The sequence below is a fragment of the Aquila chrysaetos genome, chromosome 4 (assembly GCF_900496995.4).
Source record: "Aquila chrysaetos chrysaetos chromosome 4, bAquChr1.4, whole genome shotgun sequence".
Taxonomy (NCBI): domain Eukaryota; kingdom Metazoa; phylum Chordata; class Aves; order Accipitriformes; family Accipitridae; genus Aquila; species Aquila chrysaetos.
In genome coordinates this window covers 66,464,298-66,608,476 of record NC_044007.1, presented here as the reverse complement: position 1 = coordinate 66,608,476, position 144,179 = coordinate 66,464,298, and the positions used below count along the sequence as shown (strand labels likewise).

Here is a 144,179-nt window from a genome sequence, read left to right as displayed (position 1 = left end):
GAGCATCCTCCAGGAACGCTTTAAGCATTATCACTAACATTTGTCGTCTTTAATGCTTTACTCCTCTCCCAGGAGAAGAAGAGTTTGCAACGGAATACTTTGCTTGAGGCTTATTTATACTGAGATGGAGATATACATATAAATTGGCCACTGGCTATCACAGCTTGCTGTGTTTGAGTTTTACAGGTATCTATTATGTATAAGTTTATGCTATGGAAAGTGAAGTGAAAGGAACATATCCATCACCTGGAACAGTGAGTGGTGAGGTCTGCAGCAATCCTTAATTCCTGTAGGAATTTGTTCCACAGTCCACATTTGTTCCTCAGGCAGCTCCTCAGAAAATTGTGATTTCAGCAGCGACAAACTGTGCTGAAACTGTTTTGGAGATCCAAATTTATTAAAAACAGTCTGTGCGAGAGTTGTAAATTTTCTTTGAGTTCTGGGAACATCCACAAAACACTGCAAATGTCCTTTCCCCAAGGTGGCAGATAAAAGCAGTATACTGATGGAACAAGTCAAGTAATCAGCAGTCGTCTTGTCTTTTGATACATTTGCTAGCCTCGAATTTTTTTAAAACACAGTACTTTATAATTATCCCGTAAGGTTCCTTCCAGTCAGTAACATCTCCTTTGTAAATGTTCTAGGTGCCAGAGGCTCGACCCATTCATCAGGTTTTACCAGCAGCGGGATCTCTGGTGGATCCAAGGCTTCCCAGATGATGTCCCAGGAGGCCAGATCTCACGGAGGTGGAACTCCCAGGGGTGGTACAACTTCCACCGTCCAGTCCATCTGTAAGTGAGAGTCCTCCAGACAGATAAAGAAGAATTAACAGATGACTTCCAAGAAGTCAGCAGTATTTCAGCTCGAGTGTACATTTACTAGATGAAGGGATGTAAATAAGAGAAGTGGCTGCATCGCACCTGAAGCAACGTTTCTCCTGTTTGTTGCTTTATACTTGGTGGGAAGCTGAAACTAGGGAATTAGTGGAAATAACTATGCCACAAAGTTGCAGAGATATGGGTGGCTAGCAGAGACAGAAATCTGAAACACATAGTGACAGAAAAAAGGCCAGTGGAAGTTTAGGTTATGCTTTCATCATCACCACAATGGAAGTTCATTAATTTTTTTCAAACATAAATTCAGGACCAAACCAAGAGCTTCACATTTGAACATGCAAAACAGATTAAGTGGGAGGAAATAGCGAAACATGAGAATGGAGTTATCAGACTGACAGATAGGAATCATTACTCCACTTCTTGTGGCCTTTTAGAACATCTTAGCTTTCTTTCCTTTAAAGGAAGTTCATTGGGTCAAAAGCAGAGGGATCTACCTGCTCTTACCAGCTCAAAGCAGAGAACACCAGAAGTTTTCCTCATCACTCTCCCAAGTTAATGCAACCCACACCTAGATAAATCAAACCAAGGTATGAGGAAGCCTAGTCTATACCTGAAAACATCAGTAAGGATGCTAATTATTGTAGTGGGATCCTACAGGGTTTGGGAGAGAATTGGAGACAGGATTGAAGTTCTTAATTTCAAAAAGTGTCTTTCAAAGTGTAACAAAGACCTTTGGTCTCTGACCTGGGAACATTTGCAACCAATGCTCAGATATTCTGTATGTTTCCCTGTACTGCAACTTTGCTTTAGGTTGTTCTCACAAGTTTCTTTGTATTTGTCCTTAGCAATGGGTGGCAAAGGCGGAAGACGCTGAATAGAAGAAAAACATCAGTCCAGAAATAAGCTCTGCAAGCGGTTCATCCTTTACTAACAGAGTCATGTGACAACTTCTCCCCTTTGCTCTCCCTGTCACTGATGTGAAAGGCAAAGCCTTTTTGACATGCACAAATAAAATTTCTCTGAAAACGATGGATTCTTGCGTTAAATTAGTGGGGATGGGGATGAGGGGCAGTTTCTTCCTTGATTAAACATTCTCTGAAGCACAGGCACATACAAACACAAGCCGATAAATGGAAGCTAAGGTACTTTGGACTGCAAGGGTGTCTTGCCAAAACCCTGGGTTTAGCAACACTACATTCTCCAATTACAGGTAGCTTGCTTTGTTTATTTTACAAAAAGTTATCACAGTGCAAAAGTCACCCTGTTGTGAGAGAGGAGCATAGAAACACTTGATAAGAGGCATCCAGCAGTTCCCTTTGGATGTACTTCTAATAGACTACCAAATTAAATTCTACTGAATTAAAAATACACATAAGCAAATGAGAACAGGTCCCAGGAAATTTCATACCTCAGAGATGCAACTGATATTTATATCCCTCTACTATTTCTAAAATCCCTTTCACATTAATTTAATTTCAAGTCCCTCTTTCTTTATTGAGAAGTGTCAGCTTTGCCACAATTGGACCAAACCTACTCCTGTAAATTTCTTATGATACCTGAGAACAGATAAAGAAGAGAGCCCATCTTCCCTGGTATAGGTCTCACTACTGGGGCCTCTTGCTGTTCGCCACAAGCCTGACTCATTTCCTTCATATGTACTCATACGATGACATTTCCCCAAATACACATAACATTGCCCATTCCCCATAGAAATTTCCGAACACATATTCCCCCACACTTCCATCTTCCTCCTGTCTTTCTGGCTCCTCATCCTCCCTCCCCTATAACCTCCCTCCCTCTGTATTTCTAACAAAACCACACAATGCAGCTTCTCCTTTCCTTTCCCCACCCCAGGATGGAGGAAGAGAATCTCCCACCTTCAGGCCAGAAGTTAAGAGGTGCTGGGTTTGTGGTGCTGCACTCAGTGATTTTCTCCAACGGCTTCTATCACCCAGCTCGAGCATTCCCACCTCAGCTGCATCTCTTCACGGCTGCGAGACATGTTTGTACCCATACACCTCATGCTCTCAGATACGGTCTTCTCCCTCCTCCCTAGGCACCTTCCTGAATGGACATGAGCAGTCAGCGTTTGCCTCCAGTTGCAGCAAAGTTAAATTGAATTATTTGATGAGGGGAAGAGTGCTAGTATGGAGAAGAGGCCGATGAAGAGGGGAAGAAAGGTATCCACGCTTGCTGTGCTACGCGAAGGATTAAAAGGCAATTGAAAAAAAAAGTCTCCATTTCATGGGATGGAGGTGCTCTCCTAGCAAGGTGCTATCGTGGGCAAATGCTTAAATGTAACCAGGAGTTGAAGTCATAAAATCATAGGAAGATTTACTTTCAAAGGTACCTTGCTGTGAGAAGAGTGGGGGCAGTTCTCTAGTCCAACCTTCCACTCGAAGCAGTGTTAACCTTAATGTTAGACTTGTTTGCTCAGGGCTTTGTCCAGTCAGGTTCTGAAAATCTTCAAGGAGGCAGATATCACAGCTTCTCTAGGCAACCTGTTCAACAGTTTCACCGCTCTCACAGTTGAGATTTTTTTCCATATATTGAAATAGAATTCCCTTTGTTGCAAAGTTGCACTTACTCTGATGGATCGTGAAGTACATAATAACGATGTATTTTAGAGTTTTCCACTTTAGAGATTCACCAATAAATATGCTTTCCTGAACTGGCACCTAGGCCTAAAAGTCATGAAGATGGGACTAGAAACATCCTTTGCAGAGCTCAGTGCCTCTGCTGAGAACAGACACGCTATTTACAAATCACGCACTGTCACATCAACAGGAATGAATGGTTTCTCTCTCCCCATACTTTCTGTACAATTACAGTTTTAGAGATTTCTTCACACAATAGTAGTAGCTTATATTTGTATGTTAGCTTTCATATTTAAGGACCCTGAACTGTTTTGTTGACTGCAAAGGAAATGCAGCAACATAATCCCACGCTTTTTTTTTTTTTTTTTTTTTTTTTTTTTTAAGGTCAGACACATTTTAACTTGACTTGAGTGGTAGTTTACACGCTCACATGTGTGTGAAAGCTTCCCTGCTCATGCCTGCATGCTGGCTATCTGCTGCTAAATTGTCACCACTGCCATAAATATCTAATTGTAATATTGCTGTTGTAGTCTGCAACAAATAAAGAAAGAAAAGGAATGAAGAACACCTTGTCCAGGTGAAATGAAAAAAAAAAATTAAGCTGTTATGCAGTAAAAAATTTAAGTATTCAGGACTCACAGACAACTCACCAGACTCAAGGGTCTGTGAATCTGACTGAGAAATGTGGGGCACGGTCTCCAAAATGGTATTTTAGATGTAATTTTCAGCCTTTCTTCTAGCCTTTCTCTATTCTCCTCCCGCATCTCTTCAGATCTTAGCCACCTCTCTGCAACAATGGTTTTCCCACGTGCCCCAGTCACCATTAAGCACAAGGCAAAAGGTTTGGCCGAACACAAACAGCAGGATCTGGAAACCGGTGTCACCAACCTGTGAAGAGGGAAGGGAGGGGGAGGCTGCTGGTTTTACTCTGATGAACTTTCTGTCTGGTTCTTCAGTTGTGGCTGTCCCTGCTTATAACAGGCCTGCCTTTCCCACTGTCCCCACCAAAACAGTCTCCAGTTAAGAAATCCCCTTTCCTTCTCGCTTTCAAACCTGCTCCATAGTCATCCTTGATCCCTTTTAGGGCAGCAGCCCCACAACCGCTGCGGGACATCAGCAGGGTGCTGTGATTTTCCTCTCCCGCCGTGGCTCACCCTCCGCGAGAGCTGTGTTGGAGCACTTTGCTGGCTTGGGCTCTGCCCCATGACCTCACGTCACCTCTAAAAAAAGGCTGCGGCAGCTTTGTCAAACAGCCGCTGGGGTATAGGCGGAGAAAGCTGGCTACGTAACCAAGAGCACAGCTAAATTTTTCTAAGGCGCTTAACGTTCCTCACTCGTGGCGGCTTCATCGCAGTTCTGCCGCGTCTTTACAGAGGAGGGAGGGAGCATAAGGTCAGTGTAAGGCAATAAAGCATTTTATATCTATTTACTACAGATTAAAGGAGGTGGGCAAGTAAAAGGCAAAGGAGAAGCTGCATCCTGTCTTTATTGATTTTTACAGATCACCAGTGATTCTGCTTTTGCAGCTTTGTCCACCCAGCATAATAAAAATAAAAGCATTGAAACTCCGGATATTTGGCATAGCCTGGGATGCGTATGTGCAAACATGGACTCAGCAGTTCACTGCTCTTTAAGTCTGGGCTAGTATGTGACTCTAATTAAGCCATCCTACACTTTCCTCCCAAGGCCTAATGCAACAGCCCGTGATTGCTAAAATATAGCTGCGATCTATCAGCAGATCTTTATTCCCTTCTATGCCCTCAGCGCTGGCACGAGGTAGAGCAAGAAGGTCTAACCTGGCTTTTTCCCATTCAGAGATTCCCCCCGTGTGCAAGTGCTCTCAGAGAACAGCAAGGACCTACCTTCCCACAAGCAGACAGTCAAACACCTGCTTTAGCACCTATGATGCTGAAGTGAGTCATAACAATGAGACTAATGTAAAAATGACAAGAAATAGTAGAAAAGTCAAGCACATACATAACTTGTCAGACAAACAGTTTTGTAAACTGAAGCTGTATTATGCGAGAAACAATGTGTGACCTTTTAATGACAATTAAAGACCTTGTTTCTTATTTACCTGCAGAGGGGGAAGATTTAAAACTGGGTTTCAACTTGAATGTTGGCATTTCTTGACCTCAAGTGTTTTTGTCTTGTTAAAAAATGACTATCATTAGTGAGAGCTGACAAAAGGTATTTATGCCTAAAAGAAGGAAAACCAAACCAAACCAAAGCAAGGATCCTTAAGCACATATCATTTCACTTTTCAGCACTTACGTGATGCTGGCAGTTTGGATTACTTTTCCTATCTTTAGATCTTGTTGTGTTGAGAACTAGCCTTTATGGAAGCAGGGAGCATCCTCAGCTGCATTTGAATTCACTTAACTGCATCGGCTCTAGTAGGTCTACAGGAGAACAAAGGTAAATGCTTCCTCCTGAAAGCCTTACTCGCAGACCACTTAAGCAAATTCATATGTACATTACTACAAATGAAGTATTTACATTTTTAACAGAATATAATTGAAAAGGTCAAATAACAACAAATATGGCAATCTAAATCCCTCATGTCTCTCAATCAATCTTTCCACAACAAATAGACAGAGAGAGAGAGAAAGGAAAAGAGGCAGCAGTGTGTGATTACCAGAGCAATAGCACTGAAGCAATACACTGCAGAAAGCACATAGCTCTCTGCACGGAAATCAATTTCTCCCATGGGATGGGGTCGATAGTTGTCTGACAGGACAGTATACAGGCAATTTAATAGCATTTTATCTAAATGAATCTATTCCTCTCCCCCCCACCAGCCTCACAGTTCATAAGAAGGCTCTCTCTGTAAAATAGATTTATTTATTTTTTATCATACAACAGGAAAGTATTTATCATTTTGAAGACACTACCATTGCCTATTAAAAATCATTTATCCCTGTTAAGTTACTCATTACCCACAACTCTTTCCCAACATTGTCATTCTAATTAGTTAAGTCATGCACACAGCCCATAAAAATGACTTTCAGTTACTCCGGAAACATTTTTCTTACCCCAAAACATTTTAAACTATAGATCATTCTTTCAGGAAAAATAAGCCCACAAAGCAGGCAAACTCAGTTGACTCAGAAGAGCATTGGTATCTGAAATGACATTTTTATGCAAGAAAAAGCTTTTTTTTTTTTTTTTTTGAGGAATGCATTATACACAGAGATTGGTTGTCCACTGTATCTATTTTAATAGTACTTAATAACTGATAAATAATAAAGCCAAGCTGATCTTATTAGTGGATATCTGTGTGAAGTAAATGGTAATGAATGAGAACCCATAATAAGCATAATTCCAAGGATGGATCTTTGGCGCTCTGGGAGTTTGGTATTGTGCCCCAAAGGCTCTTGTAAATCCAGCTGCAGTTCTTGCTCATCATTTAGAAGATTAGGGGCTGATAAGCGACAGTCAAGCCTTATTAGAACAGGCTAAGGCAACAGGAAACATTAATTGGGTAATTTAATGCACAAGGAGACAATAAATGCCTGCATTGTGGTTCAGATGCTGTTTCCTCTATTGATTTGTTCATGTCTTATTTTGTGAAATTCTCACAAATTCTTGGGGGAGAGACTGCAAGACAAAGTCCAAGTTTAAAAATACCAGAATACTTTTGTTATTTCCTCCGGCTTCCCTTCACCCCTTGCGTTACCAAGGGACCCAGCAGCAGCCCTGCCCTTGGAAGCCAAAGAATGAAGACTGCTCCCTTGCCCAAGGACTCCTCCAACAAAGGAGGGGAGAGATCCAAGGTATAGCACCTACCTGCAGTGAAATGGTGTCTCACCATCCTACGTGTGCTATGGCTTCAACACAGCGTGCACACAGCAGGGGCACTGTGACTCTGGGAGAAGTCCAGTCTCTCTTTTCCTTTAGAAAGCTGGGAGCACTTAACAAAGCCCCCTTCTCTTTCACCATTCTGGAGGAGGTGTAGAAATAGTTGCTGGACTGATCTTCCTCTGGAAGTAAGGAAGATGAGAGGAAGCTCCCGGCATGGGTGTTACGTCCCTGTCTAATGCCAGAATTAATCCACTCGTGTGGGTGGATTCACTCAGTCCCCTCAGTGGTGGATATTGGTGTCTGGAATACCAAAATCTCTCAGTTGTATACCAGCTCCTCATCTGGATCCCATTCTAAGATTTCCTTCCCTGAGATTTCTTTCCCACAGCTGAACAGGAGGGAAAAGAGGTTCTCTTACAGTGGAAGAAATTCAACATGAGAAGGGGAGAGTCTTTCCTTTGCTTAGCTGACCTAGGCACTCTTTCCCTCTCGTTTTCTAGCACTGTAACTTGGAAGATTGGGGGTGATAATTCATGGACGCTTTATTTCAATAATTTACATTTGCAGCAATTTAAATATTAAAATGCAGTTTGAAGGCACGCAAGCATCATTAATTTCAAATAAACATCGTACATTATGCTCTGTTTAACAGCATTCAGTCTCACTTTTTGTAGCTTTATTCCACTTTCAAGCACAGCTTTTGAATCATTCTTTTCAAAGATCCCCAACCACAGCCTCTCCCTTCCACAGCCTGGTGCCGTTTCTGCTGCGAGCAACGTTCCCCGTGTCTGTGGCAGTGGCTGGAAGGCCACTCCTCTTTGCCCGCTGCACCAAAACTCACTGTGGGCAGAGCACCCCTCCACTTCAAGCTTCTTCAGGACTGTCACATTTGAAGTTGGTGTCCTCTTCACACCTCCCCATATTTAAGGAGGGAGGTAGCCTGTCTGCCTCTATTCACCGCATGATGTGGTGTTGCAGGGTGCCTGTAAACAGATCCCTAAAGTCATGGAAGCCTTGGGAGAAGAGGCAGGGACCATGTACAGCCCAACACATCCTCTCCACCACCACATTAACCAACGCTCTAGCTGTGCATCTCCTCAAGGACTGCCCCAAACACAACGATCCGAGACTCTCCACTAGGCCAAAAATAGGAAACGTGCACATCTTCTTGTTGGAACAGTGCTTATTTGTACTTGCACTGAACACTATGCAGGACAGCCAGTGGTGGACCTATTCTGTTGGACAAAAGGATAAGTCAAGGCAGACCTCCGCATCGGAGAAGATCTGACAGTCTTCCTGGAACAAGACCAACACATTCCTTTCAAACCAGCGACCAGGTACCCAGTGGCCGGGTTGAGCAGGTTAGCCCCTTTCCTCTTCTGGAAAGAAGAACACCCCAACACTCTTCCTCTGGGCTTTCATTCCACTGAAGTTCTGAGTGTTGTAACCATACTGAAAAACAACAAAATTATGCAGGCTGCCCACGACGGTCCATTTCCTTAGGGCCTCACATATTAAAGAGACACAATTAATAATTCCATTTCAATGCACTATAATAAAAAAGATTGTACATACATTCCCTTATAAAAATATTCATCATTAATGATTACAGTAATTAAAATAGTTCCCCATCCTCCCCTCTACCACTTTGGGGGAAAAGTCAGCATTGAAATATAATCTGGTTTAACTAGATCTGGTTTAACTAACATCTAATACAAGCAATATGTTATATAAGCTATCTTGTTTTACCCATTGTTTGGTGGGTTTTGGTTTTGGTTTGGGGTTTTTTTTTAAGAATGCCTGAATGTGAAAATAAATAAATAAATAGATTTCCCTTAATGTAATAAAATTTCATAGGAAATATTGTCCCAAAGGAAAAAAAAAAACGTATGCTACAAAAAGAGTTCTTAAAATTCAGATGTTGCTTTTTGCAGCCTTTTGCAATTGGAATTTCCACCCTGCCAAGATTTTTACTGGCCAGTTTTAAGCTACCTCTGCAATTTATGTTTATACATAAACAGCTCTGATTTTAATTGCTATCAACTTCTTACACTTGATAGATGGTCTTAAATATTTTTTTCCTCCAGAGACTACTTACTTTGCCAACTATTGACACACTTTCAAGATTTATACTTCTCTAAGGAACGAAGTTTACAATAAAATATAATGTATTCCGTGGCTGTGAATGGTAATGTTACTAAACAATCCAAAGATATTTCACAACTGGTAGTTATTTCCCTCTCACACCCAGCACTGCACTGTTTTAGTCCTACTATAGACTTTGGTTTTTAAAGAAATGTAAAATGCCTAATTTGCCTAACCTAATGTTTCAGAGAACCAATATGACTTAATTTAGGTTTCCTTCTACTAGAGCCATTATTGGACTAAAGATTACCCTTTCATTTTTCCCAGTAATTATTTTAAGAGGGTAACTCTTGTGGAAGGGATTCATTCACTTGTGGGATTGGAATAAGCCCTTACAGAGCTCGACCATCACACTGCAGTCAGAAACAGGAATTGTTACAGAAGTGTAAAATACAATGTCAAACATACAAGTAGTTACTAATTATTAGACAGGCGTAACTCAGTAGATGACTGAAGTCACATCTACATCTAAATATTTGGATTGAATCCAGCTTGCTGGTAGCAATCATGGGTCACATTGCTTAGAGAAACCCCAGAGGACAAGGAAGGAAGGGTTCTTAGAAAAAAGACATCCATTTGTACCATCTCCAAGCAACTGCTACTGCATTGCTGCAGAAGTAGCATCATCAAGCTCTATCAGCAGCTCTTTTAAAATCAGCTGAAAATATACCCAGCACTGAAACAATTCATAGATGTTACTTTAGTGACGAAGTGCAGCTCTCAGCCTTGTGAAAATACACTTTCAAGGGAGATTTCATTTTCTTTTTTCCAGCCATTTCACCTCTTCAATACAGCTTTCTATATTAATCTATTTTGTAAATAGGTAATTTTATGTCACACAGCTCCTTTGCAGAGGAAAAGGAAAGGTGGCTCTGGGTTGCTCTCTTTTTATCTCATTGTTACCGCTTCTCCGAGACGAGCAGGCACCCCAGCGATAAAAGGGAACACGCTCCATGGGTTGCACCACCCGTCTTCCTCACTGACTGAGGAATGGGAGGGATGCGATCCAAGAGGGTCTGTAATTTCCCTGGGGTAGGTGATGATGCAGCCTGTACAAGAGTAATTTGTTGTGAAGTTTTGAATTTAAACATCCCAGCTCTTGGTGAGACTACAGTTCCAGGTTACTTGGCTTTTGCCCTTGAGATGGAGGAGAAATTCCCCACAATTTCTATAAAAGTTGCTAAAAATTCTAGGAATAAATGATTTTGTCAGAGTAATAATTTCTACAATTACTCATTGGGAGTCCTTGCCCTGGCCATCCTCCCTCTCCCACCCACCTTATAACGATTTTTCTAGAGCGAATAATAGTTTAAACTGCAGACAGAATAAAAACTGAAGAAAGCAGAACAGAAGTATAAAGAGGCAGAAGTGAGCAGCTGCTTAAATCTGTTAATAACCAGATATAGAAACAATGAATGAGGATGATCAGAAAACTGAAGAGACCAAAAAGGAAAATATTCTTGCAGACTTCATCCCTGTAGAGGAAAGCAATAGAAATGGAGACCTAATTCAGTTTATGATTCAAAAAGCATGTAAATGCTTACTTAAGCACTTACAAGCTTACTTAAGCATTTATACACAAATGCTTAAGAAATTCTTCATGTTCTGTCAGCGTGAAGTTAGTTTTCACTTGGGCCTGGTAGTTTGTGTTGCAAAGATTTTTTTGCAATACCACTAGTGAGTTTCCAACAAAAATTTTATTAGGATGTAAATTAATTCTAGAAATTTATTTCAAGATATAAACCCAATCATTCTTCTGTAGTGCATTTTATTTATTCCTTTTGATGCAAGGATATAAATCGGACAGTAATTTTGTACCAGTCCAATAGAGGACTTATAAAAGACAGTAGATGAGATAATTCATTTCTGATTATTCATGTTTATTTTATCTTTAGCATAAATAGATTATGAAAATAATCTGTTCCATGGCTGCTGCTTTTCTGATGAATTTAAATTACATGTGGAATATTCTTAAGAAGAGAGATACTGAAAATATAGATTTATTATTATTTTGACTCCTGTTGGCTTCTGTGCTTAAAAATGGTATACACATAAGGAGGTTAATGGCATTATGATTTTCAGATAACGTTTTTAAACTGCTGACTTGGAAACTGTGAGATTAATAGCACTGAGAACATCTAAAGGTAATAAGATTACAATTTAATATTAACTAAGTGTTTCTTAGGGGTCTGCTGGAGCAGTGCCTCAGCTCTGGGATATGCTAGAGTAATTAGTCTGTAGTGGCATACAGTGGCGATGCATGATAACTGCAGCTTTTTCCTGCTGCAGTTAGGGTTTTCCATTCACCGGTAACTGGTTTTTGTTTGTAATACCTGGCATAAACAGGCACAGAGCAAGCTTGTAATGCTCTTGCCTTAACCTGACGCTGATCAGGGAGAGACCGGTTCTCAAAGGCTGATCCAAGTGCACAAGGAAAGATTTGTTCGCTTTTTCTCCCATATAACAGATTTGCAAAAATTATCTGCCCTCACTTACTTCTACTACGCTCCAGAACTGGTGAAGTTGCACAGTGTCTTCAGGAGAGTCTGCTGTAGCCCCGGGTGGCCAGAGGCAATGGATGTTGTGCTGGCTGCAGGACAGAAGGACGAAGGGAGCGGCAGCTCCTGCCGTACTGTCATCTAAATCTCTTATTTTTTTCTCCTCGTTTTGCTAATTAAACGTATCCATGTGAAAGGAGTTGGCCTCCTCCATCAGGAGAACCTCCACAGGGTGATGCGGTTCTGCCGTCACGTAGGATTGCCTGACCAAGCCACACCTGAAACACCAGCCACAGCTCGTCAGGGCAGCGAAGCTGAGGGTGGTGGAGACTTCCCTCCTCTTGTAGGAGTTTGTAACAGAAGCATTAAGATAGCATGACTGAAGTGCAAGCGGAAAAGGACCTGAGGACACAGCACAGCAAAGGCTACAGGACCAGCTTTTGTTTGTAAACAAGGGCACACTCAACAGCAGACAAGCTGGTAAACATCGAAGAAGGCGGTGTTTACATCAACATCAAAAGGCCCCTGCTTCAGTAAGGCCAAAGTACAGCTAGGTCAGCAGAGGACCTAGACGGGAGAATGGCAAAAAGGCACTTTTTACCTGGTACCCATCGCTCCTCCTGCTCTCCCAACAGGAAGCCGCAACGTTACCAGAAGGATGCCCAAATCGGGAAATGGAAACAATGCATAGTGAACTATGCTTCATATTTACAAGGTCAGAGGGTTAAATAAGAAATATTCAGAAGCAGAGGACTATCTCATACTAAATATGGATCCTTAGAAGCCCCAACAGACCCATCCACCCGCGCTTCCTGACGACCTGTCCCCAGGAGGGCAGGGAGGACTCTCCAGCCAGAGCCCCTCGTCCTCCGGGTCACTCAGAGGGACTTCTGCCCACACCCTGTGAACACCTACTTCTCGCTGCTTGTATGCAGGCTTGGGTGAGTGAAATCTAGCAGAGCTGTGTAGATTCAGTAGCAAAACGAAAGCATTTAAGTCAGAAAAACAGGCTAGCAAAAAAAAAAAAAAACCAACACCAAACCCCCTATACAACTTCATAATCATTTGAAGGGGGATATTTTAATAATCTCAGTTTGCAGGATGACCTCACAAAACACAGAGCTTAAGGATTTGATGTACTTCAAGGACTGCCTCCTGCAGAACGTTAGTAGGATTTAAATGCTCTTACTTGTGCATTTTAAAATCTACTTTTCAGGTAATGAACAACTTCGGAATTTTTATTACGAGGTTCCATTCACCTAGAAAATTCAGATCCACAGAGGATCTCATGTAGTGCCTCCACTTAAAAGTAACGTTATGCTCAGTATCAATCCCTTATATATCAACTGTTCAGATTTCCAGCTATTTTTACTAGTAATTTTTTATCCTTTGCTTGCTAGGGCATGTCTTTAGACCAGTAGAAAAACAGTTAATGATGGAAAAAAGATAATGACTCAAAGAGTGAAACCCAATAACGAACCCGTCAGTGTAATACATAGAAGATAGAAAAAAAGGACTGCTGTCTAGTCACAATTTCTCTCAATTTCAAGACCTCTGTAGTTCGATGAACCCCATTATGTTAGCAGATGTGAGCCTGCTTTACGCTCACAGTACCCCTGTGAGGCAGAAAATTTTATCTGGGAGCAACTGGGCGCACGAGGAACCTGAAGAAGCTGTCCGTGGCCACACAGCAGAGGAGGAAATCTGGGATTTCTTAGATGGCACTGATACAGACCCTTTTCCCCACCACTAGGGAGTCACAGAGGCTCCAAATGCACATTTTAAGTCACCCACACGACAAGAGCTACTGCCTATCCCCATTTCTCGACCCTCTGCTCCCCCGCTGGTGTATTCCAGGGTCCGTAGGTGATCCCTGCCACAACCAGCCCTAGCTGTGCTGCGCTCATACACGGGCTTCCCTTGTTCAGAGTCCTCTGTTAGAAACTCGGTCCCACGGGATCAGAGGCACACAGAGGAAACGGAAAACAAGTTGCCCAATATCAGTGAAACATACAGTAAAAATAGGTGACCATCTGCAAAGAAACACCAGCAGCATAAAGAGGAGCAGAGATGAAAGGGAAGGTAGGATGTGTGTTTGCGAGGGAAAAAGCAATGGCAGCGAACCTCTGGACTGAAGGGGAAAAAAACTCTTAAGCAAGGAGCAGCTGTAAGCATCTCGAGCTGAGAGGGTAAGGACAGCACCTGGTTCTCCTTGTAACCACTTCTTAACAACACTGGGTCATAGAAATGCTGGCCAGAAAGGACTTCTGGAAGTCATCTCCCACTCAAAGTGGGACTATTGCCCACGCTAGATCATGTCAGCTTTGCCCAGCTGAGTCTTGAAAAGTTCAAAGGATGGAGGTACCCTGAAACATTTTCACGCATGTTATTACCACTGATTTCAACAGAATTTAGAAATTTAAAAACACAGACAAAAATTTGTGTTTAAAACAATAAGGCTAAACAGTTCCTCCACTACTGGTAAAAAAAGTCACTGCTTTTTGAACTCGCGACGATTAGATTTATGTAATCTGTATTATAGGGTTATCAGCTTATCTCGTACAGGCTAGCTTACTCCTTCTTCCCTATGTGAGCCATAGAAGCTCCTGTAGGTGCACCCGTGCATCTGTCTTATCCCTTGTAAGCAGTAGAAGAATAGTGCCAGGACAGCATCCATTGCAGGACTATAACAGTGTATCTGCAGTGCATAAAGAAGTGTTTAAATGGATCCCTTCTCGTGATATTTGCAAAAGCAGGCAAGCGGTCGTTCACTTTGTACGGAGACCAGCTTAGCCCACCCAGGAGTTGGTTTTGACCATTGCTACTGATCATTACCTGCAGCGAGCTAGCAAGCAAAAGTATTAAACTTTAATATATTTCAGTCGTGCCTATTGACTGTGCATTTTAAATAGACTCTGCTATTGTCTCCCAGTGGAAAGATTTATTTTACTTTAAGAATATATAGGGCTGTGCTTTCAGTACTTTTTCTTTGTTTAACAAGCAGCTCTCTTACTGAAAACCCAGTAGACCACAAAACCAGTCAGGGGCTTTTATCCAGGATGTCTGACCCATCGCCTGACAATAATTAGTTCAGGTTAATTACAGCAAATCTGTAGATTTGCAGCCTGAAATCATCTCATCCCCTAAGCTGAACCCTCCAGAGGTTTCTTTTATGAGCTCTGCATCCTAAGGGTGGACTTAAAGTAATGAATTTGTCTCTAATAAGATTCATAGGTTTGTTCCCTAAGCAATGGTGTCAATTATAGAATCTAACACTGATGGCTTATTTTGCTGAAAATAGAGAAATTGAGAGGTTTTAATGAAGCATGCAGGATTTTTAACATTTTTGTTTAACTCTTTGCTTTGTCGAAAAGTACGAAAATACAATTATGTGAAATATTGTACCACTTCCTATGTATTTCTGTGTGTGCCAATAGCTAATTTCCTTCTGCTCTATAATGGAAAAGGTTAATGTAATGACTCTGAGATTTCATTTGGAAATGTTCCAGAAGACTGTCTGAGTATTTGCTGCACTTAATGGCAGGAAGTAATAAGTGAGGTTATGTATTGGTGAAAAATATTTCATGTACTGAGACGATTAATACTGGAGAGAGGCACAGGGGACACAAGCCTGAGGCTTCCTTCTCAATTCTGACACAATATAATATGTCCATACTTGATACGTGCCCTTCTGTAGTTAGTTCTTAATCATTAACAAAGCAGACAGTAAGTCTCTGGGGTACATGGTATCGGGAGAAGAGAAGGAATCAGGCGTAGGATTCTCCTCTCTCCTACAAATGAGTGGCAGGCACCTCCAGCTGGGAACGCTGGACCAGATGGTACTGGTACCAGCAAGGTATCTACATAGCAAGATAATGCCGTAACACCCTTCAGGGGTTCGACTCTGTCCCAAGTATTTCAATGTCTATATTAATTTTTGTGCATAGTTATTGTACTTAGGGTTTCTGGAAGATGAACCACCATGTCACAGCTTTATTTCAGCCTTTTATTTCACATGAAATTTATTGCTTATAGAAAATTTAGCATTATTGCATATGAAAGATTTAGCCCTTTCCTTTATTTCAAACTTTTCAAAGTTACTTTTAATTCAGATCCCATTCCTGTTGTCTGAGTCAGTCCGAGTCACAAAACTAAGGTTTCAAGCTCATGAGAAATAGCTCCAGTCACTTATTTTACTCATTTTAATAATTAAATTATTATTTTGCTTTTAATAACATTGAAAGAAGAGACAAGGTTCCAGGACTATTGACTCCATTGGAAAGAGCTTGTTGAGGTTGGACCTGCAAGAGGGTAAACGTGGCAGTAGCCATCACTGGAAGGGTGGATGCGGCTAAGAGGTGCAGTACCTGTACACCTACAACAGCTCCTGACATTTAAAATACAATTTACCTGTGCAAGGTAAATTGCTACAGAATTTAAACTAACCCTCCACTGCTGGTAGACTACCACAAGAGCGTGTTCTGCTCCCTGGCTAGGGGTCACACAGGCAGGTCATTGCAAGCCACATTTTTCAGAAAGACTTTTAGATCAGCTGTGGTCTCCCTGCACCTTCAGCTGAGGGGAAAGGGGACCCTCCGTGTTCGTTGGGTTCTTGGGTGCTCCGCTGAGCACGGAAATCGCCGTCCCCAAAGGGGAGTTCGGATCATGGGTGCAGACTGTCGGGTTGAACTTAAGAGACGCACGTTGGATACATGAGACAGGCGTCAGACAGGACAGGCTGCTGCGTTCACTGGTGGTCTAGCTCACACTGGGAGCAGGAACTGGGGGCTATGTATCTCCTCGCCTACCCCAAGTCAATAAGTTCACCAAATTCTCACTTTTTACTGAGTGTCATGCATAATCTTTCACTGGTCTCCGCTCTGAAGGCTGCTATCTAATAAAGTCTATTTCAAGGCACATTTGAAGCAATAAAGGCATCCATTAGGAAGAACAATATTTAGAAAAGGAAAAAAATGCACCGGAGGTGCAAGATTAAAAAGGAAAATACCTTCCTTGGGTTAAGCACTGATCGGATGCTGGCAGTGACATGCTTTTTTAGCTGGAAAACGCTGAAGTACTGTATTGGCTTTATGTGGCAAGGTTCTGGTAGCGGCGGTGAGCTGCAGGGTGGCTTCTGTGTGAAGTCACCAGGAGCTGCCCCCATGTAGGACAGAGCCAATGCCAGCTGGCTCCAAGATGGAACCAATGCTGGGCAGGGCCGAGCCCATCAGCAACGTGGGTAGTGCCTCTGGGATAACATTTAAGAAAAGGTAAAAAATGCTGGGAAGCAGCTGTGAGAGGGGAGTGAGAATATGGGAGAGAAGTAGCCCTGCAGACCCCCAGGTCAGTGAAGAAGGAGGAGGAGGAGATGCTCCAGGCGCCAGAGCAGAGATTCCCCTGCAGCCCGTGGGGAAGACCATGGTGAGGCAGGCTGTCCCCCTGCAGCCCAGGGAGGTCCACGGGGGAGCAGATCTCCACCTGCAGCCTGGGGAGGACCCCACGCCGGAGCAGGGAGATGCCCGAAGGAGGCTGTGACCCCGTGGGAAGCCCGCGCTGGAGCAGGTTTGCTGGCAGGACTTGTGACCCCGTGGGGGACCCACGCTGGAGCAGTCTGTGCCTGAAGGACTGAAGCCCGTGGAAAGGACCCATGCTGGAGCAGTTTGTGAAGAACTGCAGCCCTTGGGAGGACCCATGCTGGAGCCGGGGAAGAGTGTGAGGAGGAAGGAGTGGCAGAGATGGAATGTTATGGACTGACCAGAGGCCCCATTCCCCGTCCCCCTGCACTGCTCAGGGAGGAGAGGTAGAGGGGTTGGGAGCGAAGTTGAGCCTGGGAAGAAGGGTGGGGAGAAAATGTTTTTAGTTTTGTGTTTATGTCTCACCATCCTTCTTTATTATTAATTGGCAATAAATTAAATTAATTTCCTCAAGTCAAGTCTGTTCTGCCGGTGACAGTAATTGGTGAGTGATCTCCTCGTCCCTACCTTGACCCATGAGATTTCGTCCTATTTTCTCCCCGTGTCTTGCTGAGGAGGGGGAGTGAGAGAGCAGCTGGGTGGGCATCTGGTGGCCAGCCAAGGTCAACCCACCACAAGTACCAAGACCTAAACCTTTAATGAAAAAATTACTTGATTTCATATTTTCCCAACAGGGTCCAGGATTGTATTTCTGGAGAAGGAAACCCATACCTAAGAAAGCAAATGGATTTATCACTTGTCTCAGATGGCAAATGCTTCAATATCAGCTGCTATTTTCTCTGTTTCAGGGCAGGGATCTGAACCTACAAACTGGATGTTGTACATGGGTATCCACTCCGCTTGAGAGAAGAGAGGGTCTCTGTCAGCCTATCTGTATGTTGAGCTGCCCTCTTACTCATTCATGCAAATAAAAACTGTTTCAAGGCAAGCAATTGAAGACTGTATCTACAGCCTGGCAGTTGTAGCACTTGTCTTAAACACAATTTGGACCTGAAACTTATATTACTGGGGGCAGGCGAGGGTGGAGGATCATATTAGAAAAGGCTCAATTTTCTTCTAACGTTGAATCAAATAAAAATTCTACAATCTCTCACATCTCTCATAAAACTAAAAAATTGTTTTTCAGGTGTCCCTAGGGACTGACAAGTGGTGTTAATTGCTTAGAAAACTGTTTTGGCCACCTCTTTGAAAACATTTCCATTACAAAGTTATCAAGCGAGGGTTTAGTTCGGGGAAGCACATACTGCGCTCAGTTCTGTTAACCCTGTTAGCTCAGCATTGCAACATATTTTTGCCACATAACAGCCTCTCCCAGTAGAAAGACAACAGAAAAGCTCAGGTGTACAGAATATCCATCTTTTAATCCTGTATTGCAGCCAGAACTCTCCTCACTTGGAACCTGTAACCTGTTAATTGCCTTACCCTCATTTATATGATAAGTGGTTCATTTCCTTTATTGTGATTGAATCCCCTCCCTATATTACAAGAAACTGGAGCTGCAGAGAGTGCTTGATTGGATTTCATTGCTGTAGGCCATTTCTTAAACAGGTTACAGGTTGACAAACATAGAAGGGGGATCAATATCCATCCTTTGCCTCATTGACAAGCTAATCTTTTCAGTAAACATTTCATCAGTACCTGCCATTTGTATACATACCTGCCTCATGAGGATGGAGAAAGCTCTGCTTTATAAGGTTTAGGTAACTAATAAATGAAAAGACAAGAATATAAATGGGGCAAATCATCAAGATAGCATTTTTAGGAAAATAGCCTTTCATTGCCTGCAGAATAGAACCAAGCACGTTTCCAACCATTCTTAATTATAATTAGGTTGCATTACACTCAGACCTGATGTCAGCTTCTGTTTCTGTAACTCAGCTTGTACCACTCTCTCGGAAAGGTCTGCCCCTCAGCCCGAAATCTCCAACCGTGTTACAAATGCTTTTGAAGATCACACTTGCCAGAATTAGAGATATTAAATGAGCTCAGCAAATGTAACAGGGGAACTAAACTGCCCCTCTTCAATGCGCGGGGCCTGCCCGCTTTTTGCTTTTTCAGTCCAGCATAGATGAGAAGGGCCACCACGCTCGATAAAGTGGCATCCTCCTCTCTTATCAGAGGTAACAGGAGCATTTTGAGTGGGGGTTTAATGAAGTTGAGGCTCTACTAATCACTTAAAATTCATGAGTCATACTCTAAAAGAAAGCAAGAGAGTTATGTTAAGTGTCTTTGGAGACATCTTTTTTTGTTTGCTTTTGTGTCACATGTTGAAGTCTCCTTCGCCCACAACAACGTGGGCTAGAAACTGGCATTGTCTCTGACATAAATGAGGGCCAAGATGATCGCTATATTTAGGCTTCTCTTACAGTCCTGCCTATTAGAATTGCACGGATGAATGACAAACGCTGCAAAAATTAGCAATGCCAAATTTTGGTCTAACCTGAGGCAGACCATGAAGACATTCCCTGCGGGGTCTGGGGTGAAAGAAAATGGACAGCAAACATGAAACTTTGGGTTCACAAGAAAAGAAAGTTATTCTGCTGTTGATACTTTAGTAATAAATTTATTGCTGTCTTCCTATCTTCACCCCCCCCAAAAGTAGATATTAGTGATGCAAACAGGCTGTAAAGCATGGCAGGTAATCAATTTCTTTTACAAGCCCTTCCTCTGCTTGTAGGATCCCAAAGCTACTACTGGCTGTACTAGAGGACTGCACTATTTCCTCTTGCACTCCTGAAATACAGCCAGCAGAAGGATGTACACATGAAAACAGCTCCTTTCCATATAGACAAGTCTCCCTTCATTGCTCCAGCCTCTGCCTTTTCACCAAGGCTAATACCAGCAGGCGTGCTGGTGCAAACTGGCCACTAGTGCGGGTACTACTTTATCTAAGCTGCTTCTGATCACAGTTGCAGGACCTGTGGCATTCCTCTATGTGTGAATGCCTTTCTTCTGTGACATAAGGAAACTCTATTAAACCACACAGTAACATTTACCAGCCAAATAAACTTTGTAGACAGTAGAAAATACTAGAGGCGAAGATTACCCCAGACGTAACTTTGTTGACACCATTGAAGTCACATTAGAAATATTTCGGTCCTGCATCTTGCTAGTGAAAATGGAGGTGATGATACAACTATTCAGCGCTTGAGGAACGAGAACGGAGAAAAAGTGGGGCGGTGTAAAGGTCAGGAGAACATATACACATTTCCTTTTCTTCCCAAGGGAGTCTTTCAATAAGTCTTTTAAAATACGTATTAACTAACTGCAACACTCCTCAGATGTCTGTTCTATCATTTATATAATGTTGGGAAGAGCAAGTGGAAAGGAAGAGCTCAGTTAATGTTCAGCAGTCGGGGAAAGGATTTAATGTAACATATTTCCAGTATATTGGATGCCCTCTTTTCTCATATCAAGCTGGTCCATGTAGGTCTGAGAACTTTTGTTTTCTAGCCTTTTCAATTAGCAAAAGCAGTGTTAGGATACGTCTTTTATTTGACGTGCAGACTAGAATAGAAACGTAATAGGGAAAAAATATTCCCATAACCATAGGTTAATTGCTAGTAAATGTTGCTCAAGCAGTCTTGGGTATGTTGATTAATGGCCTCAGTGAGCAGCTGAAAAATAGCTAGGCTGCTGGAAAGATCATTAGCAATTTTAACTCTTCAGCTATTGTGATGGGCATAGAGAAGCAATTACTAACATTTATAATACATTTTGCTGAGTACAGTGGCATACTGAAACGCAAGTTACAGTGAGGCAGAAACAATCACTGAGTTTTTCTTGCATTTTATTTTATAGAAGTTTACAAGACAGAGAGAGGCAAGAATTTTTTTTTTTTCATTTTTTTTTCTAAAGCTTTTGGACACATCCTTGATAAATGCATGGGAGATTTTATACATAAACACACATACTCAGTTCTGCTTGTTAATCCTATTATTTGAAAGAGGAGAGGGACAGAGATGCTGAGTGAAAAGTAGCATGCCGGTGAGCAGACCCTGTTTTAGCTCGTAGAGGCACAGCAATATTAAGCTGTGCCTTGCAACAGTACAAAGCTTGCGGTCCAGGGGCTGAAGAAAAGAATGATGAACTTTCAAGCTGCCTCTGATCTCTCAAAGCTCTGAAAACCATAGCCTCCCTCAGAGTATCCAGGAGACCATGGTGCTTGTGGGAATTCATGGCAATACCTCTTCTTACCCGGAGTGACTGCAGTCCCTGACAGTGCTACAGTGCCTATTGCAGTTTCAGGGAGGAGATCTCTCAGCAGTCAGAAGAGGGGATTTCAAAGCTCTTACAGACCCCTCCAGGCTATTTACATGGCATAAAACCAGGGCAAGGATCTCATCGTCAGCCTTCAGATAGCCGGCCAGCTCCACAAACACGGTCAGAAATTGCCTTTTTCTAACCTGATCCTCAGAAAAGAAGGAAAGCATCACCTTCAGCCTGACTCTTCCTAGCGAGGCTTCTACAGGCTAGAGCACGGGCCCACAAACGCCTGAAGCACCGCACCCAGGTGCATGGCACAACGAACAGCTGAGCTAAGAAAAAAGTTCATAGAAACACACCTGCATACACGGCAGTGAACGCTGCTTCATTCAGGTATAACGCAACCTCCAGAAATTATGATCGCGTTCCTTGAAACAATGCGCCTTTCAGCTGTCTGCAGGTAGGCAGGGCATATCGGTACACGGGTCTGCCAAAATCAACTTTACGCTGCTGAATGTTCTTTCTGGCCCTAAGTTAGAGGTCTCGACTCAGTTCAGGTACAGTTGGGGCATTTCCTCAGTCTGCTCCACTGCATGAGCCAGATGTGCACGGAATGATCCTTTGCAGTCTCGCTGACGTTTTTTTTCAATCCTCCCATATTCTTTGGGCCACCTGCCACCTTCAACCCTAGGAATTTCTCAATGACTTCTGTCCACCAGGTCACCTCTTTACTGAAGGGTAGCATAAGGGTGATACACACTCATGAACAGTCATCGCTGCCTCCTAGACCATTGCTTGGTAGGCCCTGGTCTAGGATATAAGCACCATATAAAGCCTTTATGAAACATCTGTAGTGTTCAGAGCCCTCTCTTCCTGCCCTCTTTCTGTGCTAGCCCAGATGAACTTGTGCCACCCACCTTCAGAGACTACATGACCCATATTAGCATTCAAATCCCAGGAGAAGAAAATAAACCAATCCAGAACTGCAAAAGAAAAAGGACGGCAAGAAGCTGAAGGCTATATCTGGCTGATAATGAGACAAGTTCAATTGTAGCAGGCTCCTGGAAAGCTCATCAAGAACAATCCCTCACATAGTTTCAGAAAATATGCAACAGGAAATTACAGCCTGAAGGCACTGTGTTCGCTAGCAATTCCCAACAAAGAAAGGGAGACAGAGAACAAACCAAAATAATTGAATAAGACTCTTTGAGCTTTATATGCAAGCTCTGCACTTGCCAAGGGAAGCGGGCAAGCAGCCAGAAGGGACACAATATATCACTAATTATCAAATACAGGAGAGAAATAGCCTGCTTGTTGGAGAAACAATTCACATAAAGCTTTCTCTATACTTTCTAGCATAGATGCTGTAACATTGATGGGGCTCAGTAAAAGCACATTTTCCACAATGTAACTCTGGAGTGAGGCATTTGGTAACGTACCTGTGATGGAAGGACAGGGAGAAATCCCCCATGCTTCTTACATTGGCATGGCTTTTGTATTGGTGCTTCTAAGCTGAGGCTCAGCCTGTGCACAACATGGACACAAAGAATGCAAGGCACTGTAAGCTATTTGTTTTGTGGAAGAAGTTTATGGGATAGATAGCTGTCTGCAGTGATTTGCCACAGTCCTAAGGCACATGAACCCCTTCTTGGCAATACCCCACCAGTAGCCAACTCACTATCGCAGGGGTTGTCTTCTCTATTTTTCAGAAAGCCTGAGTATATGTGGGGGGTTGAAGAAAAGTGGAACCAGGAGGAGAGGGGAAGCCGTCTACATCCCCTATGCTGCCAGGCAGGACATTGCTTCCTCTCAGATGGGAGCAAGCGCTACAGATCCAGAGCGCACGCAGCCAAGCGGCTCTGAAGCAGCCTTCCAGCCCCGATTTCCCCTGGAGCTGTGGCCACAGATCTCCTCCTCTGTCTTCCTCCACTCCCAAGACATTTATAGGCAGCGGTCAGTACACTTACAGGTATCTAGCACCTTCTCTCTGTGCCCAAGACCAGTGAGGATATTTAATTATTGAGTCAGCACGGCAAAACAACATTGAGAACTGTATCAGCCAGGACACTTCGATAAATGCAAGCTTTTCTCATCATAAATGTCCTTGTTATTTCTTTGTTTTCTGGAGTCGGTGTTTAATGTGAACTTTGGATGCAGGTACGGGTAGGGCAGCAGCCCCGAAGCTGCAGTGTTTAAGGCAGCTGTAGGTCTAAGATTCTGGGCTCACCGAGAAAGGATGGGACAGAATATAGATCACTGTTCCCATCACTTTGCCTCACTCTGTATTTGTATGGACTCAGCTAAACCCCTTCCAAATTACATTTTCAGCCAAACTCATGCAGAAAAAAACCCCAAAAAACAACCCAACCCCAGCCTGTCTTTATTCCACTGGATGCTGTGATTGTTTTTGACTCATCCGATAATCGAGCCGCGGCATGAAGAACATTCAAAATCACGCCGAGAGCCAAACCTAAGGTGGCATAGATGTCAGGGCAGGGCAGAAGCTGGGGGTCCCCCCCACATACCCCCCCCGAGGAGCCGAGGCTGTCGGGGTGCCGGCCCCGCTGCCCGAAGCGCGGAGCGACGCTGCCACCTGCCGCACGCCGGGCCGGGGGCTGGCAGCAACCGGGCTTCCCGGGAAACAGCCGGCTTTCCCGTGGGATTTTGGGATCATCCACGGGAAAGGCAAAAACCTCAAGCGGGCGGCACGCCCGAGGTTGGTATCCAAGCCAAATTAGGGGGTTTGGGGGTGGGGGTGGGTTAAAATGTAAGGGGTCATCCCTTTAAAAGGTTTTGGCAGGCGATCATCAAAAAAAAAAAAAGACAAATTAAGTCTCTGAGGAAGTGTCTGGGGTGAAGCAGAAGTGGAGGAAAGAGCCCGACGGAAACCTGTCAGAGACCCCGTGTGCGTGATGGCAGAGCAATCACCGCTGTTGCTTCTTTCCCAGCACACGCTGCATTAACCGTATTTTACAGCTGTGCCTGCCTTAAGGAAAAGAGGGGATATTTAATGCCTCAGCATCTGTTGTTGTGAGCCTGCGATATCCTGCCCCTGGGCTTTACAGGCCTTGCAGCAGGAGTATCAGGCGTGGGACCAGAGACCGGGTTTCCCGAGTGCTCCAGCTCTCTCTGCTAACTTGGCACGACAGGGGAGAAAGGGGACACTGGAGCCCTACAGACACAGCTGAGGGTAAAGGGGCCTTCGTGACTATCTCCAAAAAATGGACAACCAGCTAGAGTTCCCTCCTGACACGTCAGTGAGCACCCCAGAGCTGATGGATAGGGGAGAAGTTGTTCTGAAAGTTCCCAGCCTTTCGTGATATGAACCCTGATTCTGGATTTTGATGACTTTTTGGCACAGCTTTGCCCAGGCAGGCTGCCCTGGGCATTGCAGATTAGCTGGCTCTGCATCCTGGCCATGCTTTAATGTCCTCTTGCTCTCTGCAGACCTCCTTACAGCTTTTCCTAGGTTGCTCATATCCTAGTCTGCATGTTGTCCATGCAATCCATGTCTGCTTTTTCTGTGTTATTTCTTTCCAGTTCACCTGGCATAACCGAAAGCCGACAGCATTTTGTTGCACCAATGACGAGACTCTTGCAATCCTGTCTTGCTCACCGTCCTCGCAGGCAAGCTGGGACGGACAGAGGAATTAATGCTTGAGGAAAAGCAGAGAATGTAAAACTTCTTATCAGAGGATATGGTAGGTTGGGCCCTGACAGCACTGCTCAAGAAAGTAAAAGTAAACCAGCTCAAAAAAGGAACCTTGCAAGGCAGATTTAGAGTGGCTGCTAGATCGTGCAAGGGTAAACTCAGCTAGAAGGCTCTACTCTCCGTGAAGGAACAGAAGAACTATGAAGCGTATGGGGAAGAGCACATGAAAGAAGGGGTCGCTCAGCCCCCGGACTGCTCTTTGGGGCATGTGGGAGCACAGGGATGGAACTCATCCTAGGAGAGGGGCAGGGGCACCCGCCATCAGAGCATGCCTCCGGGAGGCAGGGAAGAGGAGGCTGAACCCGGGCACTGCCAGAGAATTTCAGGCCCTCCTTGGCTTTCAGCATTTAGTACCTTTCACAAAGGGCTGCTTTAGCAGCTTGAAAAAGCAGATTATTTTCTGGACTGTGACTTGCTTCAAGCTGATCACATAGGAAAGCCCAGGCCTAGTGCAAATCCTGTTTTTTGTTCCTGCCACAAGAAGTGAAATTCCACAGTCTGGTGTACAGAAATTAACCCGTGATGTCCCCCAGAGAGGCAGAGAGCTGAAAGGCATTAAAACCCAGTCTCACCATCTCCTTATGGTATGGTTTGGGAAAGGCAGCAGAAGGATGCAACAGCTCACTGTGGCGGGATGTGCAGAGAGGGTTTTTTTGGTCTTTAGGTTGTGTAAAGGAGACAGAAATATCGAGGTCATTTTCAAATTTCTCTTTCCTACGATGTAATAACTGAAGCAGCCTATCCCTGACTTCCTCCTGTGTTCTCGCCAGAAATGCATTTTTCTGAGATTTTTAGTGCCGGGTTCAAAAAGGGAGGGAGGTGGCTTTGGCTCACCGGCTTGCTTTGTGCCGTCTCCAGCCCCTTTTCCACTCTGCTTGGGACCAAACAGCCTCCAGTTGCCATCGTACACATAGCCTTTCCCTCACAAAGCCTCTGGGGGAGAGAAGACGTGGCACCGGCGTGTACCGCGACCACAAGACCAGCACTATCGGTGTTTGTAATCAACAGATCGGGACGGTCTGTGGCTTTGTTCACATTACCGTGTTCTGGGCTTCCCAATATAGGTCAAAACAACCATCACCACAGGGGCAAACTAAACGCCAGGGAGCACTTGGTTTTCTTAAAAGCTTTGTTTTCTTAAGCTGTTACCTCAGCTGAAGTCATACCTGGCTTTTTTGCAATCGGCTGCTTGGACATTGTAGGAACTTAAGAAAACAGACGCTGAAAAGACAGCTCAAATTAGTGTTAACACTAGTCACATGGAAAGGGGTCTTTAAGTACTGAATTAGACAGAGAAAAAGTAGGTTATCCAAATCAGAGATACCCACAAAAGCTAAAAACATTCTTAGGGCACATACGACACTGCAAAAGCCTGCAGGTCAAGCAGTCCACCAGTCTAACATGACTTCTCTGCAGTCCAGCCAATCAAGTGAACCACTTCGTCGGAGGCAAATCCTCCTGAAAAATTAAAACTGGAGACAAGTAAAGTGGCTAAGCTCCCAAAAAGCAAGGCACTTCCAAGTACAATTTGCAAGACTTCCACTGAGTGCTGGCATCTTTTTCGCCCTTGGGCTTATTATTGTTCATGTGATGATGTGGCTTTCTGTCTGATCTGTGTTCTTCTAACAGTACTTCTACCACTTCTCAATGTCACCTTCCACTTTCTGGAGGAGGAATTGCCTGGGGTTTGTCCTTTTGGGAAGATAAAGGAAGGAAGCTGGCAAACTAAAATGCGTAATGCGGGCTTCCCTTTTTAGCACTTTTTAAAGACCAGTCCCAGTTCTTCCCTAAGTGCTTTGCTATTATTTAACCCAGAAGACTGGAAATGAAGCCTTAGACCAGCTAGAATTCCTCCTCCTCCTTCTGCTGCTGCAAAATGACCTTAGAAACCACCTGCAGGCCTCTAAAGACAGGTATTTTTCTCTGGTATCAGAGCTGTCAGATCAGCCTTTTCTTTATTCCCAGGGTAAATGTGACTTCTATGCGTACAACCCTGGCTGAGGAAGCTCGTAAACACCTTGTTCTGCTCTAACATGACAGGAGATAACCTTTCTGTGCCACCTCCCCATCTCCACAACTCTCCAAGATGTGGCAGAGAGCGGAGCAATACACCTACACAGAGTCTTTTAATATAGATGGCTGGTAAGTCAGGTTCCCGTGTACACTTCCCAAAAACCATATGGCTGTTGAGTGAGTCACATCAGCAATGTTGCCCTTCCCTTTGCATTTGGACTCCTACGTACACCACGGTTTACTGTGCAGCCAGAGTTCATTTGCAGAAGGCATCAACATCATGATCTTGGGTCACGAAGAATTAAATTGACAGGGTTTTTTCTAATTGTTACAATCGTACTTACTTGCATGGACTCTCTGTGGGGTGCATGAAGCATGCGCTGAGTCTATTTGAGTGGCTTTGTGCTTCTTCCATGTCTGATTACCTCTGATGCCTCCTCAAAATGCTCTCTCTAAACAGCTTTGGAAGTTCACTCGCCACTACCATTTTAAATAAAGATAATGACAAGCTTTGCTTTGTTTTGTCCTCTCTTTACCTACCTTCCCAGTTCTCTCTGACATTAAAATAAAACCTAGGTGGCAGCAGAGAAAAATTCTGACTTGACTCACTCAACTAGGATATATATGGTTTTACACCAACCATTCAAGGAATTATAGAGCCAATAGCAGCAACGTCATTAAGAAAAACCAGAATATTTTAATACCGTTAATTTATTTAACATCAGCTTTTACCTTTACGTCAGTTGCAGCAAGTCTATTTTTTTTAGAAAGTCCTGTTTTCATTCTCAGGGATGATAATGTGCTGCACATAAAACATTAGCCTTGTGTGGAGGAGCTGCAACATTTGTCAGCTGAGGGTTGAAGAGAGGAAGGCCCCAAGACTGCAGTTACTGAAACACACACGTCTGAGTGGGAGTCGAGTGGGTATCTTTACTGAGAACACGTCAACCGAGAGAGGGAGCAGCAAAAATGAAATGAGATACAAAGCAGGAGTTTAAGGGAGAAAGAGGTACGCCTCTTCAGCTTCGCCTTCAAGTGTTACCTCAACCTTTGTATAAAGGGATGACGAACGATCTGCTATGTGATTTATCGCTTCTTAGAAGGTCTCGTCTTTCTTTCCTGGACTAGAATACTTGCTGCTCTTATTTGCTCCATGTTGCAAAAGTAATAAAGTCATATGTTAATATCCTAGAAATAAAATTTGATGATTATTCAACAAAGACACAGGTAACAGCAAAAGCTTGAGTAATCCATAATCAAAAATATTTAATTTTCAGATGTCCATTATATGTGTTAAATTCTGGGTTACAGAAAAAAGATTTTAACATACAGCATCACAGCGACATATAATCAAGCCATAACAGTGTAGTTTATTACAACTGTGTAAACAAGAAGAAGTATTTCCGTAATGGCACTCTTCATGAACCAAATTCTGGCATACAGAATCTCAGCAGAAGTCAAAAAAAACATTTACAAAGAAAAGAAAACCCCAAATTGAATCACAGTATATGAACCTGGCCAAAATGGCCCAATCCACATTTTGTAAGAGAAAAAAGTGTCCTCAGAAATTTTGCTTGCTTGTTTTTAAGGAAATTCAATCTGAGTTTTTTCAAGGCATCAATCCAGCATGTGAAATATTTTTACGATTATTGAATAATATGAACAAAGACTAAACATCTTTTAATTATGACCATGTGAATACCTCCTACTGTGACATTATTAGAGACAAGAGATTATTTGGGAATGTCATTGTCTGTATAGCATGACACCTGCAGAAGATAGTCCTTAGGAAAAAAAAATAAGTTATTGAGAAATAAAATCCAACATGCTCCATCAAAGAAAATTTTTGTGCATAAATATCTAAGAGGAAAAGTAGTATCTTACTTTCCTGTAACAGAAGTAAACGATTGATTGTAAGACAATGTACATACCGTAAACTGTAAGATGGGGTTTGAACTTGAAAAACACTCATCTCAAATAGATTTTAAATATTAGCACCTGAAATGTAACGCTGGGATTTAAACAATTTTAGTAGCTTTCAGGTCATGCATTAGTTATGGCTTGCTTGACAGATACAATTTTGCCAGCAACGTTTTAGTGTTCCGTGAGATCCTCTTAATAAAAACACATAGGTCTGAATGCCACTACATTTTACACATGTACCTTTCATATGGGCAATTTTGCATATGTTCCATCTGCAGAGAGAAGGCCCCAGTAGTAGGAGGTATAGATAGAGCAAAGAAGTTACAGTTATTAAAAAATACTGGAAAATTGGGAGTACATGATATAATTACAAGCTGGTATTTTCAGTTTACAGAAAGCAATAAATTTGCATGTTTAAAAAAAGACATCCAACATGTGCTTAGTCACATGCTGACACAGAGTTCATGCAAACTATTAAAAAACAACCCTTATAAATTTTACCCTTCAGAAATGCTGCATATACTTTGTCCTCAAATAAACTGAAGCCCCCTCAGAAATAACAGGGACCTAATGTGCAGATCGACTCAAGCAACATGTAATTGCTTCCTCTGTAATGAGAAGTGAACAGCAGTATCAAACAGGAAATTTCATTGAATCGTACTTCATTTCAAACACTGTTAAGTCCAAATCCAGGTTCACTTGTCATTAGGCAATAAGGCCAACTTAAAAAAAAAAAAAAAAAAAGTTATTTTCTTGGAGGAAGGACATTTTCTTCATAATAGCCTGGATTTACTACATTTCCAGCTGGATCATATCTAGCCACCACAAATGTTGAGCCATCACTAGCAGATGCTTTTCCAACTCCCATCTTTTTTGTGTTCTTCCAAACCATTGCTGTGAAGTGACCTGAAGAAAGAGAAACATATGCATTCATTCTAGGTACTAAACCTGTAACATTCCCTTTAATACGTGAGGGGCGGGGAAAGAAAGAACAATACAAAACTGTTTCTTTAACAGGAGAACAAGCTAAGGACATGAAAAAAAAAAAAAAACCCACATCTAGCATTTTGTTTTGAAAAAGCCTGATCTGATCTGGTTCCGCACTACTATTCCCATTTCCATGTCCTATATCCAAATAAGAATACCTAGTAGAAGAATAATGAAAGAAGTAGTTCGATAAGTATCTGATATAAAATTTGACAAAGACATCACAGCCTTTACTCCCTGCAGTATGAACAGCAGTCCTGACAGTGACTATTATTTAGTTGCTTTAACCATCTCGTACTCCCCCATGTGTCTGCATGTGCAACTGTTCAAAATAATACTGGTTTTGTGGCTTCTTCTTCCTAGTTGTAATAGCCACCCCTGCACTGTGCTGCTCTGTCAGTTGTTCCCTCTATGCATAGACAAATCCCATGGGAGAAAAACGTGATTTTCTTCATCTGAAACAAGCTCAGGCATATCTCCTGCTTGAGCATTATTCAAGGAACAGTGTTCTTATTTTCATTCAACACCGGATTGCCAATACGCAGTCAATGGCCTGTTCCTGATCTCCAAATTATATCTGAAGTGATCTCTGTGATTGATTGGAGTGATATAATTTGGTAGAAGCCACATGTCAATGTAAACAACAGGACAGCACATTTAGTAAGACACCTATATGATTCCAGTTTAGTATTTTCTACAAATTAATTTGCCTTAAAAATAAGTTGCCTATTAAAAACTTTGTAGTTGGAGGAAAAATACAGTATAAAGAAACTCCACAAATTTTGCTTACTTCCTCATTTCTCAGTTTCCTTTTACCCTTCTGTCAGTTTCTAACACAAAACTTGGGGGAAATTCTAAATTTTTTTCCCTCCTAAATTTTTTTCTAAGAAAAAAAGGTAGATTTTTGAAAAATATCAAAGAAGTTGGCTAGCCAATTTCTTAAAATAAAAGCTATGGTTTTGAAGAGACAGTGCCCAGTCTGAACTTACCTGTCCCAGAAGAAAACCCTGGGTTTTGAAAGCTGTAATTTTTTATTTCACTGTACCATCTGTCAGCCACATCCTTTCCTGAAAGACAAAAGAAATCTGCTGTGGAATCATGACATAAACACAGAAGTGTAGCTCACTTTTACAGCCTGGCCAGCAAGATCTTCTGTTAATAGCTGGCAAGAACGTCTAGAAACATGGAGAAACAGCCTTTTTACTGAAAAGAGTTTTTGAAATGTAGTACATGTTACTTACCAAATCTTTTTGGTTTTGCAATAGTTATTGCTACTCAGCTATCATAGAATCATAGAATCATTTAGGTTGGAAAAGACCTTTAAGATCATCAAGTCCAACCATTAGCTTAACACTGCCAAGCCCACCACTAAACCATGTCCCTAAGCACCACGTCTACACGTCTTTTAAATACCTCCAGGGATGGTGACTCAACCACTTCCCTGGGCAGCCTGTTCCAATGCTTGACAACCCTTTCGGTGAAGAAATTTTCTGTAATATCCAATCTAACCCCCCCGGTGTGACTTGAGGCCATTTCCTCTCGTCCTATCACTTGTTACTTGGGAGAAGAGACCAACACCCACCTCACTACAACCTCCTTTCAGGTAGTTGTGGAGAGCGATAAGGTCTCCCCTCAGCCTCCTTTTCTCTGGGTTAAACAGCCCCAGCTCCCTCAGCCGCTCCTCGTAAGACTTGTGCTCCAGGCCCCTCACCAGCTTGGCTGCCCTTCTCTGGACACGCTCCAGCACCTCAATGTCTGTCTTGGAGTGAGGGGCCCAAAACTGAACACAGTACTCGAGGTGCGGCCTCACCAGTGCCGAGTACAGGGGGACAATCTCTTCCCTGCTCCTGCTGGCCACACTATTTCTTTTACAAGCCAGGATTCCGTTGGCCTTCTTGGCCACCTGGGCACACTGCTGGCTCATAGTCAGCCGCCTGTCAACCAGCACCCCCAGGTCCTTTTCCGGCAGGCAGCTTTCCAGCCCCTCTTCCTAATTTACTAACTTACTAATTTACTAACTTACTGATTAGTCCAATGCTTTTTGTTAAGCATCTCATGCCATCAATGCCATCAATGACTTGAGTTCTGCTTGATGCAAACACAGTTGATCGGTTTCTCCACTGGAGTATGAGGCCATGGCCAGCACAGCCTGGCTCAAAGCCTGGACAGGCAACCTAAAAACCAGCTGTAGAACCAAGTAGAGTTCGTCCCATTCAGGGAAGATCTCTGCAGCAAGGTGCTTGCCTGGTAGGACAGAGCTGATGAAGAGTGCTATACTACCACCAACAGATCAGGGAACAGGACCATCCACCAATTCTTGTCTGCTGTTAAAACTTTAAAAGGTTGAAGTTAGAAAAACCTTTGGACAAGAGAGATCTATCTGTGTGGCACAGCATTTGGATCGAGATGGGGGCAGAAATCCCTTTAGTCCTCAAAGAAACGTCCTCAAAGAAACCATCTGGCAACTTAACACATTGAGTTTACATTTTTTTCTGCCCAGAACCTTCTGTAACTTTCAGCCTGGAAGATAGTGAAGACACATCTCCCTCATCCTGGATGAGTGCTCCTGTCATTAGGCTGCTACATACAGCTTTCACCAGCTCCTCCCTCTTGGAGCAGGTTTGAAAAGACTTAAGTGAGCCTTGCCAGACTTTTCTGAGCAAAAGGGCACAGGGACCTTTTCTACAGGGAGGCATCCCACCTGTGGATGCAGGTATATGAAGACATCCCTTGCAGCTCCCAGCAACCCAAAGAAAAATGACACTTTTGACATCCTCTACTTTTCCATGTTCTCATCAGCATTTAATACTTCCAATTTCTGAGTGCATTTATTTTCAGTGGTTCTTACTTAGCACTTGAGCCACTGTGAATGTCCACTTTGAGGCACTCTAACTCGGGGTACTCCAGACAGACACCTCAAATATACATGCCTAGGAGCAGCTGCTGTGTGGAAATCCTTGTGTCCAGCACTGTCTCATCTCATCAAAGGCTTTTACTGACCACAGCTGTATAACGACTATGACTATGGCCAGTGATGTAGCACTACATGTCTGTGGGTCTCCAAGGTTGATGTTTGCCAAAGAAATAATCCCTCCTTGTTTTCTGTTGAACAGTTAGGGAACCTGACAGAAAGGAGCAGATTCTGATAATCTGCAGTGGGTCCTGTGGAACAGGCAGCACAGAGGGCAGAAGCTCAGACCAGAACTTGCAGATGCTCTGCACTCAAAAGTCAAATGTTACTTGTCTCCGTTACTGGTTGTTAGGAAATTCTTGCGTCAAACACTGGGAGGGGGGAAAGGGGCAGGTTTTTCCCTGAGCTACATCAATAATGAAATTTCTGCTTAGCATTCCAGGATGTATAACGCAAGGCCAGTTGATTTCATAGCAAGCTGCCAATGCTGTTAAGCCTACCGCCATGAAGAACGCGGGTCCCTGGTGGACTGTTGGCTGCAGAACAGCAATGACTCATGTTTTGCTATTTTGCAGCAAAAAGTCTTAAACTTGCACTGTTCTAGAAGTCACACACTGCGTTAACTTCTTTAAACTTCAGTTTCTTATGAGTGCAGTCTGCTAAAAGGATGGCGTTGTTAGCCTGGCAAGCTGGCTGTCAGAGCTGTCATTGAAAAGAAAATATTGAATGAAATGCCATCTCTTGAGAGGTTTGTGAACCAAAAGTACTATGAACTTATCTATGCCACGGTGCTTGTTAGGAATAGTGCTCTCTTAGTAGAGTCAATTTACCTTTTCTACATAAAAAAGTAGAAAACCCTCTCTTGCTTCCCAAAGTAAATGTTTCAGGAATAACAGTAGGTTCCTCCTTTCCCTGCGCCAAACAACAAACCCTGTAGACCTCTTTTAGGGCTGAAGTCTGTAACACAAGTAAATATCTGCTCATCTGTTACTCACACTAAAGCTAAAATGAAGACTGAAAAAAGTGTAAAGAGCCATCTTTATGCAATACTGAGGGAAAAGAAAAAGCACATAGTAAAAAAAAAAAAAAAACCCAAACATACAAGAAGATCATCCTGTCCCACCCCAGACTTCAAAGCTATGAAGGATTTAGATATGTTTGTGGTAAGCTGGGTGGAACAGAAGTACAAAATGTGACTGCAGACATATCAGGCCTTATGAAGCACATGTATTTTATGTGTACAAGTGCTTAAGTGACTATACTATGTAAGTAGCATTTTTACAGATGTAGGACTGCATTCCCACTGCTACCAGCACTTCATTCCCTCTGTTAACATATCAGTGTGATACAGCGTAAAGAGTAGCTCAAGAGAAAGTCATCCCCACTCTGCTTACTGTAGCTCTAAGAAGTGTAACTAGGCTCCATGTGACAAGAACTTAGAATCTCCATAATGGAAATATTGCAGGACACATGGAAGTTTTGACAAACACAGTATCTCTTCATAATTTTTTTTCTTTAATTTAAAGAATACCATCATGTGAAAAATTGGTAACTCTCTAATTCAAGGGAGATGGCAATGGCATCGGGTAAGAATACCTCAGTCCTGTACATGAAACACAACGAGCATAGCTGGGTAGCACAGTCTATGACATGTTAATTCCCAGCCTTCGTGGATGAAAGCTTGCAACTTATTGCAGCCAGGCAGTGAAAGCCTAGAAGCTGATAGCTATGCTCCATTTTTCATGTGCAGGATCAGGCTATCATTATATGGCATTGCTGTCATCCTCCTTGAATTAAAAGAGTCATTGCATCATAGGCTGTGAGAAATTAAAGACTAACTTGTTCTCAGCAAAAGAGAAGGTGACCGAAGGACTAGGCAACTTTTGACAGACTCTGTCTTGAACTCGTGTTAAAGAGGTGTCCTGGAAGTGAAGGGAATGAATTGTATCTGTCATATACCGCAGAAGGTGAGGGGGTCCTACGTGGAAGTTATTACCATGTGAGAAGACAGGTGGGTACCTAGAGATTAAACACCCTCTCTTTCTTCTGAAATACTTTTCTTCTGATTCTTTGCCCTTTGGGGAGCAGTAAACAATGCAGTGGTGGGACACAAGCCAAACCAGTGTTGAAAGCGACAGCTGATACACAGGGGACTAAGGAAAAACTCTGGTTTGAGCCCAGTGACCCCCGGGCTTCCAGAGCGAGAACAGCAGAGGGGTCAGCAGAGCACCAAGCCTACCGGCTTTAGCAGCAACTTGCATCCTCAGACTCGTTGGTTCAGAGAACGGACCACTGTATTTCCATTTCAAATTATTACGGAATAAGTGATGCAGTTATATTTAGCGTCTGTTTCCCTTGCATTTCAATGTTTCATTGAAAACAGCTCCCACTGCCCCCAAAGCTCCCCCAAAACAGGGGTTGGTTGCTGTTCAAAATGCATTTCAATCAGAAGGAAAGAACACAGAAAAGAAATCTCGCTCCCACCCCTCATTCCCAATTATAGCAGAAATGATAGAAGTTTACGTCTATCAAAAAGCATGCAGATCCGTCCTACAGTCAGCGCTGCAGCTTCCCTTCTGTTGCTCCACTTGCAGACCCAATTAGCGTACTGCTGGTTTTTTTGAACATACCCTTCCTGTTTGCATTGCTGTAAACCACATTCATGGTTTCAACACTTTCTCTTTGGAAACATAGTTTGACTCCACCCTTCTCCTAGCGATAGCTGACTGATGACCTGCTCGGTTGGACTTACTAGGTGTTCATTTCAGACAGAAGAGGCTGAATGTTGCTCTAATGAGTTTCATCAGTACCATGACTCTCTGAACACATCTACATCACATAAAAATTTCGTGCAACTATCCTTCAATTAGCATCCAAGTACAGTTCTGCCCAAGACCAGGTCCCGAATCAGCATACTGATTTGATTTTATTTACCGAAGCTATGAGCTAGTAACGTGGCCACGCTGACTGTGCCTCAAGCTACCTCATAACGTCAGAGGCTTGACCATGTGAGGTCAGTCCATACGTAGGACTAACAGTCCTGGTGTAAAGTTCTTCTGCTGACACGACTCTCTGAAGGACTGAGAGAGAATAAGGGGCCACTGCATGTAAACAGGTGTCAGGGCTCTTGGCTGGCCATGCTCTGCATCTCATCAGTTGTCCTGTTGCCTCATTAAATTTCATTTCTAACTATTTTCCTGGGTGAGGAGCTCTGTTCTGTGTGGATGTGGGGAGTGAGTGCCAACAACGGGTATCACACCAAGGGTTGCAGGGACCTGGGTGTCTGCGGTGCCGGCAACCGGAGCACCAGTGTGGGTGCGAATACTAGGCAAAACACAAGCCGGACCAGCTGGCGAGCAGGCAGAGTGGTCTGGGAGGAATCGCTACAGAAGCGTATGGCCACCGCAGAGACAAGGGGGGGTCCTGGCTGACGGCCAGGGAGCTGCATGTGCCTGTGGGCAAGACGCACTGTAGTGGCGGCTGGAGTGGAACTGCAGCCTCAGGGGTTGGTACGTCCAGGTGCCAGCAACTGGGGAGACCGGCATCCAGGGGCAGCTACTGGGCGGACTGAGTGTCTGAGCTCAGCTGCTGGAGGCACCCACACTGGAATTTTATTTCCATTACTGATATACATATATATATATATAATTTAATGCTATAAAAATATAAATTATATCTATTTTAAAAAACCCATTACTGGGAAATACATATTTTATATGCATATATTATGTTATATTATTTTATTTATATATATATATATATTCCAGTAACATACTTCATTGCGATCAGCCAAAAAGGGGAACAGGATGAGGCCACTGGTGCTGTTCATTTTAATGTTGACGGCATCTGTTTGTTCTGATCTGTGTGGCCACCTGCACATATACACATGTACATGCTGTGTATGTGTGCACAAGCCCGGGAATACATTCTCAGCCTCACTACTGGCAACACAAGGCTGTGGCAGCCCTACTACCGTATTCAGCTCCCCCAACATTTAATTTCTCTGGGCCCAGCCTTACTGTTTCTCCTCATACCAAAGAATCCTTAAATCTTCAAGTAATCCCACTGAGTAAGTTGCTAAAAACATTCTAATAAAAACACACAGGACATATTTCTGTGCAAGGATGGGCAGCACCAGGGTGATCTACTTAAAAACTGAGTACCCCAAACCTCAGAACTTTCCTCAAATGTTTGTCTAGCTTTTGTTATCACAACCTTCCTTCCACCAGTCTGAGGGGAAAGAGGATAGAGGTAGATTTAAATTTGCCTCAGAAATAAAATAGCTACCTAGGTTGAAGTCATACTAAAGGTTTTAGGAAGTAATCCCCTACTTCCAGTGTTCCTCATATAGGTCCTTATGTTATGTGACTTTATTTTATTTACCGGTACTGTACAAGCCTGGTGTTAGACAGCAAGGGACGCATCAAGGCAGAGCGTGCTCCTCCAGGGCTGGGGCAGAGGGTGGCTGTGCCGCTCTGCCCACTAGTCCCCATCTGTAGGCAGACCCAGGTTCCCCCCGTCACAGATTTGGGTGATAACATAGAGTGAATTTCTCTTACGAACTCTCTAGAGTTGATAAGCTGCAGTGTTTTCACAGGCAAGGCGGCACGTTTTCATGACCGCACCAGCCGTCCCAACCAGAATTCAGTCATCCAGTGCTTGCCTTCGGCCTCGGGACACATGAGAAATGAGATGAGGCATCCTGAGAAGCCTGACATACTACAGCTGCCAAGGCAGGCTGCGGTCTCTCGCATTAGTGGCAGATGACAGCTCACTTATTTGAACACAGACAAAGAGAAGTCTGCCACGGAGCAGTTCCTGCAGGACTGGAGGGAGGAAACAGCTGTCAACTATTTCTTGGATTACAGGGATAAACATATTTCCAGCGACAGCTTTAGGCTATGTAACTCTCAAATCCGGAATACAATTCAAGGTATTCTTGTACCAGGAGAGGAGTCAAACTAGAAGGCTTTTATAGTTGAAAGCTTAAATCTTCTCTGAAACAAGAAATGGATCTTCTGGCATTATTACAGAACTCAATAAAAGCCAAAATAAACAATAGCATCACTTTTTTTTAGAGAGAATACAGAGTATGCTGGAGGTTTATTGAGTTTTGCTTTATCTGGGAAAGAAACCGGAAGACACTGCCTGCCTTTGTTAAGCCCCTGAATGGATGCCTTAATACAAATTTCAGCCTCATTGAGCAGGGTACAAATTAACTATCCAAAGGAACTATATGAGAAAAAAAGGAAGAATGAACCAACTCCACAGAGATGGAGACTAAGCCCAGAGGAGAGAATAACTTTCTTTGAAGAGCTAGTTTTCTCATTCTGGTATTTTGAATGATCCTGCTGCATAGGAAATGTCGAAGTGTTTTGCAGAACAAAAGAGGATGCAGCTTAATTTTCTCAGCAAGACATTCAATCCTGTGCATAAAAAAATAGCAACAAAATTGCTGAAAACTGGCAAGTTATGTATGGAAATAGTGCACTGAAGAAAACAAATGGGATCCAGAAAAAGACAGGCATTATATAATTTATGGAAGGATTCATCTGTTTTGTTTCCAGCTCTCTAAATGGCAGTTCTGTGACTTTAACCTCGGGGGAAGGAGCATAGGCCATTAACACAAACAAGAAGGGAGAAGTAAGCTCAGTCGGTGAGTCATAGCCACTATGCAAACTTTGCCATACATCTGTGTTTTCCCATGCTGCTCTGAACCCTTGCCTCAGACTCTTGCAATGGACAGAATGCCAAATATGAGTAGATCAAATTGTATTTTTCCACCCCGGGTTTCTTTTTCAACATGAAAAAGTACCCATTAGGGACTAGAGTTGGCACTTGCAGAGGAACCGAGCAGTGTCCCTCGGTCTAAAACTCACTTACTGAAATTTCCAGGTCCTTCAAACAGGGCCTCCAGCCTGTAGAAATGATCCTGTCTCCCCGAGGCTGTGCTGGAAATTCCAGGGGTAGATGGGAATAAAGCAAGCAAGTGGTCACTTTTAATACATCCCACCTGCTGTCTCAGCAGGCTAAGGCATGAGCCCTGAACATCGCTCCAGCTGAGGGCTCACCGCAGGCTCTCAGCCCGGCCAAAACTCAGCTCCTTGGGCATCCAAACCGAAGGCCGCCAGTTACGTGTTACATTTATGATCAGAAAATATACGGAGAGGTTTTGTCTTCTAAAGTGAAGGCACGGAAAAAGGCTCAAAGCCTGTTTGTTGACAGAGCAGAAGAGACTAGGTGTCTAACACACCAGCCTCTGTCACTTGGGTGTCCGCCCTGCCCCGTGTTTGCCCCCCCAAAGAGGAACTGCTGAGTAACACGCAATGGGAATTTTTCCACCTTCCTCACCACAGCTGGCCTGCGGTCAGCCCTCTCTTTGGCTGGGACAAACTAAGGATAAAGGTGAAGTGCAGGGCATTGACGGCTTCCTTCTCTCCTCCCATGGACATACGAGTAGCACTCAAGACAGCTCCGCAGCAGGGACATGCGGAGCCAAGTCTTACCTCCGAAGGGACGTAGCACACTACCACAGTCCCTGACCCACTCCGTGCCTACGTGTGCTCCTTGCTCTCCAACCCGTCCCCACAGAGCCTGGGCTGGGCTGGGCTGCGGTGGACGCGTTTACAAAGCGGAGGAAACACCAGTGCTCTTGCAACCAGATGCTCGGAGCCCAAAGTACACGAGACAAGCCATTTATCCAGTGTCTGTGAGGCAGCAAGAGAAGAAAGCTTACCTGGTTGGTCATAGGATGCCCATGCTAGGTTTTCTCCACATTTTCCATTAGCAGACTCGGAGCTGTGTTTGAGGACCCTCGTGGTAGCCAGTTCTTCTGCATACCTAGCAAAGGAATACACACACCAAGTTACAGACCACAGCCACAGTGAGCAGAGAGGAGGGGGAGATGCAAGCAAGGAATTTTGCTGGAAGATGACGATTTAAGTCAAGTTACTCAGCTGCAAAGCCCTGAAGCCAGGGATGCTTTAAGCTTACACAGACCTAGGAGTTAGGCAAAGGGAAGGCCTGGAGGTCGTTTTCCCTGTCTTTCATGAGCATCTGTGTCACTGCTGAGAAGGTCCCAGAAGAAATCAAAGGGCAGATCTCCCCCCACCATGTTCTGCCCAGCACCTGGAAATCCACTGGCCATTCTTAGCTGCAGCTGCTGGTGGAAAGGGAAGTACCTGCAGCGATTGCTACAGGTGTCACCTCCTGACATTTCTAGGCACCTCACAGGAGTAACTTAAATGTTCTCAGTGAGACGAAAAAAAGACCTGAGTGGGGATTCAGTCAAAGCAAGTGTAAAAAACCCTACATTTACAAACGAAAAAAAGTCAAATGCAAAACAAGAGCAATGATGGTACGGAAGAGAAGGGGACCACACGGAGAACCTGAGGCAACAACTGTGTACACCAACACAGGGATAAGCAGCACTGTTTCTATAGAAGTTGACATGTGTGAGAGCGTGGGATGTATTTTATTGTCTTATGACAATAAGGTTAAGAATAACATCATGTGTAAAACAATTCTTCTCTTTATTCAACATTGGAAAGGCTTCAGTACAGAGACAGTGAAATTGGAAAGACCGTTTGTTATTTCTCATGGCACAAGAAATAGGAGGCAACACACAGAATCAGCAGGTCGTAGACTTAAAAGTTAAGTAAGACACAGCACTTTTCCCACACTGCAGCAGAAGTCATTGCTACAGACAATGCAGACACCAAAGCACAAGTGGGTTTGAAAATGAGCTAGACAAATTTACAGTGTGTGTATGTGGGGGGCAATCTTCAGGGCTTATTAAACAACAGCAACAAACCTACTGCTTAGGGAAACCATAATTTCCAGGAGAAATCTGTAATATCCGGGAGAAGATAATGGGGGAAGGATCACCACATTTGTTTTGTCCTGCTACTCCTGCCCTAATCATGAATTACTGGCATCTGCCAGAGACAGGAAATTTGTCCAGCTGAACATTTTGGCCCAAGTTACTACTTCATTCGTTAGGTTCTCATTTCCTTCTGTCCTAATCCTCCCACAAAAATAATAAAAAAAAATGTTTAGCTACATCCATCAATTCAGTAATAATGAAAACTTGCCAGTTGTCAGTCTGCTAGATCCTGAACTAGAGGATCTCTAGATGATCCTTCATGCCCTATATCACTACAGTCCTGTAATTTTTCTCTTCAAGGATTCCCACATCCCAAGCAAGAGGCAAGACTGGAACAAAGTACACATTACACACGGATAAAGTTGCCAAGGATTTGAGACAAAGGGTGATTAATTCACTCTAGCTTAGGCAGTTGAAAGCATGAGATTTGCATCTGAGATCATCACCCTATGCTTCATTACAGTCAGAGATAAACAGACACCTGCTGAGGGTGACTCATCTCATGCTAAAGCAGGGATCCAATAGTCAGTTCATCTAACCTGTCGCAATTATTGGAACTGAAAATAGTAGGAAACAGACCATTTTCAGCACAGATAGAGAAGCACGGAAAAGTACCCAGAGATACACCAGATATATATCAATAAAGATATCAGATATACCTAAAGAAAAGGTGAAGTCCTTCTTTGAATTTAAGATTATGTAAAATCTGTCTTGACAAATAAGAGATCTCTTATATTTCATGTCTTCTATTCAGATCAAACCATTTCTGGTTCTTGCTATCAACCAGTCTCACCAGTCTCTGAACATGTGTTTCTTAATTCTTACAAGTTAAGTTACAGACCGCAACCAAAGGTTTCCTATTGTTATTCACCACAGTGGGGAAAGTCAGCTGAGACAAGAGAGGACTGTGAGGAATTCCAGAAGGGCCTAAAAATACTCAGCAGGGGCAATAGCACGCTTGGAGATAAATGTGGAGCAATGCATATTTGACAGAATAATCTGAACTATTTATACAAGTTGACTTGTTCAAACCAACTATAGCACTTTGGAGACACAACAAGTGTTATTGACAAGTCAACGAAATTTCTTCCCCGTTGTGAGGCATCATGTAAAACAGAAATGAAAACAACACTTTGAAGAACAGAAGGAAAACCCCAGATGATTACAAAGGTATGTGGATGAGTCACTGGCATTCCATCTCTTAGAAAAACTGTATCCAGTTATCATGCTGTCTCAAGAAAAAAGAAATGTGAAAAAATAAAGACAGAATCAGATTTTGCTTGCTGCCAGAGTGCATGTCCACACGCCACATACACGGTGCGTTGTACAGCACAAGACCTGGCCTAGGAGTGTGGGAGCTGGTGTATCTGTGTGACGGTGCAGCACCGTGCTGGCACAGTAAATCAGGTTCTGGAAAGGCCAAAGCCTCTCTGGCTCCCAGCCAGCAGGCGTGGAGAAGGCTGCATGGTTATGGTAGAAAGCCTAACGGGAGATGAGATCTCATGTCTGCAGGGATCAAACCGGCCACTATTTAGCTATTATGGAAAGACGTTTATTTTCTGAATAGTTTAATCAGCATTTATTTACTCCTTCAGGTATCTGCTTTGTACTGTGAGGATCATCCTGAAAAAATTGAAGATTTTCAAATCTACTTTGAAACAGGTTGCTGTAAAGGGAAAGGAAGTAATCTCGTTGTCATCTGTACAGCAAAGAGGACAAGCAGTATTGGACTCAAATTTCAGTACGGAGGACTTAAGTGAGACAGCAGGAAGATGTACGTTAGACTAACAAGAAGTTGTGCAGCCTTCAGCACTGCAGAAGAGGTAAGATGTGTCCCTCCTGACAGACGAGAGAACAACATACACTGATTGTGCTTTTGGGGCAGGGAGATAGACAATTTGATCTGAAATTACTTCCTTCTGATTCCATTGATCTTAGACCAGTCATCACTTCCTACCATGAAAAAGTTCTTTTCTCACTATTTCAGCAGCAGTGGATATTCTCCTGCAGATGACAATCCATCATCTGACCGCGGTGGTGGTGAAGCATGTTTTAGGCAACTGCCCTCTGCAGAGGAGACATACCAGTGTAGACAGATGCAGCCCACGTCTGGAAAAGGGTGCAAGAAAGATTTATACAGTTGTGACCACAGAAGTATCCATGTGACCAGCTGGTGCCATGTGATGGAGAAAGAAGGCATGACAAGAGTTGGGTAAGGAAACAGAAAGAGTCGAGTCCCTCACTTTCCACCCAGTAAGTCTTCATTGAGTATCAGCACATCAAAAGGCAAATTTTTTTGCAGTATGCACGGTCAAACCTAACAGATAAAAATGTCACGAATCTCATTAGAGAAAAGAAAGGACTGAACTCACTGTTGGGCTCCTCTGTTTAACTTCTTGCAGAGTTTTAATGGGGGGACTCCGTGTTTCTTCCTGTAGTCATTGTGTGCTTTCAAGACTTCTTCAGCGAATTGTTTGGAAGCTGAAATCACATCAAAAAAATTGGAAAGGTCTGTCAAATACAGACATTAGCGAAGACAGAAAAAACATACCCTGTAGCTAAGACGTTAATGCAGGCTGGACTGAAGAACAGAAGAATACCACCCTCATTACCTGGGAGCAGGACGAAATGAACCGTTAATGCCTTCCATCCAGGAACTAACTCTAAGAGACACTCCCATTGGGATGGTACAGACTCACTAAAGGTTGAAGAAAAATGTGAACCTTACTCCTTTCCTCAATAGCAAGGTGATTTAAGGTTAGTTTGACTGACTTTCATTTTAAGATTTCAGTGCACTGCATCACCATTGCCAAGTCTCAGAGTAAGCGACAAATAGGTCCTTTGAGGACGTACACTAAAAATGCAAATTATTGTCACTGTATGCAAGAATTTTCTGTATTAGACAAGACACCACCTATGAAAGTACTTTGAAACACGCACCATTCTTTTTATTCATTATATAGTACAAATTCATAGAGATGTCAAAATGCACCTTTATTTGGCTCAAGATAAATAATTGTTCACAAACAGCAAGTGGTAAGGAAAGAAATGACTGCCGGGGATGATTCCCGCCCCCCATGCTAGAGTGTATTCAGTAAATATCTGAATTCCAAAGTTACTGCAAAGCTTTAAAAGAGCTCGTGTTTGTACCATGGTAAACTTGGGACTTTCAGCACTGCAAGGCAGAGGACAAGCAACAAGTCACAGCGCAGTTCACTTTGATAGCAATTTCATGTTACCTCCTTTTATGACTTTGCCCCAAGATTCAGAGAAAAAAAAAAAAATTCTCTGTCATTGGTCACCCTGTGGAATTTGCTGCTTTAAGAGAAATCTGGAACCTGAAACAGGGTATTGGGACAGTTAGAGAGGTATGGATAGCATCTTTAAAACAGAAAGACAGTTTTTACTTTCTCTGTCTTGCTGAAGCTTCTGAACAGGCCAAGACATCTTTGAATATTTACTCCACTTCTACCATGACACAGGTTCCTACATTTAGTAATGATTCATCAGCTTCAATTCTGAATATCCTAACTAGCATGACTACCATCATTTTCCTTGTGAGACACTTCTGAAGCTCAACTAGACCTCATGACTAGAAAGTGTTTCCTGCTACTAACCTTAGATTTCTCAACTTCCTCTCACTACTCAATCCTAACAACTATAATCAATCATTCTCTCCTTTATTAGCATGTACACTATTATTAGCATGCTGTGATGCATTTTCCCCACAGCAGAGCTGTCAGTTTGCACATACTGCTCTCATAACTTTTTCCTAAGGTGATTACCCAACGCATATTCATGCTTTAAGCTGTTCTCAGAGTTCTCTCCAGTTTCCCCAACAGCAGCCTAAGATAATCTCAATATCCAAAGCACATAGAAAGCCATTACTGTTTCATGCAGTACCTTAAACCTTTTGAACACAGTCTAAAGTTGGGTTGACCTTTTCCAGACCAAAGCGTCATTGTGGACATGTATTTAATATATTCTCCATCAACATGCTTTCAGGCTCGATTTTTTTGGTATAAAATTGTTGGCATAAAACAGCAACAGGAACCCTGTTGAGGGAGATGAGATCTGCCCGCCACCTTCCTCCTTGCAGGTTTTCCTTCAATTTTGTCTGGGTGTCACAAGTTGCATATCATCAAACAAAACAGGCACCTCCACTCTGGTGTTTAAGCACCCACACAGCCTTTTGCTAACAAACCTGTCCCATCACTCTTATTACCACTGCTCACAGCTGACTGATTCTGTCAGGCCAAAGCTCTAAACCTCTCATCTGCTGCATCATGCGGGGTCATGGCCTATTTCTAAGGCATCCATCACAGGTTACTCAGGAAACCAAGTCTATGGCCAGTTCACTTAACTTCACTGATGCAGGGGTCCATGCTTCCAGCAGGGAAATTTTAAGACAGCCTGCAAATCAAAGAAGTTGAAATACACAGCTTTGGAAGTTGCATCACACACTCCAGGCTGCATTTTTCTGCAAAAGACCACCTTAAAGCTTGTGGCTGGTATCACCTAGACTTACTATCTCATCCACTCAGCATTAAATAGTAGATAAACAATCTGACCTGCAAGTGTGAAAGTTTCTATTCAAATTATTTGCTCTCAATGACAATAACAAATTGAAATTCTAAAAAACAATTAAGTCAACTGAAATACAGGCTTTGTCAACTGTCAGTCCATCCATTAACAGGTGTTGCATAACTGAGCTCTGTACTAACATTTTGATTTACAAAGACCAACAAGTCATGGACAAAACAGTTTCTTCTAGCCATGGCAGGCACTGCTATGCTGTCCCTAGAGAACCTCCATCCTCTCCTTCCCTCAAAGGTGGCTGCTATAGAAACACTTTTCTATCGTGACTCAAGCTCATGGGCTAACCGCCTCCCTATGCACGGCTTCTCCCATGCATGCTGATGTGTGGAGACGGACACCCAACTGCCAAATATATTTCAGATTTGTTTTGGAAGACATGTTAAGTTTTTCCATTTTACTAATGTTCCATACACTGAGAAGCCAGACATTAAAAGTGAGAGTTAACGGGAGTTTTTGGGCTCCCACCCAAATGGGAACAGCTTCCCAAACAGCTTTGGAGACGTACTTTTTTCCCTTCATGTAAGCTGCTAGAAAAAATTATTTCCTACTGCCAGGAAGTTAGGTTTGGTCATGAATCATTACACAGCTTAATAAGTAAAACAACTAAAGGTATTAGATACAGTTGCTTGCTTCTCATTATTCAATTATTTACCTCTATTTTGGATTCTTCTGGAACATTGGCTAAGATAATGACAGCATGTGACAACAAACTTCCAGGCTATGATGTGGTACAGAGCACACCTTACAGTTGTTATGTTTTTGGACTTTCAGTTTCATTGATCAACTTTGTGTGACCACGGAAAAGTAAGCAGAGGCATCTAGATTGCCTTTGCCCATCAGATTAGTTTTTCTGAGTATTCTACGTCTCCAGTCTCTCACGGTCTCTAAACAGTGCCAATCTACTCAGTCTTTCTCATATGAAGAGCTCTTCATGCCTGAACCCTTCCTGCCTTTTCTCTGAACCCTGTCTTCTCCTGCTCTGTTCTTCCCTTAGTTTGGACATCAAAACAGAAGCAAGTTATCTGAACATGTCTTCCACAATACTAGCTGTTCTGCATCGCCTTTGCAGCTGTCAACTGGACCTACTCTGCTGGTCTTGAAGAGCTGCAAGATGATGTGGGGAAAGATTAACAATAAAATATTCCACAAAACACAAACATGAAACCTCTCTACCCTACACAACAGAAATGCTGTGGGTAGCCCTTATGTCAGCACTCAAGATGCACAACATTATACCAGGCATACACTTAACTAGCAAAAAAGGCATACTTTTTTATTGCTAAGTATCCACCCCAGTGATTCAAGAAAGAGCCCAGTATCAATTTCTAGAAGTATCATTGCCTTCTCAGTGCTCTCTGTCCTATTTTTTATGGATTAATCTAAGTTTTTCGATTTAGTCTTCAGATAATTAACATATAATGTAATCAATGAGAGAGAGTTGGGGTTGTTTAGCCTGGAGAAGAGAAGGCTCTGGGGAGACCTTATAGCAGCCTTTCAGTACTTAAAGGGAGCTTATAAGAAAGATGGAGACAGATATTTTAGTAGGGCCTGTAGTGATAGGACAAGGGGTAATGGTTTTAAACTAAAAGAAGGTAGATTCAGACTAGACACAAGGAAGAAATTTTTTACAATGAGGGTGGTGAAACACTGGAACAGGCTGCCCAGAGAGGTGGTAGATGCCCCATCCCTGGAAACATTCCAGGCCAGGTTGGACAGGGCTCTGAGCAACCTGATCTAGTGGAAGATGTCCCTGCTTATTGCAGGGGTCTTGGACTAGATGACCTTTAAAGGTCCCTTCCAACCCAAACCATTCTATGATTCTAGGAAATGGACCCCATGTAGAATCCTCCAAAGAAGTGTACCATTATGTCTGTCTCAATCCCACTTTGAACCATGACATAGGCCTCAACTCTGCACCCAATGTGTGCATTACAGGTAAACAGAGATAATGACACCACCTCTCAGTTCTGCCACAAAATAAATAATTAGAAATGTGCTCATATAATGGCTAGAGCAACGTATCTGAAGAAAGCTGCAAAATACACTTCAAAGGACCCACCCTATTGGAAAGAGGTAAACGTGAAAACCTGATACCAACAGCCTTGGCAACGTGACTCATGTTACCCAGGACACTGCATGTTACTTCCACACTCTTTCCTGCCCAGAACCCAGGCAGGAAGAATCCAAGCGCCAGACTACATGGAGAGGACACGAATGCAAATTGGACAGAAACGCATAAAAGGGTAACCTTTTAAACACTGAGTATAGCCCTGCTTTAATACTGAAATCCCTTCAGTCCCCCTTGACATTGCAGAATTGCTCTACACTACTCTAATAGCAGAAATGGGGTGTGGAATAAGAATGCAGCAAATACAACTTTTAATATGCCCAACAGGTTTGTGAAAAAATTCATGGAGGCTTTAGGGAACTGTAAAGTAATTATATCAGGAAGTCCTTTGTTACTGTCCCAGATACCTGAAGATACCTCTATTTCAACAAACTTCTCAAAAGATATTAACAGACTTGAAACAAACAAAATTCTTGAGTAAAACACATCCCAGCTTCTAATGGCCACAATTTCATCTAGACCTTTCTAAGAGGAGACCTGACATATTTATTATTTATAATCTTTATTAACAATCTTTATCCTCACTTGAAATGTAATTCCCTGGAAACTAGCCCTTGCTGAATCTTTCACACTCTTGGGAATAATGTTCCTTCAATGGAGAAGTGATATATATTTAACTGATAGGAGAAATGTTAAGAGAACAGTTGTGCCTCTACTGCATTTTGACTCAGCACTTTGGTCACAAACGCTCCAGGATGGTCTTATACCGGCTGGCCTCTGCAGTACCACAGGGAGTGGATATTCCATGTTTCTTTCTCCATGTATTTGACTGCACTTTCTTGCTCCCCATCTGGGACAGTAACGTCTTGAAAGACTGGCCATTAATGCTATTCCTAAATATGTCATTTGGGAGTGTGGATCTGACCCTCCAATTCATGAATCACTTCCAGCCATAAAAACTGACCTCCTTCAGTGCTAACTTCCCCTGTTCTCTAACAAAACTGGCTGATTGCTTCGAAACATACAGAAGAAATGAAACCATGTATACATCCTGGACGGAAGGAAAGATAAAATGATACTATATTCAGAAAGTATTATATCCTGGGTGGGGTTTCTTTGTCTTCTTTTACACCTTTGCACCAAGAATTAAATAAAGGGGCAACATATCCATCCCATACAATAGGCATTTTTATGGGAGACTTCATAATTGTTGGTACACTATTTCCCTTCCAACCTGAATTATCCTATGACCCTACAAAAACTTAGAAGAGAAAGTATTGCTTTGGGGAATTAAAGGAATTGGGGGTTATAATTAGACATGAGTTTGAATGGGAGTAGTTTCCTGGAACGTTCTTGTGTTTATCGGGCTGCTCAAAATAGCTTTCCCTTCAGCTCAGGAGATCCCTCTTTGGGGAGGAGATTCTCTGATGTCTTTCAGCATTCAGTTTTGCCTGAACTTTTCTTACATACCTGCTTATAGCTGGGGTGAGCTTCAGGACAACAGTAAGATGTCTGAGTTAATTGAATCTGATGGACAAAGTCCCCACTCATTTTATTATCTGGGTTTCCTCTACAGCAAACTGGCAACTTAATAACCTTGCATTACCTGTGCCATGTGACATAACACACTATTTCCCCCTATACCCAATTTGAGGCTTATTGCCCGAGAATATGAAGCTGCCGGTGTAATAATGTTTCGATGACATTAGTCATGTCACTATTTGATTGCAAATCCTATTCTTGCTATAATAGACAGTGTTGATGACTTCCTCACTCAAGGCCTTTTATAAACTGGTAGGCAATTGACTGCCCTGATTAAAAAGGAACACCTGGTAAACTGGAAACTGCACAGCTCTGAGAGGCAGCAGAGTCTTCTGTGATATAAGCATTTTAAAAAAAAGCAACACTAATCAGCAAATCAGCAGTCTTGAGCAGTGACAGAAGCAAGTTCTCGCTTTCACTGGAGGCAAGGGTGGGGGGAGAAGTCTTCTGTCTGCAGCCCCTCTCTCCTCCAAACAATCAGACCAACAAGGCTGTCAACAAGTAGTCACTACCATGGACTGGCCATCTTGCATGAGGTTGGAACTGACTGCTCATCATATCGAGAGAAGGCAGTGTTGGGTTTGCATGAAAGACAATCAAAAGTATTACTTTTATTACTATTCTGCCATAGGAGACAGCTAAATATTGTAATCATGCCGCACACCGACACAGACAACCCTGGTAGGCAGTTAATGTGTTATCTGCTAATCCTTTTAAAAAGGCTAAGGTGACCCTATCATTAGTAAGGCCTTGTATTCTTAAATCTAATTGCCACACAACTCCTAGGGTACATACACTTCAAAATACAAAGCCACAAGTGACCTGCGTGGTCACAATATGCAGGAGAAGAAAGGGAAACAATCTTCTCCATGTCTTCTCTTCCCCCCTCCCCAACATTGTATCTGCTTAGAGTTTCTAATTACAGAAATTTATGAAGAAAATAAGGTGCAACTGTATTCACTAACGGGTAACACCAGAAATCAGAATTTCCCTACTACCAAATCTGAGCTTCAGCTATTAGGTTGTGATTCCACCTTATAACAATGTTCGCATGACAGCAGCATGATACTGTACTCTTCAGCAAGTAACAACTCTTCTCAGCCTTTTGTAAGTCATTTGCATGTCTAACTTCAGCAATTTTTGTGGGTCACTTATTCATATTTTGGATGCTGCATATTCTTGTGTTCTGTGGATGGGCAGCAATAGAGAGAACCTTGTTGGTATCCAGTGCCAAGTTCATTTTACATAGCACTGTTAGCTGTCTGGTGGCAACCAAAATCTTTGCAAAAAGTGAAGAATTTTGTCAAGAAGAAGAACTGAATAACGGTAGAGTAACTATCCCATGTCTCCTGGGATATGCTCCGCCATTTCATACCTTTACCATTTATGTCCTACCACTGCTTGGGGTAGCCATACCTGAACTAGCTTTCATCTCATTAGCTCCAATACCCTCCCACCTTGCTTTTCTGCCAAGGACATTCAAGCTAGCTGGGTCAATGCTCAAAGTATGTTTATTTATGCACCTCCCTGAGGCATGGAAATATGGCCATGCACATTTCTTCTGATCACTGATGTGTAAACTCACCTATCCAGTAGCCCAGACCAGGCAGGGAGACACAAGAAGCTTTCTTTACCCATATTTACTATCAATTACATCATCTCATTCTCATCCCCCTGCTCAACAGGCTAAATCCCAGTACTCGTAACACAAAATCTTGAAAAACATCATCTTTGTATTTCCTAGAATCATAGAATGGTTTGGGTTGGAAGGGACCTTTAAAGGTGATCCAGTCCAACCCCCCTGCAATAAGCAGGGACATCTTCCACTAGATCAGGTTGCTCAGAACCCCGTCCAACCTGGCCTGGAATGTTTCCAGGGATGGGGCATCTACCACCTCTCTGGGCAACCTGTTCCAGTGCCTCACCACCCTCATCGTAAAAAATTTCTTCCTTACATCTAGTCTGAATAGAATGTATTTAAAGGATCAAATAGGCATATTGCCCCCACACCACCCCCTGGAAAGGTAAAATTCCGCCTAAACCCCAGAATCTTTGAACCTCTTGATTTCAATGTTCCTTCTGCAGCTCCTGTTGCTTACGCACTGGCCCAGCACTTGGGAGCCAAAGAAAAAAAGAGACTGCAGTATATGCAAGGAATGTACATGCATGCCTACAGCCAGGGACTGCAGTTCCAAAGGGAAGAACTTGCCCCCCATACTTATATTTACAACAGGGCATGGAGACTTCAGCAACACATGCAACCCCATTTCAGCTTTGTGACACGCAGGTGTATATGCGGGGACAGCCCTCACAAGCTGTGTCAGAAAATGGCTCCCAAACACCGCTCCTACAACGGTGGCATGGCAAAGCTTCAGGAGGACAGTCAACTTACCATTTCATGCAGCTCTGCAATGATCATGCTTAAAGCTGAGACCAGGCAAAGCCCACATGATTTCTGTTCAAAGCTGAGATTCCCTCTGGTAACTCAGTTCGGTCAACTTTAAATGATATTAAATAAAGTTTGTGGTGGCCTTAAACAGGCCCATATTGTCTTCCTCCACAACACCCCAGGCTGCTCCCATCTCCTCGTACCTGCCCGCGGAGGGGTCAGTTCTGAACCAGGGGGGTTGGCCACCCTCCCGGCCCCACGTCCCCCCCTCTCGCAGGGCCACCTGGCCCCGCTCTGGCAGAGCCGCTGTTCAGACCTTCAAAGACTGGGCAGAACTTGCGTACATCTGCCTGTGAAAACATAACATAGATATGCTCCAGCTAATCTTTCGGAGAACAACACGGCCTCTCCCAAAACAGCGATCTGAAACAGCCTTCTGGCCTGTTGAGATATGTAATAAACAACAAAGCAGTTAAAATCAAGAGACTCATTTTCTCGTGTTTTTTGTGCCTGCACAGAAAGCAGCAACCGAGGCAAATTCAAATCCAGGCAAGATAGACGCTACCAGCTGCGCTGATAGAAAACTAAGGGTTTGAATGTTTCTGGTAATAAAAGCTTTCTTCATGCTTAATTTTTTTTTTTTTCTTTTTGAGAAAGTTTTCTTGGAGGGTTCAGAAAGGAGAGCTGATGTTTTTTGATGTGCAACTCTGTGGCACGGGAAACCTTGGTAGGTATCTCAGTAACTACAGACCATCGCATTCCATCTTATTCTTTGTGAGGCCTTCAGACTTGTTTTGGTATTTTTCTGTCTTGACTATGAGGAGTGAAGGCCACTGATCTAACAGTTAACAGCAGTAACTGCTGTTGCACAGGATGGCTGCTGCGGTCTCCTCCCTTCCCCCACCAAAACCCTGACGGTTCTGCAGACAGGTAAAAATTGGGCCCAGAATACTGTTTGCCAAAGCCCGATGCCCTCCTGGCACATTTTCCTCTATTTGCCATTTATTGAACTTGAACCAAGTAATCAATGCCTTCTACACACAAAAACTGGTAAAGTGTGGGGGTTTTAATTGAATTAACTTGATTTTTTGAAGGGCCCCTTTCCCACCACACCTCCAGTTCAGTTCTGGTGTAACTTGCATTGACGACAAGTTCTGCAAATGCCCCGCTGTTACCAAACGTGAATGCTCACTTGCTAGCAGTTCAGACTAATTCATTTCCTCTATCCTCACCGGTCCTGTAAAACCAGCCAGCATGAAACGCCTTGTCATTTTGGCAGCTTGTGAGTATCGCATTTCTCAGAAAGCAAACAGGTCACTTCTCTAGTATGCTTGTACTTTCGGTACAACCTGCTACGGCTGTCTCCCACCGAGATGCTCAACTACAAGTTTGCACTTCAGATCAGCTGAAAGTATAGCTCGCTCCGCAGAAAACACTACAGTCCTTTTTACTGTGCTCCGAAGGTGCATCTTAAGAGTTAAAAACCAGCACGTGCTTCTGAGGAAGATTAAAACCAGCGTGGAAAACTGCACCGAGTTTGGTTTGTGCCTCTTTTTGTCGAAACCCCTTCTCGGCCCTTGTTTTTGTGCTGGCTCAACAAGCAGCACAGTGGGTAACTCCCAGCCCTTTCTCTGGAGTCCCACCCACATTTGCAGAAGGGGGAAAAAAAGAAAAGGAAAGAAAACCAAACACTGTAAAAAGATAGCCAGTGTTTACTGAGCCCGTCCTTGTCTCTGTCTGATAGCATCTGCGCCCACCAGCCAGAAGAAGCGGGGCGATTCCCCTGCTCTTCACCTCCGCCTGCTTTTTAGGGAGTGAGCGGGGCGAGCTCCCTTCCCCCACCAGCCGGGGCCAGAGGGGAAGCGGAAGAAATGAGACTTCTAGCAGCCTGTTTTCGGCCACCATCCCAGCCTTTTCGGAGGCTCCCACCACGCAGCAGAAATCCCCGCGCTCCAGAGTGGAGGAGCGGAGCTGGCGGCCAGCTGCTTCCCCCCCCAGCCCGAGCATCGTCCGCAGCTGCTCGCACGGCCGTCCCCTTTGGGACGAGGGCGGCCGGCAGGACCCCGGCCTCCCACCGCACACAGCTGCAGGGGGGTCAGAGCCCAGCGGACACGGCAGTCTTGGCAACAGGGCAACAAAGAGCAGCCAGCTCACCATCACCTCATTTCCTGCAGAAAATAACTTAACTCCAGTCTTTTGGGTTCGGGCTCTCCGGGATGTGCGGGGAGGGGAGCCTGCGCCGCACGCTAATCCAAACGCTGTCCGAAAAGAGAAGACCGGGGGGAGGGCAGAGAGGGTCCCCGTGTTTGGCTTAAGTATTTGCAGGAGTTACGGCCACGGGAGGCGTTTTCATAAACCTGATGAGGGAGTTTCAGTATGAATTTGGTTTTAGCAGCCTGCAGCTTCCAAGGAAGAAAGCTGAGTCAGACGTACCGGTCTCTTCCAACGCTCGGCTCTATTCAGTCAAGCAAAACCAGTGCTAAGTCTCTAGCTCTGATACTTGCAAAGAACATTGCTTCAAATATAATCCAAGAGCTAGTAACAACACATTATTAGGGAGCTTTTATCAAAGAACTGAGATTTTCAGCAGCAGGATTTCTTTGCCTGGGGATCCTTAGACTTCAAGACAGATTTACCAAAGATAAAAAGTTGAAGAAACTGCTTTGAAGACATTTATTCTAAAACAGTGGCCTCACTTTACATGAATTAGAGCGTCCCTAAATTTACGCCTTCAGGTAATCTCTGTCTTAATCCTTCAGTCCCAGGAGAGGAGCGAGGTTTCAAGGTCAGACAGCTCCCAAACTGCTACCTTTCCATACATCCTAGTATAGAGAAACCTGCCCGCATCATGTCCTCAAGAGTACTAGAGCAGGAACATGGGGTATTTTACACAAAACACAGAGGAAGCAGTACTCTGTAAAGTAGCTGCTCTCGCCCATTCAAAGGCAAACCACACTGAATGATCTCAGACAGGAATTTGAAGACTTCAATGCACTGGAAAGGGCAGATGGGATTTAGTCAATAAACCAATTGTCAGGACAGGATCTCAGTTTTATAATTCATCTAAAAATACCACACACGGCTCAAAGACAGTAACCTGGACCCAGTTTACCATTGATTTGAAAAGCATGACACAAGTGACAAAACATTTGTAACATGTACTTAGATCTCAAGCTCTATTTGTGTAACTACTTAGAGATGCAAACATTACCCAAGCCTTGCAAAAGGAGTTTCTGGTCTGTCATTGCTGCTAAGTGTGGATCAACCAACTAATGTGCAGTAATAAATGTGCAGGAAATAACAAAGGCGGCAATTGCCTTATGACTGTATTAGCAATTTGCATATATTGAAACAAGAGCATATTTTAATTATTTTGGGATTGCGAGGGGCACAGTGGAATCTCTCTACTGCTTTTGCCCAACATGCTTTGCTAATGTAACGTACAGCCACTAGACTTATCTGGTATTTGTACTTTTTATACTATTAGCAAGGAAGTGCTGAACTTGATACTTCTCAGCAATTACAGTTATTTAAATTGTTGTAAGGTTATTCACTAAATCCCAATCCACTTGAAAACATATGCAGCTTCCAGGACACGGAGCCAAAACCACCCACAGGCAGCTATATGGTGTTTCGCCTGGACTGGGTGTCATACCAGTAAGCCCTTTACAGCCACATTTGCAGACAGCTGTGATCTCATCTAGGATGCTGACCTTTAAAAGAAGGAAAAAAAGTCAACACGCCCATGCTGAGGCCCATGAACGTGTTACCCGCACAAAGATTTTCCTCAAGTTCCTCTGGAAGAGGCCGAAGGTTTTGAGTCAATCAAGTGCTAGGTTTTGCTGAGCGTGTCCCATACATGCTGTTTACACACAGGACAGACAGACAATATGCCGACAGGCTCTGATTTGTCACAGAAATAACGTCCTAACCACAAGAGCAAAAATAAACCATCCAGTTTCTCAGCCGTTTCAGAAGATCGGCACAGATTTTCGCTCATGACTCTGAACAGGACAGAGACGGAGAAAGCCCCGAGCACGAGCTCTCTCTTCTTAAGGTCTCTGGCTCCTTGGCAGCTCCCGAGGAGTCTCCCCCAGCCGAGACTGTCAGAGCAGGGCACGCAGACAGCCGGCGGTGGTGGGGAAAGGACCAACAACGCAGCCAGCAGCAGGGAGAGGCTTCGCGAGTATGTGCACCGCTGGGGAGAGACTTGGGAGCCGAGCAAGGCTATTCTCAGTTAAGCAGTAACCAAATCTTAAATCTAAATCCTCCTGACAGGAAGGGTGATTAAAAGCTTCCCCCCCTCAAAGCATCCTGCCGCAGGTAAGTTTTGTCAGACAGCTAGGAACAAGATAATGTTATACAGCAAAGCAAAGCTACTATAACTTACAAAATGTAAGCCGTATATAAAATACAACTACCTCTGCATTGTGCAGGTTGGGGCGGGGGGGGGCATTTTTCTTGTATTTTTAATCTAACTCTGTGTCAGAGAAAGCTCCTCCCAGGCTGTACCATGCACAAATGAAAGCAGCTTTCTCCGTGGGAAGCCACTAACTCTTTAGCAATGCTTTGCGAGCACAAAACCAGGCACGGACATTGTAAGAATACACAGCCAACTGCACGAAAGCATTTGCTCACCTGATTTTCCCATGATCAAGTGGTTTGTTTTTTTTTTTTAATTTCACCCGCTGCCTTCTCTCTTCACTGATTTCTGCTGCTAAGTGCCAGGGAACGAAGCGTTTGCAATTTCAGCTCAACTTCTTCAGTCGCCTGCGACCGCTGCCGGAGAAAACTCAGCAGCGTGAACCCGTTACCGCCCCTTCTTCAGCACTGGAGTAAGCCTGCCCATGCCTTATAAGGCATAGGGACACCGCTTTTTTTTCTTAAAAAGATCCTGTTTAGGGTCAGGAGCTATTTATCCTCCACAGTAACCAAGCAGCTCCAAAACACCATATGGTTTTACATACCAATTTAGCTTAGTAATCGCGGCTGTCTTCTGATAAGAGTAGGCTGTGAAAATAAATTCTGCTGACAAATAATTCTGCTGCCACAGTGGGAATAGCCCATGAGGTTAATTCATACAGCTTAATACTTGTTAAATTTTTACCTAGTTACTGTACATAAGGTTGAAACAGGCAAGTGATAAGGCAGTTCAAAGTATAACTACATTTTATGTCTAAAATAAATCACTTTCTGCACTGTTACAACATAATCTGTAGAAGGTATTAATAAAATGCAGCATAAGATTTTGCAGGTTACAGAGGAACTCTGCTGATGGTGTATTTCTGTAAAAACAGTTGGACGTGCGTATGCCCCATTTTATCTGTGCAAGCACACTGTGCCACTGTTGTCTTCATACTAGATTGAAACACCTCAAGCTAATCTGGCAAATATTAACTACTTCAACTACGGCAAACACAATACTTTGATTTAACTTCAGAAGTGCTGCATCTCTCCAAATGTTAATTCAGTTACGTGTTTCCAATTTTCATCTTTTCATCATCACAAAAAATCATCTGAAGTTACTGCTTCCCATTTTTTCACAACGCTTTTCAAAATTTTGAGATTCTACTTGGTTTTGTGCCAAGTTTGCTGGCTCAGCGAGTTTTAATTATCCTTTATCTACCTCTGGAGGCTGAGCTCCAAGACGAGAAAAGAAAAGAAAACTCAGAAATAAAAAGATGTAGGTGGTTTTTTTTTTTCCTTTTTAAACAAGTAGCAGCAGCAGGTGGGGAAAGCCAACATCCCTTCACCAACACGCTGCTCCTCCTGAGGCTGTTTCACTGGCAAGGCTGAAACAGAGGCCGAGGGGGTGTCACTGTCTAATAGCTGATGGGATCACTAAGAAGAGGTATGGGGGCAACCGATCACCACCCAGAAAAGGAAACTGCAGGGCGTGAGATCCCACTTATCTTCACAGCTGCATGACGCTTCCCTTCGCCGGTACCGAGGCAGGCAGCAGAGCAGCAAGAAGAGGTCAGAGAAGATGCAGGAGGAAATCTCTTCCCACTCCCTCTGCCGTGAGTGGCAGTCGTTGGCTGAGGAGCAGGGTGGAGAGCTGGAGCTGGTACTATCAGAGCCCTTTATCTGGAGGCGAAAGCCGCTGTTTTATTTGCTTACAGGAGTGAACAAACCATGGACCGGTCTGTGAACCCTAGCCTCCAAAAATGCTCTGCTAAACTTGAAATACTGGGTTGTACTACTCCTAGGACATACATCAGTGCTCAGCAATACCCTGTGCCACCCTATGGCTGTGACAAGGAGTTGAAGGGAATTTAAATTTGCGTAGTTGGGAGTCTCTGGTATTTGAAATGTTCATTTATATCCTTATAGTTGATTGTTATATTTTATACTGTTTATGCTTTAGATCTTTATAAAATTCAGCTGCATTATAAAGCAACATCCCCTCAGGACCTGGACTGCTACTAAGAAAACAGCATCAAGATCTTCAGAAGTGACCAGAGGCACCTGCATGCCATTTTCACAACATCCTGTGCAATCATAACTTGGAAAAGAGGGTTTCTCTGATCTGGCAAAAATCTAGTGTTATCCTACAGGAAAAATATGGTGCTTTTTCTGATCAGAAAACAAGGAAATCAAACTCACTGCTCAGGCATGAAATGTGTAAAAAGTATCAGTGCAAAGTAAATGCAATGACTCATCAGAGACTGGAAAGCAATGTAAGCTGAGATACACAAAAAGAAAGAGGAAGGGGGGAGATGGGCTTTTTTAGCATGTTAACATTACCTGCTGAAGTTTCCACCCTAACAAATATTGCTGATCTTATCAGATGGAAATTTGGAGGAAGTATGTACGCTAGTAATTAAGAATGTAATCGAGTCTTTGAAAATAATGAAAGCAATTAAATAAAAGCCACTGCTAGGGAAATTTGCATACTGTAAATCACTAATATCCTTTTACCAGTTTCAGGTAGTATCAAACATACCGCAACCTGAGTGGAAACAAACGGGACTTCCCATTTGCTTTATGATGTATCAGAGCACCTCCAAATGCACGCTTGTTTAATTACTGCATGATTCCTTTACACAGAGATGACACTGGTATTATCCAACAGTGGGCATTGGAAACTATATTACAGAAACAGAAATGCCCTGACACAATCAGATCTGAGTCCAGCATTCTGCCTCCTATAGCAACACCTACTAAACATTTCTGGAAAAGATGCAAAAAAAGTACAATGTGGATTGACTCATTTTTAATTGTTCCATCTTTCTGCTCAAAGGAAAACAGAACAAAAACAGCTGGCTGGAAAGAATAACACTTAACTAGTAAAGACTGGTGTAATAAATATTCTTTCTGGAAATAGGTTATAGAGCACATAAGAAGGAAAAATGCAATTTGAAAGGAAGTGCTTGAATCATTACAATCAGGGAGTTAGAGATAATTCATCTGCAGCAGAGCTTTCATCTGCATCCTGAAAATCTGTGGCTAAAATTTTGGTGTTAAACTGAGTATGTGGCATTCAGATGACAAAACATCTTCTACCATCTCTTCCCTTTTCTCCCAACAAAGGAAATCCATTTCACCCATCTGCATCAACTGCTTCTCTTTCCCTCGATGTGACTGACCCTAATGCTCGCAGTCTCATAACCTCCTCTGGTGCCACCATATGTAAACCCACATCCTTCCCCTGCTTTGCTTTCCTGTCTCTTCTGGAAGCTTCCTGCACCTCTTCCCACCAGCGATTTCTCTTTGCTGTCCCCAACCTGCCCTGTGCGACCTGCTGTTCACATTGTGATCAACCCTGGGTAGCCACAGGCACTCCTGCGGTGCCCCACAGATTGCCTCAGGGCACGTGGACCCGGCAAGGCCAGTGTGATGGAACTGGCAGTGTGAATTTCCAGGCCTAGCTGGGATTGTGCTGCTGCCTGTTGTCTCACACAGCTTAGTCTTCACGGCCACATGCGGACAGCCTCCTCTATTCCTCCAGTACCTTCCACCAGCCAGCCATATATGGCTAAATCTGTAGAAACTCAGGACTAAACAGACGTCTTTCTGATAGAGCAAGAAACCCCAGGCAGACCCCAGGTCACCCGTGGTCTTCCCAGAGGTCTGCCTCCACGCAGCTGAGCACCCATCTCCATCTGGCAAGAGAACCCACCTCAGCGGGACTCTGCACCAGCTGTGTGTCTGTTGCGAAGGCCCCAGTAGCATCACGGATTTCAGCCTGCAGATTTCTGTTCCAGCAGCAGTGCAAGTGATGAAGTAACATCTGGCCAGCTGCTGCCTGTGCAGATCCCCAACTGCTTGCGGCCAGGTTCAGATGCATTTAAGAAAGCCTGAGATGAACCCTTTCACGTGTGCACGCTCTGATGGGTCCAGTTGATGCAAATGCCTGCCATCATTAATGTTTTGAATCGTTAATTCATTCCATCAGGTGGTATGAATCAGGTACAATCAGGCGCCCACACAGCCTGGGACAGACATATGATAACACTGTCATACATAAGCCCTGCCAAGGAGGTCTGTATGCTTCCCAGCCTTCTTTTAAACACACTAAGTTTCTCCACAAGTCAAACCACGCATACAAAAACTTGTGAGCAATACTATACGTAACAAATCTGTTCTCCCCAGAGACTTTTAACAAGTGACCCTAAGGACCAACAGTATTCATATGAATATAAATACATCACACATCAATAACATCATATATGGTGACAAGAACCATAAAATTATGCACCAGACTATCAATCAACTAAAAAACTGCATATTGAGGTAAAAGGAAAACAGGGCAAAAATGATGGTAGAGTATTTGAGAATGTTCCTCCTGTTCCAGTTTTGCCAGGCTTTGCTTGTGGGACCCAATCTGGTATTGCCATTTCGCCTGTAAAGTAATCCAGGCTGCATAGCAGGTCACAAAAATTCTTCCAACACAGTTGCAGATGTTGGTTTTTCTTGCAAGAGGAAATATTCATCTCTGCTTTCTAGTTTGACCATAACTCTCAGATGCTGAAGAAAATGAAAAGAACTGAGCTGAAAAGAGCAAGAGGACAAAAGCAAGGCTATTCATCTTTTCTCAGCACTGTGCTGCTATCGGCTGGCCACATCCACAAAGCCCTCACACTGAAAAGAGGAGACTCTTACTGCAGAGTAGTCATTGACTTTAACTTCTTCCTACACATTGGAAGATAAAAGCAGAGTGTGATTAATCACCAACAGTCTTAAGGGCTGGATTCAAAGCAAAGGTTTGGGGGACAAAATGCAAGAATACTGCTGTCGAAAGGAGAGTGTGGCACAAGCACTGCCTTTCTCTCCAGAGGCCCAGCACCCTCCCCAGCTGACATTCTTCAGGCTCAGTGCTCGGCCATCTAAACGTCTGAGAGCACAAATACACAAATCTCACCAGAGCCGGGCAGTGAAATGCCCACTTCAGCCTCAGGGTGCTCCTCAACGTGGGCCATACTACTGGGGTTCTAGCTTCAGAAAAGAACCAGAGGAAAACCCTCAGCATGGTTGCTCTCAACTAGCTCCAAGCAGGAGCCTCCGTAAGAAGTGTCACTTCCCACCTCTGCAGATGCTCAGAGTGCTTCCCCGGCACCCTGCGGGGAGAAGGACATGGAGCCCCTGTGGCTCTGTAAGAGGCAGGGGCAAGCTCAGCCTCGGGGTACAGAGGAGCTAAGGTAAAGAGGGGGAAGAGAGGGTACTCTGGAAGGACTTCTGGCACAAAAAAGGATTTGAGGGCATTCAAAAGGAAGAGTTTCTGTCAGTGCTACCAGGTGTTACCTCTCTCCTCCAAGGCTGCAGTGGGCTGAACAGTACCTGGCGGATGGTGTTAGGACACTTTATGGGCTCTCTGCTTCAGCACAGTACCTCAGGCTGAGGTTAAATGCCATTTTTCCAGGACCACTGCTCCGTGGCTAAGGTAAGAAAAGTCCAATGACACCCCAGGTGAGCACAAATACACAAAGCAGTCAGACGACTAGGCCAGCTGCTGACCTCCCGTAGTGGTGTATCCATACATAAACACACTGACTCCACAGCATCTGTGGTTTTGCCGCCTTGTGCGTATCCCCACAATCTACTACTTTTTATATCAGATCCACATACGCAGTAACCTTTGTTTTAGCAAAACCTCATCCTACAAACTGGAAGCACCTCCTGCTTAACAGCCACATTTTTAGCCATTACATTAAAATATCCTTGTATATGAACCACTGTATGAGTCAGAAAGTAAATTTGAGCAGTTACTCATGAATGAGATCACACAATTATGATAGGTCCTGAAAACACCAGTTTAAATGTTCAGAAGAAGACAAGAAAGCACATCCAATATTGGGAGTAACTAGAGAAGAAACAAAGGCAGCGGCAGAATGTGGTACTGTTTAAACCTCTGATTTGCTTGTGCCTTGAATTACATGGGTAGTCCTGGTTTCCTGATCTTAAAAAGGATACAGCAGAGGTGGAAAAAGATCATAGAAAGGCAACAAGGGCATGGAAGCTTCATACAGAGAACAGGGCTTTGAGCAACCCGATCTAGAGGAAAGTATCCCTGCCCCTGGCAGGGGCGTTGGAACTAGATGATCTTTACGGTCCCTTCCAACCCAAACCATTCTATGATTCTGTGATTCTTCAGCCACGGGAAGAGATCATGGAAAAGGAAATTACAGACATTACTACAAGATGATGAGCAACACAGGTGGCTCATGACTGTTGACTGTGTCCTCCAATACAAGAATCAGAGTACATTAAAAGAAGCTTGGAGGAACAAGGTTAAAAAAAAATGGATGTGGGATGCAACAGAGAAGGCGCTTTGGCAAGGAGTTTTTATTTTTGTGCACATTGCCTCTTGTCCTACCAGCAGGCACTAGTGACAAGTGTCTGTCTCCCTCTCCTTCACTGCCTCCCCTCAGGTATTTATACATGCTGATGAGATCCCCCCCGCCGAGCCTTCTATTCTCCAGGCGGAACAGTCCCAGGTCTCTCAGCCTCTCCTCATAGGAGATGTTCTAGTCCCTTAATTGTCTTTGTGACCCTCCACTGGACTCACTCCAGTACGTACTGGCAAGCCCAGTAAAGACTGCCCAGTAAAGACTTCCCAGTAAAGACTGAAGCACAGAAGGCATCGCCTACCTCGGCCTTTTCTGTGTCCTGCATCACCAGGCACCTGCTGCATTCAGCAGTGGGCCACGTTTTCCCTGGTCTTCCTTGTGCTGTTTATGTACTTGTAGAAGCCTTTCCTGTTGCCCTTCACGTCCCTCAACAGATTCAAGTCCAGGTTGGCCTTGGCTTTCCTAACCCTGTTCCTGCAAGACCAAACAGCAGCTCTATCGTCCCGCTGGGTCACCTGCCCCTGCTTCCATCTCCTGTACGCTTCCTTATTACGTCTCAATTCAGTTAGAAGGTCTATATCGGTTCCTCCATGTCACTCCTCCATCATCTCCTCTCCAGCAGCTTTCCGACCTGACCTTTACATCAGGCTCTTCTCTTCACAATTCCCCTGCATGAATTTCATTTCCGTATTAGTGACCCATTCAAGTCCTCAAATATAAACTCCAGCACCATCACATCTGCATTCATCACACAGCTTTGGTTCAGACTTTGAACCTAAAGCGTGCTGTTTACCACCCCGGGGCTATGCCTGTCCTAGCAAGTAGTTCAGCACAGCAGAGGCAGATTTGTACAGAGAAACCTGATGTTAAAGCTAAACATTTCACTGAGTTTCATCTTGACCTAAGACTAGCTCAAGGCCAGCAGCATGGAATGAATACCCAACAGCAGCTGTAGCATATCTCTGGCTATATTCAATCCAAAAATAATCCATTTCACACCCAGAGACAGTTCCATAGTGCAAACTAATGAGTGCCGGAATGCTAACCGAGATGGGCACTGGAGTATCATCCAGCCCTGCTTTTGCTCATCTCTTTCTATTGTTGATTCTTTGCCCTTATAATTTCATCCAACTCACTTGGCAGAGTCTTGACTTATCTCACTGGTACATGCAATGAATTTGCAATGGCACTGCTCATCTACCTTATTAGCTAACAACATCATAGTTGATTTTCCTTAGGCAAGATTTCTTTGGCACTACTGCTTTGTGTTTTCCTTCCTTTGACTACAGAAACACAATTAAATCCAGGAAAAGTCAAGCTAATAAATCCAGAAAGAAAACATGATTTTTGTTCAATTATATTGTTTAGTATTTTTCCCCTCAATAAATACTTTTTCCCTTAACAGTCTTCCAATACAGTAGATTTTAGATGCAACAGGCACACTTTCAAAAAAAATCCCAGCAACCACTAACACCAAGAACGAGGGCACTGCTTATCACTAGCAGTTGGTATTGGAGTTGCTAAAACGTTGCTGGAAGTAGGCATCTGAGCAGGACACACAGCACACAGACACCTCTGCAGTGACGACGAGGCTACTCCCAACGCCTAGTTTTTTTGTTCTTCTTTCCCTCTATGCTTCCAATCAAATTGCAAAGCCACCCTTGTAGAGGGAAGGCCTAATCAAAGAAGGACGAGGAAAACAGATGCTAATTCCATAGCAGGCATCCCCCGGGGCTGCACACCTCCCCAGTGACACTGCCAGGGAAAGTGAGTCCCATCAGCAGACGGCTTTGCTTACCTTCTGAGGGGCATGGCTGGGAGTAGAGAGGTGTCACCCCTCACCCCTGTGCCAGGACATCGATGATGGGGCTGGACTGATTTTTAGCCAGAGCAGATTAATGGTCTGGCTAATTCTACCTGCAAGTCCTACTGCTTTCACGAAAGAGGCAGTAACGGTGACCTGGTCCAGACTGTCCTTTCACAGTTCCTCTAGTACAGTTAAAGCCCCTGCTAAAACTGTGTTCTTGGGAGTAGTGCACCCTCAGGCAAAAAAATTAAAAAGCTCCTAAACTGTGAAGAAATAATAAAATTGCACGTGTATGTCAGGTCTGTTGTGGATCTTCTTTCATACCTCCCGGTTCAGGGATCTTGCCCTTATCTGTTCATGCTGCTGAAAGCTCTGTCACCACAAGTTTACACCCTAGCATTTGCCCTGGCTTATCTCCTGGCTATGCTATTTTCCACCTCTTCCATTCCTGCATGAGACTCTTACCATTCCTTTCTTTCTTTTTTTTGTATGAACCAACCTGAACCAGCTTTTCTGGCAGTTTGCAGTTCTCTGCAAACCTTTTAGATTGATTGATGTTCAGAGAAACATTTCAGATGCTCCTATCATACTTAGTGCCAGCTCTCAGTTTTAAAGTCCTAGGATTGCGGGAATTTCAGCTTTTGCTTTTTCTTTTTTAAAGGTTGTTTTCTAGACCACTTGCTCATGAAGAAAATCCTGACAGTGTCACCTGTAAGAAACAGATGGCAATTTATTTTTAAATAATGTAGGCATCAAGCTATTCTCAAGAAAACTACAGTTTCTGAACAGTGGGAGATGATAAATCAAATTGGAAACTTATCTTTGGATGGTCAGCAAGTGTTTGGGGTTTTTTTCCCCATCAATTCTGTCCCTTTGTCTTTTCACTCGGAACCCTCTAATGGAATCCTTGCTAACATTCAGTTCATTTTCTTAGCTCTGTCAGCAAATTTACATACCTGTATTTTCAATATACCTTTTTTTTTTAAGACTATTCAAGATTCTGTATAGATAGCACATTTGACTGCAAACATCATATTTATGACTATTTATGTAATTTTAAGGTCTTTTTTCTATTACTTAAACTAATAGTCCATCAAATAATGTACAGCCAATATTAGAGTTGACAAAAATTAAATGATGTTTTGAGTCTTTCATGTGGATTTTAGACAGATTACTTTGGTTTTCCTATCTTATCCTTTTGTCTGATATAATTCTAAAGGCAATATTTCAATTTTTCTTTTTCAAACTATGTATCTACAGGTGACTGCATTCTGTCTCACCAGCATTATTCAGCACTGCCCATGAGCAGTACCTTCGGTTTCCCTTTTTTCATCTTTGCTTGTTACTTAGCACTTTTAAGACATTGATCATCACAAATAATTTGAATACTACTTATACTGTCTTACAAAATCATAAAAATTACCAGCATTAAGTTTGTGAGTAGATAACCTCAAGCAAGAAGGTAAAGAAAATTCCCTAAATCTCTGAGATCAGCTGGAGCTGGAGTCTGTACTACCACCTTTAGGCTGTACTACCACCCATCGGTTTAAAGCAGAATCAACAGAAGCAGTGGAATGGACAAAGCCTCTACTCTGCTGTTGCAGCACAGCCTGCCACAGTAACCTAGCCCCTACAAGGTTGTGAATCCCAACAGTTGAAGACTGCTCATTCCTGATGGATTTAGCTGCAGTGGCTAGAGAGATTACCAACCCCCATTATGGCCCTTTTTGACCATAGCTAAATCTGACGGGGATTTTGTCTTTTCAAGGTAGGGCTTCTGTCTGGGCATATGGGGTTTTCTTGGTAGCTGGCCCAAGACTAGAATTTTTTTCTACGAAAACTGAAGAAGTTTGAAAGTGTCATCACTTTTTTTTTTTTTTATGGGAACCTTAAAATATTTACCATTTTCAAATGTAAAGTTCTCTTCATAGATGTAGATGCAAGCTATCTTTCTCATTCTGGAAGGTGTTTCACTCAGGATCACTCTACAGCTCAAGATCTTAGTATTTGGAAACAGTTCCTGTGCAGGACAGAATCCAAATTAAGCTTGCTACTGATTTCTTAGTATTGCAGGTAAAACTACTTAACCTTGAAGGTTGTTTTCAGCAGAAGTAATGAACTACTATGGGTTTTGATAATGTCAATGTAATCCAGTGCATCTTTAAATCTTTAAACAATTTATTATTTGGTCAGATAAATCAGCAAATCTGTTTCTTTTCACATCAGTAACGTGCATCCTTCTACAATTTCTTTAGGCTTTATAGCACCTGCAGTATCATTGCTCAAGAGTGGAACAAGATGTGTAGGTCCAAAAATAATTAAATACAAACATCAATCTTTATGTGCCTACTTCAGGCATGGTTTATCACATAACCAAATACTTAGGTAAGACAGATCACATTGATTTTTGCCCAGGAGCTACAAAAAATGTGGACCTCTAACATTCAGTCCATCCTGCATATCTTGTGAATGAAGCTTTTGTTGTGTATATATATATCTATATACATACACACACACACATCTTACAGTAAACAGGTATGTTTTAGTAAGCCACAGTGTTAGTTTCAACTAGACACTTGCCTAAAATGTACCTAACTATAAGAATATAAAAACTTTTAGCATTATCTCTGCTAGGATAACTAAAATCTTTGCTTCATGTCATAGAACTGCTTTTGGAGCCTACCATTTTTGACTTCACAATCTTTAATTTTTACTAACTGTTGCTTCAGATACTGTTTAGAACCTGGTCCCTGCTGCTGTTGGGAGACAAAGCTATGTGGTTTTCAAAGCTGTATCTATTAATATATATATATATATATAATCCTTGCTCTACAACTGCGTACCTTTTTCTGTGCTTGCAACACAAAATCAGCAGACAAGTTGTTTCCCTAATGCATACCTTATTCCTCTGAAATTTGAATTTCAGATATTTGTAGTGAGCTATATTGGCAGTAAAACAGCAGTGGTAAAATTGTTGTTCAGAGGAATACAACAATTTATGATTAACACCCACTAGGTATTATATGAGGCTGTATGCAAAAAGGTTCTCAGAAACAGTGGTGCAGTTCGATACTGCCAGGAGAAATGCAAGACCACAACAGGGGTTAGATAGCTATTAGTTTATTGATAATATACTCACACTGCAATCAGTGCAGGAAGCCCCAGTAACCACATGGAGGGTTGCGAGGGAAAAGCGGACAGTGTGGTCAGGCACCTGATAGAGACTCAGTCCAGGGACGTCCCTGACTCAACTTGGATACTTCTCCTTTTTGACAGCAGGTTATATATACATCAAGCCCACCTGGTTACACATCAAACAATACAATGCTGCAATAATTAGCAGCTCAGGTCACTGCGACCTGATGATCATCAGCAGGGGCAGGATGTTGGCTTTGTGAACTGGGACTAGATCACGTGCATCAAGCCATGTCCTTGACTCCTCGCCGATCTTTCAAGTCCTCCCCTTGCAAGTTGTACATCCCAACACAGCGCATTGCTCTGTCCAAACTGCAGGGACCAGGTTCCAAAACTTGAAGTAGATGATTTTATGCATAGTTTTTCTTTTCACTTCAATCAGTACATTAGAAGGAAGGGGAAAAAAAAAAAAAAAAAAACACAACCAAAAAGACATCCTTGTGGTATAGGTATTTACACTTGCAACAGCACAGATATTTATGTGTTAAAAGATTTATATATAAAAGTATGTTTCCTATTATGTCCCTATTTAAAAAAAAAAAAATTAATACAGAAGGATTCTTAAGTTCTTTCCCAAATATAATCTGAAAATTTATACTGTGTTTTAGGAAGACTTTTGAAATAACGTACACAAACAAAGATTACCTGAAAATACTGCCTGAAGGAAGACAATGAGAATCAGAATGGCAATATGCCATCAACAATGCTCAGAAATGCAGCTCTTTTGAGGTTAGCATTTCTTTTGTTCACTTGGCAGTCTCTACTCTGGCTGATTCATATCAATCCCAAAGCAAAAATCATCAATAAGGTGCTTCGTTAAGACACGGAAAATAGTCTTCAGTCTTGAAGAGGACTGGAGGTTCATAGAGGGTCTGTTGTTGTCGTGAAGACGACGGTTTCTGCAAATTAGATAAGTTTATTTTTTGCCTTCTTAGAAAAGCAAGTTTTAAAACAAAGCCTACAGACCTAAAATGCAAAACAAGATGAGTTTTAAAGGCATATCTCCTTAGTCAGGCAAATTTTTAATCATAGGTCAGGTGGGTCTGGCATATTCTTAATGTTAGTGAAGAAAAGCAGCCTTTGACTTTTGCCATTCTTTCACCTGAACAGACTCAGTCCTGGAGGGTGTACGATATGCCAGCTTTGCAGAAGCCAAATGGGCAATCTTTTCCAGCTGATGGTATAATCATTGTAACCTTCATCCTTCCAAAGCCATATACCTTTACCTTTTCTGCTCCGGCCTTTGAGTTCTCCTCAGCCGCTTCCTTGGAGTTAACCCTAGCCTGTGTGCTCATTTACTTAGTTAAAAAAGTCTTCATATGGAAACACACCTAGCAAATGTTTCTTCCAAGAATGTTGCTGCTCCTGCTGAGCTTCTTCATCAAGTACATATTAGAATATATGTACTATGACGTACCATCAGAAATAATATGGTAGTGGACTGGAAAAGAGCTGTTACACTGTTTTTCAGGAAAAGTGCACGTTTCTTTTAAATATTAACTGCGCATTGTTTTGTTATACCAAACGGCCCATTTAAAGAGACAACAGCAAGGACCACTACCGACTATCGTGTCAGCCTTCCTGCATGTAAATAACACTGCACTGCAACACAGACCCAGTGTATGTTTTCAACATATGGTCTTAAATAGAAGGCTTGAAATCAAGACTTCATTCATTAAAAATTCTTTTGGACTCATGAAAAGATTTTGATGAACCATTTTGCAGAGCTCTTAATCAGTTTGTCTGCAGAGTTCTTCAGGCACTTTTTTGCCTGTCTGGGATGAGGAAATTAGAGTCTTCACTGATAATAAAGTTCAAAGCATACAAATATCATTAATATACTTGGAGTTTGGAATGCTTTTACAGCACCAAAACGAGGATATAATTAAGCATACCTACAAAAGAGCTAAGTGGAATTTTTCCAATATTCAGTTGAGCTGTATACTTGCTCTCCATATGAAATAAGTACATATTCTGCCATTATATACAAAATTGCTGATTTATGTCTTTTAAATTACATTTGTCTTTAACTTTACAGGACCATTAATTTCTCTGAAGTAAGTTTGTTTTGTCATTCAAGTTGTAAGGAAATAAAAAAATATAAACAAAGATCGGATCTATAAATAGTGGATATTATCAATGTTCTCTGTATCAGAAATTTTGCCAAATGTAAAAACAATCTTTGAAATCAAAGTTCTGTTTTAAAAATTTATTTCCTATCCTGTACTGCCCTATGAGAAAACACCTTGCAAGCAAGGGAAACTAAGGTCACAAGCATTCTGCAACTCATGACACCAATTTAAGAGGTGCTATATTTGCATATGCGCAAGAAGAGGATAATTTCAATCCAGTGAGGAAATTTCCTAGGCAGGCACAGTACCCACAGTTGCCTAAGTACACATTTATGATTAGTTATTTTTGCAGCTGCTTAGCAGACATTTTTACCTTTTGAGAGAGTCTACATCCTTAGTGATATTAGAGGTCTTAGAGTACTGTACTTTACACTGCCTGGTATTCACAAGGGAAGAACTTGGGGCAAAATCTGACAGTGAGATTACAAATACACAGCTTGAGAAATACAAAATATATCCTTTGTGTAAAGAAACAGCTACATTTAAATGGGAAGAGAGTCAGGGGACTTGACTAGGTTAAAATTGTAGCAGGAAAATGTGACCTACAGCTACAATGAAAATCATGACACCAGTACAGCCTTCTTTTCCAAAGCGTTTGTATATTGAGTGAGCTAGTTAAGTCTTAGGCATGAGGAGAAATCTCTATAGGCATTTTCATTGAGACACGCTTGTGTTTACTAGTGAAAATAGATACTTTACCATGCAATACTCAGTACCACTGCGGAACAGTGACCTGCCTTTTAGTTAATCAATTAATGCCAGGAAGTTCTAAGTGTTGATTTTAATGCTATCCATACTCAAACCAAGAAACCACTGGGCATGACAGGTTCAGCTTGCTGACGCTTTCGAAGGCGCCTTCCACCTTATTAATTGTGGAAAAACTGCTAAGCTGACAAAGTGTTCCCATGCAACACTAAAATAGCACTTGCTTAGAACTTTCAAACTTTCTAATTGAAGATTATAATTCCATGGTTAACAACTGTTTTTAGCAACAAAATGGAAAATACTGTTGAATATTATTCAAGGCAACTGCTGCAGTTGTTTCTCTTTGTAATTGGCCCATAAATAGCAGCTTTGTGTTATTTTTTTAAAAGAAAAAATGACATCACTCTAAACTTAAACACCAAAGAAAATGAAGGAATGAGAAGTTAATTAACTTAAAGACTACACAGAAAATAGCAATGAAGAACAGCTTTCCTGAACTAAGTCTTAACAAGCCATTACATATTCTTTTTATAACTATTTTTCTCTGCTGCCACACAGGCTTGTAATACGTAGGAACACAAGTTCCTCAAAACCCCACGACCATCTTCCTCTCTTCCCCTGCAAACTTAAGTTTATTTCAGCATTCTCACCAGTATTACGACACAGAAACCTGAGTTAGTACAGTATTAATATAGGAAAAGACAAAGAAAAGAATCTGGGAGCTGACAAGATGCAAGGAGGAGTGTTTATAAATGGTGTACTGGCAGGTAATGCCAAGAAGCATCAGGTGTTCAGAAGACTTTTTTTTCTTTTCTTTTTTTTCTTTTCTTTTTTTTTAAAACCAGAAAGGTTATTTTAAAACTAGGCCATAGTGCCAGTTTAAGGTTAGGTTAAGGCATCTCTTTGAAACCTACCAGAGAGAGCACTTCAAGTCTTCTGTAGAGAAACAGTCCACATGTAGTAACAAGGAAAGACAGAGAAAAGCCCATCCTTAGAAAGTGTAACAAGGTACTTACATGATTACTGAACTGTGTGGATTGAGTATAAATAGAACTTTATTTTAAAAATATTGTGCTGCATAACTTTCATTTCCTTTTTTGGTAACATTTCTGCAGTGATATCATCAATGCACTATGATCCTTTAACAGTGTTGTCTGTACAGGCTCCTACTACTTGCTTCGCATACTATCAGAGATAGGAGTACTTCAGTATAAAGGCTTGTGCATTATATGCTTGTTTATGCCCTTCACGTTCCCTTCTTCGTGTATTCAGCCTTGTTTTGGAAAGTTACACAAATCCTTGTAAGAATTTGTGATTTTTAAGTTTGGGGTTTTTTGTATTAAGTCAAAGAACTTAGCAAAAATCCTAATAAAGTATATAAAAGCTTTACAGTGGAATTCAGATATATGTGTAACAAACTATTATTTTAATCATCTACTCCGTTAAGCAGAGCAACTAAGCTGGTCATATAGTAACAAAAGTTTACTTACATTAAGGAAGGATGGCATGCTGATTGTATGCAAGATTTTCTTGAATGTGCTCGGAAAAGCTCCAAGGTCTGTTTCTGCCTTTATGACCCGTTCTTCCAGTCCAGCTACGCTATTTCCAATCATCTTCACAAAAGCCTAGTGTGAAAAAACCAAAAGAAATCCAACTTTTCCACTTACAAATTAAAACAGGATTATGCATTGTACAACGGTGGGGAAAGTTCCACTGCTTAAATGAGGAGTCAAAAACTCCATGCTCTATTTCCCTTTCACCTACAAGTCCATTTTATTCCTAAAAATTACTTGAAATACTTAAGAGGCTGCAAGAACAGCTTAAATCTAATAAAACAATCAGTCCTCCTTTTCCTACTTGCCTTTCAAATAACTAATTTAGACTTCTTAGAATCTAGACTTCTATCTGCCTTTCTACTACAAGTGGGACCAAGGATCTGAATCACAGATTTGAAGCTTTACCAGGGATCAATAGGTCTCTCATTCTACTAGTCTCTGAATAGCTCCCAAGACAATAACTTTGAAAGACATTATTAAAAAAACAAAAAACAACCCAAACCAAACCCAAAGAAGAAGTGGTACTACTGCTTTCTGAAAAAAGATGTCTGCCTTGCTTCAAGCAGGAAACAAAACAAAACAAAAAAGCATTTTTTTTTAAAAAGGCGTTTTGTTTTACAATGCCCACAGTCTCCAGAAATTCTTAATAAATTGTGCTCTCTTTATTAACCCTGAAATATTGAACCCGGATTGGACATGGAGAGCAAAATGGATCTGAGCCCATTCCACGTGCATGCATGCACACACACACGATTATAGCACATCACTGATTCTTCCCCCCTGCTAAAAAATGGAATACATCTAGAAGATATCAAATACATACCTCTAGTTTGTCAATCTTCCTGTATATCTGTCTCATTTCTGTAGCTTTTGTGTAAATCTGAGGTATGCTTTCGTTGACAACTTGAGAGGAATCACTTCGAATCTAAGATGATTCAAAAAAATAATAAAAAAAATCAATGAATAAAAGAAAACATTTAGTAGATTTCACTCTGGAAACTAGAACTTGCTCCAGTTAACAGATTAAAAGTCATAGTTTAAAAATATCAGATTAATATTAGAATAAAAATACTAGGTTAAAACTAATAAGCTAGCTTCTTCATATGGTTTAGTAAGTACCTCTGAAGAAAATTTATTTTGCATAGGCAAATATTTACCTTTACATTTATATTAAAAATAGGCTGCTATAGCCTTATCAGAACTAAGAGATGGTACATTTCCCAAAACATACTAAAGAATCAAACATAGTAAACTAAAATTTTTACTTCAATTTTACTACCTCTTCGTTTCCTCAACTTTGCTGAAAAAGTCAGGCCACAAAATCTTGGTTTATTGGTATAAAAAAAAAATACATATATATAGTAAAGTTCCCCTTAGAGTAGTGCAGGAGAACCACATGTGCTATGCTTTAAAAGACAGACTGTATACCAGAGTCAGCTTATAGAAACTTTCCATTCAGTTCCCCCATCTCCCCCCATGTGAAAGTGAAAACAAAGCTGCCTTTCTGATGAAAGGGTAAGAAAGGGTCCTCTAAAGACAAATCTAGCTTTGGAGGTTTGGCAAATCTGATTAGATACTTTGATTACAGAAACCACAGAGGATGTCTTTACGTATTTTAAAGAAGCAGCAGAATATCACACTCTTCTTTTGAACAGCTGTCATTGCACCAGTCAAAATGGGATTCCGCGTATGTACACAGACAAATATATAAGTACAATTATGTAAATATGCAGTTAAATAGCTATATAGGCATATTTTGCTCCGACGTGAAAGTTCGGTAGTTTTTGACCACGAGTTATCCAATTATCAAATGTGTTTTCATACTGGAACCTGCCTAGACCAAAGGCTGCTTCCTATCTCCATCTCATTTAACACAAGCACACATCAGACTGTATTCTGACTTCAGAAACACAACCACGTGCAGGTTATACACACCATGTCCAGCATTCCCACAAATTCATCCACTCTGGTCAGCAAATCTTCTAGACTCTTGTCTAGGCTTTCTATCTGCAAAACAGAAATCCTTTAAGGGCACGTGAAAACACGAGAAACCCGCGGACTCTCCCAAACAAAACCTCCGAGCAGACATCAGCCAGACTAACACCAGCTTCGCAGAAATCCCGCAGCTTTCCCATCTCCCGGCCGCGTTAAGCGCAAGCGACTCGACGCACCGGCAACACCTCCTCCGGCACGAAACTCACCCCCCAGGCCGTGTAACCGGCGCAGCGGGACGGCCCGAACCCGGCACGGCCGCCGACGCCTCGCTCCGCCCGCCGGACAGCCGGGAAGGGCCCGCCGTTCTCTCCCGCTCCCCGGGGAGCTCGGCAGGCCCGGCCGCAGGGACGGAGCGGGACAGGACGGGACGGGACGGAGACCGCCCGCTCCGCCGAGGGGCCGCGGCCCCCCTCACCTGCTCGCTGAAGAGGCTGCGGTCGGCGAGCAAGTAGGCGGAATAGGCGGCGGCGGTGGCGCTGAGCGACGCCTCCGAAGCGTCCTCGTCCTCCGGTTCCCCGAGGCCGGAAGCGCTGCTGTGGCTCTGGGAGACGTTCCCGCTGTCCGCGCCGGGGCAGGCGTCCGCCAAGTCGGCACCGGCCCCGACCCCTCGGCCCGCTCCCGCGGCGGCCGCCATGCTACCACAGCCTGCCTCCCCCCCCCCCCTCCCGCCCCTTCCCCTCAGCGCGTCGGGCGGTGCCGCCGCTCACGTGAGCGGGGCGGGGCTCCCCCGCCCGCCGCCGTGGGGAGGGGGGAGGCGGTGGCGGCGCAGGCGCAGTCGCAGTCGGCGTCGCCACAGGCGGGGCTGGGAGCGGCCCGGCCGCGGTGCCGCCGTGAGGCGGGAGAGCTGAGGGCAGAAACGCGGTTCCTGCCGCGGGAACGCCGGCGGAGGATTTGTCCTCTGAAGGCGGCTACGGTGCCCGCGTTCCCTCCGCCACCCGCGTTTTTAAAGGCCCGTTCAACAACAGTCTGATCCGGATGCGTGAAACCCCAACGGCTCGGCCGCGTTTCCACACGGCGGGGGGGGGTGCCGGCGGTAAACGGCTGAACTGGGAAAGGAGTTCGTCTTAAAAAGACTACCCCAGGGCCTCAAAGGGACGAGGCCTGAAGGAAGCCGTGCCATGAGGAGCGTAGCAAACTGCTCGATTCCCACAGGAATCGGGGGGGCAGCACCAGCCAGCAGAAGCAGTACTGGGAAAAAACACGACGGGATGAAAGTTGGTCTCACTAACAGCAAGCGGGGGAATCGGACTGAGAAAAGCATTATTAAAATGGTTATGTATTTGAAGAGTCATCAAAATCGGGTATCTTGTTTCCACAGGGAGGGGAGAGGGTCCCACAGCAAGCTGTGCTTGAGGACAGGGGAAAGGATAGAGCGTAGAAGTAAGACAGTGCACATTTTATTGCAGACAGGTCACATTTTCATCAGTTAAATAAGGTAAAATGAGTAACTTCAGCCAGGCAAATCCACTTATTCATAAAAGTAGTCTTACTGAAGGTGTAACAAAATTTTCCTGGTAAGATGGTCTGATTGACTGAAGCATATCCAGCTATTCTTTTTTTTTTTTTTTTTTTTTAACTGCACCAATAATCAGATTTTTTAAAAAAATGAAAACCTTTGGTAAAGTACAAACACAGTTTTAAGATGAACAGGATCAATGTTCCATTCTTACTGTGCTGGGAAAAATAAGTACAGCTCTATAACTGCTGTGATACCTAGAAGAGGTTTAATTAGAGTAAGTGAAAGAATTTTAAAATAAACTTTTAAAGCAAATCTAAAAGAAACAAACTAAGTTCAATGTCCCAAACATATTTAACAATGAGCAGAAGACTGGTTGTTCCACAGGTATTCTAAATTAGCAACAATGAATTAGTCCGTACATCCTTTGTCCAGCCATTACATATTCCAGAATGGAATGTAATTTTTTTCAAACCAAGACTTCTGAATTTTCATATCCATACAATATTTAAGAAATGTCTATTCCACCATATAAAAAAAGCTTTAATGTACTACAAAGTTAAAAAGAAAATGACACAAGCTAAAAGTAGAAAAATACATTGTAAAACATTTATAATTTTTGTTCCTTACACTGATCAAGATATAACAAAATACTTTAGACCACTTTCATAAATTCATGGCATTTTCAGAAGCAGACAGTTATCGACTCAACAGTCACTGGTTACCCACTAGCCAGCATCCAGTAAAGATGTCTGACCATCGCAAACATCCAGTATATTTTAAGTTTCTAGAAATCCTGTGTAGACATTAAGCTTTATTACTAGAAGAGTCCAAAAATAACAGAACTATTCTAAGTTAGGTTTGGCAGTCAGTCAGCATCCCTCCTCTGTACAGCAATCAGCCAACCTTTTGTAAGGAAAGACCTTGTGGATTTAGGTTGCCCCAAAGGTACAGCAAGGACTCGTGTCAGCTCTGAGGTGAAGGGGACAGTCCTAGCACACTCCTCCACTTTTGTTGCCTTCCCGCTTGCATCCCTAAAATTCACATGAACCATGATACTGAAAAAACAGAGATGATGGGAAAAAAGAGGTATTATCTAATAAATATCGAAAAGGAATACATTTACACATAATGGTGCTGAACCTAGTTTTAAGCCCTTATTGTCATGTTTTTCTTTCCCCACGCAGCACACGCCTATGCTGCAGACAGGCCTGCCTCTGACCAGCAGGTGGTGGTGATCTCACAGCAATAACACCAACATCGCCTCCCTAGGCTTTTAAAAACATCTATATAGATGAGAGTTTCATTTGGAAAATGCATTTGCAGCATCTCCCTAACGTTGTTACCAGAGCAGGAAACCGCTACTTTTATAGAGCTTGTCTGGATTAGACATAAGGTTGCAAATATGGTGTAAACAAGTTAGTGGAAGGTCTGTATGTAACAGTAGAAGATCGGATGGCTATTAAGAAGCACTCTCTTTAAACTGGTATTAGAAGAAAACCAGATTCCACTTCAAATAGACATATCTGTTACTATTAAAATCTAATTCATATACATGCATGTATAAATACATCCACCCATGCATTCAAACCCAAGTATGTAGCACTGCCATTGGTAGCCTACAAGACTACTTAGATTTATACCAACTAAAACAAATTTGTGTTCTCACTTTAGGGCTGGGACATAAACCAGGTTTTACACTCTGGCTTTCTCCTGACAAATTTTGCAGTGCATGACAGTTTTATGTCTAACTCCAGATGTCACATTTCCTAGAAAGCAACAATTTTCTGCACCCATGAGGTCTATGAAGATATCAGCTCTCCGTTTTGTGCATAATGTGTTGCAAGAGTCAATTGTCCCAATTGGCACTTAAGACTGAAAGCAGAGTTGCAGGAATTGCTACTAAAGTGTAATGACTGTTCCATCCTCCTCGATACCTCCTCTGGGGATAACCAGACTGTGTCGGGGATCAGTTTTTAAGGAACTGAGTAATTTGTGGATGTTGCCGTTGCTTTCTCGGCCGGAGTTGTTGTTGAGCACCAGGTCCCTTTGAAGTCTGTGGCTAAGGCTGCTGCCATTGATTCGAGAGAGGCTACTGGATGTAAGGCTGTGCAGTTTAGGAATGTGCTGTGGCTCCAGACCACCCTCGATGACAATGTCAGCCTCTTCATCACTCTCCATTTCATCAGGGTGGAAGTTCTGCAGCACGTGGGATGTAGGCAAGCTATGGTGACTCGCAGTGCTGTCTGTAGACTGGCCAGAGCTACCAGACATCCTACTGCTTCGAATAATATTGTTCCTCTGGTTTGCTGGCTTGACCGTGATAATAAGATTATGGCTGTTGGCAATCATCATGTCTGTGACTTGGTCGAGAGTCTTTCCTGCTACTTCAATGCCATTAACTTCCAGGACTTCATCATTCACAGCCAGCAAGCCTGTGCTTTCTGCTAAGCCTCCAGGAACCATACGAGAGATGAAGATACCGGGTACTTTTTCAAGTCCATGAGGAGTAACCCTTACGCTGGTGCCGTCGCGAATGTAAAATCCTAAGGGTTTCTCACACCCATGTCGATACAGCCTCACCCTCCTGTGTGTTTCAGGAAGAATGTCCACATCGATTATGGAAGACACTGGCCTAAAATCATGAGGCATGCTAATGTTAATGTGAGGACGCCGGCGGAGGTTGTCATTGCGGAGTGTCACCAGGGCCTTCTTCTTCCTCGATAGTGTGTTGGTCCCAAAATTACTGTAGTCCACTTCATCTGAAAGAGAAACAGTACCAATGTATCAACCAAACAGAGAATAATTCCATCTACAGGGCATTTTCCTCTTAAATCTGGTTCAGTGAAGCCACACTCCTCATAGTATGGAAAAAAAAAATATCAAATGAATTCTTCCACTTACTCTAACCTTTGTTTCATTTTATGTCCATCAGCACATCATTCAGAATGAATGAGTTCTTTTCAATGACTACCCATATTTCTTCCATATTTTGAGGGGGAAAAGACTTCTGATTCTCAACTCCTGTTGTCAGCTGTGCAACTACTTGTAGCTGCAGACCTGATACACCATCTTAGATGTGAGACTGTATTTGCAGAGCTGGATTGTAATTTTACACACACATCTTGAGTGGGCAAGGAGTGTATACACATTCCTAACCTAAAAGGCTGAATCAGGGAGTATTTTAATATCCAATACACAGCCTTAACTGATAGCAGACCTTAGGTACAAACATGAAAGCAGGGCATAAGAGAGTAGTTGGATATATGTTTTTAGCCTAGCCTTTTTCAGTAAGGGATTTATGTTACTATGCATCTCTCAGTACAGCACTTCTCTCTTTGGAATATTTTACTTCATTTCAGCTGAATTTGACAGCAATAAGAAGTGCTAAAAAAGGATCACAGAACAGACACAGACTCACACACGCACTCTTGCCCTTGAGAGGAAGATCCACAGAAAAGCAGCCTTTCTAGGGTCTGCTCTTTAAGGAATTATTTAAGTATTTCACTCTCTCTGTAGTAGTATCTCAAGGGCATGCGCAAAGTGATCAACTTTAAATCAGTCAAGTAACAGGACAAGTTATTCCATATAAGAAGCTCATGTTGTGCTTTGCATAACAAATACTTAGTCATGAAGTTGTTAGTGTACAAAATGAGTCACTGCATTTCACATTAAAAATACTGTGCATATTTTGAACATGAAGCATGCACTAGCTGGAAAATTTTTTCACCGGGAGTTTAAGCATGATAACACTTTCCAGATAAACTAACAGACTTTCAGTTTATTCTGCCATTGAAGATGATCAGTAAAACACAAAAGTACAATTACAGAACTGCCACTAAGAAAATCTTCTCTCCAACAAATTAACCTTGCATAGTAATGTTTGAGAAAGTAAGACAATACCTCTACCTGATAAAGGTTGAAAAAAAAAAACTATTAGTAAAAACAAACTTATAATTACATTTTTTTATTTCTTGCAAGGTCTCCTTTTCAAGTCAGCTTTCAAGGCATATTATTGACAGGCTTCAATTAAGTGACATTAAGTTAAGACAACTCAAAGACACTAAAAAAAAGTGCTAAGCAGCAAACTGATCTAACTGAGCCTGCTTGGAGCAGGGTGTTGGTTTAGCTGGCCTCCAGAGGTCCCTTCCAGCCTAAATTATTCTATGATCCTACATAGTCCTTTGGGCTGGAAAAAAAACATTTGAAGACTTCAGAAAGACTATTTCTGCGTTCTCCTATAACTTATTTACACTGGATATGCTAACACTGAGGGCATCACAAGGCATCTAGAAAGTCATCCTGAAGGAAAAGCTTCTGTGAAATAAAGATACTCCTTGGACAAGTTTGTCGTGTTTAACTTCACACTTGCCTCTTCTCACTCCTCCCAGGCCCTTCAGAGCTATACCAACCGCACCAGCCCTACTGTGTTATTTAGACTGGTGAGGCACAAGACTGGAAGTCCTTAAAATCACCCAAACACGAGACGCTCCCAGCTGGTACCTGGAAGTGTATTCACAGCCAAGACAGTGACTGTGTGGAGATGGCACCTTCTCAAGTCCACCTGGTGAACAGAGTCAGTGCAGTGTCTACTCTTTTGAATGCACAAGCCACCTGTGGCAGCCAAAGCCAGCTATTATCCTTTTTCTTTCATCAACAGGATCACCATCTACATTCACCTAGTCTTTAAGTTTTGATGGATGATTTTGAAGTTTGGCGACAAATATTTTTTCCCTGTAAAGTATGGGCCCCACAAGAGATGTCTTTCATCACCACAGTCTCAAACACTGCGCCCTGCTCACCCTCACAATTCACTGATAAATTTCTGTGACAGTTCTATAAAAACAACTTTGGGGATTCAGGTTTAGAATCGAAATTCTTCCTCACTTGAAAAATAGCACTGTAGAATAGTAGCACTGTACCTTAAAGCCCAAGACAACCTTTATCCCAAAATTTAGGTTTAAGATGGCAATTAATTTACACATGGGTTTATACATTGAAGACTGTCTCTTGCAGTAGTGGCAAACCAAACTCAAAGCAAAAGCTGGATCCCTTAAATACTCAGAAAATTAGGTTGGTGAGTGCAGTTCATTGCACTGCAGGTAAAATGAAACACATGCCCTAGTTATCCATCTCTTCCCTGAAAGCAGCCAGGTAACTGTTCTCTCCCTTTCTCTCTATGTTAGTATATTAATACTGAATTACTTTAAGGCAGACTTGCAAAAGCTTTACCAAATAATTCACCTGGGAAGATCCGACAACACTGTTTTCTTCCCCTTAAATTAACAGCCCAGAGAGTTAACTCTTCACAACACGCAAGTTTGTGATGATAAAGTAGTAATGTCACAGAAGTATGATGGTCCTCTTGACACACATAGGTCATTTCTGAAGCAGCTTCCTTTGGCTGAACCACCACCAGGGCAAGGGCACAAAAGAAGTGGTTGTTTTGTGCCTGTGACCTCCTCACCTGTGCACAGCTCACTAATCTGCCTCCCCAGATGATTGCCAGCATTCCTAACCTCTGAGCAGCTTCAAAACCACCACCTCCTTTAATAACAAAAAGCCCAGCTTACCACAAAAATGCTATCTTTTTCCTCCAAACATGAACCAAGCAGAAGCATGGATTCCATTACAACTGATATAGACTACTTTCAGTGTTGGACCACTGACCATTCTTGAATTTTGTATTTCAGGGCTGGAGCACATTAAAAAAATGAAGTCTATGTCCTGTTGATGACTGGATTTTTTGTTTTTTAAAAGTGCCAGGCATTAGTTTCCAACTCTGACCCTAAAAAGGATTATGGAGGAGAAAGATGAAGTCCCAATTTTAACAGGTAAAACTGTTAAAACATATTATAGGTTGGAGAAAAGAGAGCTAATTTGGAAAGCTTTTAAGAAAAAAATACCGATTAACTCTATTTTCTAGAAAAAGTTCAAGTACAGAATACATGTTCCTTGACAATACAGGGATTATTACATTGCTTATATGCAAGATGACCTGCTCACTAGCAGTTACACTCGCTTGGGACATCACCTTAGAATGAAAAAAATTAAAAAAAAAACCAAAAAAAAAAAACCACAGAACAAAACAGCTACCCCCTGATGCTATTTAGAGCCACTACTCTTGCTGCAGGAATAAAGCAAAGTTTCTCTACTGAAGTTTACCATCAGCTGGTGCTGTGGCAGCAGAAAGTCATCAATCCCTAGCACAATGGAAAAAAAATTTCCTTCCTCATGAGGGAACTGGGAGAAGTCAGCCAACATCACTCACTTTTATCAACTACAGGGTGGTCACACAGGGGTGTATTACCTATTTCCAGTAATAAACTGCTCAGTCGGCATGTGTCAGACTGAAATGAAAACTGTATCATTGCATAATTTACAATGATACACTTTTAATGAAGGTCAGCAACTTCTTGTTAGGTTTTGAGTTTCTCACCATATAGGATTTCAAGTAGGAATGCCACTTCAGCTAATGAAACAGACTGTGCTTGATGCCAGGTCTCAGTGAAGACCAGTATATACCATATGGAACCAGACAGAGCTCATTTTTCCTGTTTCATTTGTTGCAATATCAAATTCTCCTTTTGCAGAGCAAGAAGTTTACAGAAATCTGCATGCATACTGGCAGGAGAAGTGCCATCAAGTGGCACACCTGAACAGTGCTTAAAGCCTCGTATTTTACAGGGTGTCATGTTTTCCTATGTCTTGAATGAGGCTGGAGTGAAATGTTACATGCAGGTGACAGAGGGAGAATTAGTCTTTTAGGTGCTGAATATGACCCCCATTTCTTAGAATGGGGCAGATTACATGCAGCATTTTCATGTACAAGAGGTAGTGCTTTCAGACAAAGACGTACTATGAACTGGACTGCTAATCCTGGATAACCACTAAACTTTGGAAAGCTTGGACCTGAATTTTACTTGCGCCCATAATTTGCTTCCTACTGAAAATACTGTTCCTGTAAAAAGAGGTGAAGAAGAACATTTACCACAGTTGGAGAAAGACTCCTCAGCTTCCCAGTTCTCTCCTACCTGAAACTGCAACCCAAAGCCACGCAAAAAAATACCTCAAACTCTTCTGTAGGCACTGAATATTATTGCAACTCTTTTCCCAGAAAGCTTCAGTTTTTGGTACATTTTAAGAAACATTTTGTTATCTGGCAATGAGTTACATAAAACCTTAAGTATTTTGGCTGCCTCCTTTCTGTTAATATGTGCTTTTTTTTTTTTTTTTTTTTTTTAATAGAGTTGTCACTACCTACTTACCCATGAGGACCTTCCTGTTAGAGAAGATATATGCTACAGATCTCTTCACACACAGATATACCTATGCTCAACTTTCTTGACAACAGTGGTGGTGGTGAGTTTGACTTTTTTTTTTTTTTTTTTTTTTTAACTGGGGGATATACCTCCACTTATCCAGCAACAGTAAAACTCATTAAAGTAGGTTTTCACTTCCAAGCATGGATGTTTTACTATCAGAATATTTTTTTTTAAAACATATCTGGAAAGTTATAGATGGCAACATCTTCGAGGTACTCTTCTAACAATCCTATAGTCAACCTGTGACTTTACAGAATACATTATACCTTCCTGGTGGGCATCATGAATCCTATCATTAAGTCATACAGTACATAGCAGCAAAGCATACTTAAAGGACTATTTATAAGGGAAAGAAAACTGCTTAAAGCATCTGGTTGTAGCCAAAAGAGTATTGTATTTCTTTAATTTACATGAAACAAGAAATTACAGACCTTCTGAAAAAACCACCAGGAGCACCACTCCCACTGCTTGGACAGCTGCTTTTCATAGGAACTGCCTGCCAGATGAAATACCAAAGCTTAGCCAGATAAGATTGTATAAACAAGCTGAATTCCACAGAGAAGCAGACTGCCAGGCTCCTATAGGAACAGTTCATTTCAGACTCTACGTTTTCAGTGTACATGCACTCATGGCTTATTATTTCCTCTGGGAACTGTGGAACATTAGTTGACAGGTCTGGAAAGTACTTCAAAGACCAAATTACTTCCACTAGGGAGAGCAGCACTTCAGGCAGCTTGGGAAGGAGGCCAATGAGTCATTAATAGTGAAGGGTAACCCCTCCATCCAACAAATCTCTATTACTGAGCATTCAAATTAGCAGCAGTCACAAAACCATTTCAAGGGAACGTGTCATGTTTAACCCTTCTACCTTTCTGTGTCCCAGCTACAAAACACTGTCTGTGTTTGACACAAGTTGCATTCAGTGTCTATTTTCTCGGAAAGATCAAAACCAGAAGCATTTGTGAAAGCAATCAGACAACAAATAAGCTGGCAGTCTCTCATTTGTGACCTGTAAGGCTGACCACATGCAAAGGGATTTAAAGAGGAAACAGATATGAAGTGAACTATGGCTTGGGGGGAGGTCCAGTGCCAATATCACTCATCAAGGAGTATTTAATGGGGGGAAAAAATACGGTTATCTGAATGCTAACATTGCATTCAGTGTGTTACAGGAATATTAAAAAAATCCAGCTATTGCTGCTGCCAGCAACCTCTGGGTGAACCAATCTGAAAAATACATAGTAGGTAAAGTAGTTGTAGCTGCTATTCCATCAAAAGTCAAGTAACATATCCCACACATGCACAGACACACACACCCTCACTCCTCTCTCCCCCTTCATATCACTGTATCACAAGGAACTGGACACAATCTCATCAACGTTTAGAAGACTACCTAAACGTTACAGTTTATCTATGACATTCAACAGGGCTTTTGAAGCACAAACAAGATCAAAAGGGACAAATTCAAATTAACAAGAGAGCACATTATCCTTAATATCCTTAATCTCAATCCTTTAGTTTCTAAACGAAAGCTTTCTAAAAACTTGTTTGTAAATTGTAAACTCAATGACATATTTTTGAAAAGAAATTTCACCAACTAACTGCACTAGAAAGAAGATTTGAGAACACCATCCTACTCCAGTCTAGCCCCTACTAAATGTAGTAAACTGCAGTTTTGCAAAAGGCAACGTTCCTTCTATAGTGATTCAGTATTAAAAAGATAAATTTGCATTCCTACTTCGGAAGTGTTCATTAGTAGGTTAGAACTAAAATCTGAGAAACACAAATGTGTCTCTCTACTCCCAACACGTTTATAAACTTAAAACATCCTACCCTTTTTGAAGAAAGTGAACATTATTTGTTCCTTGGTTTAGCATGTTACAGCAAGCAAAAGTATAATTGCATTAGGCTCAGGCTCTCTTTACGGTGTCGGACATGCATAAGAAACTTTTTTAGGCCGCTTGCCTTGAGGAGGGACACGACCCCTTGGGAATTTAGCCTGCGCTGCTGGTGTGGCCTGTGCACTTCTCACTGCCTGTCATCAGAGGCCACTGTTCCCTTGCTGAATCTCTTCCCTTCTCAGCAGAAGGCTCTTTACTTTTGACTTGCTGCACTGCTCCGAAGGAGCAGGAGTTGTTGTTCGACCTGCAAGTTTTCCCCATGAAACAAGGGAGGTCTTCAGAGGAGAAGGGTGCTACCAAATGTAAGCAAGCGCCGAGGCCTGTACCTCCTAAAGTTGTCCTCACCCTCAGAAACATCCAAACCCAGCTCCCCAAACTAGCCCAAAAGCCAGCTATGGGACTTCAAATTTTACAGGTGATGTTGTGGATGGTGTTTACTAGGATTGTATTTACCAGGATTGTCAGTGTCTTCTTCCTCTAAGTTTCATATATGACTCCTCTTCTACTCTAAAACATGACAGCAACAGCCCTTTCCCCTTGTTTCCTTCCACAAACCACATTATGCCAAGGTTATGTTATTGCAGCATTAGAAAATTGTGGGGTTTGAGCTTTGGCTTCACTGTTGTTGTTTTGTTTTTTTTAAAGTATTAGTTAATATTTCCCTCTTCCTGCAGGGGGTCAGTGGGAAGTTAGGGGAAGTCGTGTTTCTCTTGCACATCTCAGCCACCAATCATTATTATGTTCATCCCAAGGTCGCAGGTGCTGCTATGGAGGCTTTATTGGTGAGACAGTTTCCCAGGCCAGTCAGCACTGAGCAGACACCCAGTAATGGGTCGGTGATACATGCAGAGAGTCATAGCATCACCTGTAAGCAGCTCTCCTGCAGGTCAGAGCCTGACAAATAAAGCCTAACAGCATGCACCCAACAACTCCCAGCAGCCATCAAAAATTGTATTCACTTAGCTGATGGTATCAAAATGGGAGGGCTATCAATCCTATTCAAAGATGCTGGGGGCGAGGGGGGAAGGGAAAAAAAATCACCCCCCAAAACCCAGAACCACCACTCTCCAACCTATAATTACATGCAATCTCTTCAGCAAGTCATCATTATAAACTTCAATGTTTAAAGTTATTAAAAAGCAACCCTTTAATTATTTTATTTCACCCACTCAATTTTTGACCTGCAACAAACACACTCTCCTATTCACTCAGAAGATCAGGCAATTGAGGGGAGCACCATTTGCTCCCCATACAGGCACAAAGAGAGTATCTTCTTTCCAAAAGAAAATGTGTACGTGTTACGCAAAGCAAAAAAGTGAAATGAGAGACTAAACTATAATAACTCTTACTGTGCACTGCAGATCAGTAAAAATCTTGTTAATGACACAAAAAAGCCGTGGATTTAATCAAGCATTCTGTGAGTATTGAATATAACTGTTTCCCAACTGCTAGTAGAAAAATAGTTACTCTTTGCACAAGTCTAAAATGTGGAAGGTAAGAAAGATAAACAGAGTTAACAGATTGAACCAAAGAGGAAATTCAGGAGAATACCATTCTCTTTTTCACAGCTGCAATATTTGGAAAAACACCACAAGTAATGAAAAAAACAAACAAAAAAATTCACCTCAATCATATTCGTTCAGAAAACAAATTTTATACCTCTGACAGGAAACAAAAGTTTTTGTCTCATAGTCTCAGAAGCAGCTGCAAATGAAGCTTGGAAAGGCAGAACATGAGGCAGTACAAAATAAAGGTAGTGTATTTGTACTAGAGTATTTACATAGCCATAGGTCAAAGGAAAAGGTTTTGAAGAGCTGCAGTACTGAACCTGATCAGAACCATCATCCTACAGACCCTGATATTAAAACACTGCCTTTTCCTCCTTTCAGAAGTAACTTCATCAGCATCGAAGGCCGTTTCAGGGCTCTGCTCAACAGCTAGCAGAGGTGAGCCACACCAGGAAGGCAGGACCTGTATTATCCAGCCAACACAGCTTGCAGCTCGCCCAAGGGAAACTGAATCTAACCTGGTATTTCATACTCCCTCCTGCTGCTTTCTGCCATGTACCCTCACCTTCTCTGCCAGGTGCTCTCCTCCTCTCCAATCCAAAGTGATCCTCCCTTCCCAGCTAAAAGCAAAACTGATGGTGATCAAGAATTGTCTATTATCCTGTGTTCAGGTAACTGCTAATCACATTTCTGTAGCATGCAAGTGGTTTTTCTGTTTGAAAGGAAAAGATATCCCAGAGCTGGGAGCACTAGTAGCTTATTCAAAGGTGGCAATGGGGACATTGAATTGTTGCAAACATTAAATCTGTGAGATACAAGGGCACTACCGAGACAGACTGTTTTCTGTTCTGAAGTAATTCTTTCTCATGCATTCTTTTGCTGAGTAACACCTTATTCATCCCAAGCTAGTTCAGACAGGCAAGCTAGGAAGCGCCTTTTCGCTTATACTTCTAAGTTCCCAGTAAAAATAACTAGAAAAGAAATCCCCAAACTGTGGAGAAATTAATATTTAATGAAGATTTAAGTCTCAAAGAAATAAATAGTGGTCTTTACCCTGGATTGTTCTAAAAAGTTGCTACCACATCTTCTCAAAGAAAGATGTGGTTTTACGCAGTTAAAATTCTTCTAGGATGTATTTTCTCTCTTCAAAAAAAAGGACGCAATCATGTTTTTATAGCTTCACTGTTGTGGTGTGATAATACCACATACATCCTGCAATGGGGGGAAGGGAGAGAAAAACATTTACAGTGCTTTACAAAGCACTTTTCTGGTTCCTGCCTCCAAGCCAGCAGATTGTAAACAAAGTCCAGATTCTGCCTCTTATCACGGAATTAAAAAGATTTCAAAACAAGCGTGGCATGAGAAATTAATTACAACACTTGTCTTTCAAGTCGCGACCTCTGGGAGCCTCCCAAACTTTGCTGGCTGGAGTCAGATTAGTCACACGATAAACACCCCTCCCGGGCCAGCCCTGCGCAGGGCTCCGCACAGCTGCACCCTCTCTCAGCAGCCCCACGCAGCCGCTGCCCCCGATGCCCCGGAGCCTTACGGCCCTGGCAAGCTCTCGCCTCCACCTGCGGCCTCCCCGGATGCGCCGCGATGCCCTCCTGGCTTGGTGGGACGGGGGAGCTGTGGGAATCCCACCCGGTTTAATCTCCCGCATCCTGGTGGGACAGGAACAGGCGGCACTGCCCCAGCGCAGGCGCGTTTCCGTGTCCCCTGCTCCCCAGGCTGGAGCAGGTCAGGGCGGGCAGAAACAAGCCCGCAGGCGGGAGGAGAAGGAGCGGCACCCAGCCCTGGCAGAGTGAGTCGGAGCCAGTCATCCTCCGCACCGAGGGAGTATGGCCAGCGCAACACCATGCTTCCGACGTGGGAATGACTGGGTGGAAAAGGAGCACCAAGAAGTGAAGCAAAAACGAGGGCCCACCGGGAGGAAGGAGGAGCAACCTCAAAGCGCCGCTGGTACAAAGCAGAAGAGTTGCAAGCACGTTTTATATGAATCTATTTCATGGTCTGTTTTCTAATGTGGAGGAGAAGCAAGGTCAAGATCCCAATCTAACTACCACAATTCAAATTGCGTCTGTAACGCTTGACTTCCCCAAGTTGCCCCTCCGGCACCCTTCCTCCTTCAGAGGACAAGGCTGCTCACTTCACAAATGGAAATCATTGCTTCTTCTAGATATAAACAAAGCAGGCCAGGAAGTCCTTTCCTGATGACAGATCGCAAAGTAGTAAAAGCTGCCTGCAGAGTGCAAAATAAGATTTTTCCTGATAAAACATGAGGGCACAAGCAAATGCTACTTTTCCTGAGAACTCAATCGCTCCTGCGGAGCCCCAGCCCTGTCCCAGGCAGCGCAGAGCTGACCTAGCCCACAGAGAGTGGCTGGGAAGAACTCCCCACTTGGGGAACAAAATGCCGACCCCATCCCTAATGCACAGCTGCCCCTGGCTGAACCCTGCTACTGGTGTACCCCCAGCCTGTGCCCCCAGGCTAAGGAAGGGCTGAAAAAAGCCAGTCCGAGGAGGGCTGCCTATCTGGGATTTGCCCCACGCACATCCCCCCTACAGAGCCAAGCACATGCTGGTCATCTCAGTGGAGGGAGAAGTTCCGCAATACACCTTTTTTGCAGCAACAACAGTGGATATTTAAAGATTTAAATCGTATCTCACAAGTTCTCAACGTGAAGTTGATCATAATCCCTGCAGTCTTCACCCCCTCGTATGGCACGTTACCACGTGGTACCCATAACCTCTGCTGTGATGGCAGTACTTACCTGGGCCACAGAAACATGTTACCACCTTGTTTCCTCAGCAGCTGTAACAGCATCGAGCAAGACTGTCAGACCAAGGCCCCCACCCCTCTTCCTCAAAAAACAGAAACAAAGCCTTGCCTAATATACAACTACCATGGCTTCTCCAGCTGAGAACAAAATACAGTTACTTTTAATGTTAGGCTAGCAATATCCTTCCCTGGCCATCACCAGAAAGCAAGAGGTACTTAACTCCCATCCCTCCTCTGCCAGTAAAAACTGCATGTTTTACTTAAAAGCAGCTTAAAGGACCATGGCAATTCTGGCAGAAGGATCACCTGTATAGAGTTATTGGCCAAGTGATTTCCCCAACATTATTTTTATAATGCTGTATTCCTTTCTTCATGACTGGCTAGGGCTCCATGCCCAATTGTGTACACAAAGTAATTAAAGGCTGCAGCCTGGGTAAACTTTGCACCTGAGGGGACTCTCCAACAGCTGCGAACATTAGCAGAACCTGTGTACTTGAGGGGTCCAGCCCTCAGATGACCACTAACTGGACTGTGAAGCTTCTCTTTTCCTAGGATATCAAGCACTTATCTGCAAGATTGAAAAAACAAACAAGACAAAACACCCCAAAATACACTGCCAATGTTTAGACCACTTTAAAAACCTGGCTTATTTCTTCAAACAATTTTTGAGATACCCCATCATTATGTGAGTGTGGTAAGCTAGTGGCTGGTGTACTTTTTCCTTTAAAAAAGTGTTTCTTCCTATGAGCACATGATACAAACAAGGGAGTGGCAGACAGGAAGTGATTATTCAGAAATGAAAGAATTAGATCAGGTTCCATGATACCAAGAACAAAACATGACACATGGCAAGTGAAGCTGACATTTACTGGCTCAAACGTAAGAAATTTTTTTCTTTATATACTAAATCTAATTCAGGGCTCATGTAAGCATTTTGTCTCCTTAATGCACATCAGTGTTGGCAGCTGCGAGCATCGATATGCCCCCTGGGGAGGACAAGTTAGCCCATGTATTTCACCAGCAAAGTTATACCAAACACTGCAGTACAGACCTCCAGCTTCTACCCAAACAAGTTTTTTTGAATTAAAGCATAGCTCTGACAGTAGTAGCAGCAAGTCTCTGATGGCACTGCTGGTCACAGTTTGACTGGCACAGCTGCTCAGAGGTGCTAAACGCAGACACTGCTCAAGTTCAGCTCTCGTCTCCACTAATAGCGATCTCCTGCCACTATGAACAGAGCAGAGGTTCCCAGTGCCATGCTCGGGTACGCCCGGTATCCCTGCCACTGGGAATTCCCTCATGATCTCAGTTTTCCTGTTACACAGAAGATAACACTGAGTCATTACCACATTTGCTTGTTAAGTGACATTGTTGGGGTGTAGGGGCAGACATATACCCGAAAGAACATACAGTATTCACAGCCTGATCCCTGCTCTGAGTGAAGTGCATGGACTATGCCGGGACATGGCTTTTCCTGTGCCTGAAAAAATTTAAGTCGTGGCCAGACTACAGCCGTGCAACTCCTTAGTGCGCACTGGCTATTTACTACCATCGTAAGTTCCAGAAAAGTCACCTGAAAGAAAAGCATCCCACACAAGAGGGCCGATTACATAAAGCACTTTTCAGCTGTGGATCCTAAAGTGCTAAAAATAAAAATTTACTGTTCATGAGGGACTAAGCTCCCATTAGAATGGTTAAGCTAAAAACCTGGAGAATACATCAGAGGTTACACAAAGCCCAGCAGCTTTAAAGGAAGGAGGAGGGATTTGCATGGTTCAAAGGCAGGAAAGAACAGATGCAGTACGTTAGGACTTATTTTCATTACACTGCATAGCTTGTTTCCAAGAATGCTTTCAACAGAAGCATCCTCCAATACAAAAGGCAAGCGCTTGCTAAGCTGACTCGGACAAGCTTCAATACAAGCTGCGTCCCAGCCCAGAGACAGTGAACTGCTACCAGTAACATCAGCTCACTGCTTATTTCTCGCCTCTAGCTGCGAGACCTTTCTCCACTTTCAGTCCCTCCTGGGGTACTACTGTGAGCAGCCCCCATATGTCTTCATGTCTTCACCCCCTCCATATGAAACGAGAATGAATTAAAAAAAAACAACCAAAAAACCCCAACACTTCTGCTTTCTTTAGACAAAAGCCCAGTGTTCCTTTTCCATGTCTTTCCTCACCTCACTCTCTTAAATTGCTAGACAGCATCAGGAATTGGCAAGATCTTTAATAATAAGATCAGGCAGTATTACTAAATCCATACTAAATTCCCACAACAGCAGCCAAATGGTGACCAAAACAAGAATTTTTATTTGATGATGCATTCTATCTTCAGAAAAAACTGTTCCAAGGACATGAAAAGTGAAGACAAATAGTTATATAAAACAAAAACACTGGCTCACAGGTTGATGTGATCAATGTGTCTTCTTGCTAAGGTGCTCTTGGAGGGGGGGTACAAACACTCAGCACTAAGTTGTGCTGTATTTTAACATGTACTCATTAACACACTAGCTAAGGAAACAGCTTATTTGAAGTCTACCAACTCCACAAAGTTTTATGGCTGCAGCATAGAGATCAATGTTAAAAACCAACAACTCACTCTCAGGGTTAAAAAAGAAATTTGCTTTGTGCTTATGTTAAGCCTGACAGAGCCGTTTAAAGGCGGCCAAGAACGGAAGTGCAGAACCTTTGTGTTCGGTACTTGGAGGCACAGCATCAACACAGGGCACCTCCTGCAGAAACTGAAAAGATCCAAGTGCTTCCTCCCATGCTGAGGGACAGATAGAGCATCAAGAAGACAGGTTAAACAGGTTTCGAAGTTAACAACACCTGCCCTTGGCTTAGCAGCTACCACCACATTAATCCAGGGAGCTGCAGTGCAGGGGAGGGGGGGAAGAGAGGTGGGAAATTTTTTTCCAGGCTTCTTTTCCCTTTACCCATCCAGATCGTATTTATCTGCTCAGCTCCAGTTTTTCCTTCAGGGCGGATGCAATTTAATATCCAGATCACTGTGCTAAAACTCTACACAAGATAGCTCATCTTGCCTTTGTATCAGTTCACCTCACACCAGTCAGGCCTATGGCCATGGCAAGTTACACGATAGGTTAGTTGAAAGGAAACACCTCGAACCCTTAGTCTCCAACTTCTAATACACAGATACAGTACTGAAAGTTTAAGAAAGAAAATGGGGAAAAAGAAAAAGGCTGTGGCTATGAATCAACTCCTTGTCTGGGAAAGAAAGAAATCTGGAAAGTCTTGATCCTAAGAGTACCTGAAGCATACTGAAAGAGTGGCGAGGCATTCAAGACCAGCTAGACTTGACAGATACCAAAAAGCCAGTCAATGGAAGGGAGAATCTCATTTGTAACACACATTTCTCCTGGGAAAGCACCACCGTCCTGTTTGGTTTTATGCCTCTTGTGTCAGATCAGTCAAAGGCCAATGTAAAGCTAACATGCCAGATTTCACATCACCTGCTTGCCCAAACAGCTGGGGAAACTGTTTTAGCTGAGCTCTGCTCTTTTGCTCGCTTCAGATTGTTGTGTTAATTAAAAAGTCTTGCTCTTGTGTTACACGGCCCACAGGAAGCGAGGAGGAGATTCCTAGCTTTATATTCATGTTAGTCAATAGCTCCCAGCGCTCTCGCTGCTGCTACGCACAGAGCCAGCATTGCGCTGTCGGTTTGACAGGCTGTGGGAGGATGCTGCGTAGGAGACTCGTCACATTATGCAGAGTCAGCCCAAGCTCCTTCACAATGGGAGCTTTCTGCAGAAGCGCAACCTAAAAACCTCCCTGAAACTACAGGACCATCTGAGCAAATTCCCAAACAGAGCGCCAGCCCCACAAAAATCCACTTGATAAACAAAAGGCAGTTGCTAGCTGGCGAGTTACTGGATATGGATGTGTCACCTTTGGGTTCACCCCAACCCCTAACCTAACAAGTAAGTAAAAAATATTACTGTTGTCACCTCCAAGCTTAGACTTAAGAATTTCCATCTTGGAAGCGCTACAAGAAGTGAGTCACTCTATATACCTTGGCAGTGATTTGCAAGCCAACAGGGAATATCCAGAAGGAAATAATGTCACCAATTGGTGAGGCAGCAGCTATGTTTACCAGCTTAAACAAGTTTGTGTCTCTGTACTTCTAGTTAAGTATGGCTAACAGCGAATCGCCAATTCACAAGTCATTAAAACTTTCAATTCAGAAGTAATTTTCAACGTAATATGCCTGAAAATTAGAGATCTTTAAAAGTTATCCCACTTGCTGAAGAAAAATACTAACTATTAGGATCACACCAAGTGTGTTCTTTTGAATACCTGTATTGCCCTTGCCCGATCTCTGCAAGGTGTTCAGCAGAGTGGGAGTTTCAGACGCTGAAGATGCATTCGGCGTGATGCCAGACCAGCTGCCACCTTGCCCTCTCCCTGGGCAGCAGGAGAAACATGGGCAAGAGCCAGCTGAAGGAAGCCTTCATAAACGGGATCCAGGCGTGGTGGCACAGGGCACCCATGGGGACAGTAACCAGAGCAGCTCAGCAAAGACAGGAACAGGGCGTGGAGCTGCCAGCCTGAGCGACTCTGACAGCCTGAGGAAGGTTAGTCAAGAATTTGCTACATACGAGCAAGCTAGTTAGAAGGGGAAAAATAACCACAAACCTGAAGAATAAAACCACCCAAACTCATTCTGTACTGGTCAAACTAAGTTTTGAGGGAGGTATCAATAAATGAGACACTGAATAATTAAGATGACTGCTTATGTGTCAAATGAGATGCTTTACATTGTACAAGATGTACAACTATTCACTAGCTAAAGCTAAGAATAAACTGAGGAATTAGGGGCTCTCAACACATCCATGTACCACATAACCTCTAGCAATTTACACCTTTGCTACCTGCCTGATGAGCAGTGCTGAAGGCACATGGCAGTGCACTTACGGAAGTCTTCCTCACTTCACTCCAACTAAACTCCTTATGTGGCTTACATTTTCAGCTAAAAGTTTACTTTCAAGAAGCACTAACAGAGATGCATCAACTTCACCTTTGAAGCAGACAGTGAGGGGACCAGCACCGAGCCAGGCTTACAGCATGGCAGAGTTAGGACGAATGTCAGACCAAAAGCTAAGAAGCCATGAGAATACCACCAAGCAGTCACTCAAGAGAAAGTGTATTAATTGAGCAAGGTCCTTAAGCTGGTTTTCCTCTGTCTACTTCTAACAGATCTGTGATCCTTAGAGGATTTATTATTTCCAGAGCATGCCAACTGCTTTCATTGCCAGAAACACTTTATAAATGGTAAAAGCTGCACATTTGTATCAGCAAGGATCACATGCAACAACTGCACATTTTTAAAGCAATTTGCAAAAAATGAGGATGCAATCCCCTTCTACTACATTGATTCAGAAAGCTACTACATTGATTCACAAAGCAGGAGACATGCCTTGTCACCTTCTCCCCATCCTAAGAAGTTTTAAAACTGACAACAGACTACATAAACATCCTTTCTTTCTAGCCTTTTTATTTGTGTGTATTATTGCAAGTCTCTAGGATGCTTTCCTTACGGCCTCAAATGGAAGAAAGTAACCGTGAGCACAAACTCTCCCCTCTTCTCTGGAATTTTTAGATGCCTTAAGTAAGCATTAAAATAAGGTACAACAGTTCGACTAAGATGCTTCAATCCTCAGGTTTTAATCTCCTTCACCGTGTACAGTCAATGTCCTATCAGCTGCCAATGGTTAACAGGCAGAAACAAAGGTGACGTACGTTTGTAACACTGCAACCCCAAAACCACAAGATAAAAGCCTTGTAAGAACCTAATTTTCTTTTAATAAAATACTAGGTCTCTGCTGTCCACTCAGTAGGGCACTTTAAACATCTTTATTTTCTAAGCAGACAGAAACTGTGTCTCTGCAAACACAAGGCATCATTACAAGACCTGTGTTCTTTTCATGAAGAAACAGCTTTCTGAAATTTGCTTTAAGATTTCCATTTTTGAGGTATCAGTGCATAGGGCAGCATACAGAAAGTGTCCCTAACTGGCATTTGCAGTTACTGCAGATTGTATTAGTTGCTCATGCAGATATTACAGCTGTCAGCACACACATATCACCAACCACAATTATTTGCAGACTCTTCAAAAAAAGCCTGCCCTTGTACAATAGCATTCTCACAGTACCCATTTTAAGAAATCACTCGCATTACAATGGAGATAAATGGATGTAAGTGACCATCTTGCTAAAGCATTTACAATAGGACTAACTTGTAAAGTTTGAGAACTTGGTGTAGGCAGAACGTTTGCACAGCAAGTTCTCTTTAGATGAGTAAGCTGCCACTGAAACGGGCTGAAAATTTGAACCACAATTCCTCTCGCAGGGGGCTTTGCCAGCTCTGCTGCCTACTGCCAGTTTTCACCAGCTCAGCAGGAGCCACCACCACCTGACAAACCACTTCCAAATACAACTTCTGCATCAAGCCTCACAGTCTAGGGGCAAGATAAGGCAGCCAAGCACAGCAAGAAAAGTTTAGACTTCTTGCACTGTGGAGCACAATGATTCAGAATGAGGGAGAAGTTCTTTTGTTTCTATGAATTTACACAAGATCAATACTGATAATTTCTCTCAATTGCTATAGAGGGAAGGCCACTTTAAAAAAAAAAAAAAAAAAGAAGAAGAAGAAGAAGAAGAAAGAAGACTGTATCAAGGCTTCTTCCCTCCTCCAACATTTTTATTTTCCCCTCTTCACATGTCTAATGGAGCATGAAAGCTGTTGCTCTGTCCTATCCGCTGTCACTCTCTGCCAGCAACATAGCCAAGAGATTCTAGCTCTAAAATTTACAGACTGTGTTATAACCTGTCAGCACCTCTAATGTAAAAAATATGCTGGATCTCATCCTTTAATCAGCTTCCATCAGAGGAAGTCATGCTGTCAGTGGGGTGCAGAAAAAGGAGGAATTCCTGTTTACGGTTCGACTTGAAAACTTACTTGGGCGGGGACCTCCAATTAAAAGCTAACACGTGAAATACCACACCAATTTGTGTGTCATTAACCCATATGTTTATCTAGAAGAAAAACCTAAAGTTTGTTGATGAAGAATCATTGCAGAAGGTGAGCAGCAACTAATATGAGAGGAATGGGACATGCAGGAAAACATTGCTTAATGCTTGTTCAGGGTAGGTCCTGTCCTCTCAGAGGACACCTGTGCAGGAACGTATATGCTATGTCACACCATTGCACTCCCCAATGTCACTGTCAGGGCTCAAACTGCTATACAGATTCTGATACTGAGCTGCCAGGAATGCAGAGACTTCAGCTTACCAAAGCTATGAGCTGTCATTTTATTTTAGGACACTTGATTTTGTGATGTTCTAGTTTTAGACATGCTGTATTACTCTTACAGGTCCCCTGTCCTTCCAGGTAAATCATGAGCTGTTAGCTGGATGTTGGCTCACTAAGAGGTACCTCAGACTTGCAACTCAAACCTGACCACATACAAATGTAGGCAGAGTCACTACAGTTTTCAAGTCCAAGAGTCAAATAACGTTGGCAAAGCTGGGACCGCCACTGTGAGGAGAACATACCTAACATCCCGCAGCATTGCACGAGTGGCTTCCACATGCTCTAGCCAGGGCTGACCACAGCTCTGTCCCACTCTCAGCTAATTAATGACTGCAGAATGAGGAGAGGGGAAGACACTGTGGGTCTTCTCACGAGCACTCCTACCCCCAAACAAAAGCCAGATTCCTACCCAGTGTTGGGAAAGATGAACACGCTTGCTGAGACTGTCATCACACCTCTCATGAGCAAGGGCAGTGAGACCCTCAGAACAGTAATTGGCTCATTACAGAGCTGTAATACACACAGAAGAGATTTCAATTCTGGTTATTCACGGATGGCTAATTTGTACTGATACCACACCTCTGCCAAACCCACCCAACAGGCCCAGTTTGAACCCTCCAATGCTGCCAGCTTCCCATGGACATACCTGATCTTTGCTAACTAAGCTCCACCCTCTGCTCTTTCATCTTGACAAGTGACTAGGTTGTCCAGGATGCTCCAGGCTGATAAGCAAACTCCTTTTGATTACTGCTGATTGTATTAATACAAGCAGCACTTCAGCAGCTGGCTCCACACCACACAAAAAGGTTGAGGAAAAAAAAGAAGAAAAAAAAAAACACACCACACAACACACCAATAAAAAACAGGTCCACTGATAGGTGAACCACCTGGAGAAGCAAATAATTTGCCGGCTATTGCCCTGATTCACTCTGCTCATGCAGCAACCCTTTCTGCCTAGTCTCTGTCGACAGATATCTTCGGGGCAGGGACTGCATCCACATTTTTTGGTACGTAGCATCTTCAAATTCTAACACAACACAGAGATTGTTCAAGCTTGTGGAAGAGAGAATGCTTACAAGGAAAGCACTGGTTTGTAAACAAGCTGAAAATTTTTCCTGTAAAAAGAATGCAATATTTTTCATATATATATATGAAATATACATATTTTCATGTTCATACATATGAACATGCATTTCACAATTTTCAATCACACCTTTTCATTTGCTTTGGCCCACTGCTGTCTGGAAGACAGCCACACTGTACTGAACATTTCATAGTTTCCAGATCTAGACAGAACAGGCCTAAAGACAATCTGGATTTAATTCAAAAAGCAACTTTGCCTCAACTGAACTTTATTGGTGATTCTGCTTGTGAAGAGGCAACCTAAGAGAAGGAAAGGCCCACCTCAGCTTTACGTTCCACACTGGCCGCAGAGACTTTCAGTGTGAAAGCTTCGCTCCGTTTCCACCACCAAGGGTAGAAAAGCAGGATGGAAAACAACACTTGAAAGGCAGCAGGAAAGAAGTATCAGTACTGTTCAGTTCTGAAGAAGGTCTAAAACCAGACACATGAGTTATGAGGACCACATCCAGCCTGTTGGTAGTTTTGCTGGAAGGACAGATTCTACCCGTGAGCAGTTCCAGCATGCATCTCCATGCCTCACGCTACAAGTTCAGGTCTCAGACTGAAAACTTTACACACCTGCTGTACCCAAGCTTGAATTTGGGCAGACTTCTTGTCCACATTTCCATCTACCTTTTGTGGCTAATTCAATCAGTCCCTGACTCTATCTTCTCAGGCTGCGATAGGCTGTGCCATGGCACGACCCTAGCTTCATCTCAGGATTTCTACAGCAAGCCAAACCCACTGCTGTATCTTTCTCCAGTTAGGACAGTGGTTTTTTGTGGCCAGATAAAAGTGCTTACTCCTTGACAGCCTCTGAGCAATTAGGAGGAAGTCACTGCTGGTCCCTGCAGGTCACTGACTATGGCTTTTAGCCTCTCCCTGTGGGAGTCTAGATTGGGATTCATCAGGTTAATGAAATAGCAGTAATGCTGCCAGCACTTCCACAGACCAATATTAACAAAATTATTTTCACCTTAACCTTTTCTTGACTGTGGGATATCAAATGTATTAACTGGTTCTTTTTTTCAGTTCTAGCTAAACAAGAAGTTTCCAGGCCAAGTCAATTCAGCCAGCCCTCTCTCAAAATCACTACCATAATTATCAAGTCCCCACTTCATTGTTCTCCTGCTCCCTTCCTCAGAAGCTCCTGGGATGACAAAAAAAAAAAAAAAAAAAAAAAAAAAAATCACATAAATATTCCAGGAGTACAGGATTATTTCATGCAGTTTATGTGCAAGTTTATAGCGGAAGGCTACCAATTCAGGACCAACAAGTTATAGGGCAGGTTAAAAACATTGGTCCTTAGAGGTAAATATTCTCTCCTATGTTGTCTTTGCTCCAAAGCCCAAGCCCAGCCTGCTCCAAGTCTGATTTTGCAGACTTTGCTTTGGAAAGGATTCTTTTCAAGTCAAAAGAGGCCTGTTAAATAAAGTCAAATATGTACGATAGCTCTGCATCAACCATTTCTGTATGCCTGTACAGTAACCAGCAATCTTATGGATGTTATCACCTGACTATACAGACACCACCTCTAAAGGAGCTACTGAGGAAAGCAGGGAAGAAATAAAGTCATTACTTTTGCTTTGGAGGTAAGGGACTTAAGGAATAACACTTGAAGGATCATTAACAAAAATCCCAATGATAGTGAGCTAGTAATTGGCTGTCCATCTGTCCTGGCTTCAGAATAAATCTTTGAAACTTCTCTACCAGTCCTTGAGGAGCTCCAGATCAGAAGGATAGTGAAGAACCTCTGCCCTCATCAAGCTCCTCCTGGGAACGGAAACGTACGTGTACACACACACGCTGGGGGACAGATAATGAAAAGCTCTGCAGAGTACTCCCTGAAGCTAGGCCATGTGGCTAACATCAGAGGAGCGGTAAACTCTGTGTGAATATATCTGCATAGAAAAAGGCCTTTAAAGTAAGATTGCTGACTGCATGACAGGCACTGCTCCTACCGTTACTGGCCAGCCACTTGCTCCAAAAGTGTGGCTGCTGTCTGTATGGCTGCTCATAGCCTTCTACCGTGAAAGGGAAGCCAGCCTGTGGATTTACCACTTATGGATGTAACTCCCAAGTCCCCAGATACAGGGCTATAACCCAGATTCTGCTCTAAATGACCCTCCCAGTCCAATCTGCAGAGAACTGACAGCAAGTTACTTCAGTATGAGCAGAAGGACCTGGAGAGGGGACAGTGCCACAGCTCACTTTCACAACCTGGTCAAATTTTGAAGTGGTATCTTCTAAAGCAAGGAAAGGTTTGCATCTGACATCAAGTGAGATCTGGAATAAGATCAGATAAAAGACAGTGTTGTTTGTGCTAGGAGGTTCTGACAGGAGCTTAAAGCAATGCTTATGTTCTGGCCAGCGTCACTGACAGAGACCAGCAGAGCCATGGTGATGTGCCAGCAGATGAAAGCAGCGTTAAGTGCTACTGTGGAGGGAGCAGAAAGCATCTGAGCATCTGCTGACCTCACTACAACCGTGGCTAGTTAAGTAAAAGAAAATCTTCCAGAAAAACAGAAGCAAGAACAGCTTGTTCTTCAGACTGTCAAGCTTATAGATATCTACTCAAAGAATCTGGATTTCACAGCAGAGGCATACAAGGCAGTAGTCCAGTGTACACACAGAGAGCCAAAGGCTGTCATGGACACTCAGTCACAGAGATATTTTAAAGCAGTACAAAGGGGGAAAAGAGGAAGAATCAAAATGAGCAGGAAAAGAGGAGGGAGGAAAAAAAGGGGGGGGGGGGGGGGGGGGAGGAGTAGTGCTGAGCTGATGACTACATTACAAGGAGCACTGACTACCAAAAATAAGCACTAAGAGTATTTAGAAGAGTCAAAGCCTGTATAGTCCTAGAAGGCTGGCCACAGGGGAAGAAGATAAGAACACAAGAAGGTCAGGCTTTTATGAGGTTGAAAGAGCACTGTGGGCAGCACTGAGGAAAGCTAAAATTCATTGTTTGGGAGATGGAAGGAACTGAAACCATTGCTAAAGACTGAGAGGACCTCTGTAACTAGAGCTACATTTCCTCAGTCATCTCACTTCAGTCTGAGATATGCTTTCCTTAATGCAGATTCCAGGAAGCAGATGAAGAAAAAGTTCACAATTCACACCATCTAGACACAAATTGCTAATTTATTTGTATCCTCCTCTCTTTCCACTGAAGACAATATTCAGGCAGAGAACCCTATTCCAACCTGACACCAAAAGCTTTTATTTTCTCCCCTAGAAAGAAAGCTTCAGCTTTTATCTTCAAATGATACATTAAGAACTCTAGTTTGTAAGGCATCCATCTGCTGTGACTAGATTTACAGGGCCACATCATCAGCTGTCATATATCATCATCACTCCACTGAAGCCAGCAGAGCTGCAGCTGGATCTGCTTCATGAGCTTCACAGTTTAAACATCGCAGTCTGATGTGCTGTCAAGTTACAGAAAAAAGTATTACCTATCGTTCAGAGATTTAGCTATTTTCTATCAAGACAGTGGTTCCTGGCTTTTGTTTTTGGTCAAGTCTTCAAGGTCTGGGCCTAATCTTTTGTGATTTTTTTCCTGCTTTGTGTCTCTCAGCATGCATCAAGGGAGTTGCAGGCCTTTCACTAAGCCGGGTTTGAAATACAGCACTTGGATTGATCATGAAATTCTACTTGTTAGAGCCAGTTTGGGCTCGTTAACTCACATTACATGGTGGAACTCCACAACGTCATGAAGCTCACTGGACTTCACAATCCCTTCTGCCTCTCAGGGGTCATCAGCTTCCTAAACAGTAGAGACAATTACTTCCACATAGCAGTTATTTCAGGCTTCCCCACTCCATGAAGATGGGTTGCGTGAGATAACAAGGATGGCCCAAAAAATGCTTCCTGCTCGAGACACCTTTCTTCTTCTCATCTTTCAGCAAAGTAAGTCCGGGAACCACAATGCTGCTGCTTCTGGCCAATCTGGAAGCCTTCAAAGGTGGCACCCACCTCAACTGTTCAGAATTTGGCACCAACCACCCCTTGCAACCTTACAGTGTTTTACCCTTCCTACCCTTTGCAGAAGCAAGTGCTGAGATGTCCTCTCTGAACAATCCCCAGCATCAGCTAGGCAGCAGTCCCCACAACGAAGATTTACTCCTGGCAACATGCAGACAGGTGGATTGCATAGCCCAAAGTCTGCAGAGTTGTTCAAGGAATAACACTTTGTAGGTCCTACAGGAATAGATCTATCACATCATGTCTGGGTGACTTCTCTATGAAGATTAAGCATAACTTACAAGTGGGCAGGAGGTACATCATCCCACTTTGGTGCTGCTGAAAGACAGAAGCATTGCTTAAAACCAGGAAAAGACATGGCATCTCCAACGCAGCAACACATTATGCAAAATAAACTTTGATCCTACCCTAAAGCCATTTCATGCCTATTCCCCATGATGCTCCTCTCAGCCACTTAAGCCACTGAGTTGTACTGCTCCACTTCTACAGCACACCATAAAAACAGTACGGAAGGCAGAGGTGGCAAGAGGTTGGGCTAGCAGCTGCACTGCACCCAGCAGAAAATTCTTGCTCCCTGCAAAGACGAGACAACAGAGAAAAATCTCTAAGACTGCACAGTAATGTTAGGTGTTGGGAGGAGGGATAAGGGTGGTGGGGGTGGTGGTAAAAGATGATCTCACACAGCTATCAAGAAAAACAGGAGGGAGGGAGAAGAAAGAAAGCACACCTGACAGACATGTTAAGAGATGTCTGAACAAGAACAGGGCTGGCCCCAAACCACACTGCAGTCTCTTGGGTGCAGCGGTAGTAAAAGCAGTTCTGCAACTAAAGGCTTATCAATCGCTTTTGTGTGTGTGTGCTTTACTGAACTCCTGAAGAAATTGATTTAAAAGACAGGAATCAAAGGATGACTCTAACAGGCTCTCAACAGACAGGAAGAGGAGAGCAGATATGGGCAGAGGGGACAGCATAGGAAGAAGTGCAAACACTATGGTTGGGAAAAGCCAAGACATATACAATGCCCATATGCCATATGCTGCCTGGAATTATTCTTTTATCTTCCTTTCCTTTGAATAACCAGCACCACATGCTGACTCCCTTCATATTCCCACTTACAGACTTTCCCAAAACATCCTTTCTACTTCAGGAGTGGTGACTGCTAAGCTACAACCTATGAAACAAGCAGCTGCTGAAGGAAGGATGCACTGAGTCTTCAGCTGACTTGCAAGTCATGCAACTCAGTCAAAAGAGAGTAATTCCCAGAGCCATTCTGTGGAACAGGAGAACGAGAATTAGATGCTGAACTACCACCATTAGTTAGTTTACTATGCACATTTGGATCTGCTTTGTCCACAACTCTAGCAATCCAGAAGAGGTGGTCAACTTACTTCCTAGGGGAAAAAGCAAGCCAGCTAACACTAAGTTACAGACTTAATCCTGAAAAAAACGACACCGCCTTGCGAAAACATTCCAGCCTAAGCTTGTTTAGGTAATTAAGACAAAAGATCTTCCACCCTACCTTTGCTATAAGGTATTCCAGTACAACTGTACCCAACACTTAGCCTCAGAACATGCCCATTCAAGTCTGGATACTGGATTCAACCCACTTAAAAATTCTTCAGCATAATTTGAAAAACTGAGAATATACTTCATTAACAGCTGGTTGCTTAGCATTAATCAGCCATTTCACTCCTCTCCCACTGTCCTTGTAGCCAGGGGCTGAAAGCATTCACTATAAAAGTCACTCAATTTATAAAGCTTTGTCACATGATAAATATGGTCGTGACTTAAGATTTCCAACAAGCCTTTCCTGAGTCAGCACCACCAGACTGACCCACCCCCTGCAGTGATTGTCTGCCCAAGCCTGGCCACATTACTCTGCGATTACTCCAGCTCTTATATCTGGCAAAACTGCTCTATCCTCACCAAAGCAGGATTTCCCATGTGTTATAACTCCAACACTATGGCATAGAACATGTCTGTAAAGATGTAGCTATAGCTGTACGTCAGTATTCAGTGCTGCAGGAACTGCAAAAAGTAGACAAGGTGCTAAACTGATTTAGTGCTTGTTATAGTTCATTCCTGTTTGCATATATATATAATTCTCCAACAACTCTCCAGACCAGCACAGCACACCCAGAGGCAGCGCAAGCCCCTCTCACACAGCTCCTCCTCAACTCAGAAGCAGCAGCACTAGAAGGGCAGAGTAATGTATTTGTAAGATTTGAGGTTCAGAAGGAATTTCACTGAGTACATGTGTCCAATCCCCTAATACCACACCCAATATCATAGGAAGGTTTCCTGAAGCCAGTTAGATACCTTTTTCCAACTTTGCATCCTGGTACGCTCACTGAAAGCATTGATGCTCCATTGATTAGAGACCATCTGAGCTGTAGCACATGTGTATTTCTGGTCAGTTCATAGGCATGTATTCTCATGCCAAAACAAGTCTTCAGCTTCTTCACCTCCTTCCCCTTCCACAGCCTCACCCGTCAGTGCTTCTCATATTGACATCTGCAGAACTCCTCTTTACCTGATTCTCTCACCAGGAGCAGTCACCTTTGGACAGGTACAGCCAGGTCTTTGCCACCTAATGAGCTCCCAGTTTCTATCTTTCAGTCTCTGGACGACTTCAGGGTATCTGCCTGCAAGGGCCTGGACTGCAAGAAGATGCATTTCAGAGCTGCTGTTCCATTATTTCACGAACGACAAAGTCAGGAGTTTACAGGAACAGAATAAGAATGGGCATGTTTCTTTTGACAAGCTGGGGCTTGAAAATGTGAGTGGAGGGCAATGGCAAGTTAAAAAATAATGTACAGTTCTCTGATTTTTACCAGAAACTTATTGAGAAAACATTCATTTTTTCTGGCTATATTTGAAACTTCACCCTTCACTTTCACAGGAGTTAACAGCAGATAATTAAGTCTTTTGTTCACTGCATTTGCTTATGTTGCCCTTTTCGGGGGGGGGGGGGGGGGGGGGGGTGCAGAAGAAAAATCCAGGCTTTGGCCTCTGTTTCTTTCCCCTCGGCTCCCCTGATATTCCTTGGCAGACTAGACCTGATCATGAAAGACTCCAACAAATTGCTCGAGCATTTTTAAGTATGTCAAATCAGCACTACAACCCCTCACCCAGTCTGCCCTCCCACACCCCAGGTAAAGCTATTCATTGTATAAGCACCACCTGCTGAAAAGAGTAAAGCTCACACAACTGACATGTTTTCTTAAGGTAGTGATTTCACTCGCTCTCCTCTGGATCCCCAGCAAGGATGGTCTGCTGAGACTCCAGGCATAAGAGAAAAAACAAACAAACAAAAAAAAACCAAGTCACAGCTTCATATCAGCAGAACCCAATGTTTCTTCTGCGGCAGGTAGCGTGGAGAAGACATTTCGCAACATCCGCCACTGGCCTCCTCCAGACTCCAGCAATTGCAGCCTTTCTAGTCAGCAGAAAGCCCCTTACTTCACAGGATTGAGGGGACAAGAAGTCAGCTCTCCCATAGAGTTGTGGTCCCATGAGACCACTCCAACGGTCAGCTTGCATCTTGCCAGCACAGACACATTTGTGAAGAAATTAAAGCAGCTTGAGAAACCCACTGCATGGCCACCTACACATCTGTGGAAGTCACAGCTTGGCTCAGTGTGCTGAGGAGACCTACGTAATGCTGGCAAGCAGAAACAGCGGCCAAAACCAGCAAACCGAAGTGGCATTAGCATCAGAGGGAACCCCGTGGTTAACACCTGCTGCTCCAAGTCAGACCTACAAGCGAGCAAGGTTCCAGTCAACAGCTTTTCAAAGGCATACACAGGATTTAACCAAGTCCTACAGCAAGGATAGGAAGCCATTCGTTTTGGACTCCACCAGACAGCAAAGGCATTTTCAGTGAAGCCAGAAATAAGATAAAAACAAACAATGAATTCTCCCCTTCTCATACATAGCAGGACAGGGGAAAGCTGCTTTCCTTGTTCAGCAGAGGCAGCTGCTGAAGAAGGGCAGAGGGCTGTCTGGAGTGGAAGGAGCAGTATTGCCAAAATCAGCAACACAAACATGGGAACAGCTTCAGCATCTCATCCCCTGCCTGCTGGCAAAGCAGCTGCCCTTCTGCCAAGGCACAGGGGAAGGTGAGCCATCGTAGAAGTAATTGAACAGAGATGAACACTGGGGATAGATTTCCTCGAAAAGTCTCATTAGCAGGGCAACTAGAGCCTGATCTCCTCCCTCTTTACTATAAAAACATACTCTTTATTAAACTCCACTTGCAAGTGATTTCAGGGAGACTGGGAGTAGGGCACACTTAATAACAGAACATGACTGGAAGGGCTAGACCTGATTTAAAAAGTCAATAAAGCGTGTGTTTTCATTTACGAAACAAAACTTAGTCGTGGTTTTAATAAAAATCCAACCCTTATTTGTTTTGGAGGAGGAGAAGGGAGATCACTGTGCTGCTCCCCTTGCCTCCCCAATTTTGAATCCATCTCATTGCTTCTGGCAACAACAAACAAAATTCAGCTCATCCCTAAGAGAGGTTTGCTCCTAAAGCGAGTGGGAAACCCAGGCACGTGCTGGGTGGAGAGAGGAAAACCACTTGGAGATTCTTGCATTGCTTCAAAGATTAATCTAACATTTTAATTTTAGACCAGAAGCAGCACAGCAAGATAGGGATTTTGTTTTTAAAGGGCAATTAGAGCCTTCCTCCTCCATTTGTTCTTTCTTTAGAAGAAATGTTTCCATTGTCTTGACATTTTGGAAAGGAAAAGCCCCACTGTGATTGTTTTACAGCAGTTATGAAATGCAGCAGCCACCCAATAAATATGCAGCCCTAAGTTTTTGGTTTTGGTTCTCTTTTAGGTGCCCAGCCCAGGCTGTGCAGGCATGAAATCATTTGCCTGACAGCTCAGTTACTGGTCACTTATCTAAGGAGAAAATCACTGATGACTGCAAACCAAGATAAACACCCCAATGTGCACAATGGAAGAACTCTGAAAAACAATACACTCATTTAAAGAGAGCCCACACGTTAATGACCCATTCCTTTTCCACCTTAGTCACTGCCTATACCATAGTCATAGCTTAGTATTCAGCCTCTTTGAGCTCATTTTACTCCTATGGAGAACATAAAAATATTTGGCTTACAGAGCATACACAGACTAAGAACAAGTTACCCTGGAAAGCATGCTGCCAGATTTATAGTCTAAAAACACCACGACAAACAACCATTACCAACTCTACTGAAATGGCGTCTGAAGAGCCATCTTAAAAGTCCTTTAACCTCTTATCTTGAAAAAACTTGCCAGTACCAAATGAATCGTAGTCATGTTGCCTGCTAACTAAGGTCAAGAATTCTGCAACTTGTTACTGTACGATTTCATCAGGCATGAGAAATGCAGAACTCCTCACATGTGCCAGCAGCCACCCCACAACACTTGCAGTGAAAACTGGCGTATACTAAGTGAGCGAACAAGGAGGATGAATTTTCTAACCATAAGCAGTTCCCTGGGGACATCTCATCTCCTGAAAATCTTACTGTCCATGAGGTGCTTGATTTTTATGCAGCAAGATTGCAATTTTATTTCAGAGTTTGAATGAGGAAATTTTGGGCAGCCCCAGTCAAGACACACCAGGACAGAAGCCCACTGCATTTTTAAAGGCAGGGTCCTTATTTATCCTGTACAGCAGTCATTAAAAAAAAACCCCAAGAATCCCCAGGATGTTAGTGTCTGTTCAGGAAAAAAAAAAAAAAAAAAAAAAAAAAAAAGTTAAAGTATTTGCTTCCAGATTTCCCACAGTGATTAACGTGGTTAAAAAAAAGTTCCCCAGTAAGACACAAGAGCTGTACTTATCCAATCGATTTCACGCCATGACACTGACAGTAAGATGCCTTCCTGCCAACAGCTGGCTCTTACTAATCCTTCCATTCAACCTGCTGAAACACGATTTTGCACCCAAGGCCACATGCAAAAGCATCTGGCTCAGGAGCAGAAAAAGAGATGCTGTTAAGCAGGATGAGCTCCACACCTTTCCTTTCTATCCCCATAAATGGACACAATCAATGTTTGATCCCAGATCCCACAGGCACTGAGATGGATGCGACAGCGGGGAAATGCTTCTTTAAAAGTGGGGGTAGAACCATACACTATAAATTAGGTACAACCCAGTGCAGGTGGCCACAAAGCTGTAATGCAAAGCAACCTTAATTTCATATTGGATTAATCCTAAACCCAGAGATTCATAGTATGTTGTTGAGGTCTCTTCTGCTTACTAAGTAGAAGAGACTAAGCAGTCAAGAGTCTGCTGTGAATTCCTTACACCTTACGATCGCCGACTTCGATATGAAGATCAAGGAGGTGAACAGCAGCTTCCAATATAAGTGAACTCCAGCAGAGAACATTTTAAGAAGTTAACAGAAACTGGGCTGAACAACAAAAAGTCTAAACCCAAGCAGGTTCAAGGCACTCCAGCCCTTTTCTGCTGTAACGTGCCATGTTTAAATGGAATCAAGTTTTTATGCCTCAATCCAGAGAGGATTTCCTTTTCTAGGACAGAGTAGCATACTATTTCCTTCCCTCAAATAAAGGCAGCAAAACTAGGTCTCCTGAACTTAACTTGATCCAGCAATATTGGCACTGAGTGCTGGTCGAACAAGAGAGAAATTAGGAAAAAAAATAACATAATAGTTCACTCAGACTACCTTTATGCTGAGAGTCAGGAAATGGATGGCAGAAGTTTTATTATAACTAGAGGGGGAGCATTTTTCTTTAATAATCTCCACAAGTGAAGTTACTCAGGTGTGTCTCCAGCAGACCTAGACTCAGACACATTGCATAGTCAAAAGATGAAGTCATCATTAGTGCAAAAACCAGTCTAGCCACCAAAGATGGAGGCTTTTCTCACACTCAGCTACTTCACAGCAAACATCTGGTGTACCTGAACAGAGCAGAGCACGGCCAACAACCACTGCAAGCAGCAAGCTCCCCAAGAAGAGGCAAGACAAAGAGTGCAAGCTACAAATTCAGTAATGGAGAGCCCTGCAAAAGACTGACACTGAGCTGTGCAAATGCATCATGCCACCAGCACCCGAGGGTTTAAGGAACACTGACACATGTCTGCCTTGGAGCTTCAAAACAAGAGGACTAGTGAGCCTTTAATGCATCACTCTCTTCTGTGTCAGGAACACATCCCAACCACACAGACATAGAGCAATTAATGGCTGGTTAATGGTCAGACTTGCTTCCCAAGCTGGCCAAAGACAAACATACAGCATGATGAGTTTATGTGAGGCATGTGCCATTTAGGACACAGCATCCTCAATTCATATTAGGTTTTATTTCTTGACTATTCACATCAATCAATAATGCTCCCTCCTCTCCCATCTTAAGCAATTTCAAATGTTGGGGGTTGGGGGGAGAGGAAAGAGGAAGCAATATGCTCTTCTTTCCTCCATTCTCCTAAAAAAAACCTACTTGCAGCTTTGGGGTTTCAGTTTTAACAGTAAGCAAGTAGTTACACAGATGGTGTTGGGAATTGCAGCAGTGAGATCAGAATCCAAGGACAACAGCATTGCACAAGTTTACTTGCATTTTCCAACCTGCCAGTTGTTCATTACATGAGGCAAGTGGTAGGCTTGGCCTTCAGAGGGTCGGAATAACATGCCTCTTTACTCTTTAGATCAAGCACGTTTGAAAATGAAGTCATTCAGACACATAGAGGGCAAAGGGTGAGGAGATCCATCTCCAAGATTACAGCAGACTGCACCACGGGATCTCTAGTGTATATCTGAACTATGGTCTTTTGGAACAAAAACTACCAGTTGGATTGAGGAGACAACAGAGAAGCTGACTTGTTATTTGCACTACCTGCTCACACACAGGTAAGAAATTTGATCAGCCAGAAACTGGCTGCAGGCAAATTCTAGCACACTCAGGACATACAGCACCAATTCCAATAAGCAGTGCCCACAAGGAAAGCTAGTACTTCACTTCTAGTGAGTCCAGTCTTTCTCATGCTACCTTTTCTTACCCTGTTCTAGTGAAAAGCATGCCTCTTCTTCCCCCACTTTATGCTTGATTTTCTCTTACCTTCCTAACCACTTAAATCCAGGCAAAATACTCTAAGACTGCAACAAAAGCATACACTTATGGTGAAAGGTACATATGCATTTCTAAATAGTTCTGCGGGAGCACACAGCAGCCGAAGAGAACTCCTACCATGTATGACTTGTACAGAAGTTTGATACGCAGGGGCTGAGAAAGCACCTCGAGAGACCATTAGTGCAATTCTCTACAGTAAGGCAAAAATCAATTATCTCCTAGGAATGGAGAGCATCGAGATGAAAAAAGGGCTCCTGGCAACTTTCAGTAACTGTGTGAAAGGTAGCTATGAAAAAAAACCCAACACAAACAGAAAAAACCAAACCCACTGGAAGGGAGTGTAAAAGTCTGCCACACATCTCCACTGGCACATGGGGGTCTGCAGCCACAGAAGGCTGAGATTGACCATTTCTAGCCTTCCGTCTGGGCAGTCTGTCCTTACCACCACACTAGAGCTAGCTCTGCATGACCGAGTAGTTTGGCCCACTTGAAGCAATCTATAAAACAATGATATAGAAGGTCCCAACACCTAGATTAAAGGCTTACAAGGCTTTTACTTCACACCAGGTCTTCTGCCACAGAACAAATACCCAGCACATGAGGTGAGCTGGGTGGGCTTTGGGAATGCAGCCTCCGGTTTTGTTTTAGGTAGGAGGAACCCAGCTTGCACACCCTGATGCTGCTCTGCAATGCCAGCCAGCACACGGGGCAGGGAGGGGGGGAAAGATCAGGGGACAGAAGTGCCCTCCTGATCCAAATCAAAACATAAAAGGCAGGCATACCTATCTTCCAATGCCTTTACCCCACACCAGTGGTATTTTCTCCTCCTTCAATTCATCTGCTTAATTTGGGGAAAAACAGAAGGAAAAGCTTCCCAAGTCTCTTCGCATTCTCGCTGCTCACCTCTGGACCCTTCTTTCCCGAGATGAAGGGTTAACAGCAAAAAAAGGACACAGCACATTAAATAGAGGTTCCCCCTGTGCCAAATTTCTTCTCATATGCCAGTGTGCTAGTTTTACTGATGAATGCATCCCGCCATGTTTCTCTTTGCAGCATGTTTCTCTGTGCTGTTCTCTGCCATTGACAACGCTGGATTAAACTATTGACTTGAAGAGCAGCTTTTACAGCTACTTTTGGAGTGGCCTGCCCCACTTGCAGCATTGCTTACAAAGTGGCTCAAGCCTGAGAGCGGTATGGGAGGAGAAAGACGCTGCACAGAGATGTCCATCACACGAGCTAGGTGCTGGGCTGCTGCTGGAGCAGGGAGGGAGCTGGTAGCTGGGAAGCAGCAGCCATGGCAAGGATGCTGGCACAGAGGGTCTGGCTGAGACCGCTTACTGGTGGAGCAGGAGAGCTGGTGGCAGCAGCCACTCTGCTAACTCAAGAGCTTCTCAGCTGAGGAACCTCCCCGCCAAAATGGGCATTACTAGCAGCTTGCCCCAGGCTTCTGGGGCATTGCTGCGCGGGGCCATAGGACAAGAAAAGCTGGATCCTTTGCTAGGCTGCAGAGTCTGAAAGGACAATTTGGCCCTATATAATAAACTCCCTTTTAAAAAGAGATTGTAACTTGTGGGAAGCTTTGGCAGAGAATGTAAATTCCTCCCCCCCCCCCCCCCCCCCCCCGCTTTATATGCCTCTAAGAGCTTCAAGCAATAGTCAAAACACTCCCAACACTTTCAGTTGCTGTCTCAGCTTAATACAGGACCATATACTTTTTCCCCTCCCACATGCATGTCCTCCCCAGTTTTCCAAAGATCCACCCTCACCAGCATGAAAACAGGCACAGGTTACACTTCTGGCAGCAGGGGGAACAGGGTGCACAAACTACACAGCGGATCTGCAGCAACTCCTCACAGCACGAAAGAGTGCTTGGGAAAGGGGAAAGGAAGGCACAAGGGGAACAGTGTGCTTTTCTCCAGATTGAAGATACTGAGTGGGAGTGTTTTTGTTCATTTCAAGGGCAAAAAACAATAAATTCTTGTTAGCATGCATACTATAATTGAAAGCCTTATGAGCCTCAGTGCAATAGCAATCTGAAAGACATTGCCAAGCAAAGAACTGCTGGACTGCAGAAAACTGGGTATAAGTGGAAAAACTTCAGTAAATAAGTTTTCCTCCTCTTCAGAAGGAGTTTTACCTCAACACACTGGCATTTCATTTCCTCCCTCCAGCACCCCAGTCACTGATGCTCTCAAGGCTGACAGCAATTGCCTGCATCATTCTCCCCAGCTGGTTTAGGAAGCAATGACCAGGGTAACTCGGTGCATGCAAAGGGGGATTGAAATCAAGCTAGGGAAACAGCGTGAGTAACAAAGCCAGACCCCTGTGCTTTCAGCAGGGTTTGCTTCTCTGCCCTCAAACAGCAGCCTCCTTCAGTCCCACTCCTCACAGAGCCACTCAAGTTTTCAATGAGGCCACCTTTCCTTTTAGTCCCCATGGCTATGAGTCATCATCGAAGGACTGAGGTTAGCCTCTGGAAACCACCAATCTTCTTCCTTCCTGTAACGCTCGGTGATAGAGCCCATATGAAGCTTTAAAGAAAAATCTGACCCTGGAGGGCATGCATTTGTTTGCTGTCACCCAGCGACCCTTTTTGGTGCATAGATACCTGTATTAACACTGGTAAAGAACTGTTCACACCACATACGCTAGAAGAACTGTGGTGTAGTAGAGCAAATACCTCTTTATAGTATAGTGAATACCTGGTGCTGGCCACACATTGTAACTCCCCTCTTCCACTTCCTCACCCAAAAAGAGGGCATAGCACCGGGGGGGAGAATATATATACACACACACATAGTTCTGTTAGTTTACCCCTGGAGCACCAAGGCCAAGGGCACTGCTCTCCCGTCCACGGCAGAGCTGTTCTCCCAGCCCACTCTGGACACTAGGCACAGGAGTCTGAGCTTGGCACCACGCTAACCCAGCTATGTGGCTTCTGGAGCAAAACCAGTTCATGTCCAGCCAAGAGCACATAAGCAGCCAAAATGCAACTGTCTGTACCACTGTCTGTGCAACTAGGCCCTTAGATACTTGTTCTGCTTGTGTTTTCAGGTGGAAGTTTTTTTCCTTGGTAACTAGGAAAACTAGATGACTTGCAGAAGCGCCTCAGAAGTCAACCACAGGCTCTAGAAGCAAGGGCTTTGCAAACAAAAACACCCAGCATTGCCAGAGCTAAATAAAGCAGCTGAAGTTTACCTAACTAGGAGTATGTTACTATAACATACTTTCTCGGGAATCACTGTTTCATTCTTTGAAGCTATGAGCAACACCATGCACTGCAGTGCTGTCTCCCCAGCCTGGATGAAGGATATATCCTCTGCTACTTTAATTTTCTACTCCTTGAGTTTTTCCTTGAAAGTCTCCACCCCCAACACTGCATTCCCATCTATCCACCCCCAAGCACTTGGACTAAATTAAGCCAAAAATCAAAGCCAGCTGATTATTTATTAAACAAACAGGATACATTTTGTCTTTGGTAGAATCCAGCACTCCTGGTAGATGTAGACTTTAAACTTTACTTTGGGGGGCAGGGGGAAAGGAAGGAAGCAGTGTTTCACTTTAGGAGTGCATACTGAGAAGTCGTTATTTTACTTAAAAGCCATCTGCCTATAAAATGAAACTGTACACGCACGTAAGACTTGACAAGCTATAAACAAGCATCAATAGCAACACTCATATTTCAGTGATAATAGCTGGCTTTGATCACATTTCTTTAAACTACCCTCCTCTTCAAACCATTTTCAACTCTCTCAGCTCCTGTCAAGCCCATCTCCCACATCTGCCAATTAAAGGAAGAAGAAGAAATTGGAATTAGTGGGGGTGCAGGGAAGGAGCTAGTGTGCTTTGTTTCCCTGCCAAAAGCTTTACCAGGATGCAGAGAGGTCCCTAACAAACAGGGGCCAGCAACACGTGCAAATGAAAAAAAGCCACAGTTATGTACACGGAAAGGCATTCCTAAATTTTTCCAGAGAAATTCTGAATACTTTGTTTCCTGTGAGAAAATGAGCATTTGACTAGAGATCTCCTAATCAGGAAACAGACAGGTCAGGTATTTCTAGAATGCTAATGAATGTACAGAACAGAGCAGGGATTATCTGCTGCCTGCCTCAGCTGACACCAGGGACTCTCAGCATCTGAACTCCCTCCTGCTTTTATTCAAGTCACAGTTTGCAGACAGATCTTTTGCATGAAAACAAAACAATACACAAAGTCAGTTCCCAAATGGATACAGAGAGCTACATGTGGAGCTACAGGAAGACAGAGCTTAGAAGCCACTTGCATCAGGGATTGTTTTCTTCTTCTGGTTGGGGAAAAAAGAGAAAACATATCCAAGACAAGAATGTGCAATAAAATCAGATTAAGGAATGTTAGTCACTCCTGGCTTCCCCTCAAAACAGAAGTCAAAGACTTTCCGCCATTCATTCACAAGATGTCTAAACAGTGAGTCTTGCTAAAGAATAGGAAAAAAAGAAAAAAAGAGAAAAGTGAAAGGAGGTAAAGAAGGTTGCTCTTCTCAACCTAGTAATAAGGTCCCAAAAGTGCTTTTCCTTCATCCATGTGCTAAAAGCCAAAGCAATCCCTGCAGCATCAGCAGGCGCTGTGGTCAGGGCTGGGTCCCAGCCAGCCAAGAGTGCAAATACAGTATTAAATGCATTCATACTTTCCCACTGAGACAAAGCCTGAAAAGCCTAACCACTGCTCCATCCTCTGTGCTGCCTCTTCCCAGTTAAGCCTCCTGATATTGCTCCTAAATAAAAATGTCCCTGACTGCTTCCATCCATGTTTATACAAGGAAGAGGCTGAGGGTCATGGGCTGGAACAGCTGCGAAGAGCAGGCACATTGCAGCAAACGTGTCCACTCTTCTTCGGATTTGGCTTAGGTACTCAGTGGCTTTGCTGTTGCGATTTGGCATCCATTTGCACAAACACCAGTGCGGTTCTTGGAGAAAGGAGGATTGTAATTGAAACCACCAAAAATAACCATTGGCATACGACACTTGTTATTTAGCACAGACCCCCTTCAGCAGTTTTCATGGTCGTGATTCAGCAGACACGGTGGCAACACTCCAAAATAAGGTCTCTTTCTCCTTTTTCTGCAAAAGGACCACAGAGCTGCACAGAGCAGCCCAGGAGAGGACCTCATTCCCCAAGCTTAACCAATTTACCACCACGCTGCATCCCAACCACAAGAGAAAATACAGACTAATACAGTTGCAGACAGAGCATTGTGCTAAGCCTTCACAAAGCCTCTCCCAGGGAGCCCTTTCCCCACAAGCAAAATGGACCTGGGCTGCCATTCCCAGCAGCTGATGAGTCAAGTAACTTCGTTATGAAATGCTTGCTTAAGACCAGAGTTGTTATTTAAGGAGCCGGTATCTCACCTGCCTCACAAAGATAATAGAGGTACACGAGACAACACACCCAGAACGTAGCTCCTCTCTCTCCCTTCAGAAGTGATGTGCTCCGAAGCAGCTTTTCTTTGACTGTTTTAAATGTGTCACACTAGCACAGGAGTTGTTTACCCAACTTCTGCTGAGATAATAAAGCTGGACATATAACACCTCCCAGCAGCTGCAGAAGCTAGTGAATGTACAAAAAAAGCTGTCGGTTTTGTTAGGGTTGGGGGTGGGGTGGGTGTTAAATGAATGAACATAATGTAAAATCAAAATTCTTCATCTCAAAGAGGGCCTGGCTGAAAAAGTTGCAGAATGGCTACATGAGGTGACGTTTCTCTCCAGTTTTTGCCACACAGAGAGCATCAGGGAGTAACATATGCCCTAGACTTCTTGTAAATATATCTCAATAAAAAATGGTTGTAAGCCACACAGTTTCAAGACATCCCAAATAAACCCCCTTCCTATAAATTTGTGCTTGAACTTCAGGCACAAGGTACTGTATTTAGCATTTCCAGAGGGATGCACACAGAGATGACCACAAGGAAGATGGCCATGGTCGCAGACTTCCTTTTAAACACCTTCTTTTGCTCTGAAAACAGACAAGCACACTATGTCTGAAGAGAATATGTTTACCAGCTCCCAATTTACACATCCATTGGGCAAGTCAGCTACCACAGACATGAGGATTTTTGTCTTGCAATGGTCATGTCAGATCCTCTGAACTGTCAGACACAACCGCCTTCATGTATGAGGACTCAGAATCTTCTAAACCAATTTGGAGGAACAATTCTGCTCCTTGGGGTCTTTATAGGGTTTGAACTGAACCTGGTACCTCAGCTGAATGAATCTCATCATCCTCCAAAGGTCTTGGGCTGCTGCCTATTCAGACTGTTACTGGCCATTGCCCTCTTGGCAGGGCTAGGAATCAGGGTAGAAATAATAAGCAGCAGAGCGTAGCAGCTGTACCATGCTGATGCATGGAGAGACATAGAGAGAAAGTGACAGACAGGAAACAACTTTTAAAAAAAAATGGTGGAACTGTGCATTTGACAGGTTTTTTTAATCAAAGTAAACCACTCAGAAATGTATACATGTGTTCTGAGCAGATTAGTCATCATAACTATTTTAAAGCCATTAGCTGGCAACTGTTTCCCAGCTGATGTAGATTCCCAGTTGAAGGTGCACTAGACAGCACACTCGAACTCTTCAGGTTTTTTTTCCTCATTTTATCCTTAAAAATAACTAAGTGGCATGGGATCCAAGTGTCTTAAAAACACTTGATGATTTTTTTTTTTCCATCAAGAAAAGCTTATTAGGCCAGTGCAAAAGCTGTTCACACAGCTCAGTGGGATGATAAAAAGTTAGGCATATAACTTGCCCATCACAAAAGAAAAAAAAATTAAAAAAATGAAAGCTTAACCACCTTTGGCTGTTGGGAAAGGAGAATTCTGGAAGTTGCAAAAGCTCACGTTTTATCATGGAAATGATTACATTATTCAGGAGTAGTTAGTGGCAGTGACTGTGCCACCACCCTGGCAGACGCACCACTTGTGTGAACTAGCAGCTTGGTAATCATCAGCCTCCCACCCTGTTTTCAAAAGAAACACCGTTCTGAACAGTGAAAAGAAAAGCTCCCCATAGAAGCACTACAATGCAAGCAAATTCAGGGGCTGTATTTCAGTAGCTCTATTCTTCCACACCTTACAGCAGAACTTGTTTTATTTACTGACATCCAAGCTGCCAAGAATTTATGTTGAGATTTAGATAAACATATCAAGTATAGACAAATATTACATGCAACCACTCTGTTTCTTCCAAGTGCCAATGTTCTCAGCGCCACTGACAAATATAAAAAGCTTGAACCATATTCTGTACTTTACTACCTGAATTCAACATCCAGCCTCCTTGTGATGTCCTCCCTGGTAAGGTGTCTCCAAAAGCCATTCTAGCCAGATAGTGAGATACCAGCTCCTTAGGCCTCTCAAACTGCTGTGCAGAACAGCTACTGTTTCTGCTCATGCATCTTCAAGCCAGCTGGTTGCAAACACTAAGTGCTAGAAAGAAATAGTTAAGCTGATGATTTGTTTTAAAAATGATTCAAGTTTTAACTACATAAAAAAAGTCTTGAGGCAAAAGATCTAGGAAGCGAGGTTTTGCAGACAGAGTATGTGAATTTGGAACCTAAGTCCTTACTAGGTTCCTTTTCAAAACCAGTGAGATTTTGCCATTTTTTTCAGTTCTTTCCCCATCTTTCCCATAGAAATTTATAACTTCCTGCACATTCTCTCTTCCTCTGCTTTTTGAATTGTACTAAAACCTACTATTTGTGGGTAGGTAGATGCTGGAAGAAACCTCAGTGATCTGAAGACTGCAATCTCAAAACCAGTAGACCCCATCCTGCAAGCTAACAAAGCAGCCAAGTGCACAGTTGCAAGTTATGTGCAACATGAGCCCAAAGAGACCCAGACTGCATCTGCACAGGGACAAGGCTTCCCCTTCAATCCTGAACTCTGCCCAAGTGCTCTGCACTTTCAAAGCACATCGCTTCTGGCGTTCGTACATTGGATCATCTCGCAAAGCCCAACTGCATGCACTGTAGCCAACCACCACATTCAAGAGGAGAGGGATTCATTCACTGCATTGAATAACAAGCATTCCTGATATATTTTAGGCTGCATGAAAGCTAAAAACAAGCAAATCTTATGTTTTCCTTGAAACAGTACAAACACCAAGAGCCAGGAACCATGTCTCAGCAAGACAGCAGGAACCAAACCTGAGTAACAGACCCCACAACTGCATGGCACACGGCGTGAACATGCTCTGCTCTGTAAGCCAGACCGGTCCACATGAGCTGACACAGCCTCATCATGGAAGAGGGATGCGAGGCTACACCAAAGCCTTTGTGCACCTTACAGACATGGGACTGTAGCAAGCTGCCTTTACAAGCCTTCAGACCTCAGCACAACCCCAGAAATACGTCTAGCAGCATTCTCTCCACAGTGATCCCTCCTCAGCAAGGATGCAACTTCTTGTTATTTCTATGTGTAAGCAGCTATCCAGCAATACATATTGCCAACACTGACGTGCCTTGTAGTGCCAAGAGATCTTTAAGGTAGGGAGACATGGTTTGCTGGAATTGCTCAGTCCATGCCAGTGGCAAGAGAGCCACCATGGAAGTGTACCATTCAGCAAGCGCTAGCAAGCAACCTAGCTAACCAGGTTTACACTAGCAGGGAAACAATTTCCTCTCATGGCTGCTGCTGATGCACATACAGAAGTATCTTCTTCACACTTCTCTCTTTCAGCTCTCCTGGGACATCCACATGGAACCACTCTGAGACAGAGGCAATAACATTTCTGACAACAAATGGAGCTAGCGACTCTGATTTTCCAAGATAAGCACAACACACCCATAAACCAGACCATCAAGACTCAAGAGCATACTACCCACACACTGTATGACACCCATCAGGGTAGAAAGGCACCTGCACCACACTATGCAGCTCCAGTTCTTCCTCGTGATGCAATATGGCTCTGGGAACTCAGGATGCAACTGGTGAGAGGAAGGGCGTGGGACATAGCCACCACTTATCAACTGAACTGGGACCAGCTGAGGTACAGTGCTGAAAAAAAGGAAAAACACTCAGGGAAATACTGCTGTTGTCTAGCCTTTGTCCAGGCATCCAGAGGCAGGACAAGTTAGTTGCAGAGATGCTCTCCACATGGTCTGGGGTTCCACACTGGTGAAGCCCACTGTAAGACAGGGCTTTGTGCATACCTCCAACAACACCCTTCCTCTTGTTTGCCACCACTATGCACTTTCCCAGAGCTGATGCAGATGACACGTACCCTTGCTGAGGGTCATCTGAGCAGAGGAAGCCAAGTTTGTTGTGGCAAGCTGTTTCCTGTGATCCGCAACCCATGAGCTGGCTCCTGTGGCCAGCTACTTCTGGGAATGTTTCAGGGAGGGAAGATGGGTTTTGAGGTACTGCCAAGCCACTTTGCCCACAGCAGCACATGTTAAATCACAATGGATATCCAGTTTGCAGCTTCTCCCAGAGCTCCCCCTCTCCTGTCCATCCCCTCTGGATGACATGGCGTGTCTGAGATGAGCTTAAATACGTCCCCCTACCCCAGAGTTGCCCTGCAGTGCTTGTCCAACAGAAATCGGTGTACAGCAATGAACCACCTCTAACACAGAACACTGGATGACAACCCACAGGTACCATACTTCTTCATTCCACTGTACGTCCCCTGTAAGGTGACTGGGAAAGTCACCTGCCTTGTGGCAGGGGGAGGTGTGCTATGGTATGGTAGCCAAACAGATCAAGGAAAGAGAAATTAAATCCCGCTTAAAGTGAAATACAGCACAGGCCAGTGTTCTTCTAGGGTCAGGCTGGGACCCTCAGGGCAGCCTGCAGGCAGCTATTCAATTCCTCTCTTTCAGTGCAAGAAATGTTAATGCACCAAACTCTACACCGTGACAAAAGCTGCCAGGTAATGCTGTCACACGGTCTTTGAGGTCAGCCAAAAAAACAGGGAAGGGGAAATTCCGCAATACTCTCACCAGCACCTTTGCATCCACAAGCAAAAGGCAAGAGACCTGAACAGAAGACTGAAGTTAAACAAAAAAGTTTCCTGTTTTTCATCGTTTTCCCAGTCATGGCCCAGTGCAAGCACAGATACCTTGAAGAGGTCAGAAAGGCACCAGCCACACAATTACTGAAATCAACTAAAACAAAAAAAGAATGTGATGTGCCTCTGGGCTTGGCTTATTTACACAAGAAGAGGTGTTAGCCAGATCTAGTGAAAATCATGACCAGAATTAGCATTTTCAGTCAGCCTTGCAAATGTTAAACTCACTAGCAAATGAGCAGCAGAACTGTTTGGACTCAATTATTGTCTGTCCAGGGGAAACCCTTGGGATACAACCTTTCAGGTACAAGAAGCTGATAAATGGAGACATCGTGTGGTAACCCATTTGGAAAAGTAACTCCCTCATGAAAGAACCTAACAGATGAAGAAGCAACTTTGCAACCATAGCACTGTAGGACCCAAGTTCAGTTTAACACTGGAAACAAGGACCTCGCATTTTGTGAAAGCTACAGATAAAACCCACCACAAAGACGTCAGCTGTAGCTTTAAAGACAATTCAGGCTTGATGAGAGATCCTGTACCAGGGCTTGATGCTTCAATGTTAAGTTGCTCCCCGTATGCTACCCTCACCTGTCTCTAATACTACTCAGGTAGAAGTTTTAAAAGCAACGAGTACGTTGCACAAGTGTCCAGTGCACTTTTAAGTGACTGAGGAGTAATGCAGGCACAGCAGATATTGTCACTCCTCCTGCTATTGATACTCTCTGTCTCAGCTAAGAATTGCTCTAAAACAAAAATTTTAAAACGTCTTGTTGCATACTGTACTCCAAATGTGCTATACTTTTATTTTTCCCCCTCTACAAAGGATAAGGCATGTTAGAATTACACAGCTTCAAGGAATGCAAGCTTAGGGAACTCATTTTTTCTTGTTGCGAGCCACAAAGACACTACCCCTGGACTGATTTATGGGCTCTATTATAAAGCATTCATTCATTCATTCAGATTCTTGCAGTTTGGGGGGAATTCTCTCTGAAACTTTATGGTTTTCAGGTTAACACAATGTGTTTTTTCCTTCCCTTTACTCATGGCAGCTGCATTTAAAACTAGACCTTAGTAAGTACACAAAAGAGAAAATGTAAAGATTACATTATTTTGTAAACAAAATTACTAAAACTACCTACTAAAACTACCAAACTGCTTGGCAGAATGAAAATGAAGCAGCAATAAAGCAGGCTAATGAAGCGGACAAACCAGTTGCCATCGCTGTCCAACCTGAGGTTGTAACTGGCAGACCTTCTCTTATCACACCTCAGTGGCATTCAGGGATGAGGAAAACAGCTTTAGGCGTTTTCAAATCCTCAGCTAGTACCTCAGCTTTAAAGAAAACAGTAGTGTTCACCTACTGTGGCTGAAGAGGCAGAAAGGCTGTCTCGGAACTCGCCGCTGCCAGTGGCTCGGTAGCCCTGCAGTGCCCTCGCCATGCAAAGAGAGTGCTTTCCACCAAGTCTGCTGGATTCCAGCTCTCCAACTTCCGTGGACACCAGGCATGACATAATTTCTTATTCATACGTAATTCAAATTAAATAAACGTTCTCCTTCAGAATTTCACAATGTTTATTTTTTTAAAATTCACCTCCTCTACTATTTCTAATGCAAAGGGATAATCAGAGAAGAAAACGACTTGGTCTAAGACCCACGGTAACAGGTAGTTTTTCCTCACTAATTGCTATTTCCATACCTGCTCTGCCACTGCTGCTCCACCCCACTGATGCCAGTGTTCTCCAAGCCTTCTGCTAGCACCTGGAGTGAAACAGGCACCAGCACCTGCACGCTTTCACCCAACACACACTCTCCTGCCTGGTGAGCAACAGCCTTGCAGAGCAATTAAAAAGCTAAGACAAGGAGTAGAAAGCTGAGAGCTGAAAGAAGAAAAAGCAATAGATGGGAGGAAGAAGCTGAACAAGAAAAGTGAGGGGGGGGAGGATGAGTGGTGTAGAAGCTGTTCATAGGAAGTTTTTAGAGGTTACTTAATGTCAGCATATGGCAGGGGACTGAAGAGCAAGAACAACAGTGAAGTTTTCTAGGTTAATAGTTTCCTTAATATTCCCACAGGATTCTTTGCTACTCTAAACATAGCACAGAGGAAAAAATAAGATTCGAGTAGATCATCATCAGGGGCAGGTTCAAGAAAGAGTTCTTTCAACCTCCCCCAAACCGCTTTCTCTCTTGAAGTTGAAAAATATCCAGAGTTCTTACGCAGTATTAACACTGACACTCACATTTAAATTTGGAGTGTGCAATCCCAACAACACAGGCAGTCTGAAGACAAAAGAGGAGCTTTCAGTCACTTTAAAAAAAAAATGGTTTGAGTTATATTTGTTGAGTTATATTTTGAGTTAATTTTTCAATGCCTACTACAAACACCTAGCAGAAACATCCCTCACTGCATGCTTGCTTTCAGTGCAAGAGTGTACCAATTAAGTTATCATAAGCCCTATAGTGCACTTAAGAAGTTTAGCGTACTTCAGAAATTTAGCAGAAAGCCTATTCCTGAAAGCCTGACTTTTGAGTTAATGTTTGTATTTGCATTGTACTCTCCCTCACTACCTGAAAGCTACTTTGAATTTGTGAGGTCTCTTCAGGTAAAATCCAGTGTCAAAGAAGAGACTGTCAAGTGCATTTCATTATTATCTGCACATTGTACTTGTTTCCATCACTTACAGAAGGGAAATGACAACTAGGCACAACAGGAAAAAACCTGAGCCATGAGCAGGAAACAGAATCTCTTGTTTTGACTACTAAGGTAAGGAAAGATAAATAGTGGAAAATTCCCCTCACAGGGACCTTTAACAGAGGTGGATCGTTTGACAGGTCTTCCTCTCCACTGTTTTTATACAGTCAAGCCACCTGTTAGAGCAGCTTCACTATCTTAAATAAAAAGGGTCAGACCAAGGAAGAAAACAGTTTCACTTTAGACTGTCTTTGAGTAGACATAATTGAGGAGTTCTTCTATTTTGCTTTAAGTACTGTCAGAGCAGCAATCTGCAACTGTAAGACAACAAACAGGAGTTTGGAGGGACAGAAAAGAGTGTTTATTTGCTTGTTCTTATGTGGGTTACCAGCTAAAGCTAAGCATGGTGTTGAGTAGAGGTTCCTGTTAAAGGCTGCACGAGTTCCCACTGTAAAAAAGTTTCTTCAGTCTAAATTCAGAAGAAGGTGTGGTGCTGGTACCAGATTGATGCAATTTTTAAGAAGCATCAGCTGTGAAAGTCTATTTTTACTATTAATATATTTGGTTATGTGTATTTATTACTAAGTTATTAAACTTTGAAACTGAAACCAAATCCCATGTAGCTTTAACAGAAGTGCAACAAACATTTGCTGCCAGTGACAGAACAGCAGTGGTATTTTTGCCAGGCTTCTGTTCCATGTTTACTGTACACTGCAACTACTAATATTTATGCAGCACATATTTCTGCAACAGTTCCCACTATCAGTTATCAACCGACTCTACAAAGCCTATCTGTAGGGTAGGCTATGCTATTTCCACATGCTTTCCCCTCCTTTCACTGAAAATTCTGGCTTACTTTCATTGCAACCAGAACAGCTGGTGACCGGTGATGAAAATAAAATATCCTCATATTCTAAAAACGGAGTTTTCAAGGAGAAGGAGAGAAGCAGCCTCATGCTGTCTCTGCTCAGCCACCAGGTATCAGTAACCGTGCCAGCAACAAAATCCAAGGCTGTTTTGTGTTTATGTCTGACAAGCCAGATAAAACATAATGTTTTTAAAGATGCTTAATAAAGTAGTTGAAAGATAATGATTACCCAGTCTCATCATTTGCACATGAAAGGTGGAGCCAAGAAGTTATAGTAATTTGTTGCCAGACTTCACTGGGAACAAACAGCTGCATTTTACTTATCTTCAGATATCAAAGGACTTGAGTGGGACAAAGATTACTTAGCTTGACAAGTATTCAAAGACCCCTCCAGCTCAAAACCAGAGATGTTTCTCAGGAAAATCATGAAAGGATTTAATTTAAGCCTAGCAGCAATTCCTATTATACTAGCATGAAATCCACCACCAACCTCTAATCTTGTCAAAGCTAAGACAAGATGCTTTCCCTCCTTTCCAAATACAGAGGTGTTGCACATTTCCAAAGGCTACAAGCAGACAAGTTCTTCCTCCCAGGAAGCAGAGGCTTCATGGCACTGTTAAGGTGCTTGAAATCTTCTGTGGTCCTGCCCACTCCATGCTAGCTCCTCACTCAAACAACTAGTTTTCTGCCAAAGAGCTGGCTCAGAGAGCTTAGCCACTGGGTCACACCAGTGCCAGCGCAGAGGAGACAGGGTAGCAGCCCTGGGACAGCCTGACCAACACACATCCTCCAGCCTGCCAACGAGCTACACCGAGTGTCAGAAGAGTTTCTTCTCCCTGCTCCCCGCCTCCTCTTATACAGGAGCAGATAAACTGAAGACCTCAAGTCACCTTCTCTGCACCTTTAACCTTATTTTATTCCCTCAGACTCACATAAGACTACTGTGAAAATCTGCACAGCTCAACCAAGAGCAAGACCAGCAGCAGTTCAGTATCTTCCCTCAACGCGTGCTGCAACCTGCTTTATTATTTAATATATCAGATGCCTTTAACAAGAGCAGTAAAATCACATTGTTCTTATTCAGAAATACAACATTTTGAGAAGCTGAAGTCAATATCTGTGCTGTAAAACAGGAAGGTTACTGAAGAACCAAGAAGAAGATGTGAAAGACTTCAACTCAAACTTTTCCAACTGTACCCACTCTAGAAGGCCAAGCAGAGAGTTAAATGTTTTAGGTAGCTGGAAATAGGTTTCGTTTCAGTTGCTGCCTCAAAGCCAGTTTTTGTGTTTAACATATGTGGTTAGACAGCCAACCACCATTCCTGGGGATTATCTGCTTAGAGTATGAAAGACAATAAAAAAACCCACCATCAGTTTTTCAGTCAGACCTGGGCATGATTCCCATTCGCACATTTTTATTTTAAAACTGAATGTGATTGCTCTGATTTTATAATACAAGAAAGCTAAGTGCAGATGTTGGTACTTCAAGCAGATCAGAACTTTGCCAGGTAAATAACAAATTGCAGAGTTATGAACTGCTTCTGAACATACAGAAATATGTTCCATGGCACAGCAGTTTAAATACATTAGTCACTGCATGCAGTTGAAGAAAACCAGCATCTTCCAATCTTTAATTTAATGTAAATTAAAACAAGTCAAATCCAAAACCCAACCAGGTAAAAGCACATTTTTCCCCTGTTGATTTTGGATCAAGCTTTAAGTGAGAACTGATGGTAGACAGCAACTCTAACCACTCAAGGAGAAAAGCAATGACTGGTGTTCGGTACTGGTTAACTGTTACACTAATGGACTATTAAAATACAACTACAAAAGAAAAGACACTTATAGCAAGTTTCTGAAGATGGTACTTAATGGCTTTTTACCCACTATCAGTTTTCCAGACTGCAAAATGCAAGACAATACACGTGTCAGAAGACATCAGCCTTCTCCAACTTCAGGCCACCTCAGTTCATTTGTGGCATTTACTAAATTATTATGTAAAGCCCTGCTCCAGTCAGCTGTAGAGAGTGTTTTAGGGTTATTTGCTGTTAGAATGCTGTTCAGCTTCTTCAGTTTTTTTGCCTTTTACGTTCCTGCAAGAAGTGTGATATTTGACAAAGATACACCAAAATACAGATCCAGCATCTGACACTCCCTCACTTCACCCATCTCCTACTTGTAGGACGCTTACCGTTAAACCATTTAAACCTTTAGAAAGCTTTAAAATTAATTTTATTGATGGAAACATTGTGAATTTGATCTAGAATCTTCTTTAGGATTGACAAAGTGCCCCCACATTCATTAATTCACTGTTATTTTTATGGAAGTTGCAATATGGAAGAGCAATAGTAATATACCTGCTGATTCACAGCAACAGCAGCTGTACTCAAACAATGGCCACGTGCACCATCACAGTCTCTACTGACACTCTGTACGTCTTGTCAAGACTGCCTGAATATTTAAGTAAGTTTGTTATTTCTCTAAACCCTAACTCCTTCAAGTTTTCCTTGAGAATTTTTCTGCTGAGGGATATGTTTTCAGCAACACTACGGATGTATAGGAACAAAGCCACTTGCTGAAACTCAGGCAAAGCAAGCAGAGGTCCAAAACCTCAAATGACCATCAGGACACACCTCCAGTTGTGATGGGGACAAAATAAAGAGGCTTCTCAGAAGAAGCGTTCATTTGATCTCAGATCAAGATGAGGCCTGACAGGCTGCTCACCACCTATCTCATCTCCTTTGCTGCTTGAGCTACAGCAGATTTTCTGTTACTACCCATGCAAACTCTATAAACCCTGAAGAGCAGTAGGAAGTGAGGGTTTGGTCATCAGCAGCCTCCACCAATTCTCCCAGAATCAGAATCATTAGTCTGAATTTACAGTGGTGTGCTCAGTTAGAATTAGAGCCAAATATCACTCCACTCACTATGCTTGCTGTACTTCATCTTGGTCCTGGATCTACCTCTTTTCCTTGGCAAAAAAGTGCTGCACAGGGTACTTAGAGTGTGATCAGCATGTTCATTTTGCAACACTTCCCTGAGTTGCTGGACTTCCTAGGTTAAACACAGCATAGTAGGTAACCCAAGCAAAAGATGAGAAATATTGAAATCTCTGTTACCTGGTAGACCTCCACTTACATCCTTATATCCCACTCGCAAAGTTCAAGGAGTCATTTCAGCAGGTTTACAATAAAGAAGTCATTATAATTCTGCTGTTTACTCCATTCTATTTAAGAGCCTCCAGCACAGCCTAGTTTGACACATACTCTGCCTCTGGGAGACAGGCATTAAAGCAAGATTTGATAATAATATTGTTCCATTTAATCATACAAGGAAAAACGTAATGCATTCACAGTATGCAATACTAACTCCTTTCAGTTTTCCTGTTCTTTGTTTCTGCTTGAACTCATAGCTCACACTCAAATATTTTTGCAGTATTAAAGAGATTGTCTCAAGTGCTGCAGTTTAAATCAGACACAGAACAAACAAAGTCTTGAAAAAATGATGACCAACTGCATCACTGGATAAGCTCTTCCTTCGTGCAGGTCTTGGCTAGAGTACAAGAGTTCAGTTATTATGGAGCAAGTCAAACACATCCATAATTCCTTGCATTGTTCTAAGGCCTTTGGGACATCCGTCCCTTCCCCAGCAGCAGGCACCTTCCATAAAGAGTTCTGGATACATTCAATATCAGTTACAGCCAAGTGAATAAATTGTTGGACTCAAAGCATCAGCTGATATAAAACACTATTGTGCTAATGAAGTCAAAAGAGTCACATCAGTTTACAACACAGGACATGACCCATGCTTGCAGCCTGGGAAAGCAAGTCAAAGGAAAACTGCCTTTTCTTTTTATGGCCTGGTTCTCTAATTAGGATTTTTGCCTGTACCATAATTTGGTATTGGAGGAAAAAAAACCAGAAGAAAAGAGCACCTCGTACTTTCAGCAGATCTATCACTATGAGCTATAAAAACTTGCCATAGCCGAGTTTACTCAAATATAACCTGCAAATGTCCCAGAGCCTTCAAGACCCCCAAAACTATGAACAGTAATTGTTGCAAACACACTGGGAATGGTAATTCAGGTCTTTAATAAAAAGGCTGGCTAATAAGCCCTGACATCCCCTGCCTGCGGAGGGAACAGCTACTGTGATCCTGAAAAATTTGGGGCTCAGGAGACTTGAACAAAAAGGAGGAAGTGGAGTAAAACAGCCATCCCATACCTGGACATCAACCTGGCATGTAAGAGTCCAAGCAGCGTGCACATGGCTTGCCTCTGGGGACAAGTGAGGGAAGTGCTTTTGAATTGAAAAAGTGCAAGACTAAGCTCAAATGAAAAACAACTAGACAAACAAAAATCAAAATAGCGAATTGTTGCTTGATTATTGTGCAAAGAGTAAGTTACCTATTTTGCCACTGTGGGAACAAATAGTTAAGCTGTTTTAACGTGATTGTATAATTCACTTGACAAGAGAAAGGATAACCCAGCTATAAACTGGGAAAACAGATAAGATGACTAATCATGCAGTTGATAAACAGTTTGCTCTGCTAGAAAAAGACCTGAACTTCAACTATTAAGTCCTTCCATGCCTGCATACTTCCAACCCAGTTCTCTCAAACCCTCCCTACTCTACAACACTGCGAGAACAACCTTTGGCAGCCACCTCCCAGGACTTCTCCCACTGAAGAGCAGTGATCCCTGATCCAACAGGCTAGAGAGCCCATATTCTGCAGTCTTCTTCAAAGTCACAGAGGAGGACTGCCCTCATACTTTACTAGCATCCCTGTCAGCTTAATTTCCTGCTTCTGAAGTCAGAGTTGAGGGTGTGAGCTGAAGCACTACAGGCACACCACATTCTCCTGGATGGCACAATGATTTCTGGGTGCTAGTCACCTTGTTCTTTAGTGCAGGTCTCCAACAGAAGGACCAGCATTGCTCCATCACCCCAGTCTGAAGACAGGGAAAACAGCGGGGGAGCAAAGGAAGAAGAGACAAACAAGATTTCAGTAACTCCTATTACTGTTGAAGGGAACGATTTCTAAAGGCTTTTTCTCAGAAAAGGAAATGGACATGATTGTTTTGGAGCATCCACAAGTATGAATCTCAAATGTTAACCTCAGGAGTCCTTTATTAAAGGTGCCATTAATCAAAGGGACAAGCCAGAATTTACTGTTCTCTTCAGCATTATAAAGGGAGCGTGGAAGAATGTGTGTTGGGAAAGTTTCCAGGCTTTGCCACACATGAGGAGGCACGGGCCTGTCTCCCCTCTTGTATGAGCTTCCTTACTTGTCAGCATGATTCTTTCCACTGAGCAACAGGTAAAAGAAAAGCTTTTTAAAAAAGGAAATACTGCACTTTTCCATTAAGGTTACAAGCTATAAACCTCCACAACTAGCATACTTCTCCTACTAGAGAAGAGGAGGGAGCATTTTTTCCACATGTAGTCAACAGTTTTCTCTCATTTGCCTACTTCTGCAATCAGCATTTCGGTGGCAAGCCCCCTCCCAGTGCAGAGTTAGGGATACTTGGTGGGTTCAGCGGTCTGCCCAGGCAGAGCAAGGACAGCTGCATTTTGAACAGGATTGATCCAGAGACATGAATAAACTCGAACTGATGCAGGCATGACAAAGTCATGCAAGTGATTTCTCATGATCTGACCCACCATGAACATTCACAAGCCCTAACACGCTTTGCAGGAAGGAGACTTAATAGGGCTTGTCATCCACCTTTGCATTTTCTGCACAAGAAGGGAGAGCTAGCAACCCAAGTCCTCTCCCACAGACATTTCCACTCATCTGACAGACGCACAAACAGACCAAACTGCTCTAGACCCTCTCCTCCATTGCCTCCTTGAGCACTTATTCCCATCTAAAAGAAGGTGGCAGACAACATGCTCTGAATGGGCAGGGCTACACAGCCCTGGATGTCTCTGACAACACTGAATCAAACCACACGCTATGTACCAGTTCATACCAATGAGCAGACTGGAGCCTTCTGCTAAATCCTTATCAGTACAAACGCCCACACAGCAGAGAGTCCAGGCCAAAAAAGCTACATGACTGCTCGAAGTCTCAGATCAAGTCTTTATTTTTGACTCTGCTACTGACAAGATTTTAATTCCAAAAGCCCTGTGCTATAAATCACTACATGACTGAAAAAACTATGGAGGTAGTGTTAACAGAGTGTTAGGTCCCCCTGGGATTTAAGGAGCTCTGTGGGGAAGACACCTTGTTATAAAAACCAATCCTCATCTGAAGCAACTGCCAAACATGGTCTTTAAGGAGAAGTTTTGGATATCTGCAATAAAAGATTGACAAGAACAACACACAACCACTTAAATCTGATGTCATCTTGACATTTGGGCAATTCTGCCCAAGGTTTGCTTGATGATTCAAAATTGGAAGATTCAACACTCCTTAGCGTAAGGACAGAGGGGACAATCATCATTTGTCTGTCTGCCAGGTCAACATAATCAAACAAGACCTCATTTGTGACAGAATTTTTTTTTTTTTTTTTAGTAGCTACATATCTGTGTGCATTCATACACTATACAGGCATGAATCATTTGGGTATGACACTGACTATCAAGATGGATACATAAGATTTTTAAATGTAACGTAGTAGTACTAGGATCCCCTCCCTCCTCGCAGCTCCCTCAAACAAGCAGAGTGGTGCAGTTGACATGCTCAAGTGATGACACAGTACCAGCAGCCGAAGATATGCTCCCCTTGGAAGAGGGGCTCATGGTGATTGTCAGCACATTATCCTTCAAACACCTTACAGGCAGCAATGCAGTCCCTCTACCTGCCCTGAAGTCATGCCATTCCTGCAAACTGTAATGAAGGGCCTGAGAGGAGGAGTGAGAGGGCTCCTAGGTCCCTCTTACATCATTTCAGCCTTTAAATGGGAGCTACAAATCCACTCTTCACCTTGCCCCAGCACACTTCAAGGCACTGAAATGAAACTGCATCTTACCTTGTCTTTGTATAAAAACCCTGAGCAGTGGATGAGCACTTGAAACAGCCTTGAAGAAGTTGTCATCATTATTGATAGGGAGAAGGTCTCCATGCACATCAGCATATCCGATCATCACTTCCAGGTTGGCTATGTGATGAATGTGAAGAATTAGTTTGTAGAAGTCTTCAAACTTTCCTGGCTTGTAGCGATCCAGGGAGAACCTTCTGAACTCTGCCCCAAACTGCAAGAGAAAACAAACAGAGCATCTGCTGTCAAACGTCACCACAGCCCAATGCTCTAGCTTGGTATTTGAACATGGTGTACATCACCTCGCTCTTTTATGATGAATACAGTCACATATTGGTGCTTTCAAGTCTACAAATGGCCTTTTAGGTCCTCACATTAGAACATAACCATGGCTAGCAAGACACCACCCTGCTTGACAATAGATATGCTCAAGTGTGGCACGTTAAAAGAAAGTGTATTTTTTTAAATATTAAGTTTTCATTAAGTCCTCTATAGGATAATTGCATTTGTAGGATTTAACTTTGAAGCTCCATCATACATTATCATCATCTCAGGCATCCACAGAACCATTCTTCTCCAAAGCAGAAGTGTTCACTCTACTGCTTTCAAAAGAAGTTACTCGGCTATTTAAACCACCTTATAAAAATTCTTTGCACGCTTCCCATCAATACCACTGGGATCCCAACCACAAGACTTTTATAGAAGTGTGGTATGCGAGCACACAGCTTGTTATTAGGAAATACACTCACTCTACATGTCCCTTGAATTTCCTGGTAAGCCATTCAGGAGGAGGAAAGTTCTTATTCTAAGTTAGTTTTCATGCTTTAATTTTTCTGTCACTCCACTGGTTTTTATTTTCGAAGCTTTACAGACCAGTAAGTGGTTGTTTAAAAAACAACAAAAAAAGGGGCGGGGGGGGGGCGGGATGTGATTTGGCACAAAACAATTGAAAATGTCTTAAATCCATGAAGTTATTTAAAATAAGTCAGGAAGTGATTGAGGAAAAGATTTCAATGGACCTTAGTTCTGACATTAGAAACCAAACAAGCTATTACAAACAGGAGGAAAAAAAAATAGATTCTCTAATCAAGGAAATGAAGAGAGTGAAAACAGACATCTAGTTAAACTAAGTAGCTTAAATCATTTTTCTGGTACATTTAATTTCATAACTCAGATTGTATAGTACTAGTAAACTACTGACTGTTCATCAACTGAACCTCTAAAACCATGCTAACTCACGCCTGAAAGCATGGAACCACATCCACAAATCCAAGAACAAGGAAGGCTGTGACTAGGATCTCATGGAGGTTCTCATTTGCAAAGTCAGTCAATACCAGAGCAAGAAACCAAAGACAAAAAACTAACAAGCAAACAAAGAAAAGAAAAAAAAAAAAAAAAAAAAAGGAGAATTTTCTGTAGATCAATTCTTCCTCAAAATGGAGAATGACTTGCTTAGAGGTTCTCAGATGCTAAATCAACTATACATGCAAGCCACTCTTTTGCTGAGACTAACAAAAGTATGAATCATCACCATAATCATCCTCAAGGAAAAAAAAAAGAAAAAAAAGAAACAACCCAACTGGCTTTGGGTGCAAGCATGTTCTCAAATTACTTCCGCAGTTATGAAAATCCCACTCTTCAGCATCAAAGCCTAGTTGGGATCATCTGAAAGCTTGTTTAGTCAAATTATGCTGCTTGTTTGTAATATTAACTGCTAGTTCCAGTTTGGATTTCAATTCCGAGTGCCCATCCAAATGCACAAAAGCCGAACAAACCACAACTGGTTCCAATGGGGCGAAACCAGCCCTCCTTTGTCCTCCACACCCTGCTCCCTTCCAGAAAAATCCAAGTGGCAACTTACTTCTGTTGGCGCATTTCAAACTGAAGAAAAAGCCTAAGTCTTTTTATTTGAAAAGTATCTTAAAGTTTTCTTTTTCCTAGATTCAAACAACAAGCAACCATCTTCAAGTGACAAGTTTAACATCTACGTGGTAAACTAAAGGGACAGGACTAAGATCTTCGTAGGCTTTGTTTAGAGTTGCACCTCCTGCTCCGCGCACCTGAAGAGGAACACAGGATTCCTTTAGCCAAAAAAGCGCCGGGCCGAGGTATTGGGATGCCAATCCCAGTAACCACTTCTTTACCGGACAGACAACTTGCTGAGGACCATTAGCGCGCAGTCTCAGCCCAGCCAGCACAACACCCATCCCACACCACCAGCCGGACCCCTGCCCCGCGTGGTCTGCCGGGGGGAGCCCGTCGGGCCAGCTCCCGTGCTGGGGCATCGCGCTCGGCAGGAAAGCGACACGGGAAAGAAGCAAGGACGGTTATTGACGCATCGGTACGACCCAAAGTTCAGCTTAAGCTGCCGCACGAGAGGAGGGCAGGCTGGTGAAAGGGCCAGGCCTCCCAGCCTAAGCCCCGCGGGCACGCTAGCTAGACGCGATTGTATCGGCGGAGCGTGACGTGCGGGTAACAGTCCACCCACGGGGATGCGATTGCAGACTCAGGGCGCTGAGGTCTGATGCAAATGCCGCTGTAGAGTCAAATTAACTCGTTCACACGCTCAGCCTCGGGAAAGCCCAAGAGACAATTTCCTTCACCTCGGAACAGGACGACGATAAACAAATGCGAGCGATTTCACCTGTGCTTTTTGCATGACGCAGCCCTTTAAGGCAAGGGAGCTAGAAGGTGATTCTGCAGAGTGGAAGAAGAGGAGGGAAGAGTCTCTTCAAAAGAGATTTAAGCAGATCATGAGGATGATGGTTTTTTTCTTTAAAGGTTAGTATCAATGTAGTAGTGGTTTAGCTGATTAATCCACCCTGTGCATATACACAGGCAGCAACCATTGTCAGCAGGTCTTTTCAGAAGAGGGGAAAAAAAATGCTTCAGCAGTGACCGTTCATTCATCATCCCTAATGAGGCTGATAGAGAGTATCGCAGTAATAATAGGTTTTGCAGTACTGCACAGCTTGGAGACTGGGTGCTCTGCATTGTATTCAGCCAGGATTTCAAGATAACATCCACCACGTATCTTCCAGAAACCACAAATTCTGAGGGCTTTGCACAGATAGCCAAGATTACTATCTGCTTTTCTAAACTACACACAAAGTCCATCTTTAGTATCGCCCTCCACAGAAAGAGACACGAGGACTGGTGTCTGCCAGCAGAGTCTGTGCCAGAACAATACTGTATTACACTGTTTGATAAACTAACAGTTTTAACAAGCAGATTAGTTTTCCCTAATGAAGTAAATGATTCTGACCTATTTATCCAACGCAAATACTGCATCTACTATTGCAGAAGGCCGAGGACAGGAGGGTCCAAGGGAACTTAAAAGAATTTAGTCTGACAGAGCTAATTATGACTGAAAAAAACCTAGAAAGAACTGTATGTTTTATTTCACGAAGAATAAGCTCCGTCCCAAGATCCTCTGAAGTGTCAGCCAGCCACTATAGTTGCTGTCTGCAGCTGGATGACAAAAAGCACCCAACAAAATACTATACATCAGGCAGGAGCCCTGAGCAAAAACAGACACCAAGAAAAATCAGCAAAAAAAAAAAAAAAAGCAGCAGTGTTCTGATAAAAGTTGTGTTAAAGAAGAAGAAAGTCACGGCTAGCTGACCAAAACTTACACAGGCTGACCAAGAGCAATCAACCACTTTTTTTTTTTTTCTGGCCAGGGAAGACAAGAGGTCAGAGGAGAGGAGGGAGCAGGATTTTGAGGTTTGTTTACTTGGAGGGCTGTTATTTTGTGAAATGAAATCGAAGAGTTACTTGCAAGCAAGAGAAACCAACCTTTTTTTCTTTAAATTTTAAGTTTCAAAAAATTTACAGGGTCAAAAATGAAGCCCTATGTTTATGAGGTGCCATCCCTCTAGTTTATTGCTGGCTCTGAGTTCAAGCTATTGTAATAAGAAAACATCAAAGAGCAACATTTAGCAATAAAGATGAATTACGTTAGCCACCTACTTCTCCCATGAAGTAAAAATCAGGAACAGAAAGAAAAACAAACACCCTCATCCTTGCATAGACTGTATTTTCTGCTTATCTGCAAGATTTCCAAAATGGGGAAGACCTGATCAGGGCTGCTTTATCAGTGAGAAGGAACAGAGGGCAAGAAAGAGGAGGAGGGAAGACTGAATGTAGATGGTTTTGTGCTGGCTGACCTCATCTGGGACTTCACAGGTCCACTGTCATGTTCATGTCGGTGTTTCTCTGTTCCCTCTTTCTCCCTCAGCCATGTCTTTCCCAGCTCACCCAGCACTCTCTTGCTCTGCTCCCAGTCTCATAGCAGTTGTTGCTAGTGGCAAGATGCCACCAACCAAGCAGATATTCTCTGCAACAAGTTCTCTCTTCTCCCCTTCAACCGCTTGCCCCAAAGCAGCTCTGCTCCATCCCAATGATCAAGCTGGTGGGAAATGTGAGATTTCATGTTCTGCTGAGTCCGCTGCTCACCTCTTGCTATTTTTTTCCAAGAGACAGTCACAAGAGCAACACAGCCTCTCTTCTATTTGCACTTCATAGGAACCCCATCACAGAAACAATTTCACTAACTTCTCCCCCAAACTTTTTTCCTGTTTGGCATCATGCCATACTTCTACCCTTCTCCCTTGTATTCGCCCCTTTCACTCCCCCACAAAAATACAGACATGCTTTACTATCCTCAATTCTTAGATTAGTTTATCTCCCCAAAGAAACCCAGTGGTTCTCCTTCTTTTTCATGCTTGTTGGACACAATGCTTCATGTCTCTGCTTTTCATTTGGAGAACAGCCTTTGCAACCACTACAGCACTCTCCAGCAGTCTGTGATGTTCAGATCGTGACAACACTTTTCTCTCTTCTGCATCTACTCAGAAGACAAATTTAGTTTCTTCCTCTGTCCCCATCACTCTCAGATCAACTTCGGTTCATGAGACGCACGTCCCATGCAATCTCTTATTGATAATCTCTTATTGATCTCTTCACAGATGCTCAGCTGCCAGCTCAAGGGCAACTTAAAGCCAAGCTTACTCCTTTCCCTGCTTCACCTACCTTCTTTCATGATTATTGGGCACAAGACCATTACATGGTCTTCCCCAGCACCTGTAACCCCAGTACCACCCTTCATCCAGGCAGTTGCATATATCTACATGTTAATTACCCAGATCTTTTCTGCCGAGTATCTTAAATCCATGGATACCATTCAGCTACTCATCTGCACAGCTGGACTTAACTTTGACTGCTGCTCTGTACTTTTCCCTAGCCTTCCTAAACACTATTTTGCCTCACTACCACCCAACTATTAGTTGGTGGTAGTTTGTGAAAACAGCTATCAACAAAAGCTATTCTCCCAGACAGTTCTTCTGAACTCATCATCTCTTTCTTTGCCACCCCTGCTCCAGCAGCTCCTCTCCTATCAGGTCACTCATGTAGCTGCTTTCTCCCTACCATCCCTCTCAGTCAGTACTGCCTCCAACCAGCACACAGTGCCAGCCTTCCTCACTGCCTCAACTCTTGATATTTAAACCCACAGAGCTGTTCTCCTTCAAGAAACAGTCGTTCACAGCAAAGCCTTTAAAATAAATCTTCACCTTAAGTGGTTGGTCTACCTTTCCAAAAGCAAATCTCTTCCTTTTTTCTTCCCGTCCCTTAAATCTCTGGGAACAAACCAACGTCTGTTTGCAAAGGATGTAGACCAAGCCGGTCCTGTATTTTCAAGAGAACAGAGAGCACCGCACACACCATCGCACCACACAGCTTTAGCACAAATACAGCACAGGATGCATACATCAATGGCATGTCACCATCAGCACAAGGGGGAAAGGAACATTTGGCACCCTGCCACCCAAAGGGACAAAGGGCCACTGAATCAGGAGGTCCAGTCAACCCTGCCAAGAGCAGAGAAACCCATGAGCCTCACTTTCTGCAGAAAGGCAGCCCTGCATTAGTACAGGTCTCTAGCAAGAGCAAACCACTTTCTGAACATTTACTAAGAGAGACATCTGCATGGTTACAAGACACCTGTAACCGGTAAGGGCTCTGGCTGGTTGCAAACTTAAGACCCTTTTAGTTCCCATCAGAGGTTTCCCCATGAGCTCAGGGCCAACAGCAGCTGCAGAGAAGTAATTTGATGCACACACCTAGCCAGACCTGATGGGGGACTGGGAACAGCTGTGCAGGGCAGAAGCAGGAGGGATGGCCCCAGGCTGGGTGGCCCTGGGGCTGGTGCACCACACCCTGCCCCAGACATTTCTGCCTCAATTAACTTCAGGAATTTCCAATGGGCACGGACTACCTCTGTACTGGGAGACTGCCTTCACTTAGAGGGAGGGAATGTCTCCAAAGATACAGTTCATCTTTAACTTCTAGCCTGGGTTGTAAAGGTAATTAGGGGCAAGCAATCAATCCTTGGAAGAGCGTTTCTTGGTTACTAAAAGCTTAGATTAAGTGCACGCAAAGTCTCTTACAAAGGGAATGATAAGGGACTACTAAGGAAAGCACTATTAATTGCACCCCTAAAGAACTCCTTGGAGGTAGCTAGCCCTGCAGCCTGCCAGACGGAGCCTCCACAGGTATTTTAACCTCACATGGGAGACATTCCTTTCCAACTTGGCTGTAAACAACTTTTCAACTTTAAAGAGCACCTTGGCAAATTAAAGGTCCACTGTTCAGTGTCCTTTAGGACTCCTTCGGTGTGGCGAGACTAAAATTCAGAAGACTACTCACATAAGACGGACTGGCTAGACGAAGTTTTAAGCAGATCAGAAATTCCCAAGTTACTAGGCTAAAAATTATTACAATTAAAAGCAAAGGTGAGAACCTGGAGGCAGGATCAAGAATAGGAGAGTATGGGAGATGCTGAAATACAAGGTAGCAGCCCTAGCCTTCTGGTCAATGCATCACAGGGACATTGATAACCATCCGGTTAGCACAAGCCTATAACAGATTACTAACCTCAGGAACGCTGTCAGAGGAACTACTATCTTTCAGTAACCAGATTTTGACTTTTTCTTGTTATGCAGGACCTGAGACTATAAGCCTAGCACCAGAGCATATCCTCCTCCATCCCATGCCCTGTGAAGCCAGGTAGCTCAAAGCACATGTCCCAGCCTTCCCTGCATCTCCTACAGGTACTACTGCTCACATAGTGCCAAAGTATAGGTCAGAGAAAATAGTTACACTGTGCTGGTGCTTATTGCAGCTGTCATGTGAACAGAACTATCACAAAATGACTTGTCTATGCAACACCTTTTCAGCTGAAAAGTTTGGATCTGTGAGGGGCAGCAAGCGTGCACAGGACCAGCTGTTGTGGCTCAGCTGCTGCATGGTAACTTCTTAAACCGTGGTCCCTTTCTCTTAAGTCACCTAACCATTTAAAGACAGACTTAAGTTTACTATGTATGACCACTTCAGAAAGTCATCCTACTATGAAAAACAAAGATTTCGAGTAACAGAGGAACTGGGAGTTTACTACATGCTATTTAGCACATGAGAATAAATACAATACCTGCTGTCAGAAGGTCAGCAAACTCGAGGGAAAGGAGGCAAGATTTCTTAAGAGATTAACATTTACAGTCTCTTTCTCTTGACACATTTTGCAACAATCCAGACCGTCTCAAGTTGCTATGACTGTGCCATACTGTCTTCATTTGAGAGGGGGAAGCATTGCGGTTTTCTGAGTCCGTGCCACATTTGGTTTGCATATAATCAAATATGTTTTGAAGCTCAAAACCAGAAGTTAAATCAGCTGGTTACAGGGCTTTTCACTGCACTTATTTTATTCTAGGTATGACAAGTATGACCTTAACTTGGAAGAATCTGAAGTACTGCTTAAAAACTTAAAGCAGACTTAAAGTCTGTTTTAACATCCTGTAGGTTTAAAAAGAGGGATGCTTTTTGATCAATTTTGAAATGCGCTACAGATGGAAAACATTTCTTAAAACTTCAGAAGGCCTGTAAGGCTTCAGGGTGAGAGTGAAATCAAAGTACAAAAGGCTGGAAAACACAATTTGTAGACCTCTCTCAGTTAACACCAGAGAAGAACCAGACCTTTAAAATCTCTTTACAGGGGACTGGTAAAAGCAAGTTTGCTCTATTGGTACAGTTACAACACTGCTTGTTATACCTTTCAAATACACGATGTGTGTACATATACTGTAATAGCTAAACGGTCATGTGGACATGCAATACTGCTAAGGTGTCTGAGCAGTATCAGCAACTTTTTTTGCGGGGGGGGGGGGGGGGGGGGTGAGGGGAGGAGGATATGAAAGGTTCAAAACAGCTATCTTAATGTAACAAGCACAGGTACACTCCTCCTAAGAAGAGGAGATGACACATGAGCAGGACAAACCACCCACAAGCTGTTTGGATGTTACATCAATCTAGCAGTTGGGTAGGCTTGCTGAAGCACTGACTTCTCCACTTGCCCAAGACCAAAACACATAATTTTATCTGCTAGAGGCTTCATAAGAGCACAGCTGATCCCAAACACGTTCTCCAAATTCAGGGTCCAGAACAGTATCATATCTATACTCTGAATGCATCAAAATATGACTGAAAATTTATTTTAAATCCATTTGCGACATCCATCTGAACACCAACATTTACTGGAACAAACTCAAAACAGGATGGTAGAAGAGGAAAAAAAATATGGTTATAGTTAACTGGATATATTTATCTTAATGGGTTTGTTTATAGTAGTAGTGTGTTAGTCACCTTATTGTTAATTTGTAAATCAGTTTGTAATGTAAGAAAACATGACACTATTAATAAGGCAGAAATGTCACAGTCAGCACTTGAGTCAGGTAGCTGTGCTTTTATAATCCTCAGCCATCATCAAAAGTTCCTATTGTTCAGCAACAAAAAGGGTTTTTTTCCAAAGGACTATTTTTCAGGGAACGAGTGCTTTTACCCACTTTTGAAAACGCTAAAAGGAATTCTTACTTGTACATACAGCTTGCAGGAAATATAGTAGTAGTAAGAGAAAGACTCTTCTGCTGCTTTTAAGCCAAAACCATAAAATTGTCAGTTTCAAAGTGCAAAAAACCCACACTTTCACAAACAATTCAAAGGACTACCATTTAAAGGCCTGAGGCAATATTATACCTCTACTATTCCAAAATATCCAAGTTACTGGAAAAGAAATAGACACTTGGGCTGATAGCTACCCTCCTATTTGAAAAGCTGTACATAAAATTCAAGAAAAAAAAAAAAAGAAAATCTCTTTTCACTCAGAGCAGGAAGAGAGAAGACTGGCTACATGGAGCTATAATTAAAGAGAATTCTCACCATTAATGTAGGAATTCCTATTTTTAAAGTATTTGTTCTTCTGTAGACTTACTCTCATGGGGAAAGAGGCCTGCAACCTCTCTTTAAAGCTAAGGAGAGAAAATGAAAAATAGGTTTGGGACCTCATGGCCACAGGCAGAATTCTTAACAAAACAAACAAAAAAAAGCCCCACACATCGCATGCGCTGGAGCTCTTGGTATAAGGGAGAAGAAAGAGAGAAAGGGTCATCTGGAAACCTTTTTCAGAGATTAGAGGCAATTTCTTCAGAGGGGACAGATACTTCACTTGTCACCCGACAAGGGAAAGGAGCCAGTGAGTACTAGACACATGAGAATACACAGTTGTTTTAAGCCAGCAAGATAATGTGTTTTCAGATCCTGTCTAAAAGGGCTGAAACGTTAATCCTGAACTACACAGACAATAAGAACTGAGCTTCTAATGTATTCTGTCATGAGAGACAGGAGAAGAGGGATAAGGTGTAATTACAATTCAATTAATATTTTCCTACAACATGTGCCAATTTCTAAGCAGGTTTCTCTTTATCCTTCCGCTTTCCTATCTAGCAATAAGCTTTTAAGTGTTTTGATTATAAGGCCAGCTCTCAGGGGAGGAGACTGAGGAAGGGAGGAAGCGCTGAGTCCAAAGGAAGAAGACTTCTTAAAGCAGAAGACTATAGCAATTCCCATCACTGCCATGTCTGAAAACAGAGGTGTGCGCACAGATGGCTGATGCTCTGTTTTCCCCTTCAGTATGTGCTGCAACACAGTGATTCGAGAGGCTTCTGCAGCACCTTACAGTCACCCACAGGAAAACCAATCCGACGCAGACCAGAAGGTATTACACAGCACCACAAAGCTCATCCTTCTGCAAAGACAGCATAGCCAAGAACATATCACTGCAAATGTTCCCACCGGGTAGTCACTAGGCATTAAAATATCCACGCACACGAGCATCGGGAGCTTGAAGCATGCTTCTGGGCCACGTTCCCAGCGGGGGTGATGGGTCAGGCTAGGTCCAGGGAAGGTGCAGGCTGGTTGACACCAGCTGAAATCCGATCATCCACAAAGCTCACATGTCTACTGGACAAGGAAAGGAATACCACCTACAGTTTTTGGCCCTTCAGCATAAAATGGATGTTGAAAAACTGGATTGACTTCAGCCACCAAGATGCTCCTTCCCTCCTTCTCCCCTCCCCCCACTTTTTTTTTTTTTTTTTTTTTTTTTAAGTAATCCTCTGACACACATCAGGAATCTTAAATTTTTAAGGATACTTGGGGACTGCGAGAGAAGTGTCTTACCCAGTATGGTACTAAGAATCTGACAAACTCTCCCCTTCCAATAATCAAGGGCACAAACCAACTTTCAAGAACTTTCTTTTAGAGGAAAGGGAAGAAACTCAGGAAACCCAGGAAAATCTCGGTCAGTTTTCACAGGAGCCATTTCTGAATCGTGACTAATGCAACACACCAGCTGGATGGTGGTTTATCCTTAAGGAAGGAACCACCTGGTTATCATAACAGAGGCAGGGATAACAAAACCCCAACGTTTGCAGACTATCGCCCATCCGACTTCCCCACAGCTATTTTTTTCCAGAGCTCTTCCACGTCCAACCTGATCTTCAGAGAAGGAGAAAAGCTATTTCATGCCGTTGTGTAAAAGCAGCGCTCTCTCACACCCAGCTCCTCTGCTAAAAGGGATTCCACCTGCCCACGGCCCGCCACTTCCCCAGCCTTTGAAAAGCCACCTGAGAATCCCTTGATCCCTGGCCAGCAGCATGCCCCGGCGCAGAGGCTGAGCTGCACCCACCTCCGCTCACCTGGCAGCCTGCGCTCTCAGGCGATAGCTGCGAAATCATGAGTTCTCAGACTCAACTTTCAAGTTCTCAGGCAAGTCTGGACAGGCCTCTTACTTACAAAACACAGGCAACTAAATGTTTTAAAGGCTGCCTACATACGGCTACCAAAAGCAGCATTATTGAATCTTTTTGTTTCCCCAGCCTTAGGAAGTCCACCCAATCAAAAAAAAAAAAAAAAAAAACCAATTCATATATCTAGGTGATCGGAGGAGGACAACCCAGCGATCCACAGGGACAAGACAGCATCATAACCAACCCTACAAGATTACCATGTTTTAACAAGAGGTATAAGGTCTTTATACAGTACCTTGCCCGGTACAACTGGCCAGAGCTTTTCAGTGGATCTACTTCCAACCATCGAAGAGTAACTCTGTGAGAGGGAACCTACAAGCTTTACAGACAAATGAAAATCATCTTGCAATGTCAGTACCAACCTCTGTTTGCCAACAACCTGCAACAGCCTGCTACATAAACAGCCTAGATGTTATTGTGCACAAATCATGCTCAGAGTATAACCCCACCAGCACTAGGAAATTCAACAGCACAGCCTCCACTGACCCACCGCTGCACGTTAATGGATCATCAGTGGGTGTAGGCCCTCAGCAGGATATTTTGAATTTAGCCTCTATTTTAAGTTTTCTTCCAATGCAGTACAGTTCTCTAAAGTAACTTCTGGGCCACCAGCAGTGACAATCCTGAGCTACAGAAGACCTCCAGTAAACTCCTGCCACCCACAGAAGCATATTTTCCTTCTCTCCAGAAATCTGCAGTCATTCATACAATTACAGCCTCCCTAAATCACTGTGTCTATACAGCTACGTAGGATTCACTTACAGGATTCCTGCAGCTGTAACGAAGGCTACGAGGTGTTCATTTTAAGGTTGCTTTTTAATTGTTAACAGAACAAACTCAAGCTATGGCAATATTAAAGTAGAAGAGAGAGGATGAACTTAAAAAAAATTCTTATCTGTGGTCAAGGTTTTAGTTTGAAGCTCATACAGTGCATGGGGTATAACTCAGTAACTAGAGAACAGGATCTGGAGCATTTGGGGGCCACAATGAATGTTGTGGGTGGGTTATACCTTAGAACCAGTACAAACTGAACCAAAACTTTCCAGCAATGGAACCAGGATGGAACTTTCCAGGCCAGCTGAGCCCCTTCAAGTGGCAACAGGAGGTTAGGAAATAAGGGCCTCAACCTACATTTTAGGTGCCACATTTAGAAACGATTGGAGAGTCCCTCGGACATAAGGTAGTTCTCCCACTGAAGCCATCCCACCACCCTCAGGTCTATGTGTTGCTCAAGGCTGTTTGATCTGAATGCAAATATTAACAGCAGCAAGGGACAAAAACGGGGAGCACGGAGCACAAAGTCCCAAAGACATCGCCTCCAGTACCATCTCAGCAGGTGATCAGGGCTGTGCACAATTCCAGGACGTGCTAAAGTTACCCCGTGCTCTTTTCAACTTACGCATTGCCTACACCGTTTCTGTTATAAGCGCATACAACACAGGCTTCCAGGGAGATTTCTCGGTTTTGCTTAAAGGCTACTCGTTTTTGCAGACTGAGGTGGCAGGCAAGATTCTGATGTGCTGGTTCAACCGCGAGCAACCAGAGCCTCTCGAAGAGAGCTCAGCAAGACCAACCACGGACGCAGGCAACCGGTGCCATCATTTTAAGAAGCGGAGCTCCGGCAGACAGCCGTTCCTGCACATTGACAGCCCCGCACATCGCGACTCCTTCCCCAACCATACCAGCGTGCAAAAGCTGGCTGGCTTATGGCGGGTGCCGGCACCCCCAGGTAACAACACCTGGTCGAGCCGCCGCAGGAGGGTGAAGCTCCCCGCAGGCCTCGCTCCGGCTTCTCCGATTCGCATCTACGGGAAGATTTCGGCGCTGCCAGCACCGGTGCGGGGCTGGGGGGGGCGGGGGACCCCTGCCCTTCTCCCTCCCCGTCCTCTGGCCAAACCGCGCCGGGGGACGCCACCCACCCGTGCGGCTGCGGGGAGGGTGGGTGGGTGGGTGGGTGAGCAGGAGCACCCCGGGGGCCGGCACCGCCTCCGCGCTCCCCCACCCGCCCACCGGCGCCCCCGGTCCGAGCCCCAGCCTTCCCGGCGGGCGAGGCGACGGGCGCTTTCCGAGCTGCCCCAGAAAGTTAGCGCCGAAGTCCCCGCGGCGAAACAAAAGATCGAGCGGGAGCGGCAGGCGCGGGGCCCCCGGCGCCCGCCCGCCCCGCCGCCGCCGCCTCACACCGGGCAGGGGCGGCTCGCCGGGGGCGAGGGCGGGAACTGCGCCCGGAGCGGCTAACCCGCTTCTCCGCCAACCGCCGCCAGCCCGTCACCGCTCTCCGGGCTGCGGCCGGGGCACGGCTCCGGCAGCACCGGGCGGGGAGGCGGGGGGTGGGGGCGGTGGGCTCCATTCATTTTCGGGAGAGCCGCCGGGAGCGGGGCGAGCAGGGGCGCACCCGTCCGCCGGCGGTCGAGGCCGCGCCGCCCTCTCCTCACCTTACTCTTCACTTCCACCGCGCTGCACTCCAGATACCGCAGAGTCTGAGATTTGTTGAAACTCCGGTTCATCTTCCCGGCCCCGCTGCCTTCTCTTCTCTTCTCCCCCCCCCCCCCCCCCCCCCCCCAACCCCGCCGCTGCCGCCTCCCGCCCGCCGCGGGCCGCGCGCCCTCGGGACGCCCCCGCCGAGCCGAGCCGAGCCGAGCCGAGCCGAGCCGATCCGCCCCGCGCGCGGCCCGGCGGCACGCGGCGCCCCGCTCACGGCCACTTTGTCCCGGCGCTGCCAATGAGAACGCGCCGCTCCCGCTTGGCCGCGCCGCTCCGGCTCCCGACCGCCGCGAGCCCGCGGGCGGGCGCCTAGGCCGGCAGGCCACGCCCACGGCCACGCCTATCCCCCCCCTCTCTCACACACACACACCCCCCCCCGGCGGCGCCCCGCCCTTCGGCCGCCGAGGGGCTCCGGCCCCACGCGTGTGCGCGGAGGGGACCGGGGAGGCGGGGGACGCCGTGCCGTAGGTATTGCAGCGGGAATTGTCCGTGTCCCGTCTCCCCCCCCCCCCCCCGCGCCCCCGATGCGGTTAAACCGAGTGCGGGCAGTCAGTTCGGTGCGGGATCGGCCTGCCGTGCGCGCCCCCCCGAGGACGGGCGATAGCCGGGGCTGGTGGGGCACCGCTTTCAACCCATCGCCCCGAAAGGCTGGCCAG

The 144,179-nt window shown here is 43.5% G+C and overlaps 4 protein-coding genes across 10 annotated transcripts in view; 1 reads left to right on the top strand and 3 right to left on the bottom strand.

Moving 5' to 3' along the window:
* The window catches only part of LOC115340407 (interferon alpha-inducible protein 6-like), a 4,203-nt gene extending 2,338 nt beyond the window's left edge, over positions 1-1,865 (top strand). The window contains exons 2-3 of the mRNA XM_030012002.1: positions 645-791; positions 1,682-1,865. Coding sequence (XP_029867862.1) covers positions 645-791; positions 1,682-1,710 — 176 coding nt within the window. The 3' untranslated portion in view covers positions 1,711-1,865. The remainder of the gene's footprint in view (positions 1-644; positions 792-1,681) is intronic.
* Positions 1,866-28,526: 26,661 nt separating this feature from the next.
* GLIPR2 (GLI pathogenesis related 2) lies at positions 28,527-68,109 on the bottom strand. 3 transcript variants are annotated; one of them, XM_030011469.2, is made up of 6 exons: positions 68,027-68,109; positions 66,089-66,206; positions 43,364-43,472; positions 39,843-39,946; positions 31,185-31,262; positions 28,527-30,114 (listed from the first exon to the last, which is right to left on the bottom strand). In XM_030011469.2, exons 2-6 carry the CDS (start codon positions 66,141-66,143, stop codon positions 29,954-29,956), a joined length of 507 nt encoding a protein of 168 aa, XP_029867329.1. In that variant the 5' UTR covers positions 66,144-66,206; positions 68,027-68,109; the 3' UTR covers positions 28,527-29,953. The 3 variants fall into 3 exon arrangements, 2 of the variants coding, with proteins under 2 accessions (XP_029867329.1, XP_029867330.1); XM_030011470.2 differs by lacking the exon at positions 68,027-68,109 and adding an exon at positions 56,228-56,599 and having other exon boundaries at positions 66,089-66,163; XR_005932189.1 differs by lacking the exons at positions 28,527-30,114; positions 68,027-68,109 and adding an exon at positions 37,666-37,932 and having other exon boundaries at positions 31,217-31,262; positions 66,089-66,165.
* BLOC1S4 (biogenesis of lysosomal organelles complex 1 subunit 4) lies at positions 58,791-74,439 on the bottom strand. Of its 5 annotated transcripts, XR_005932186.1 has the most exons (7): positions 74,185-74,439; positions 73,710-73,781; positions 72,598-72,699; positions 71,709-71,843; positions 68,027-68,280; positions 66,089-66,206; positions 62,694-64,895 (listed from the first exon to the last, which is right to left on the bottom strand). XR_005932186.1 is itself a non-coding variant. In XM_030011468.2 (5 exons), exons 1-5 carry the CDS (start codon positions 74,401-74,403, stop codon positions 68,182-68,184), a joined length of 627 nt encoding a protein of 208 aa, XP_029867328.1. In that variant the 5' UTR covers positions 74,404-74,439; the 3' UTR covers positions 67,291-68,181. The 5 variants fall into 5 exon arrangements, 1 of the variants encoding a protein (XP_029867328.1); XR_005932188.1 differs by lacking the exons at positions 62,694-64,895; positions 66,089-66,206 and adding an exon at positions 58,791-61,467; XR_005932185.1 differs by lacking the exon at positions 66,089-66,206 and having other exon boundaries at positions 67,326-68,280.
* Positions 74,440-75,150: 711 nt separating this feature from the next.
* PARD6G (par-6 family cell polarity regulator gamma) lies at positions 75,151-143,627 on the bottom strand. The gene is made up of 3 exons (XM_030012727.2): positions 143,475-143,627; positions 129,836-130,058; positions 75,151-77,987 (listed from the first exon to the last, which is right to left on the bottom strand). Exons 1-3 carry the CDS (start codon positions 143,544-143,546, stop codon positions 77,128-77,130), a joined length of 1,155 nt encoding a protein of 384 aa, XP_029868587.1. The 5' UTR covers positions 143,547-143,627; the 3' UTR covers positions 75,151-77,127.
* Between the last annotated feature and the right edge of the window lie 552 nt (positions 143,628-144,179).

Coding starts and splice junctions, on each gene's coding strand:
- GLIPR2 (XM_030011469.2), bottom strand. CDS start 66,143: ATGAGAAAGATAGCTTGCATCTACATCTATGAAGAGAACTTTACATTT. Junction 31,263..39,842: donor GGCATCCTATGACCAACCAG/GTAAGCTTTCTT, acceptor TTTGTCTTTCAG/GAAAGGATGTGGCTGACAGA. Junction 30,115..31,184: donor AGGGTTTTCTTCTGGGACAG/GTAAGTTCAGAC, acceptor CTCTTTCTTCAG/GTCACTTCACAGCAATGGTT.
- BLOC1S4 (XM_030011468.2), bottom strand. CDS start 74,403: ATGGCGGCCGCCGCGGGAGCGGGCCGAGGGGTCGGGGCCGGTGCCGAC. Junction 71,844..72,597: donor GGAAGATTGACAAACTAGAG/GTATGTATTTGA, acceptor TTTTCACACTAG/GCTTTTGTGAAGATGATTGG. Junction 68,281..71,708: donor GCATGCCATCCTTCCTTAAT/GTAAGTAAACTT, acceptor TCTAATTTGCAG/AAACCGTCGTCTTCACGACA.
- PARD6G (XM_030012727.2), bottom strand. CDS start 143,546: ATGAACCGGAGTTTCAACAAATCTCAGACTCTGCGGTATCTGGAGTGC. Junction 130,059..143,474: donor CGGTGGAAGTGAAGAGTAAG/GTGAGGAGAGGG, acceptor TTTCTCTTGCAG/TTTGGGGCAGAGTTCAGAAG. Junction 77,988..129,835: donor GGTTTTTATACAAAGACAAG/GTAAGATGCAGT, acceptor TTTCTCTTTCAG/ATGAAGTGGACTACAGTAAT.